The 122,207-nt window shown below is 37.2% G+C and overlaps 4 protein-coding genes across 10 annotated transcripts; 2 read left to right on the forward strand and 2 right to left on the reverse strand.

Annotated features, from left to right (window-relative positions):
- Positions 1 to 4,705: 4,705 nt before the first annotated feature.
- TULP3 (TUB like protein 3) lies at positions 4,706 to 64,446 on the reverse strand. Its single transcript, XM_031939310.1, has 11 exons — positions 64,351 to 64,446; positions 39,845 to 39,896; positions 25,288 to 25,450; positions 24,722 to 24,898; positions 15,262 to 15,395; positions 14,468 to 14,665; positions 12,965 to 13,077; positions 11,487 to 11,601; positions 9,205 to 9,303; positions 7,720 to 7,891; positions 4,706 to 6,900 (listed from the first exon to the last, which is right to left on the reverse strand). Exons 1-11 carry the CDS (start codon positions 64,419 to 64,421, stop codon positions 6,767 to 6,769), a joined length of 1,428 nt encoding a protein of 475 aa, XP_031795170.1. The 5' UTR covers positions 64,422 to 64,446; the 3' UTR covers positions 4,706 to 6,766.
- A 1,053-nt stretch (positions 64,447 to 65,499) lies between these two features.
- RHNO1 (RAD9-HUS1-RAD1 interacting nuclear orphan 1) lies at positions 65,500 to 68,823 on the reverse strand. Of its 2 annotated transcripts, none has more exons than XM_031939317.1 (3): positions 68,743 to 68,823; positions 68,054 to 68,308; positions 65,500 to 66,496 (listed from the first exon to the last, which is right to left on the reverse strand). In XM_031939317.1, the coding sequence occupies exons 2-3, from the start codon at positions 68,219 to 68,221 to the stop codon at positions 65,924 to 65,926; spliced, it is 741 nt and encodes a 246-aa protein (XP_031795177.1). In that variant the 5' UTR covers positions 68,222 to 68,308; positions 68,743 to 68,823; the 3' UTR covers positions 65,500 to 65,923. The 2 variants fall into 2 exon arrangements, with proteins under 2 accessions (XP_031795177.1, XP_003771367.2); XM_003771319.4 differs by lacking the exon at positions 68,743 to 68,823 and adding an exon at positions 68,504 to 68,680.
- Positions 68,824 to 68,874: 51 nt separating this feature from the next.
- FOXM1 (forkhead box M1) lies at positions 68,875 to 91,687 on the forward strand. 5 transcript variants are annotated; one of them, XM_031939311.1, is made up of 9 exons: positions 68,875 to 69,147; positions 72,705 to 73,256; positions 73,867 to 74,018; positions 81,811 to 82,002; positions 84,284 to 84,412; positions 84,904 to 84,948; positions 85,619 to 85,691; positions 85,860 to 86,035; positions 89,670 to 91,687. In XM_031939311.1, exons 2-9 carry the CDS (start codon positions 72,746 to 72,748, stop codon positions 90,702 to 90,704), a joined length of 2,313 nt encoding a protein of 770 aa, XP_031795171.1. In that variant the 5' UTR covers positions 68,875 to 69,147; positions 72,705 to 72,745; the 3' UTR covers positions 90,705 to 91,687. The 5 variants fall into 5 exon arrangements, with proteins under 5 accessions (XP_031795171.1, XP_031795174.1, XP_031795175.1 ...); XM_031939314.1 differs by having other exon boundaries at positions 85,622 to 85,691; XM_031939313.1 differs by having other exon boundaries at positions 69,147 to 69,206.
- Positions 91,688 to 92,152: 465 nt separating this feature from the next.
- Positions 92,153 to 98,975, forward strand: TEX52 (testis expressed 52). Of its 2 annotated transcripts, none has more exons than XM_023504610.2 (3): positions 92,153 to 93,816; positions 96,850 to 97,021; positions 98,221 to 98,975. In XM_023504610.2, the coding sequence occupies exons 1-3, from the start codon at positions 93,269 to 93,271 to the stop codon at positions 98,278 to 98,280; spliced, it is 780 nt and encodes a 259-aa protein (XP_023360378.1). In that variant the 5' UTR covers positions 92,153 to 93,268; the 3' UTR covers positions 98,281 to 98,975. The 2 variants fall into 2 exon arrangements, with proteins under 2 accessions (XP_023360378.1, XP_023360377.1); XM_023504609.2 differs by having other exon boundaries at positions 92,153 to 92,547; positions 93,202 to 93,816; positions 96,850 to 98,975.
- Positions 98,976 to 122,207: the final 23,232 nt, after the last annotated feature.

The raw sequence follows: 122,207 nt of genomic DNA on the forward strand, positions 1-122,207 counted from the left end.
TCAAGGGAATTCAAGTCTAATGCATATAACTGCATATAAACAAGATATATATAGAATAAATGAGAGAGAATGCACAGAAAGGATTCAGAAAAACTTCCAGTAGAAGGTGGGATTTTAGGTGGGATTTGAAAGAATCCGAGGAAGTCAAGAGGGTCGAGTTGAGGAGGAAGAGTGTTCCAGGAATGGGGAATAGCCAGAGAAAATGGCTGGAGCCCAGAGGTGGAGTGTCTTGTTCGAGGAACAGCCAGAAAGACAGTGCCCCTGAATCACTGATCCTGGTGAGGAGGGGAGCTTGGATAAGGTGTAGGAAGACTGGAAAGGAGTACGGGAAGGGTAGTTTATGAATGACCAAAAAGGGTGTTTAATAGATAGATATGGGGGACTGGAAGTCAGCAGATTAGAGTTTACTTAGTAGATTTGAGGATTGTCAGCATAACGATAATAATTGAATTCATGGGAACCAGTGGTCACAAAGTGAGAGAATATATATAAGAAAAGAGGGCCAAAGAAATTTTTTTCTCAATAGTATTTTATTTTTTCCAAGTACACATTTAGTTTCCAACATTCATTTTTTTTAAGATTTTGTGTTCCAAATTTTTCTCCCTCCCTCCCTTCCCAAGATAGCAAGCAACCTGATATAGGCTAAACATGTACAATCCTTTTAAACATATTTCTACATCTGTTGTGACTTACAAGAAAAAACAGATCAAAAAGAAAAAAAACAACATGAGAAAGAAAACGCAAACAAAAAAGGTGAAAGTACTATTCTTCAATCCACATTCAATCTCCATAATTCTCTTTTTGGATATAGATGGCATTTTTTTATCCCAATTTTCTTGGAATTATCTTGGATCACTGTATTGCCAAGTCCATCAGAGTTGATGATCATATAATCTTGTTACAGTGTACAGTGATCTAAACTCCATCAGTACCAGTTAATCTGAGTCTTCCCAGGGCTTTTCAGAAATCAGTCTGCTCATCATTTCTCATAGAACAAGAGTATTCCATTACATTTATATACTACAAATTATACAGCCATTCTCCAGTTGATGGGCACCAGGACAGATTCTTGGAGGACATTTATGTTTAATGGTGTCACGTGGACGAAAACCCAGGAAAGAAGGCTGAGGAGGTTATACGGTAGGAGAACCAGATGTCACAAAAAACCTAGAGGAAAAAATACCCAAAACAGGAGGGTGGTCAGCAATGTCAAAGGCTGCAGAGAAGTCTAGGAAGACGAAGACTGAGAAAAGGTCACTGGAGCTGGCAAGTGAGAAATCAAGAATCACTTTGGAGTGAGCTGAATGAGTCAAAAGCTAGACTGAAGAGACTTGAGAAGAGAGGAAATGGAGAAACCTTTTGCGATAGCATTTTCAAAGAGTTTAGCTATTACAGACAGGGAGCATAGGGGAAGATAGTGAGACACAGACAGATAGGATAAAATTTAAAGCAGAGGACATTATGTAATGATGACACTGAGATCATCTAGAAAAAGAATCAGAAAACTGGAGCCTACCATCTATTTCAGTGTGGCTCTCAACATAAGGATGCCCCCTTTTTTTTTTTAATATTTTCAAATTATTTCAAAAAATTAAAAGAAGAATATTTGGTGATAATGGAAAGCTCAAATTTCAGTGTCCATAAATAAAGCTTTATTGGAACACAGCCATGCTCATTTGTTTACCTATTGTCTATGATTGCTTTCTCAGTACATTGTCCAGGCTATAAGCCTTCGTTACAAAATACAAAGAAGCAGCTATAACTCAATAGCATGTGGAGTGCTTCATGTATCAGGCCATTAATAAAATTTAACACTGTGTACCCAACAAGAAAAGTGAGTGGATTGTGGATTTTGTTATTGAATCATATGGCAAAGCAGTGTGTTTATGATAGGATACTATAGTTGTACTAAAAGAATACAATGTACATTAGCATCCCCAGATGAAACACTTGTTATAATATTCCCAAATCACAGGTAAGCAAGTCAGAAAACTAGAAATTTTAAAAAGAATCATAGCAGAATTTCTTAACAAAAATAAAAACCGAAAATTATGCTGAAACCAAAATAAGTATCCCAATGTCTATTTTGTAATCAAGCAAGGAAAGCTGTTAAATCCATTGTGATTTAACAAAATTATTCAGTTGTGGCAACTGAAAGAACTGTTGATGAGAGAAAATAAGTTTGCTTAATTAAAACTATTAGACTATTGGTCCAATTGAAATCATATACTCGGAGATGAGTATCACTATTTAGCTGTACCTCTGTGTAAAGGACTGCTAGATGGGTGCAGTGGATAAAGCACTGGTCTGAAGTCAGAAAGAGATCAAATCTCAGATGCTTCTTTGCTGTATGATCCTGTACAAGTCACTTAACACTGTTTTGCCATAGTTATCTCATCTGTAAAATGAACTGGAAAAGGAAATGGTAAACCCCTCCAGTTACTAATATCTGCCAAGAAAACCTCAACTGGGAGTAAGGAAGAGTCAGACACATGATTTAACAAATAGGTGTGAAAATATTTCTTTCAGTTTTTTCAGGGTCAAATATTTACAGATCAGTATTAATAAATTAACATTTGCAATCAATTTTAATGATAGGGAACACCAATTAAGTAAAATACTATTTTTCAAAATGGAATTCCATTCTCATTAATAAATTTGTATAAAAATTATATCCAATTACTATTTTAGATTTCATCAATAATTTGTGGAAATTTGTTTTCTCTTGTTAGATTAGTATATAAAAATACCTACATAATAGCTTCAATTTTACCTCTTGGTCCATAAAGTCATCTGGTCTTTAATAGAAAATGTTTGCTGACCCTTGGTCTAGAACAACAGTTCTCAAAATGTGGTCTGAAGACCCTTCTGGGGAGAGGGTTCCCAGACTCTTTCAGGGGAGGGTCAAAATAGTTTTTTATAATAATCCTGACATTATCTGTCCAGTAAAATAGTCCTTGCTTTCTCAATTACACATCTTCTGTGTGAGATCAGAAAACATATCAAGAGACTGAATGTAAAATCAGATATGAAATTCCAAATGTTTTCTGTTAAACTAGATGTTAAAGATATTTACAAAAATATGCATAAGAATGCTTTTCTTTTCACTGATTTTTGTTTCAAGAAATTATTTTAAATGCTATTTGTTAACATATAACGCATTTATTATTGAGTTAATTTAAAAATTCATAAGTGTCGATTTCTAATATGGTAAAAGCTGATAGATATCACCTACATAAACAAAAGTTCTCTGGGGTCCTGTTGTTAATTTTCAAGAGTATTAAGAGACTGGGAGATCAAAGTTTGAACTACTGGTCTAGAAAAAGCACTGGGGAGCAAGGAGAGTGAAGTATGTATTGGGGTGTTCTGTAAAGTCTAGTGTCTCCAGTGTGAGGGCTTGTCAATCCCTTTTCAGGGCTGCTCAATCACTTTTGGTCTCCACCTTGACCCATCTCTCATCTGTGGCTCCATGATGTACAGGATGCATAGCCATACCTAGGTGAAACCTTCTCATTTAGGTTAAGGGTAATCCATAGGAGTCAAACATGGCAAGAGTTAGGGAGACATCTCCCCAGAACAATGAGTAAATGAGAATGATTTGTTCCAGCTTCATGCAACCGTGGAGCACTTAGAACTTAGTCAGCTATTGAAGATTCCAAGGTCATCTACTGCATCCCAAGCCATTGATACTTTTATGTTGCTACTGGACTTTGATGACTCAGGAAGAGACTTTGTGCAATTCTGTCTCACTTAAATCTGATTCATTCATGCATCAAGGCATAACCCCATTATGGGTCATGTTTTCGAAATGAAGGACAAACAATAAAAGTTCTGATAATAAGGATAGAGTGCCCTCTGGATGAAGCCAGATTTTTCTGAGTGCAAGATGGAAAATGTAACAGGAAGAGGTTTAAGAAGAAGGAAAGGATATTCTAGAGACCACAATGGAAAGGAGAGAAGATATGACCTGGGGGATAAAAATATGACACAAAAGGGAAAATTTTAGCAGGGAATTTTCATCTTGGAAAATCTCAGCTCAGAGATCGAGGAAGATGTAGGTGCTAATTACCTATACTCAGCTGTTCAATGGTAACAAAAGATAGTCTCAGTCAATTTTCCATACAGGGACTAAACCTTTGAGTCAACAGGGAGACTGGACTTCACTAAGAACAATAAAATGGTTTTTGTTTTTAATAATTCATCATGATCTCCTAAGCACTGATTGTATAATTAGCAGCCGTATGAATCAACAATTCATTGGACAATTTTTTTGTCACAGAATGCTAAAACTGGAGTAATCAAGAACTGTACAGAATCCTGTTTCAGACACTGTGTGATCCTGGGCAAATCACTTAATCCCTTAGCCTTGGTTTTCTTAACCGAGATATGGGATAACAATAACTTCCTCACAGGGATATATGAGGATGAGATAATACACATAAAGAGCTTTGTAAACTTTAAGATTATTTTTATTATCACTAGGCTACTGCTCTAAATTAAACTATGATTTCTGAGGTCAGAATTTTCATCACCTTAGTTTCTTTAAAATAATGAGCTTGAATTAAGGTCTCTCCCAGCTTTAAAATTCTAAAATTTATAAGAATCTGCCTAATTCATTATTACTAAATGATGAAAAATTGCTATCATGATATCTTATTTCAAGGAGATTCTAAGCAAAGACATCCAAGAAGAGGTAGCAAAGAAATGTTTGTATAAATTATTTTTATTGACATAACATACAAAAGTTATAAACATGATTCATGTAAAACCAGAGTTGACTTGGGAGGCATCTCTCTCTAGACACTCAAGCAGAAAGCAAATAGAGCTGGGTGAATCTTCTGAAGATCAAAGAAAAAGCAAAAGAGAAAAGTAGAAGCATTACACTTACAGCCTTGAGGTTGGCTTCTAGCTTCCAGGTTTTGTTATCCTTAAGCTGAAGACAAGGAAACAACTTTAATTTGCTAATAGTTTATAAAATCTGGCAACAAGTTAGTCACCTAGGTCTAAAGGGCCTTGGAGCACTTAAGGAAGAGGCACTTGACTGGAAGAGCCAGGCCTAAAATGAAAATAAATTAACAAAGGGAAGATTGGCTGGGCTGGTCAAAGGAGGATTAAATTTAAAGTCCTTTGATCCCCTCCCAGATTAATTTCCTACTCTAGCTTTCTGACTAGAAGAGAAGACCAAGTGAGAACTTTAGAAGGCTGAGGCAGGGAAATACACTGTCAGCTAATTCCGAGATTTTGGTGCAAAAATTATTATTTGATTGAAATTTTCTAAAAATAAGAACAAGTCAAAGATACTGTGATTTGTGAGTGAAAGCAATGAAAGGGCAAGTTGTACCAAAATACAAAGGCTTTGGTGACACTGAGCAAGTGTACAAAGGACACTGAGTGCTAGCAATATTTATGCCAGGAAAGGCCAAACTGCCCATCTGAGGGTTGTAGGATTAATAAGATGGCTATTTCTAGGGCCACCAAAATGCACAGGGACAATAACTTTTCGCTGCCACTTTTTGTCCATTTTTTTTAAACACCCATCACAGCTGAAAGCTTCAATAGACAATTCCTGCTAGAGACTCCATCCCAGAGGTAATTGGCTTCCCCACACCCACGTACAGGAGGCACTGCTGGGTTGAAAAAAAGGGCAGCTCCTAAACCCCTGGGTGAAGCCATCTCCAGCACTTGTGCCCGGAAGGCACCATTGGCATCATTCAGAAAAGAAAAGAATTTTAATCTTTACAAAAAAATTTAAGACACTAATTTATCACTTCATTGCTTATAAATCTGATAGCCACTTCTCCACCTAGGATTGGTGCCATCTGATCAGCCAGTTTGGGAGAGTTTCTGCACTGATAAGTTCTAGAACTTCTGGTCCTAAAGGAAAAACTAAACAAGTTTTGGAAAGCAGGTACTTCCCCTTCCTCAAAAGGGAGCTCAACAGTCAATCAGATGTTATTCTGGATAATTTTCAAGAGTTTATACAGTTTCTGGCTAAGCAGGGCACTTCTTTGTAAGATGGAGAAGAATGAAGGATGCTGCTTCTTCCCTCGGGACCCAGTCTGGGTAAATCAGCACAGATGAGCCACTGGTGAATCGTCTACATGATCAATCATCTTGGCTTTCCGTGGTCTGGGCAGAAGATCATCCTTTGGAAATTATCATCCCTCAAACAAGTCAGAAGGTGGATACAATGGACACGCTACTATGGACATACAAGTGTCATGATCTTGGTCATTTAATTTACAGGATGGCAGAAGGAAGCAACAGCAGGGAAGGAGGCTTTTTATACATACTCAGTCCTCCCATGTGCGAGCTCTGGACCGCAGGCATGAATCATAGAACCTCCTCTGTTGTCGAAAAGATGTCTTAGCTATGAGTTTACCAGTGTGGAGCAAAGCATGTTAGGAAACAACTGTCCCCTTCTGAAAATACACAAGTACCTGACATAACCTGAACCTGATGCCAGATGTAAGAGATTCCACACATAGAAAAAACTGATCTTTGAGGCATGGGACAAGTGAGCCTTATTAATGTGCATGAGATAAAGTTTTCTTTGCAGCCTGAATAATCTTTCATCTATACTGGACTGCCATTCTTGGGCAGGCCTAGAAGTACCAGTGAATAGCTTTTTGTGTATGCCAGAATCAATCCCAAAGATGCTGGCTGACTTTTCTCTTCTCTTTCACACCTGGGGAGGGGAGATTTTTTCTCCCTAAATTTAGCTTTATGGAATGAAAGACAGATTTGGGATAAGACTTATCTTCTATCATTCACAAGCTAGCTTGCTATCAAAACTGGAAAGCCCAATAGCAAAGGCCTGGAGGGCGCACATGGGATAGTTGTAGTCCAGTGTGAATACATCTTCTGCCACACGTCCAAACTGCATGACTATATATTCAGCTGAAGAGACCAAAAAAAAAAAAAAAAAAAAACAAGTTGAAGGAAATTAGAGATGTTTAAGGTAATAAGGAAAACCTATTTTAATTTTAGAATTATAAAGTATAGGTAAAGGCTAATTAAAATTTACTTTACATTAAAAAATGACACTTTTTGAATAAAGAAATTTTAAAAGGGGACAGCTAGTTGGTGCAATGGATAAAGCGCCAGCCCTGAAGTCAGGAATGTCTGAGTTCAAATCTGACCTCAGACACTTAACACTTCCTAGCTGTGTGACCCTGGGCAAGTCACTTAACCCCAATTGCCTAAGAAACAACAACAAGGAAAAAAAAAGAAAGGAAAAAAAAAAAGAAATTTAAAAAGGCTTCAATCTTGAGCAGTTTTAATTTACTGCTTCTATCATCCACTGCAAATGGAAGACTGTTCCTGACTACCAAAAAAGAGGTGGTCAAGAGGAAGGAAAGGATAAGAACAATTAAGGGTCCTAAAGACTAGTTAAACCAAAGGACAGACATTAAGGGAAATCTCTCTCTGATGTATGTTGTCAAACTTGGTCTCTCCAAACAGCCCAACCTAAGTTCCCTCTGTGGTGGCCACAGCAGCTGCTAGATGTTCTCTACACCTGTCCCTGAGTCACAGGTTAGAAGCTTTTCTCCTAAATCATGCCTTTGTCTTCCCAGAGGGAGTGTCTTTCTCATACAAGGGTATAACCCCATTCTCATGAAAAGCTATTCATTTGTCCTAACCAAAATGCAATTCAAAATCTCCCTTCCAGAAAAGCTCCTCTCACCACCCCCACTTAGCCCTTTTTAGGGGGCTTACGGTCATTTGCATGGACGATCTGAAAATTCTTCACAGATGCCTGAGTGACGCGGCCATGGAAATTTAAGACATAAGACTGCGTGTCATCATTCCAGACAGGGGCTTTGTTGTGTAGCTCAATCACATTTTCCATGTTTTTATTTTGCCATTTGGAAAGCAAGTTCTCATGTTCCTGCTCAAAGAAAAAAAAAAAGATTACTTTGTATTGAGAATGTATATCAGAGGCACTTCTCCATTATGATCTTATTCATTCTTTTTTTTTTTAATTTTTTTTTATTTTTTTTTTATCTTATTCATTCTTAAATAACATTAAAGACGGTACAGTGAGGGTTCTATTTGCCATTTCAGAAAGGATAAAGTTAAGGTAAAGAAAGGGGAAAAAAAATCTCAGTTTGGATTTTTAATACTTAGCCCAGTGCTCCATATTACTATTTTCTAGGCTACATGCCTTTTACTCAGCAGTAACACTATTGTATCTTTAAATTTGTATTTATTATGTGCCAGATATTATTAAAGCAATGGGGATACAACAAGGAAATGCAAAACCCCAAAGACCAAAAATAAAAAAACTGGGGGAAGACACTATGCAAACCACTATGTATAAAGAAGATAAATATGATAAATACAGGACACATGGGAGATAATCAACAGAGAGAAGGCTCTATCATTAAAGCAAACTGGTCCTTCTATATGCAGGGTTAGTGCTCTATCCACTGTGCCATCTGGCTGCTCCCTTTAAGGCAAATTGGGAAAGGTTTCTTATAGAAGGTAGAATTTTAGCCGGCACTTGAAGAAAGCCAGAGAATCCAGAAAGTGAATAATATGAGGAGACAGAGAACTCCAGGCACAGGAGACAAGCAGTGATGATGTCCAGGGCCAAGAATAGAATGATTCTTTCCAGGAGAATCAGGAGTCCAGTGTCAATGGATCAAATAGTATCTGGGGGTAAGGTACAAATACTGGGAAGAGAGGAGGGAGCCATGTTATACAGGGTTTCAAAAGCTAAAAAGAGGATTTGATGCTTTGATCCTTAAGGATAACAAGGAGGCCCTGTAGTTTATTTTAGGAAGATCAACTTGTTGATAAATAATAAACAATAAGTTGATAAAGGCCTCTGCGAGGGTATCAAAAGAACAATCCACACAATGAACAACAACAATTCAAATAAAGATAATACTAGTGCTGGTAGCATAATGTGAAATTTAAAGTACATATTGTTCTTTCTGGTAATTTACAACAGAAAAATGCAAAATGTGTGCATTGCACAGTGTTAGATGCCTTTACTTATTTCTTCAGGGAATATACTTTATAGAAGATGATTTTAGAGATATTATAGGAAAGGATCAACAACAAAAAGGATTAATAACATCTTTTTAAAGAAAAAAACAAGACTTTTCCCAGGAGATTTGGCAATCATAATCTGACTTGGAATCTAGGGAAAAGTGAATAGATTTCTCTTTGCAAATTAGGTATGTCCCTACTTACATTTCGTGGCCGGAATGGGATACGTTCATGACTCATATTCATCCCTGGAATAATCACAGACATTTTTCTGGGACCCTTAAACCCAAGCACATTAGTTTCCTGGAAAATAGAGAAAATTCTTGAAAAATGAAGCAAAACTCTTGGGGAAAAAAAAAAGAAAGAAAAAAAATGTGACTTTTTTTTTTTTTTTTTTAAAACCTATCCTTTTTAAGTGCTTCTTATTGGCAGTAACAAGAAAAAAAAATAATGGCAGTAGTTTAGTGAAGTGAACATGCAGGTGGGTTTGGAGTGAAAGAACTTAGTACTCATTTGAGGTACTCATTTAACCTCTCCCAGCCTGTTTCGTCATTTATAAAATGAGGAGCTTGAAACAGATCATCTCAAAGGTCTTTTCCAGTTTACAAAGCATTTCTTTACTATAAGTCTGTCAAGGATTTTTAATCTCCATTTCTGAGATCAAAAAAAGTTAAAATCCAAGGGACTTGCCCCCAATTACACTAGTAACTGGTGGAATGGGATTTTATAAGGCCCAGTGCTCCATGTTTTTTTCCCCTCTACATTTAACTGTAATGTAACTGTAAACAGGCCTCATGATTTCCATAAGGTGATGGTAATGCAGCTGCTTACAAATGTAACAGAAACATAATCAGGTTAATCCATACAGATTTCCACAACAGATACTGTTGTTTAAAAATTCATCATTCTATGTCTCTACTTAAAAAGGCAATGACAAGTAACTTTAGCAAACTGTCTGACTTAGTCAACCTCAAATATTTAACAGAACTATGAACTATGGAAGTAATAAGACTTCAAGTTAAATATGGTCACTGATCTTGAGACAACCTAATAAAGAATATGATCACACAATTAATTTTTATTCAGAATATACAGAAGTTAAATATATTATGGTTATAAAGATGATAAATGGACAGAGTGTGGTTTGTATTACATAGAACAAATATTACTGAAAGGTATAAGCTGAACCTTTGATTTAAGATCAAAGGGATAAAGTTTGGCAGAAAAAGTAAAGATATTTCTGAAGAAACATCTCTTTTGGAAAAGTACAAAAACGAAAATATATTTATCTGATTCAAACGTGTCAGCTAACTGGCATTCTTAGAGACCGAAATAATTAAAAGTTGGCTGAAAATGAAAGATTTTAGTTTCATTCTTTAATACTTGGATTTTTATCAGCTAGTTCTGTTAAAAGCTTAGTTTTTGCTAGGGACTGTCCATCAAGTACTATAGGAAGTAACCTGAAATTATTTTTAAAATAGCTTTTTATTTTTCCTATTACATGCAAGCAGTTTTCAACATTCACCTTTGTAAAATCTTGTTTTTCAATTTTTTTCCCCTTCCTTTCCCTCTCCCCCATGCCCTAGACAATAAGCAATCCATTATAGGTTAAACACATGCAATTCTTCTAAACATATTTCTATGTTCATCATACTGTGCAAGAAAAATCAGATTAAAAAAAAGAAGAAAAAATGAGAAAGAAAAACAAAAACAAGTAAGCAAACAAACACCACCACCTATACTATGCTTTGATCCACATCCAGTCTCCATAATTCTCTCTCTGGATGCAGATGTGACTTCATTACAAGTCTATTGGAATTGTCTTGAATCATCTCACCATTGAAAAAAGCCAAGTGCATCAGAGTTGATTCATTACATAATCTTATTGCTGCTGTGTGCAATATTCTCTTGGTTCTGCTCATTTCACAAAGCAGCAGTTCATGTAAATCTTTCTAGGCCTCTCTGAAATCATCCTGCTGATTGTTTCTTTGAGAACGATAATATTCCATAAATTCATATACCATAATTTACTCAGCCATTCCCCAACTGATGGGCAGCCACTCATTTCTAGTTTCTTTTCACTACAAAAAGGGCTGCCACAAACATTTTTATACATGTGGGTCCTTTCCTCTTTTTAATGATCTTTTGGGGATATAGACCCAGTAGAGACCCTGCTGATTCAAAGGGTATACACAGTTTTATAGCCCTTTGGGCATAGTTGCAAATTGCTCTCCAGAATAATAACCTGAAATTATAACAGTTCATAATTCTTGGAGGTTAACCAAGTGCCTTTATTTTTATCAAGTAACTGCTGAAAGCATAGAGTTAGATTAGGTACCCTGGAATTATTTGGTTTATACTCTCAAGAAATTTATAATTTTACAGGTAGCTTATGGGTAGAACCAATGTTGTTCTAGATGCATTCTGTGTTTCTGATTTTAGCTGGAAGTTCAGGGAAGGGATTACATAGCAAGAATGGCACTTACATAACAGATGGCTGCAAGTTCCTGACGAGTATGGGCCTTTTCCACCAGGCCCTGTGCCTTAGTTGGACTGACTCCATGGTCATACACTGTAAACTTGGTTCCCATGAGATTGGACCTAGAACCAGGAAAAGACTGTCATCAAAATAGTCCCATTTTGCTCTTATACAAACAAAAATACATAGTATCGAGTAGCACAAAAAATAACCTTTTGCTTATTCCCTAAAATGTCAAATGCATTTACCTCAAATGAAGCTTTTACAATACAAAAGTATTGTCAGAAAAAAAGCAAGAACTCTGAATTAGTCCAAATCAAAAGGTTAGGTGGCAACAGCATTCTGTAGTAGGAAATTTCATTAAATACAGGAATAAGGGTAGGTTACATATACCTTTTGGCAGAAACGATGGACTAAAGGTGCAGGAGGATTCACACATTTTTAGTTATGACCAAGGCACTAATCAATTTTTTTTATTATACTTATTTGTTATAAGGGCTTCTATTATTCAGTCAGTTGAGTCAATAAGCATTTATAAAGAGCCCACAATTTGCCAGATACTGTGAAAAGGGATGGATGCACTGAAAGGCAAATGTAAATCCTTGCCCTCAAAGACAAAAATCCCTCTCTCCCTCACAATCTAGTGGGGGAGACAACACATAAATTACTATGTATAAAAAGATATATATAGGATAAGAAGGAAATAATTCATGGAAAGAAGGCACTAACTATGTGACCTTAGGCAAGTGACTTAAACCCTGATTTTTTTTTTTTTGGTTTTTTTTTTAAAAGAGGAATCAGTAAAGGCTTTCTATATAAGGTAGGATTTTAGTTGGGACTTGAATGAAACCAGGGAAGTTAAGAGGCAGAGATGAAGGACAGTATTCTAGGCATTAATTAAAGACAACCAGAAAAAATGCCTGGAGCTGGGAATGGAGTGTCTTGAGTTCTGTTTTTTAAAGAAAATATGAGTTAAAGTTTTCAGCTAAGAGAGTAGGGGAGGGAAATTAAGAAAGCATGGAAGTTTGAAGAGTGAAAAAAAGGTATGGAAGAGCTGCTGTGGTGAGCGGGAGAATGAGTTAATTAGGCTGGTGTAAAGGAACTGCTTAGCAGTAAAGCCAGTTGAGATTATGTAACATAAATAAGTAGTGGATCTAGTCAGATTAGTTGCTTGATTTTTCTGTTAGCAAAGGATAGAGGAACAAAAGAATGGCTAGTGATAGAAATGCAAAGCTAAAAAAGAATAAAATATTCAAAGATATACAGAAGGAAAAAAAAAAACAAAGTCTATTAGGGATACAAATCAGACAATTTTGTGAATGTTGATTATTATTAAGCTCACAATAAAAAAGAAAAGGCAAGGGACAGTCCTTTAGTCCCTCTTGGCTCCTGTTTACTCATCTGTAAAAAGAGGGGCTGAACTGCATGGTTTCTGAGGGGACTCCTAATTCTAGCCTAGAGTACAATCAGCTCTAGGGCTCTCACCGGAGTTTGCCAATGTAGCTCTCCCCTTCCCGAGATAAATCAGTTGGGTCTATGGAGATGAGATAGTTGGACGTTTTGCTCTTTTTTCTCTTTCTCCCAGCAAGAAGGAATGTCTGAAAAATGCAAAGTGTCAAGTCAGGTATGTTTGATCTCTGATTCCAACCTCTTTACACAAACTCATCCTCCATTGTTCTTTTTTTCTTTCATTTTTGGTAGTGAAGTTAGTGTACCCAACTGTAGAATAGGGATCACAATAGCAGTTACTTCCCAGGTTCATCCCGAGGACCCAAAGTGATCATATTTGTGACATGCTTAGCACCTGGGAGGCACCCCATAAATACTTATTTGCCTTCTTTAGCTTTCTAAATTTGCTTCGAACCTTGTTCTCTGTAATGCTCTTATTTTTCTATCCGAACAGATCCAACAACAAAAAAAAAACAACTTTCTCCTTCACCATGAATTTAATCCAACTGATCAGTGCAATCACCCTCTTCTACTTTTAGTTTTCTATTCTTTACTGCAACCATTTCCTTATTACTCTATACCTCATCACATCTATAAAATGATTACATCAGCAGAAGTTATGCCTTCCAATCAAATCACTTTTGGGACCTCTATGTTAACTCTTTAGCCTTTATGTCTGTACAGAATGTATTATTCATGAACAAGCTTAAAAATGCTGAAAAACCCAAGTCTGAAACAGAATTGTTGGGACATCTAGCTTGTCTCCTCTTCAAGCTTTTCTCCATCAAAGAAAAAAGTCATTCCTTCTCCCAACCCAAATTCTTATTTTACTTTGTCATTATTCTTCATTGATTAAAGAGAAAAAGAAAACCAAGGCAGTTTCCCCAGGAAGAAAGAGAATTTAATATTTAAAAAATTAAAAATAAATTAAAAATAGAAATTTTTTAAAAATAAGTATATGGATTCTTTCTAAAGTATCTAGTATAACCAAAGATCAATTCTGATGAACATGACTCTTTTCAACAGTGAGGTGATTCAGGCCAGTTCCAATGGTCTTATGATAAAGAGAGCCATCTACATCCAGAGAGAGAACTGTGGGGACTAAGAGTGGGCCACAACATAGTATTTTCACTTTTTTGTTGTGTTGTTTGCTTGCATTTTATTTTCTTCCTCTTTTTTTTTCTTCTTTGATGTGATTTTTCTTGTGCAGCAAGATAATTGTAGAAATATGTATAGAAGAAATGCACATGTTTAACATAAATTACTTACCATTTGGGAAGGGGGTAGGAGGAAAAGAGGGAAAAAATAAATTTGGAACACAAGGTTTTGCAAGAGTGAATACTGGAAACTATGTATGCAATTGTTTTGAAAATAAAAAGCTTTAAAAAACAAAAAAAAGTATCCGGTATATCAAAACAAAATAGAACAATAGAACAATTTAAAATGCTTTGCCTTGAGTATATCTAACAGTATTGTTTTCCTTACTATAAAATACATTTCCTTACTTCCCCCCTCTTGAAAAGGAAATCCTTCACATACCTTCCGATTTTCATCTCTTTCCAAATGCATGTAATAGGTAGGATAGAGGCCCCTGTCCATTCCCTTTTTATCCCTGGTGATCCGACATTTCACTGTAATCCCCCGAGGAGCAGGACGAAATGCAAAATCTTCTAAATTTTCTACTTCTCCCAGCTGATTATCAGCTTGAAGGGATGCTGGACAGGAGGCTCCTGTATCCTGAGAGAACAGTGATACCTGAATAAGAGGCCAGGAGGTTCCACATTCTTGTGAGGAATAATCTGGCTTTGAATCTTATACCAAGGCCTTCAGACAATGGCAGAAGAAATTCAGGAACATCAAACGAAAGGATGAACATTTATCACAAGAGAAGGTAGCAAAGAAGTGATACCCTTAAAAAATATTTTGAATAAAGGTTCCTATTGGCACTAATCTGTCTATATTCAAATATGAGCCCTATGAAGATACCTTCATCAAAAAAATAAAAATTTTTAAAAAGCCTTTGATATCTTCTTACCTACATTTTCCTGTTTCCTCACCCCTCCCTACCCTTGACAAGCAATCTCTTATAACAAAGAATAAAAAGCTGCAGGAGAGAGGGAAATGCTCCTCAAAATTAACTAACATATATAAGATTCTGAAAATATTTGCAGCAAACCCACAGTCTGCCACCTTTGAAAAAAAAAAAAAAAAAAAAAGGGGAAAGGAAGAAGTAGAAAGCATCCTAATTCAACAGTGCTATTAAGTTAAGAAGGGAAGCTTTGGGGAGAGTGGGTCTAATTTATCCAAAAGGAAGAGCTTCCAGAACTACATACTGTGACTGATTTCTGGCTGGATCCAGAACCAGGTCGATGCAATTCTGAGTTAGGTGAGTGAGTTCTTGATTTCTTTTCTTCTTCTTCTTCTCCATCAGTCGCCTCTTCATCAAAGTTCAAACTGTCAGAGATGCCTAATCAAATATAGATAAAACTGTCCAAATTAACTAAGAGTTTAAACATTTAAGTAAAAAATTCTTTTTTTGCCTAATTCCTCTATCTACTTCACATACACATGCCCTGGTAAACCTTTTTATCCAAATTGCTGAAAATCTTTCTTCATATGTATTATGGCAACAGCTTCTTTATTGGGTCTCCCCTCACCAATTCAAATTAATCACAGTCAAATTTATCTTCCCAAAATACCTATCATCATGTTACTCCTTTGCTCAAAACTTCATTTAGAAATTCCTCTTAAAACTGCAGTAGGCTTGGTAAAAGGGGATGGGCCTGAATTAGAGTAGTGGCTTATGCAAGTGGAGAAAAGGGAGTACATATAAACCAAAAGATAATGTGAATAGGAAGATGTGGATCAATTGATCAACTTGTTCTTTTTCTTTAGTGTTTTCTCAGAGAAAAAAAAAATGGTTTTTTCCCCCAGCTTTTTCCATTTTAGTAAATAGTAATATATTTTTTCCAATTATATGTAAAGATAATTTTCAACATTATTTTTTTAAATAGGATTTTGATTCCAAATTTTTCTTCCCTACTTCCTCTCTTCCCCTTTCCCCAATACAGCAAGTAATCTGATATAGCTTATACATGTGCCATCATGTTACAAAATATATTTCCAACCTAGTCATGTTGTGAAAGAAACAGAACAAAAGGGAAAATCCATGAAAAACAAACAAACAAACTCAAATCAAAAAAAAAAAAAATTAGTATGCCTTGACTTGCATTCAGGCTCCACAGTTCTTTCTCTGGATGTGGATAGCATTTTTCATCATTAATCAATAATTTCATCATCAATTTGGAATTGTCTTAGATTGCTGTGTTGCTGAGAAAAGCTAAGTCTATCACAGTTGATCATCATATTATGCTGTTGTTACTGTGTACAATGTTCTCCTTGTTCTGTTCTTTTTTACTCAACATTAGTTTGTATAAGGCTTTCAAGTTTTTCTGAAATCTGCCTTCTTATACCACCACAGCATTCTATTATATTCACATATCACACCTTCTTCAGTCATTCCCCAACTGATAGACATCCCCTCAATTTCTAATTCTTTACCATAACAAAAAAAAAACTGCTAAAATTTTTTATGATCTCTTCTGGATACAGATCTGGTAGTGGTATTACTGAATCAAAGGGTATGCAGTTTTTGTAGCCTTCCTCCTACTTTCCCTCTCTGGTAATTAACTGATTTATTGCATTTCAAAGAAAAAGAGAGACTCTATGAGATGGAGATAAGGGAATGTATAGGGATAGGCAAAAGCTAAGAGAGATGAGATGGGCATATCATGTATGAGGAACAAAGGAAGGCCAAATGGGCCATCTCACAGAGTTTACAGGAGGGAAATTTACATCCAACAAGGCTGAAAGATAAATTGGGCTAAAAAAAAGCAGAAGAAAACCATTAATTTATTGACAAAACCCATGCCTGGGTAATTTTTTACAACATTATCCCTGGCACTCACTTTGTTCCAACTTTTCCCCTCTCTCCCTCTACCCCCTCCCCCAGATGGCAAGCAGTCCTACATGTTAAATATGTCATGGTATATCCTAGATACAATATATGTGTATATTCATTTGTTTTATTAACTTTACATACATCTGTATATACATTCATACAGATGTGTACATGCACATCTATGTCCTCTATTTGGATGTAAACTCATTGCGATTAAAGACTTTTATTTCCTATACTTGTATCCTCAGTGCCTGGCTCATAATAAGCATTTAATAAATATTTATTGGTTGATTGCTTGATTTACATCCCCTTTATTTCCAAATATGTCACTTCCCTTTTTCCTGTGACAGTTCTTCAAATATTTGAAATCAACTATCAATTTCATGATACAGCTACCTGGCACAATGGATAGAGGCAGACCTAGAGTCAGCAAGACTCATCTTTCTGGGTTCAAGTCTGGCCTCAGGAACTTGCTTGGTGGGTGACCCTGGGCAAGCCCCTTTACTCTGCTCGTTTCAATTTCCTCATCTATAAAATGAGATGAGAGGAGGAAATGGGGTCATGAAGAGTAAGAAATGACTGAAAAACAAATGAAAATAATTTCCTTCCTCCCATGCCCTCTCCCCCTCACTTTTACTTCTCTCCTCTAGATTAAACATGCCTATTTACTTCAACCAGTACTCATATGCCATGAAGTTTTAAAAAATATGCTTATCATCCAGGAACAGGAAGGTAGATGTCTCGATATACTCTGCCCTGATCAGAACACGTCTGGCATACTATTCAGTTTTAGATGCCACATTGTACGAAATGCTGTTGACAAGCTGAAGAATGACCAGAATAGGGCAACCAGGGTAGTGAAGGCTCTTGAACTTAGGCCATGGGAGGAATCAAGGTGGAAATGTTTATACTAAGCCTAGAGAAGAAATGATTTTTGTTATCCCTGGAAGACTGTCATATAAAAGACGGATTAAAGTTGTTCTGATTCTCCTAGGAGTCAGGACTGGAAGCAGTGGATGCAAAGCTGCAGCTGGATAAACTCAGCTTTGGTGGAAAGAACAACTTCCCCAATAATTATTGCTATCCTACCAAAGGGGAATATGCTGCTTTGGGAAACAATGGGATCCCATCACTAGAGGCTGGATAACTGTTTGTCAAATGTGTTGTAAGAGAGACTATTTTTGGATATAGATTAGACTAGGTAGCTGTGGGTGTCCTCATCCTCCACACTGCCCACCAGCTTTGAAACTCTGTAATTCTGTGAACTAAAGGCACTTTGCTATTCCAGCTGCCTTTTTCTACACTTTCTCTAGCTTATCAATTTCCTTCCTGAAATGTATCCAGAAGAGAACACAATATTCCACATATGGTCTATATAGTGGGATAGTACTTGGACCACATATATGCTCCTCAATGTTGCCTAAGATCAAATAAGCATAACAGCATAATATTTCTTTATCAATCTTACCTCTTAAAATATTTTAAGTATACTTTTACAATTTTAAAATGTTATTGCTTGTTTCCAAGAAATACAAAGTTAAAATTTCATCATTTTCAATCAATATTTATCGAATGCAAGAAAGCATATAACTTACTGGTTCACTTTGCTGAAATCTAACTTAAGCTCTACAATACTCTAACAAATGTTAAGGACCACTCCTGAGTGCAAAACCCAGAAAGCCTGTAAAGAGTTAAAGGGGGACTACACCATTAAGGGGTGGTCAGTTCCTCCACAGCTGTGAATCATAACACATTTGAAGGAATTGCAAATCAGCCTTTACTTACACAGATGTTCCTCGTGGATTGGGAATGAAATAAACTGGAGGTAAGAGGAGAGAGGTCAGAGGATGCAACTACCTCCTGGTCTCTTTGTATCATTATCATCCTCTCTCATGAAGGGATCTATTGTGCTTGTCAGAATTAGATTCCTTAGCAGCTACTAGCAGATGGTTCCCATAATAACAAATATCATCAAATAAGCTGGATGATAAAAGTGAAATCATATATTTCTTTTTAGTCATTTCTCTTTTGACTTATTTTCTAATTCAATATGATTAATTTCTAATTAACACTCAATTTAGTTCTCTATACTTTAAGCTTTATTTTCTCTACTCGTGCTTTCACCAAGTCTCTTAGTGAAGTGCTTATTAATTTGTAAGTATATTTACTTGTAAATATATAAAAGTTGTAAAAAACAAAACAAAACCCCTCCAATTAAATCCTGTAAAATTTAAATGTAAATAGGTATACATATACATATATGTGTATATACTGTGCATGTTATCTTCCCTGTATAAGTTAAGTTCTTTGAGGACAGAGGTGTTTCATGTTTGTCTTTGGATACCCTGTACCACAGAGGAAGCATAGCGTGGAGCACTCTGGCTCTAGCCAGCAAGAGATGGGTACAAGTTCTTCCTCTGACCTGGAGCACCCTCAGATCTCAGTGCCTTAGATAGTCTATAAATCTGAGGAGCAGAGAAGATACAGACTTGTTGGAAGGAGATTTCATATGCCAGTGAAACTGCAGGGTCCATCTCAGCACCTAACACAGAGCTTGGTATTTAGGTATTTAACAAATGCTTCCTGAATGATTAATAGTCTTAATACAGAGGAAACATAAGGTTAATCTTTTGTAGTGCTGATTTATTAAATTCTTAGAAACAAATTTCCAATGAAAATAGCTATGTACTTTCCCCTTACCTTTTCTGAATATTTGATTGTTCTCCTGAAGACTGCATAGTCTGTACAACCTGATGCTGCTATCTTCTGTTTTATTCCAGAATGTTTACCAAGTCTTCTAGCATTTTATTCTTTTATTTGGGGACTTCGGGAGTTGATGATAGCAACAATAACATTGAAAACTTGGAATTATAGAACATTTGTATTCTAAAAGTCTCAAAGTCCATTGAAATTCTAATTTTGTCTTCACATTTCATTGAGTTAGATCAGATATTAATTTCACGTGAGGCTTAGGGAGAGTGATCTCCTACCTCTATTATACACAGTATGTGGCAGAGGAAGGACTAACTAGAACATCAATTTTCTGGGGGTTTTTTGCTCCTTAAGTTCAAACTCAAACTGAGTTAAAGTTCCCAAATCACAAATTTCTAGGATTAATTTTATCAAATGACTCTGAACTCTATTCCTACTTTTAATCCACTTAGACGCTCTACTAAAATGAAAGAGTTGTCGCCTTTGCACATTGTCTAAATCAGTAGTGTCAAACAGGAAGCTCCAACAAGACCCTATTAGCCAGAATAAGATAAAAAGAAATTGGAAAATATTTAACAAGATAAATACAAATATAATAAAACAAATAATATTTGAAGTTTTCTAAGTTAATAAGTGGCCCACTTATAAATGGTTTAGTGACCTCCTTTCCTATTTGACTTTGACAACACTGCTCTAAATGATTCATGACCTGTGGCACATTGATCAAGGACCATTTGAATTGCCAAATTTTGTTCTTCCTTCATTTAATATTTTAGCTCTAAATTGCATTAGCTTAAATCTTAACAAGACTTATTTGTACTTACCTAAATTGAATTTATTGTATTTTTTTTTTTACCTAACTTGAACTTATGACTTTAAAAAAACTTTTACATATTTTTGGCTTTTTTATTTTTGCAAGAATTTTTTTGAGGAACATTTTTTGTCTCTATGAAACCTAAACCATATAACAAATACTGAATCTCATAATAAATTTTATGGTCACAGAAGAAGTAAACCAAAACATAAAGAAATCTGGTAGTGACATCTAAATCAACTGTGAATCACATAACTGTTTAACCCTTTAAAACAATCAATCTTTTAAAGAGCTAAATATTTCAAATGTAAAGAGGCTGGCAAACAGAAAGCAGAAGCTATGCCAGGTTAGAGTTTAAAGCGGTGCCTAAAACCTCATTAACTTTTGAAATATTTCTACTTTAAACAAAGACATCATCATAGAGGTTCCAGAGAAAATAAAATCTGTATTCTGGAGCAGCTATTTACTTTGTGAGATAAGGTTTTCATGCAAAAATCCTTTGTCAACCAACAAGAATTATTGGTTTCCTTAGGTGATACATATACCAAACGAGAAATAGCATTATTCTTAATTCAAGTGACTTCAGAAAATGAATTAAAATTTTTCCCCAATAATCTATATTGAAGAAATATATTCTATTATAATACTCATATATGTTTTCCACATTTATCAATGAAAATGTCTTTTTATAGAAAGAAGAGGGCCAAATTTAATCAGTGCTTAAAACTGAAATATAGGATATGGCATGATCTGAAATGCTAAGAAATTCCTATTTCTATTCTTTAATTCATTTCTGAGACCCCCACAAAATGATTCAATATATAAAAGAATAAAATCCTGAAATATTAGCTGAAATGTCTGGAATTTTATTCTGAATTATTTTAGACATTGTTAACTCAAAAGATATGCAGTTGAGTACAATAATGAGTAGGTAGAGACTGTAAAAAGAAACCACTGATAATGCTTTAAAACTTCCAAGCTACTTTGCTGGTCAAAAGATATAAACAGGCAGTTTTCAGAAAAAAATGAAAGCTTTCTATAATCATAGATAAATATGCTCTAAATCACTATTTATTAGAGATATGCAAATTAAAACAACTCCAAATATCCCTTCTCATATCCACTGGGCTAAAATAGACAGAAAAAGAAAACGACATGTTTGATGAAATGTGGGAAAATTGGGACACTAATGTACTGTTGAAGGAATTGTGAATTGGTCCAATCATTCTGGAAAGCAATTTGGAACTAAGTCCAAAGGGCCATACCCTTGCTATATCCCCAAAAGATAAGGACCTATGTGTGTGTGTATATATATATATATATATATATATATATATATATATATATATATATATATATATATACACAAAAATACTGATAGCAGGTCTTTTGTGGTAGCAAAGAATTAGATATTGAGGGGATACCCTCAACTGGGGAATGGGTAAAAAATGTGATACATGATTATGATGGAATATCGTTGTACTATAAGAAATGACAAGCATGATGCTCTCAGAAAAACCTGAACTGATTCAAAGTGAAGTGAGCAGAACCAGGAGAACATTGCACACAATATCAGCAATACTGTATTACTGTATGACGATCAACTGTAAATGACTTAGCTATTTTCAGCAATATAATTATCCAAGACAATTCCAAAGGACACGTGATGGATGCTATCCATCTCCAGAAAAGGAACTGATAGAATCTGAGTAAAGACTAAATAATTTTTTAAAATTAAAGCTTTTTATTTACAACAAAGAATACTTTTTAAAAGAAGTCTCTTTACTTTGTTATTTTTCTGGATGTGTGTAAGATTATGTGGAAATATGTTTTGCATAACTGTATGTGTATAATTTATATATAATTGCTTGCCTTCTTAAGGAATGGGAAGGAGAACTCAATTAAAAAAAACAAATGTTAAAAATGCTTTTACATGTAATTAAAAATATAAAAATTTCTTAAAATGTTTTCTGTATCTATCTATCGAATTCACTACACATCTTTCCATTTTAGACTAAGGTAAGTGACAGTTCTACTATGCTCTGGATGATACATGATATACTCTATAAAGAAGAACTATGAATGACTTAGCTACTCTTAGCAATACAATGATCTAAGATAGCCCTAAAGGACTGATGATGAAAAATGCTATCTATCTCCAGGGAAAGATTTGATGGAATCTGAATACAGAAAGATCATTTTTTTCATATTATTTTTGTCTTTTTAAAAAAGTATCTAATGTCAAAATATACTTTGTATGACTGCCCATGTATAATTGATATCCTATTTCTTGACTTCAAAACTGATTGGGAAGGAATATGAAAGAAGGAGAAAATTCAAAACTCAAAATTTAAAAATAAGAATGTTAAATAATAAAAATTAAAAGATATCTTTGCTTAGAGTTCATAATTAAAAAAAAAAAAAGAAAATTTAATGAAAAAAGAATTCTTCTGAAAGTGAAGAAATATGCTTAAGTTCCCTTTGCTGGATAAGACATTTTCAATATTTTTTTAAAGAATATAGTTTTTTTATCAACAATTCACACTGATCCAATGGTGTTACTACTGGGCTTATATCTCAAAGAGATATTAAAGAAGGGAAAGAGACCCACATGTGCCAAAATGTTTGTGGCAGCCCTTCTTGTAGTGGCTAGAAACTAGAAATTGAATGGATGCCCACTAATTGGAGAATGGTTGAGTAAATTGTGATATATGAATGTTATGGAATATTATTGTTCTGTAAATGACCAGCAGGATGATTTCAGAAAGACCGAGAGAGACTTAGATGAACTGATGCTGAGTGAGATGAGCAGAACCAAGAGATCCTTATACACTTCAACAACAATACTATATGAGGATCAATTCTGATGGAAGTGGCTCTCTTCAACAATGAGAGAATCCAAATCAGTGCCAATTGATCAGTAATGAACAGAACCAGTTACACCCAGCAAAAGAATTATGGGAAATGAGTGTGGACCACAATATAGCATTTCCACACTCCAATTATTGTTTGCTTTAATTTTTGTTTTTCTTCCCAGGTTATTTTTATCTTCTTTCTAAATCCAATTTTTCTTGTGCAACAAGATAACTGTATAAATACGTATATTGTATTTAACATGAACTTTAACATAGTTATATGTATGGGACTACTTGCCATCTAGGGGAGGAGGTAGAGGGAAAGAGGGGAAAAGTCGGAACAGTAGTTTTTGCAAGGGTCAATGTTGAAAAATTACCCATGCATAATAAAAAGCTATTAAAAAGAGAGAGAGAGATGTACTTTGATGAGCTAAATCTAAAATGGCTTTTGTTTATCCAGTATTTTAAAGCCACTTTTGAGGAGAAACATGGCAGTGGTTATATTATGGTAAAAGTAACAATAACTGGAAATTTGGCATAAAGTACAATCTGCACAAGTTCTGTCCCAAATCTGGCACTAATTTGCTATGTGAGAGCTAGTAAGGGCAGCCAGGTTACATAATGGATAGAGCCCTAGGCCTGTAATCAGGAAGACTCATCTTCCAGAATTCAAATCTGGCCTCAAAACTGACTAGCCATGTGACCCTATCTGCCTCAGTTTCCTCATCTGTAAAATGAGCTGGAGAAGAAAATGGCAAAGCCACTCCGGTATCTTTTATCAAGAAAACCCCAAATGAGGTCACAAAGAGTCAGACATGACTGAAATTACTGAATAACAAATAACAGTGTAACACTAAAGAATGCACTTCATCTCTCTCTGGTTCACATATAAAATGGGGAGATTAACAAAATGATCTCTAAAGGATCCAGCTATTAAAGTCCATGTTTCTCTTCTGAAGGGAGATAGAATATTATGATCAAGTAAAACCCATAAGAGAGTTTTAAGAAAATATGACCCATTAAAAGAACATTAGAAAAGAAATGTTTTCATTTAGCTTGTGACCTTTCTTGATTAGTTATCTTTTCCCCATCACCTTCAGTGAAAAACAAAGATTTAGCATTCAACAGAAGCTTTGCCATAGGGAGAGGAAAGATAGAGAAACTGAGCATTTCTAAGAGAGAACTAAGAAATTTTGCTGCTGAGGCTTTGATTTACTTTCAGGGTCATTCTCTAATGTGCTTTATGGCCAACAGTATTGAAAACCATCCATATTTCAGTGTCAGTGATAGTTGCTACCTTCACCTTGTAAAGTCCTTGGCAGTTTTGATAAATTAATGATCAAATGGAAGTGGATCTGATTGGTCAACTTACAAACACTGATGATAAAAGTATAAAAAAAATCACAAATGGTAAAATGAGCCTGTGAACAGAAATCCACACCAATCCTTACCACGTTTTTGAAGAAGTTCCTGGAGATCTGGTTTTGAGATGGAATCTACATTATTCTCCCCATCCAAGTCTGTCTCAGGCTCCTCTTCAGTGGTAGGAGAGCCCACTGAGAGAACATGGAGTTTGGTTCTTAAATCTTGAGCCTCTGGTTTCATAAAGGCAGCCGGGCCATCAATTCCTAGGGGGAAGAAAAGGAAAGGGAACAGAGAAAAGGCCTCTCTATTGTTTAGCTGAACAGCTTGATATATCTGATCAGAGTTAAAGAATAGTTAATTAAAACATTTCTCTTTTTCCCTCCCCTGATATCCCTGAAGTATCTCAAGGTATGTTTATCAAGGAAATATTCCAGAATCAATATTCATGCAGCATGATGGGGCTAACTTATTTAGAATCTAGGAAGTTGGGGTTTATCCTACTTCTGGCTGTGTGACTTTGGGCACAATCAAATCTATAAACAAGAGAAATGTTGCAAGGGCTCCTAATGCTGCCTCTTTTGCCCCCATTTTCCCAGGAATGTGCTGGCCTACCGTCTGCACTGGTAACAAAGAATGCTGGCTGGGGGCATACCGTGCAAGACCACATCGCTGCGGAGTGGGGCTTGAGGCTCTACCAATGGGGTGTGCTCTTCACAAGCTTTGGGCTTTGACCGGCGCAGTCTGGCTTCGGGGTTTGGCTGTACCATGAGGGGCTCCAGACGCTTCTTCCTTTGCTTCTTTTCTAGCAAAGCTCGCTATGAAATAATTATAATAATGAAAACTGTAGCCATTGGTTATCATAAAAGTAATAAGAATGGAATCTTAACTCATCGTTTTAAAACTCATCATTCTAATAATAAACTTAAAACTTTGAAAATATTTTTCAGTGATCCCCTGCTCTACAACTCTACAAAGTAATGATGGTGCAGCTTGTTCTCTCTGTTTATGACCTGGGATATTATGGTACAGAGGGGGATTTAATTGTTTAAAATAACACCATTCATTATTGGTAGAACTGAGACCATGACTCAAGTAAAATGACAAAAACATATAATGAACAAGTAGGTCAGTGTCCTGGAGTCAGGAAGACTCATCTTGTTGAGTTCAAATCTGGCCTTAGATACTTACTAGCTGTGTGACTCTGGACAAGTCACTTAACTCTGTTTATCTTCTCTGTCAAATGAATTGAAAAAAGAAATGGCAAACCACTCTAATATCTTTGCCCAAAAAAAACCCAAATGGGATTTTGTGAAAAATCAGATACAACTGAAAATGAAGGAACAACAACAAAAAATATCCAAGATTACAAATTAACTTTTTGGTAAGCACTAAATATCCAACAAGTTGGCAAAAATAACTGAAAGTGACAAAGTGCAATAGCATCAGGGTTGTGGAAGAATAGATAAATTCATTAAGTACAAATGGACAAAATATTTTTGTAGAGTAATCTGGAAGCCCAATCACAAAAATATTATACTCTTTGTGAAGAATTTATTTTATTTTATTTTTTCACTTTTACAAAAAGTATATTTATTTTGAACTTATAACAAAAAAAAATTCCAAATATTTACCCCTAGTACCTGAGAAGCAAACCCCTAACAGAGTTTCTTCTTCTTTTTTAAAAAAAATCATAGCTTTTTATTTCCTTGTTTTCTTTTTGATGAGACCACCTACTTTATTTATCCTTAGACAGTTTATTAAATCTCATTTCTCCATGAAAGGGCTAGGGAAATTAGTTTCATCCCCTTTCCCACCTCAGTTGCTATCATCACAGTGAAACCCATTTATCCCTTTATGAAGTATTAGCTTTTTGTTTTCAAAATATATGCAAAGATAGTTTTCAACATTCACTCTTGTAAAACCTCGTGTTCTAAATTTTTTCTCTCCCTTCCCCCACTCTCCTTAGACAGCAAGTAATCTAATACATGTTAAACATGTACAATTCTTCTATAAATATTTACACATTTATCATGTTGCACAAGAAATATCAGATCAAAAAGGGAAAAAAATGAGAAAGAAAACAAAAAGCAAGCAAACAATAAAAAAAGGAAAATGGTATGTTGTGATCCACACTCATTCCCCAAAGTCCTCTCTCTGGGTGCAGATGGCTCTCTTCATCACAACCCATTGGAACTGGCCTAAATCACCACATTATTGAAAAGAACCATATCCATCACAGTTGATCATCACATAATCTTCTTGTTATTGTGTACAATGTTCTCTTAGTTTTACTCGCTTCGAGAATTTATTTTTTTAAAAGAGCCATCTGTTCAAAAATATTTCTAACTATGTTACTGTATAACTATGTTCAAAAATATTTATAACTATGTTACTGTAATGATAAATGAAAATGTGTGATGGGGATAAACTATGAGAAATTAACATTAGAGAATATTAAAATGATTAAAAAGTATGGTGAGATATGAAATAATTATAAGTTTAAAAAAAGTAGAGCCAAAATAACAATATAAATACTGGTAACTAAATATGCAAATAACACTGTTGAAATAGATAAAAAAAAAAAAACAGAATGGATATAAAAAAAACTATTGTTATACATACTTAGAATTATTATTATTAGTGAATAATTTAAATTGTAAAGAAAAAATATAAGTAGTAAAAGCTGAGAAATAGCTTGTGGGTAATATATCCCCCCCTTAAACTCAACTACATTGTCTGATTAAACTGTCTTGACACATTTCTCTTACTATTTGTTTAAAAGAGATTTTTCAATTACTTGCATTTGTAAATAAAGTGCTACATGTATATCTTAAAAAGAGTAAACTCATAATTAAATAACAGTTTTCTAACTCCCTAGCTAATTCACTAAACTCATAGATCAAATCTAACATTATTTTTGAGTTTAACTTTTTTTACTACTAGGTTTATTTTCTTATTCATGTCACATTATCAGAATTGAATCAGAGACGTGAGTAGAACAGAGGAAAATAGCAGAATAAGACAAAAATCTAAAGAATTTCCCAAGGGAAGCAAAAACCAATTTGAAAAGTAAGGAAAGAACAGAGTGGTAAGAAATAGTTTGCTCTTTAGAACAGTAAATAGTACTGTTCTTTAGAACAGTAAAAATGTAAGAGACTATAAGGGGAAAAAAAGGGAAACCCCAAGATACTAACAATTTCTTTTCTTTTCTTTTTTTTTTTTGTTTATTTAATAGCCTTTTATTTACAGGATATATACATGGGTAACTTTACAGCATTAACAATTGCCAAACCTCTTGTTCCAATTTTTCACCTCTTACCACCCCCCCACCCCCTCCCCTAGATGGCAGGATGACCAGTAGATGTTAAATATATTAAAATATAAATTAGATACACAATAAGTATACCTGACCAAAACGTTATTTTGCTGCAGAAAAAGAATCAGACTCTGAAATATTGTACAATTAGCTTGTGAAGGAAATCAAAAATGCAGGTGTGCATAAATATAGGGATTGGAATTCAATGTAATGGTTTTAGTCATCTCCCAGAGTTCTTTTTCTGGGCATAGCTAGTTCAGTTCATTACTGCTCCATTAGAAATGATTTGGTTGATCTGTTGCTGAGGGATGGCCTGGTCCATCAGAACTGGTCATCATATAGTATTGTAGTTGAAGTATATAATGATCTCCTGGTCCTGCTCATTTCACTCAGCATCAGTTCATGTAAGTCTCTCCAGGCCTTTCTGAAATTATCCTGTTGGTCATTTCTTACAGAACAGTAATATTCCATAATTTCCATATACCACAATTTATTCAACCATTCTCCAACTGATGGACATCCATTCAATTTCCAGTTTTTAGCCACTACAAAAAGGGCTGCCACAAACATTCGTGCACATACAGGTCCCTTTCCCTTCTTTATAATCTCTTTGGGATATAATCCCAGTAGTAACACTGCTGGATCAAAGGGTATGCACAGTTTGATAACTTTTTGAGCATAGTTCAAACTACTCTCCAAAATGGTTGGATTCGTTCACAACTCCACCAACAATGCATCAATGTCCCAGTTTTCCCACATCCCCTCCAACAATCATCATTATTTTTTCCTGTCATCTTGGCCAATCTGACAGGTGTGTAGTGGTATCTTAGAGTTGTCTTAATTTGCATTTCTCTGATTAATAATGACTTGGAGCATCTTTTCATATGACTAGAAATAGTTTCAATTTCTTCATCTGAGAATTGTCTGTTCATATCCTTTGACCATTTTTCAATTGGAGAATGGCTTGGTTTTTTATAAATTAGAGTTAATTCTTTATATATTTTGGAAATGAGGCCTTTATCAGAACCTTTGACTGTAAAAATATTTTCCCAGTTTATTGCTTCCCTTCTAATCTTGTCTGCATTAGTTTTGTTTGTACAAAAACTTTTCAGTTTGGTATAATCGAATAGAAAATAGAAAATTTTGTGATCAGTAATGATCTCTAGTTCTGCTTTGGTCATAAAGACCTTCCCCTTCCACAGGTCTGAGAGGGAAACTATCCTATGTTCCTCTAATTTATTAATAATTTCATTCTTTATGCCTAGGTCATGAACCCATTTTGACCTTATCTTGGTGTACGGCATTAAGTATGGATCAATGCCTAGTTTCTGCCATATTAGTTTCCAATTTTCCCAGCAATTTTTATCAAACAGTAAGTTCTTATCCCAAAAGCTGGGATCTTTGGGTTTGTCAAAGACTAGGTTGCTATATTTGTTGACTGTTTTATCCCTTGAACCTAATCTATTCCACTGATCAACTAATCTATTCCTTAGCCAATACCAAATAGTTTTGGTAACTGCTGCTCTATAATATAATTTTAGATCTGGTACAGCTAAGCCACCTTCATTTGATTTTTTTTCATTAATTCCCTTGAAATTCTTGACCTTTTGTTTTTCCATATGAACTTTGTTGTTTTTTCTAGGTCATTAAAATAGTTTTTGGGACTCTGATTGGTATAGCGCTAAATAAATAGATTAGTTTAGGTAATATTGTCATCTTTATTATATTTGCTCTCCCTATCCAAGAGCATTTAATATTTTTCCAATTGGTTAGATCAGACTTAATTTGTGTGAAAAGTGGTCTGTAGTTTTGCTCATAAAGTTTCTGGCAGATAGATTCCTAAATATTTTATATTATCAGTAGTTACTTTAAATGGAATTTCTCTTTGTAACTCTGACTGTTGGATTTTGTTAGTGATATATAAGAATGCTGATGACTTATGTGGGTTTATTTTATAACCAGCAACTCTGCTAAAGTTGTGGATTAATTTCTAATAACTTTTTAGCAGAATCTCTGGGGTTCTCTAAGTATACCATCATGTCATCGGCAAAGAGTGATAATTTGGTTTCCTCATTGCCTATTCTTATTCCTTTAATCTCTTTCTCAGCTCTTATTGCTATAGCAATAAGATGAGATTGTTTAGTTTCCAATTACTTTTTGGTCTATTTCCCCCTAACTTTTTGTTGAATGTAGTTTTTATTGCATCATGATCTGAAAAGAAAGCATTTACTATTTCTGCTTTCTTGCATTTAATTTGAGTCTTTATGTCTAATATATGGTCAATTTTGAATAGGTTCCATGAACTGCTGAGAAGAAAGTATATTCCTTCTATCTCCATTCAATTTTCTCCAAAGATCCAACATACCTAATTTTTTCTAATATTCTATTTACTTCTTAATTCTTTCTTATTTGTTTTGTGGTTTGATTTGTCTAATTCTGAGAGTAAGGTTGAGATCTCCTACTATTACAGTTTTGTTGTCTATTTCTTCTTGCAATTCTCTTAACTTCTCCTTTTAGGAAGTTGGTGCCATACCACTTGGTGCATATATGTTTAATATTGATATTGCTTAGATTGTTTATAGCTCCTTTAGCAGGATGTAGTTTCCTTCCTTATCTTTTAATTAGATCAATTTTTACTTTTTGTTGATCTGGAGATAAGGATGGCCACCCTCTTTTTGACTTCACCTGAAGCATAATAGATTTTGCTCAGCCTTTTACCTTTACTCTATATGTATCCCCTGCTTTAAATGTGTTTCTTGTAAACAACATATTGTAGGGTTCTGACTTTGATCCAGTCTGCTATCTGCTGCCTCCTCTTTATGGGGAGTTCATCCCATTCACATTTGCAGGTTAGAATTACTAAATCTGTATTTCCTGCCATCCTAATAACCCCAGATTATGTTTTGCTTATTCTTGCCTCCCCAACCTCTTTCCCCTTTAAACTTAGCTTGTCCCCTCTTGTATCACGATACTTATCCTCTTTATAATCCCTCCCTCCCCCTTTGAGTCTTTCCCCTTCCTTCCATTATTTACTCTTTTTCTTTTCCTTTTCCTCTCCCCGTTTTAATGGATGAGAGAGAATTTTCTCTAAAACAAATGTCAATTAATTTTCTTTGAGCCAACTCTGATGAAGTAAGATTACACAATGTTCCTCCCCTCTCTAAATTCCCTCAGATATGATAAGTTTCCTTAGCCTCTTTGTGGGATGTGGTTTCCCTCTTTTTATCCCTCCTTCCCACTTTATTCTGCCATCATCCCTTTTCCATATCTACTTCCCTTTTTTATGTTATATCAGTACAATCAAATTATACATGTATTCTTTTTGTATATCACAACGAAATACAATTCTCAAGAGTTATTTTACCTTTCTGCATCTCTTGAGTTCTATGCTTGGAGATCAAATTTTTTGTTTAGTTCTGGTTTTCTTCAGAAACAAATGGAATTCATTTGTTTCATTAAATATCCATCTTCTTCCCTGGAAGAAAATGCTCAGCTTAGCTGGAGTAGTTTATTCTTGCTGCATCCCAAGTTCTTGTGCCTTTGAATATCATATTCAGGCCCTTCTTTCCTTTAATGTAGAGGCAGCAGATCTTGGGTGATCCTTATTGTGCACCTCGGTATTTAAATGGTTTTTTTTTGGCTGCTTGTAAAATTTTTTTCCTTAATCTGATAGTTCTGAAATTTTGCCACAATATTCCTTGGGGTTTTTATTTTAGGGTTTCTTTCAGAAGGTGTTCGAATTCTTTCAATGCCTATTTTACCTTCTGATTCTATTACATCTGGGCAGTTCTCTTTGATGATTTCTTGTAAAATAAGTATCTAGGCTCTTTTTTTTCATCATAGTTTTCAGAAGTCCAATAATCCTCAGATTATCTCTCCTAGATCTATTTTCCAAGTCTGTCATTTTGCAAGTAGATAATTCATGGTTTTTCCAGTTTGTCATTTTTTGTTTTGCTTGACTGATTCTTGCTGTCTCAATGAATCATTAGTTTCTATTTGTTCAGTTCTAATTTTTAAAAATTATTTTCTTCATTAGCTTTTTTACTTCTTTCTGTATATGTCCAATTGAGTTTTTAAATGTGTTGTTTTTGGTCTGTGGAATTTTTTCCATTTCACTAATTTTTTTTAGTGAATTATTTTCTTTTTCAATTCACAGATCCTACTTTCTTACGTGTTCTTTGTCTTTTTCAATTCATGGATCCTACTTTCTTATGGAGTTCTTTGTCTTTTCCAATTCACAAATCCTACTTTCTAGTGGATTCTTTATTTTCAATTCACAATTCTTACTTTCCTGAGATTTTTTACTTTTTCAATTAGTATTTCAGGAAGTTGTTGCTTGTCTTGTAAGGCTTCTCTTTCCTTTCCCCATTTATCTTCTAACTCTCTTTTGAGACTTTTAATGGTCTCTTCTGATGAGAGTATCATGTAAGGAGGACAGTCTGATGCATGTTTGCTGTTTGAGGTCTCTTCAGGTTTGCTGACCTGCTCTTTTTCTGCATAGAAGCTGTCAATCGTTCTTTTCATCTTTTTATTCATGTTTTAAAGCCTTTACGGTAGGTCTCCTAGGCAAGGGGGTTACCAGCTTCCTCTGCAGAGCAGGGAAAGATGTAAACCTCTGAGTGAGAGTTTTCCCTTCCCCCAACAGGAAGTGGATTCAGCACTGGCCAAGCTATCAAAGTGCCCAGTTGGGCTGAGTGGGTTAGCGATTGCCCTCAGCTAGAGACTAAGGGGTGAAAGTGTCACTGCCCCAGGCCGGAGCCTCTTGTGGGACTGTGATGCTATAGCTGACCGCAGACCACCCTGAACTCTGCCCAGTGTCTCTGCCCAATGCAAATCGGCCCTGGAAAAGCTCTATGGCCCCAAGCGAGCTCCCCACTCGCAGATTGGAGGCTAACCATGGCTGCGATCCTCCTGCAGTGCAGGATCACAGCCTGCCCAAGGAAAAGCCCCATACTGCGGGTTGGGGCTCAGCGCTATGCTGAGATCTGTGCCTTCACCCTCGGTTTGAGACTCTCCTTGGAACCTAATTTCTCTCCCCGTCTCGCTGATCTCCCCTGGCCCCGGAACCAACCTTTTTTGGCAAGACTGCAGATTTTCTTCCGGCCGGTGAGTTGTTCTACTTCTTATCTTTACGAATTGTAGCAGTCAAGACTATTTTTGAGGCTCGATATAATATTGATAAAGAGGGTAAGAGAAGAGCTTAGAAAGTTGCATGTGTCTTCTCCACCATCTTGGCTCCGCCCCCCAATACTAACAATTTCAAACTCTTAGCATATGAATAATTAAATAATCTACAATGCTTGAATCAATTGTCAAGTCAGGTCTGTTAAACAAGAGTTATTATCTATGTCTATTGTCCATGAAGCAAAAGGACAAGCATTCATTTTGTCTTTTTTCACTAACACTGCTTCAAAAAAGTATTAGAAAGGAAAAACTGAAAGTTGGGGAGGGAATAGGCTATGTAAGTAACAAGTATTTTCATTCTGGTGATCTGTGAAAGCCACCAAATATTTCAGAAAGTACTGAGGAAATTAAGTTGCTTCTTTTTTTTTTTTTTTTTTAAACCTAGTCTGTTGTGTATGAAGGAAAAAAGGACTCAGATAATATGGTGACTTGAGCAGTGATTAGGAAGAGAAAAAAATTACAAATAAAATAAAATAATAATATAATTACAAATGAGTTAATATGAGATTATTTTGATTTAATGGAAGGGAAAGCCAAACGAGACAAAATGTAAACTATAAGCTGAAGTTACTAAAGTAGAGTGCTAAAATCTAACCTATTTCTACCCTGCCACACTGTAAACTACATGCACAGTAAAAAAAAAAAAAAAGAAAAACTATGCTAAATAACAGCTTCTTCACAAGTTTTGGGTTTTTTTTTGGGAGATTCAACCTAATTCAGGAAACATTTATTCAGGGCACTACACAGTATGGGTGATGTTTAGAAACAGATAATAATAGATTCAATAAGTTTATAAGCAAATAAGAGTACAAAACATAGACAATTAAATGTGCTATAATGGAGAGTGAGACAAGTGCAAAGCACTTTAGGCATAATACTACAGGAAATCTAAGCCTGTCCCTAGGCCCACTAAGCTAAAGATGAGGTGAAGAAAGACTTTCATGAAGGGAAGTAGCATCTATGTTAAGTCTTAAACATCAACACATGGAGACAGGGAGTTGGAGGTGGCAATTCATTCCAGAAATGGGACTGACAAAGACAGAGATGGCAAAAGACAGAGTAAGAACAGAAGGGATGCAGGTGAGGTAAAGAGTTCAGTTTGCCTGGAACACAAAATACATGAAGAGAAGTAGTATGAGATAAGGTTGAAAGATGGACTGGAGTCAGGTTGTGGAGCGTCTTGAATACCAGGATCAGGATGACAAATGCTAAGTAAATTTGGGCATAACAATAAAAACTGACACGTATTTATAGTTTACCTTTCTCTTAAATGCTAAAAGATGCTCAACAGAAAAAAATGAGAGTGGAATAGTTTTTTTGTATGTTGGAACGGAAACAAATTTCATTAAACTCTATTATACTGGGATTTTATTCACTGCTAGATCATGTAGATCAATACACATATAACAACACACACACATCGAGACCAGAAATTCAGTAACTTCAAGAGCTTCCTTATGATGCAAATAATACTTGAAGAATCCTATTCTCTCAAATCTGACAAGATTGCTTACTCTTATACTACTAGGGAAGAAAGACTGAAAAACCAAAGTTGTCATAAAGGATAAAGGAATGGAGTAAATTACATGGTAGTATAACTTTCCTTCAAGAAATAAAGGATCTCCTCAGTTAACAAGAATAAACCTCAAGTGAATTATCAGAAGCCTCAATTAATTATTACTTAGCTTTTCTGATGCTCAGTTTTCTGAGAACTCCTTTAAGATGTTGAGAGAGAGCCTTATATTACCAAATTCTCAGAGGGTAGACTAGCTACAAGTATAGAAGCAAGCAGCAGCAGGACTAGATAGGCTGACTATGGTCTTTGTATACATCCAATTAATAGTACTAAAGTTTCTCAAACATCTCTTGGGATCCTAGGCAAAAAATCAATATGATCTGCAAGTTCATTCCATCATCAGCCATTTGTTCGGGAAAAGTTTTTACATCTCTGAAGTGTATTGATAATGGATATGGATGCTTAGCCTGTTACTAAAAAGGCTATAATAATGTTCTTCACCAGGTAGCATAAGTACGCTGCATCTATTTTCCTAAGGAACTATATTCTGGTTCTCAGTTCTTTGTTTGCCACACACTCAGATAATATGGTGACTTGAGCAGTGATTAGGAAGAGAAAAAAATTACAAATAAAATAAAATAATAATATAATTACAAATGAGTTAATATGAGATTATTGTGATTTAATGGAAGGGAAAGCCAAACGAGTACAAGGTACAAGTACAGCCAAACTATACAAGGTACTGGGAATACAAATACAAGGGAAACAATATGTGCACACACACACACAGACGTACATATCTTTGCATATCTTTGTCAGTCTCTTCACACACACACACACACACACACACACACACACACACAATTTTTCCAAATGGATATATGTTTTCATCAGTATAGGGTGGTATTGGTAAGGAACTTCTTTTCCCACTGCACAGTGACAGATTTCCTGCCAATTTATACTGTGAGGCATTGACAGAGCCTCAGTAACTTGCCCAAGATCTCTCACACACATACACAGTCAGCATGTGTCAAAGGTGGGACTAGAACTCAGGTCTTCCTAACCCAAAGACCAGGTCTTTACCCACAATGCCAAACTGTTTCTTATGAAAATATATACACTTAGGAAGCTAATGTAGTAATTCAGATATGAAACCATCAGATATGAAACTATGTTAATAAAATAGGAACGAAAATGGAAAGAATAAGGAGTATTTTGAAAAAAAAATTAAAGAATATGGTAATGTATCACTGTAGAAGGAAAGGGATGATTTGTATTTTGATTGAAAGACCAGGAAAATTGTGGCACCATTAATGGAGGAAAATTGATACATATGGGAATAATGAGTTCAGCATACATGAGATCACTGTGGGCCATTCAAATGGAAACAGCCAACATCCATGTGAAGACAAGATTAGATCTAACATTTTTAGTCATCTGAAAGGATGCTCTAAATCACTATTGATCAGAGAAATACAAATTAAGACAACTCTGAGGTACCACTATACACTTCTCAGATTGGCTAAGATGACAGGAAAAGATAATGATGAATGTTGGAGGGGATGTGGGAAAACTGGGACACTGATGCATTGTTGGTGGAACTCTGTACAGATCCAACCATTGTGGAGAGCAATCTGGAATTATGCCCACAAAGTTATCAATCTGTGCATACTCTTTGATTCAGCAGTGTTTCTACTGGGCTTATATCCCAAAGAGATCTTAAAGGAGGGAAAGGGACCCATATGTGCAAAAATGTTTGTGGCAGTCCTTTTGGTAGTGGCAAGGATCTGGAAATTGAGAGGATGTTCCTCAAGTGAGGAATGGCTGAATAAGTTATGGTATATGAATATAATAGAAAATTATTGTTCTATAAGAGATAATGAGCAGGCTGATTTCAGAAAAGCCTGGAAAGACTGACGTGAACTGAAGCTAAGTGAAGTGAACAGAACCAGGAGATCATTATAAACAGCAACAACAAGATTATGTGATGATCAATTCTGATGGACATGGCTCTTTTCAGCAACGCGGTGATTGAAGGCAATTCTGATAGATCTGTGATGGAAAGTGCCATCCACATTCAGAGAAAGAACTATGGAGACTGAATGTAGACATATACTATTTTCACCTTTTTTTCTGTTGTTGTAAGCTTGTTCATTTTTTTTTTTTTCTCGTGTCTTTTTCCCTTTTGGTCTGATTTTTTTTTTTTTCATCAGCATGATAAATATGAAACTATATTTAGAATCTCGCTGTCTTGGGGAACGGACAGAGGGGAAAAGAGGGAGAAAAATCTGGAACACAGATTTGCAAAGGTGAATATTGAAAACTACCTTTGTATGTATTTGGAAAAATGAAATACAAAAATATATAATAAAGTTTAAAAATAAGATTAGGGCTAAGTCTAAAGATATAGATTACAAAGTTATTGGCATAAAAATGATAAAACTACAATAATAGATAAACTCTATGAAATAAGAACAGAAAGAGAACATGCTTAACAGAATGGATGAAGAGAAAGAGGTATCTGACATATCCCCACCTTCTGAGAGCTTACATTCATTATAAGACATATGTATGGCTTATGTGAAGAACCTTGGTGTTGAGAATCTTTTAACTGATAAGATACAATACAGCTTTTATTATATAGGCTGCAGTCAAATCTAACACATTATGCCTCTAAATAATATTTCTGATCCAATTCAATCTGTCAACAAGACCAAATCACCAGATGTACATAAATTACTATCTGGGTTATGAAAGAACTGGTGGTGGACTGAATTGCTTGCTGATTCAACCCAATTGTTTGAAATGTCACTTTATCTGGCTTCCGTTTCCTCATCTGTGCATTGAAGGGGATTGAACTGGATGATCTGAGAAGTTCTAGCTCTGAACCATCCAAACTGTTTCCTTTAGTGACCTCTCCTTTACTCCCATGGGCCCACTGAGCATGTCTTTGCAGACAACTCCTAAATTTATAATTCTAAGCCCTAATCTCTTTCTGTAACTCTGTAATTCTGTAATAGCATCACCAACTACCCACTGGACATCTGAGATATCCTGGCAGTTATTCCAATTCTGCATTTCAAAACTGAGCTAATTATCTTCTCTTCTAAACATATCCTCCAAACTTACCTATTTTCCCTGAAGGTACCACCATTCTTCCAGTTTATCCAATTCAGGATTCAAAACCTCGAAGTCATTTTTGATTCTTCTTTATCTTTCAATTGACCATCGCTCTCCATCTCCTACCTCATCTCCGCCCCCCCCCCCCCCCCCCCCCCCCCCATCTCCTACCTCATCCCCATCCAATCCACTGCCAAATTTCAGGGATTCTATCTCCACACAACTTTTCCTTATTTGTCTTATTTCACTTCCAAAACCACCATTCTAGTTCAGTGTTTTATCATTTCCTATCTAAAATACTAAAACAGTCTACTTATTGGTTTTCCTGCTTCTAGTCATTACTCCTTCCAGTATATTATCCCCAACACAAGTCTGACATTATCCCTTGCTCAAAAATTTCCAGTGGCTCCTTTTGCCTCTAAATTGAAACACAAAGTGTTTCAATTTAGAGGCAAAAAGAGCCACTCACCCTGAGTATTTAAAGTCTGTCACAATATGGTTCTAGTTTATCTTTCATATTGTTCCCCTTTAATCCTCCTGGCTCCTTTTGGCCACTTCATTCTAACACTAAAGATATCTCCTCAAGTAAAGTGTAAATGTATTCATTAAGACTTAATTAAGTAAATCACATAAGTCATATTCATGAGTTTGCCATGGAGAGAGCAAGCAACAGATACAAGAAAGAGACAAAAAGGGAGACAGAAACAAAACAGAGAACAGGCATAGGTCTCTCGTGGGATAGGGAGAAACCTGCACACACAGAAACAAATAGACTAGAAGCAGGAAAACCAGTAAGTAGACTGTTTTAGTATTTTAGATAGGAAATGATAAAACACTGAACTAGAATGGTGGTTTTGGAAGTGAAATAAGACAAATAAGGAAAAGTTGTGTGGAGATAGAATCCCTGAAATTTGGCAGTGGTTGGACGGGGATGAGGTAGGAGATGGGGGGGGGGGGGGGGCGCGGAGATGAGGTAGGAGATGGAGAGCGATGGTCAACTGAAAGATAAAGAAGAATCCAGCCCTGGCAACAAGGACAAAGTGACAGAGCCTAGATCCAGTCTTCTGAGAATGGACAAATTTCTGGAAAGCACACCACATGTAGGAGGACCACGGATCTAGAACTGGAACGGACCTCAGGGCCATCTAATCTAACTCCTTTTTATAGATAAGCAACCTGAGGTCCAAGGAGGTGAAGGAAAGGTCAGGGGTGGATGTAAACCCAAGACCTCTGACTCCAGAGTCACAGACAATACTTTCTGCTCTACCAGTAGTTCAGGAGCAGAAAAGGACATTCACAACATAGAGAAGTAAATCCTAATCTGGCCCTCATTAGCAGCCAGAGAACATGACTCAGTCACATGATAGCTAATTCATGTAGATGAGTTATATGGTCAGCAGGGCCAGAGGAAAAGGGGTTATCTCAATGTTGAGATCTTTTCCTTCTTAAAGCAAGCACTTAGAGCCCTCTTAAAGAATGAAGGTAGGAGCAGCTAGGTGGCGCAATTGGATAGAGCCCGAGCCCTGAAGTCAGGAGGACCCGAGTTCAAATCTAATCTCAGACACAACACTTCCTAGCTGTAAGACCCTGAGTAAAGGTAGTATCTTTGAGTGTGGAGTGCCGTGTAAGTCCCTGGGGAGGAGACTGACTCACTAGAAAAAGAAGAGCTCAACTTTATCATTAATGAGGTTAAGATCTGTGTCTTTTCAATTTTTAGCTTTTTTGTTTAAAGACTATCCTGCAGTCTATTATCTGCCTGAATTCTTACAATGGAAGCAGAGAACACTTTTACTTTTCTGTAAAGATGGAGACCTGAGCTATTTTCTGATGCTTCTACAGAAGCTGTCCCACAAGACCAAACCTGGTCTACGTAAACAGAAAACTGCATTCCTGAGTCATGGGTTATACCAACTCAAAAGACACCATTTAGTGAATAAACCTAGGTTCATATCCCTTTCTAGCCTTTGTTCCATTAAGTGATCAAGGAGAAAATCTACCTTGCTTGAGAAAAGAAAAGATCATCAAAGAACACAATCTGAAGCATTGAAAAAAAAAAAAAAAAGACTATCTTACCTGATTATCCAATTTTAACTGCCGGAGTTTCATATTTTCATCTTCAAAGGCTCTGTTTAAACAAACAAAAAAAAAAAGACAAAGGAAGAAAAAAACTTGTGAAAACATGGCTAGATCCATCTCACACATGTACTTGGCCCTTCAATTTCTCTTAAGGCAATTGTTGCTATTACTGTGTATGATATTCTTGTGATTCTGCTCAACTCAGAATAAGTTCATGTTTTTCAGTCTTTTCTGAAATCATCCTGCTGATCCTTTCTTATAGAATAATATTCCATTACATTCATATACCATAACTTACTCAGTCATTCTCCAACTGATACTGATGGTCTTCCATTCAGTTTCCATTTCCTTGACACTACAAAAAGGGCTGCCACAAACATTTTTGCACTTTCCTTTTCCCTTCTTTATGATCTCTTTGGTATATAAACTCAGTAGTCACAGTGATGGAAAAAAGGTTATGCATAGTTTTATAGCCCTTTGGGCATAGTTCTAAATTGTTCTCCAGAATGGTTGGATCAGTTCACAACTCCACCAACAGTACATTAGTGTTCCTGTTTTCCCAGTAGATCACAGATTTTCCCATCAGGAATTATAGGCCTATCATAATGGGAAATTCTTCCTAAAAACAGTTTTTAGGTTATATTACTTTTTACAAACGGCTACAGACTATCCCAACATATTAAGAATGAGTTCTTGTTCCAATGCTACCAATTATTTACTTATGCCCAAGAATATTAATTGTCTGTATTTTATCCTAGCACTGTTATATCACTACTCCTTCCTGGATCTGAGGTAAGAATGTAATACTGAGCTATGCTGAGATTTAAAAATTTTGAATTAGTTAAATTTTATGTCAACATATCTGTAATTAAGATCTAATAAACTCCAGGGACTTAGAAATGTGGTATTTTCTGATTCTCCAAATCCTATTTTTATATTTTAGAACGCAAACTATTCAGACTGTTTCCTTAACCAATCTTTTAGTTTCATAACCCTTCATAACAACTTTCTCCAAGAAATCTGATAATGACTTAAGGTGACAAGCTATCTTGGTGGACCATAAGTCACAAAAATGACTTCAAATTTAGACTCAAACATTTATTACCTGTGTGTCACCAAGACATTTAATGTTTGCCTCAGTTTCCTCATCTCTGTGATAATAATAGCATCCACCATACAGGATTGTTATAAAGATAAGATGAGATAATATTTGTAAGACTTTTTGTAAACAAAGTGCTATACGAATGCTAGTTAGTATTAGTTGTACTATTATTAAAGCTGTTATATGGAAGAAGTTTTAAACAATTCAACCGCAGAAGGCAAAACCAAGAGCAATCAATGGATGAAAACTACAAAGAAGAAAAATTAGGCTTAATAAAAAGTAAAACTTCCTAACAAACAGAGCTATCTAATAGCCTAATGCACTGCCCTCAGGAAATAATGATTTCTTCCTCAATGGAGATCTTAAAACAAAGGTTAGTTCAAGTATAGGTGGGATTATATGGCCTCAGGGGTCCTTTTTCAACTTTCTCCAATTCTGTAACTATTATCATTGCAGAGATTAGGATAAAGTCTCCCTCCTCTGCCTTTTGAGTAACCATTTACTTTTACCCTGACATATGCCATGATATAAATTAGAAATGAAACGGGCTCACTGCTATAAGAATAGTAGTTTCCACGTTTGTTACATAATTCACATCTAGTGTGTTTCCTGAAAGACTGGGGATGGGAAACATGTTTAATGCATTATTATTTCATCACTAAGGTGCCCAAACTTCAATTCTACACCAGAGTTAGGGTTCCTATATAGAAAAAAAATTCTAGAAGTATGCCATAACCTTTGATGGCTAATTAATAAACTTGGGCTCTTAACTTTTCTAAGGATGGAGAAATTATCACAAACTAAATTTGTATTGAATGCCATACACAGACACCAATCAACCAAAAAAAAAAAAAAATTTTCAAATTTGGGCAAGTTGAATTTAACAGTCAAAAATACAGCATATATACCCTTTGATCCAGCAGTGTCTCTCCTGGGCTTATACCCCAAAGAGATACTAAAAAAGGGAAAGGGACCTGTATGTGCCAAAATGTTTGTGGCAGCCCTGTTTGTAGTGGCTAGAAACTGGAAAATGGATGGATGCCCATCAATTGGAGAATGGTTGAGTAAATTGTGGTATATGAATGTTATGGAATATTATTGTTCTGTAAGAAATGACCAGCAGGACAATACAAAGAGGATTGGCGAGACTTACATGAACTGATGCTGAGCGAAATGAGCAGAACCAGGAAATCATTATATACCTCAACAGCGATACTGTATGAGGATGTATTGTGATGGAAGTGGATTTCTTCAACAAAGACAAGATCTAACTTAATTTCAATTGATCAAGGATGGACAGAAGCAGCTACACCCAAAGAAAGAACACTAGGAAATGAATGTAAATTGCTTGCATTTTTGTTCTTCTTCCCGAGCAACTTATACCTTCTAAATCCAATTCTCCCTGAGCAACAAGAAAACTGTTCGGTTCTGCACACATATATTGTATCCAAGATCTACTGTAATCTATTTAACATGTATAGGACTGCTTGCCATGTTGGGGAGAGGGTGGAGGGAGGGAGGGGAAAAATCGGAACAGAAGTGAGTGCAAGGGATAATGTTGTAAAAAATTACCCTGGCATGGGTTCTGTCAATAAAAAAGTTATTTAATTTAAAAAATATTTAAAAAAATACAGCATATAATCAAAGCACTTTGAACTCACTGGTATAGACACTAAATATATGTTGAGCAATCATAACATTTTAAAGCGCTGTTACTGTCTGAAAATGACAGTTTTATTAAGCCATCCAAGCAGTTTAAATTATAGCTTAAAAATGATAGCAAAGATAATTCGTATATTTACAATCATAAGGAATAAGAATTCTTTTTGAATTAGAAAACGATCTCGCAGAATTTATGGAATTCCCCCCCCCCCTCATTTTTGTATACTTAAAGGTACCTAGTAATAAATCTAACTTTGGTTACTAAATTGAACAGGACAGAAAGGATTCCTGATTTGTGACAAGAACAGAATTTAATAATTATTTTAAAGTTTTTTGACTTCAGTTTTCATGAAAAGGCATGGGAATAAAACTTTCCAACTGCTCTAAATGAGAAAGACAAAATTCAAGGGCTCATAAATCTTGAAGACACACACAAACTATCACCAAAGATGATACTCATATTACAGCACTCTGCTCTCTATCATTGAACTATGGGCCAACATCTGGGCTGAGGTTGATTGAATAAATTATCATTGCTATAAATACCTTTCTTAAGAGGTTTTAACTTTTAATATTCCTACAGAAATCCTGTCCCAATCCCTCTTAATTCTAGTGCCTTTATTATTTTCTATTCATTTTGTATACAACTTGCTTTGAAGTTAGTTGTTGGCAGATGGTACCCCCATCAGATAGTAAGCTTCTGGAGGGCAGAGACTGTCTTCTGCTTCATTTTGTATCCCTCCCCCCAAAAAAAAACTTATCTTAGCATGGTCCATAGTAGGCACTTGATAAATGTTTATTGATTCTGATATTGTAAATAACAATAGACTTAAACCATTCAAACAAAATCTCTTTTGGGGGAGAGTTTCAATAATTTTTAAATGAGTAAAAGAATTCTAAAGCCAAAAAGCTTTAGAACCATTATTCTAATAGATCTGGGTCATTTTCAGTCAAATAGATTTGGTTCATTTTCAGTCAATCAATAAATAAATTAAATTTCTGACATTTTTTCACATTCTTTCATTGTGATTTTATTCTAAAATTTCTAATTCTTTTTCTTCTCTTCCTTCTTCCTACTCTTTATCTCTTGCTTCATTTTTTTCTAGGCATGTAGTCCTTGTGGAAAAATCATTTTTTGTGTCTGTAGTTTATAAAGCTAAATTTGCAATAAATTTTAATACGACATAGTGTTTTTGGGGACTTATTTATCTCTCAAGAATTAGTTTCTGATTTAAAACTTTATGCCAGGCCATTGTCCATCTCTAGCTGCTCTTCTGAGGGGGTGGTTGGCTCTACTTGGTTTGTTCTAGGTCTCTAGGATTCTAATCTCCATGTCCCAAATTCAGCCTTCCTAGATGTTTAAGGTTCAGAGTGCTCAATCTTCAGTGTCCTGTCTGGTGTCACAGGACACAGTACTGGGGCATCGGAGTTCGTTAGTATGAGCTATTCCAATCAGAGTGCTGGGGACACCTTGTATGTAACCCGTGTCCCCTGTTTCTGTTCAGGCCCTGCATTGATACTAGTTTTGCTAAGGTGGCCTCAGCTGACTTCAGCAGTTCTGAGGCACATGCCACTTAATGTCATTTTAATTGGATTTCTTCATCATTGTATGGTCTGATATGAACTTCAAGAATCAATATTTGAAAATTGGGCCATTCAGGCTGCCAGCTTGACAGGAAGTCTTTCCCTGGCTTTAGTATATGACATAATACATATCAACCCTTAACTTTAACTATAGTCTCTCAAATTTATTTTTTAAAAAAGAGAGAAAGATAACTGGAAGCTGAGATCTGGGGGAGGGAGGAAAGGGGAGGAAAGAGTCAAGATGGCAGAGTAAAGTCAGGAAGCTGCTCCAGCTCTCCCTATTTCCCTTTAAAAAACATCTGAAACCAAGCCTCTGAACAGAGTCTAATGGAATGAAACTCCTCTCCAGCTCAAGATAGATTGGGAAAATTTCAAGAAAGGTCAGTCTCAATGGGATGAAATGAGTATTTAGCCCAGCTCAGATAGACTCTGGGAAACCAGTGAGAGGGTCTTAATCACAGTAGATCAGCAACTAAAGTCCTCAGTCATGGCCCAGTAGAGAAATAGATCAGGGGCAGCCTCCAGTCCAGCTTTGAAGGCAAACTCTGGGAAACCAAGTCTTTTCCTGAACAGAGCAGCCAAGCTACCCCCTCCAAACACAAGGGGCTACTGTGCTCACAGCCAAGGCTCAGAGTTGCACAGGAAGCTTGGTACAGTGCCCCCTTTACCCCAAAAGCAGAACTCAGCCTTAAAAGTAAAATACCAAAAGAAAATGAGCAAGAAACTGAAAAGAACCTTGACCATGGAAAGTTACTATGGTGACAAGGCAGACCAAAACATTAACTCAGAGGAAGACAGAATGTCCACAGAAGAAACCTCAAAGAGTGAGATGAATTGATCTCAAGCCCAAGGAGACTATTTGGAAGTGCTCATAAAAGACCTTAAAAGGCAAATAAGAAGTAAAAGAAAAAATGAGAAAAGAAATGAGAGGTATGCATGAGAGAGCCAACAGCTTGGAAAAGGAAGTAAAAAAAAAAAAAAATAACTGAAGAAAACAACTGCTTAAGAAAGTAGAATTAACCAAATAGAAAAAGTGATTCAAAAGCTAACTGAAGAAAATCACCCATTAAAAACTAGAATGGGGCAAATGGAGAAAGAGATAACTGAAACAGCCAAATAAAAGATTGCTAATAATAACGTAGGCTAAATGTAGGCTGGAAAGGGCAGCAGGAAGCCAGGAAGATCCAAGTACAAGTTTCGCATCTGACAGAGCAGTTGTATGACTCAGGCCAAGTCACTTGTCGGTGCTCTATATTAGGGCATCTTAAATTTTTTCTACTTATAACCCTTTTTCACACAAGAAATTTTTATGTGACCCTGGATACATAGTTATATGAAATAGGTATAGAAATCAAACATTTACTAAAAATAAGTCATAATTTCATAATCCCCATATTCACTTACGAGATCCCAGATGGGATTGAAAACCACAGTTTAAGAAGTTGGTCTAGATCACAGAGTATGTAACATACATGTTAACCACAAGAGTTCCTTGCCAGAACTAGAGTAAAATGTAATTGAGAAATATTTAACAAAACAAAACAAATACAGTAAGATTGTTAATACATGGTTTTCTAAGTCACCATTTGATATCTACTAGAGTTTGTTACCACTTCTACAGAAAATTCTCTAATGGTATATAAGCTGCATAGAAGGTGCTAACCTGTATTTGTAGAGGTTCAGGTCTAGTGCCTACCTAGACCTAACTAATCTCCATAGCAGTTATTTAATTCTGGTCAATGAATAATTTAATGTATTTGAATTTCCATGACTTTTGCTATAATTTTGAAGTAAAATTTGTACACACTAATTCTAGGTCAACTTTTACAATAAAACTAGAAACAGACCTCTTCTCTACCTTATAAATAAATAAAAGGTCTTTAATAAATGTTTTTTCAATTTGCTGTTTGGATTATAATTCAAGACTTTGCTAAAGGTTATTCCATCTTGAGAACCTTCTAAACTAATAGATCATTTAATGACAAGGAGGACTGATAACCTTTACAAGTCACGTAGGGCATATTTCATAGCTTAGGAAATGAAAAGGAAGGGCAATGAAATAAGGATCTAATGAGGAAAAATAAATGATTTAATCAAGATCAAACAGTGGTGTTCATTTTAAAATTTAGGGTACTTGATTCTCAGTTCATAATCTTTCCATAGACTGACTATGTTATCAAATGGAGCTAAAACTTTTAGTATCTTTTAGATTTAGAAACTTTTAGATCTCATACTAAGTTCCCTCACAGCTTACAATCAATTTGAAATGTCCAATTTATAAAAACAATTTATAAGCAAAACATTAAATAATTATGAATTATTTATCCAATTTTAAACATTTATGTTGCTGGCTATTTCCTTATAATGGAGTGAGTCTTCTGTCACTTATAAATTTGCTACCAATAAAACATTTCATTCTTGAAAACTACAGTTAGGAAAGGGGAAAGAAAAGGTATAGGCTTATATGCTATGCTTTATTATATGGTAAATCCAGACAGAACATAAGACCAGAAATTTATAATTTAGGTTGAGTCTAACCCAATCCTTTTACATCTGAAGAATCTGAGGTCAGAAGAGATTAATTTACATGAGATCAGAATTAGTAAATAGTAGAGTCTAGTGTGTACAGAGGATTATGCTTATATTTTAGTGCTCTTTATTTAAAGTAACTCTCCCTGGCATTACAGAACTCACAATCTAGGAGGAGAATGACATATACAAAAATAACTATAAAATGAAACAGAATATAGTCAGTGCATAAGAGAGTTATAAAAACTGAGAGGTACATTTGTAATTAAATGTAAATGTTATGGGGATAAGCTGGGTAAGTGAGAATAAATAGAAACTTTCAGGAAGAAACATGTGAAAACCTGGGAAACTGGGGAAGACTTCTATGAAACGATGCCCAGTGACAAAGTAATAAGCAGGAGAACAATTTACATAATGATACCAAATTGTAATGGAAAACAACTTTAAAAATACTTCTCAACTGTGACCAATGTAGTAACCAATCACAGCTTTTGGAGACTGATGATAAAACATGCTTTTCAATATTTTAGCAGAGAATTGGTAGACTAGAAATTATATACAATGGGTTGATTTGTTTTATTTAGCTCCATGTATTAGTTAAAAGAAAATGTTTCAAAGGAGGAAGGATTCTGGGCTGTGATAGATTTACAAAAAGAAATGAGACATACATTATCAGATATTGGACTTTTTCCCTCTTGACTATATTTATTACTTGGGGGAGAGTGAATTGGCAGTGATGGAGATAGGTTTTTTGGTTTGTTTTTTTTTTTTTAAAGCAGTCCATCAATAAAACATTTTTAAAATACACATAGAAAATAACTTAAAACCATTCTGGAGAATATGAAGCTATGCCCAAAGATCAATAATACTGTGTATACATTTTGATCCAGCAATACCATAGCAAGTGTATATCCCAAAGACATTATAAAAAAAAGGCGAAGGACCTATTTTTAAAGTAAGTATTAATGAAGACGAAGCTTTTCATCACTGTAACATTAGAATGCCATGGAGGTGTTTAAATTGGAAACCTTGGAAAAATATGACTAATCCACACTGTATTTTCTTTAGCATTTTTACTTTAACTTTGGGTGACTAATGATAAACTCTATCTTTCAATGGGAATTCTTTGTTTTCACTACTACTGAACAACCTCCAAAGCAATGCTTCTGCTGTATTCTTAAGAGACAATTACCACAGTGACTTGTTAAAGGGCTTTTAACTCTTCTAACAACTCAAAGAATAAAAACAAATGGAAAGACTTTTTTACATTCCAAATATTCACATTTTCATTCCAGAGTTCTATTTACCCAACTTCTTTAGTCTTATATGGATCATTTTTTTCATCAAGGTATGTGGTAGGTCTACAGTAATGTAAGGAATTATTTAGAATTATTTTCTTTTTAAAAATTCAAATGGATTTACTATAAATTTAGAAATATCCCTGGAATCTGTAGGATGTCTAATTACTATATGTAGTATTTTAGTTAAGATAATTGGCTAAAGGTCCTCAGTTTCTTAATTTTATTTTATCTTCTCTATTAGAGTTATATACATCTAAATTCTTATGTATGCATCAATATACCCTTGCTCTGGGATTCAATTAAAAGTTACATCATGTTCTATAACATCTGATTTAATTAATTAATACTTATTAAAAACATTTTATACAGAGATAGTATATATAGTACAATGGGAAGAATACAGGATTTTGGAGTTATGGGACCTAGATTCAAATGCCAGCTCTGTCACTTATAAGCCATGTGACATTAGGAAAATCACAATCTCCCTAAGTCCCAATTTCTCCTTCTATAAAATGAAGGAGTCAGAACTAAATACCCTTTCTGGAAGAAAAACTCTCCATTCTCTGTTTTAGGCACAAATCTGCCAGAGTCAAATTAAATAAGTCTGAGCACTTCTACTTAGGGAGAGAAAATACAAAGGGGCAGAAATCCTCCATGCCTTTGAAAATTCCTCTGACACAGGCATTCCATTTAACAATTTATATAGTATTCTGTCTCACAAAATGACAAAATAAGATAAAAATATAATTACAAAATTGACAAAAATTCAGCTAACAGTTTTGAATTATCAAACAAAAGTCATTTAACTTTCAAAGTACAATGGAAAAATCATGTTTTCCTACAATTCAATCTTTTTTTTTTTTAATGATCTTGCTAACATTCTCCCACTTTACAGGTCAAAGGTAAATTGAAGAGATGCTTCTTTTAACTGAATTCATAATGAACAAACAAAAAACCCTACCATTTTAGTCTTTTATCCTAATCAATTTCAGGGAAATATCCCAGTGGGGTTCAGGACTCTCTCTTTGAAACTTCTAGGCTTTCAATTCCAATAGATTTGTGATGGAACTATTTGCATTCAGAAAGAGGATTATGGGGATTGAGTGTGGATCACAATGTAGCATTTTCACTTCTTCTGTTTTGTTTACTTGCTTTTTGTTTTCTTTCTCATTTTTTTCCTTTTTGATTTTTCTTGTGCAGCATTATAAATGTGGAAATATGTATATTAGAATTGCACGTGTTTAACATATATTGGATTGAAGAAGGGACCCCAAAACTCTAAAAATCCTTGAAGGAGAAAATCTCCTTCAACTCTGCCTCAGTGAGAGATGCCCAACGGAAACAAGACAATTTCATTCTGTTATCTAGGTGGGGTCCGTTCAGTCCTGAAACTCATTGAATTCTATTCAAACTCCAGACCAAGCTGGAACCCAGTTTGTAAAACTCTACCCTCAAGCCCCCTTCAGCACATAGCCAAAGCTCCTACTATAAAAGAGCCAATTTAAAATCCTCTCTTTGCAGAGGTTCCAAACATGCCATGCTATGTTATGCCATGGAAACCTCTACCCGCTGGAATAATATTCTTTTCCCTCACCTATTTCCCTAATATGCCTCTCTGTCAGGATTTCTAATCTTACTTCCCAATCCCTATAATTAAGTCTCTTTTGTCAATCTAGGTTTTCAGGTCTGTAAATTCCTTTATAGAGAACCTCTGTGCCACCAGAAGAGGGTTCCCCAAAACTCCCTACCCTTGCGCTGAATCCCAAGGGAGTGCAGAAGAGCCAATCCTCTCCATTTGGTTCCCTGAATCCCAAACCTGCCACTAGACTTTATCATTTAACTCCCTGACCACCAGAAACCCTAATCTCATTTTGGTTCCCTAGATCTAGATCTTATCATTTGGTTCTCTACTAAAGGGAACCCTAAAACCTAAACCTTATCAGGATCAGTTGATGACTGGAGGGGGGGGGGAGGGAGGGAGAAAAAAATTGGAATACAAGGTTTTGCAAGAGTGAATGTTAAAAATTATCTTTGCATGCATTTTGAAAATAAAAAGCTATTATTTTAAAAGAAGACTAAATTAATCCCTTAAAAAGAAGGGGGGGGGGAAGAGAAATTGCCACAGCCACCCTAATGTGCAGCAACCACCACTCTGATCAGCCAGCAAGCAGAGGCAAGACTTACTAAAGGCTCAATGGATGGTTAGTATGTTTTAACAATTAAGTATTTTTAAACTAAGAGGTAGGGATGTGTGGGTATGTGTGTGGGGGTGTTGTGTGCACACATGTGTGTTTCAGCTAAAGAGGTGTAGTTAGGTGGTACAGTGGATGGAGTGCTCAGTTCAAATATATATATATTCCTAGCTGAGTAACCCTGGGCAGTTTATTTTACCTTATTTGCCTCAGTTTCCTCATCTGTCAAATGAGATGGAAAAGGAAATGGCAAACCATTCCAGTACCTTTGCCAAGAAAACCCCAAATGGAGTCATGGAATGTCAGACACAACTTTAGTAGACTATAGTATAGTGTAAGTATAATTTAAAATTTTTTAAATAAAAAATTAGTGTGCTTCATTGTGATTCATTTACTGTGTGGTCCAGAATGAAACCTACAATATGTAAGAGATATACCTGTACTTTTAAATAAGAGACAGTTGCTTTTAAGAACAGACTCCTTCTGATAGTAAGAAACTTATCAAAAGAGTACAATGATGCATTGTATTAAGGAAAAACAATGTATAAAACAGTTCTTTGAGACAAAAGAATTTAACAAAGATGTTCTCCAATTTAATCTTCACAACAAATTTATAAGGTAGGTGCCATTATTATTTGCATTTTACAGCTAAGAAAACTAAGGCAAACAGAAGTTAAATGACTTCCCTAGGATCACACAGCTGGTATACAGTTGAGGCTACATGTGAACTCAGGTTCTCCTGATTCTAGGCTCAGTTACTCTAAGCCAACGCACCACCAACTGATTCTCTTTGATATGAACTCTTGGGAAAACTAGAAAGCAATCTGGCAAAAAGTAGTATTAGACCAACATTTTATAACATAGTCCACAATAAATTCTAAATTGATACATGACCTGAATATTAAGAATACCATAAAAAAATAGGAGAAAAGTAGACCTTTCATAGCTATTGGGAGGATATGAATTCTTAAACAAGAAGAGAGGAAATTACATACACACCTATAACTTTGATTATAGAAACTGAAAAGCTTTTGAACAATCAAGAATAATGCACTTTGGGTAAGGGAATAATAGTCAACTGAGAAAAAATATTTTGAATAACTGTGTTAATATGCAAAATGCATGGACAAATAAAAGAAATATATAAAACCAAAAGCCATCCCACAATAGATAATTGGTCAAAGGATATGAACAAATGGTTCTCAAAAGGACGGCAAATTATTAACAACCATTAAAAAAGAATGCTCCAAATCACTACTAATTAAAAGATGGAGAAGAGGTAATACCAGATGGAGAGTTTGTGGAAAGGCAGGCACACTAATGCATTGCTGGTGGAATTGTGAATGAATACAACCATTCCAGAAAGCAATTTAGAACTATGAATAAAATGGCTATTGTTTGAAATAGATTCTACTGGCCACTAGGCATATGTCTCAAGGGGATCACTGATAAAATGAAGGATTCTATATATTCTTAAGTATAAATAGCAATACTTTTTGTGGTAGCACAGAACGGGGTGGGGGGGAGTACTAAATATCCATAAATTGAAGAATGGCTAAATTTTGATACATAATACAACGAATATTATTATACTACTGAATAATCAATAACGAATTGTCTTCTCAAGGAGAGGGAAGGGGGGTAGAATTCAACAAATTTCAAATCATGGTTTGCTATAAGAAATGATGAACCAGTTAATTTTTAGAAAATATGGAATGACTTGTATAAGTGAATTGAATAGAACTAAGAGAACATTTTATATACAGTAACGGCAATATCGTTCAAAGAAAAATTGTGAAAGACTCAGTTATTTTGAGTATTACAAGTACTCAAATCAATTACAAAGGAAGGTGCTATACTTCCAGAAGGGGAAAAGAAACCAATAAATATAAGGATGCTTAGCATGGTTACATATATCTATGTGTATGTGTGTAAGAAATGGTGATCTCTGTTGGGATGGTGAGGGAAGGAAGGATCAAAAGATTTTTCTATCATCCTACAAGTGGCTCTGGCACCCTTTAATCCTTTGTTCCTCTTGGCCCTAAGAGGGTTAAGTACCTATTGAGGTCAAAATATTTCTGCATTTAATGAACTGAACCAGCTACGCCTAGAGAAAGAACTCTGGGAGATGACTAAAAACCATTACATTGAACTCCCAATCCCTATATTTATGCCCACCTGCATTTTTGATTTCCTTCACAAGCTAACTGTACAATATTTCAGAGTCTGATTCTTTTTTATACAGCAAAATAATGTTTTGGTCATGTATACTTATTGTGTATCTAATTTATATTTTAATGTATTTAACATCTACTGGTCATCCTGCCATCTAAGGGAGGGGGTGGGGGGGGGTAAGAGGTGAAAAATTGGAACAAGAGGTTTGGCAATTGTTAATGCTGTAAAGTTACCCATGCATATAACCTATAAATAAAAGGCTATTAAATTAAAAAAAGATAATAATAAAAAAAAGAAAATAAATAAATAAAAAAGAAAACAACAACAACAACAACAACAAAAAACAAAATATTTCTGCATTGCTACTGTCTTCCTGTATTCATCCCTATCCACCAAAGGCCTTCATAGCCCCTGTCCTCATCTGCTTTCCTGTTCCACTGAACCCTCCTTCCAGTATGATTTCCACAGTTAACAAACTCCCCTTCCTGTCACACTTCAGGAACTTCCTGCAGAATATACTCTACCTTGGTCACCTCCTGCTTCTCACTAAGCAAGCAAAAGCCACAGGCCTAGGCCCGGCTTCCCATGTCCCCTTTTGCCACCGTTATTCAAGAACCTCTTCTTTTAAGGTTTATTTCATTCATATTATCTTTGTCACAACCATCTGCCATTCCTCGAATTGTTCTTGTTTCCTTAAGGAGTTCAGTATCTGTCTCACAGATGGCTACTCAATTCTAGAAACCCCCAGGTAACCAAACCCAGCTCCCATGTTGTGAATCTGTTCTAATTCAGAAATAACAGTTGTGCCCTAGACTTTATTACCTACTAAAAATATGCCACAATTCTGAGCTCTGAGATTGTTTCTGAATATAACATCCAATTCTTCTATCTCTGCCTCATTCTTGAGCACTTTTATTCACATATTTTGAATAATTACATTTATCACCTACCTTTTCTGTTCCTAATAAATGCTGATGAAGCCTTCTAAAGAAAGGCAACTGACAAAGAAGTTTTTAGGGCTTCATGATCATCTTTTTATTCTTCCTTAATTGATACTGTCTCACACATTTCATAGAAGCTGTTTCAAACCTTTCCTTGTGTCTCCTCCCTCTCCTTTTTGCCTCAGAATATTTCACCACTTACTTTACCAAAAAAAAAAAAAAAAGGAAGTCTTCCATTGTAAGCTACCTTGAAACCATAATATTCTCTACTTCATCCCCTATTTCTTCAAGTCCTTAATGAAGAAACAACCCTTTTTGTTGTCAACACAATTTCCTTTAATTGAGTCTTTTTTTTGTGGGAGAAATATACTGTCCTAAAAATAAAGATTTCAGGTAGCCTGGATGTAGTCAAATAGCAAAGACTAAGAATAATAATTATACAAAGTGGAGTAAATATGAAAAAGGAAAGTTTGAAAAGAAGTTTAAAAAAGGCAGGATGTAAAGATACTAATTTTTCCTACAAAATTGAGCATAATAAGGTTAAAATATAGACCTTTGGTAGAATTAAAGTTCTTCATATATTTCTAATGAGAAACTACAGCTAAGTCATTTTTTTGAAATACAGATTAGATAAGGGAAACCTGAAACAGTTTTACCGATACTGAAAAACCAAATAAGAGAATATTTTCCTATCTATACATAAATAGTGAACAATGGAAATAATAAATACCAAATAACACAAATGGAAGTGGCAGTTGTTACATTTGGTTGAATTAAAAAAACTAAGAATGTATGTTGAAGAATATGAATAAGAAATAATATGGTATTCAGTAAAAAAAAAAAAAAAAAAACCAGTTTAATTTCAAATTATTTAAACCAGGTATTGAAAATTTCTGAAAAAAAAAAAAAAAGTGGGAAGTGATTAAAGAAGTAACATTGACTGGACTAAAATTTCTTCAGGTTAACTGGAACCAATCTTTTCCCATATCCTTTAGGAGCTAGTCTCCTTAATCATTCTTTGTCCCCAGCAATTTAATTTTTACCAAATGTGAAGATCGTGTATTTTAAGATCAGCACGAGACAGGAATTCGGGTTAGGGGAAAATCGTCAGTCTTTATTCTCAGTGAAGAAGGATCGGAGGTGGAAGAGAATCGCCGATAGCAATGTGTGCAGCTGAGTCAGAAGCTAGCTCACCAGCAGCCACACAACCAGACTCAGAGTCTCAGAACCCAGCCCAATCTCTCTAAGCTTCTCTTCCTGTCTCTCCTCTGCCTCCACCCACCAAAATCGTCATTTCCTATACAACACATCAGGACTTGCACGGAGAGTGGGCAGGGACCATTCTTTATCCAATCATGTATATTAATAGAGTATAGCCCAATTACTATCTAGCCTCATGTACTTGGGACCTCAGTGCATCAGCTCAAACCTCAGCCCATTACATCTCCCGCTTTCTTTATTTTAGAACACAGGTGGTCATGCCATCCCTGACTCCTCAGGGAGGTCAGAGCCCCCAAGGGGTGATCACAGCCTCCTAACTTCTCAGGGAAGGAGGTGAAAGCACCGAAAGGAGGTGATCACAGCCTCTGACTCTCAGAAAAGCGGTGAAAGCACTAAAAGGAGATGATCCACTACTGACATCTCAGGAAGGGAGATGAAAAGCACCAAAGGGAAATGGGGTTGCTAGCGGGTTTCTGGGCTGAAGGGTCTTATTATGCACAAACCCATCAGCATGGGAGGTATTACACAAGCACATAGCAATAACGCAGAGGCTATTAGGGATGACCCTCCCCTCAGTCAGTGCAGGCTCGATGTGGTGTAACAAACATGAATTGTACACAAAGTAGCGGAATAGCAAACAAATATAAATCAACATGGTGTTGGAAAAGATCACCAGAAGTCCTAGAAGGTGGGTATAAACAACAGTCACATACACCTTCTTCAGCAACTAAGAGATAGTCCAAAACCAATCTATTGTCCATTGTTTCACATGTCAGGAATCAATGATCCCCTAGAGTTTTTGAAGTCCTGAAAAAGTCTTTTTATGTGTTAGGGAATCCAATGATTCCAGTAGATTTTGAAGTGTTGTAACAGTCTTATCATTTCTCAGAGAATCCAATGATTCCTGAGAGTTTTCAAGTCCTATGTCTCAGAGAATCCAATGATTCCTGAGGGTTTTCAAGTCCTATGGCTCAGAGAATCCAATGATTTGGGTTTTGAAGCCCAACAATCTTTGATGTCCATGAGTCAAACGCCATAACTGCCATGCTCTTTCAATGGTGAGCACAATCAGCAACAACACTACCTGATATTTCTTGGGTCTTCTCCTTTGTTTCAAAGGTCTGCTCTCTCTCTCGATGGACAAGGCAAATGTTCGTTGGCACCCATCTGATTCCTTCTCCACCTGTAGAGATACAAGCAAACCCTCTCCCCAAAGCAGTTAGCCTATCTGGTCCTTTCCATTCACCACTTTCTGGGTCTCTCCACATCACCTGGCGATTATCTAAAGATAGTGGAGCTGCTCGCACTGGACACTGACCTTCCAGTGGGTTATAAAACCTGTCAGCGAGCTAGTGCATCTTGTCAAAATCAAAGTTAATAGTATAAAGAGCTAGATTTAGAAGTTCTCTAGGGCTCCCCTTTCTTTGTTTTTGGAGTAGTGTCTTAATATCTCTGTTTCTCCTCTCCACTATTGCCTGTCCTTGAGGATTAAAAGGTATGCCGTGGTGTTAAAATCTTATACTGTGCACAAAAGTGCTAAATGTTTAAGTATAAGCAGGACCATTGTCTGTTTTATTGCTTGTGGCACACCCATAATAGCAAATGCTTGTATGAGGAATTCAGTGACCACTCGGGCTGTCTCTTTGCTGCTGGCATTGCAAAAGTGAATCCTGAAAAGGTGTCTACCACAACATGGATGAAAGACAGACGACCAAAAGATTTATAATGGGTCACATCCATTTGCCAGATTTCATTGGGTCTCAAACCACGAGGGTTCTTCCCTGGAGGCAGTGTAGGAGCGTGGAAAGGAAGGCAAGCCGTATAGGCTTTTACTATGCTCTTAGCTTCCTCTTTTGTTATTCCAAATTGTAAACGTAAAAGCAGCCTGATGATATTTAGAATGAGATGCCTGAGCTTCTTGGAACAAAGGGGTATTGACCAACATAGTTAGAAGGCTATCTGCCTTTGAATTGACTGGACTAAAATTTCTTCAGGTTAACTGGAACCAATCTTTTCCCATATCCTTTAGGAGCTAGTCTCCTTAATCATTCTTTGTCCCCAGCAATTTAATTTTTACCCAATTCTGTGGTTTCTTCCTTGATGCTAACAAACACACCCAGATATCTCCCTTCTTTAAAGAAAACAGAAACAAGCCTTTCTTTTAATCCTACCATTTCCTCCAAATTCTTAGGGTTTCTATATCTTGCTTCTATTTTCTCACCTATGACTCACTTAAATCTTTGCACTTTGCCTTCCAAGTTCCACTACTTCACTGAAACCACTCTAAGGTTCCAACCAATCTGAACTACTAAATTGATAGCCTTTTTTCAGATCTCATTTTAATCAATTTCTTGGCAGCTTTGGATCTAATTAACCATTCTCCTCCTACACACTCTCAGGATACCATCCTCATCATTTTGATGCTTCTTCCACCAACCCTCCTCTTAACTACACCTTCTCAGTACACTTTGCTGGATTATCACCCATCTCCTGACCCCTAACCATGGCTGTCTGCCAAGGTTTTGTTCTGGCCCTATTCTTTCTTTACACTTTTTCTTGACGATTTTATCAACATCAGTAGGTTTAATTATCATCTCTATGAAAATGTTTCTGTACCTATATATTCAACATTAGTCTCTCACATTGTTCATCTGCAATGCCAGTCTAGTACCAGTGCAATGTTGACTTGGTATATCAGATGGACTAACTAAATGAACCATTTAACTGCAAGTAATAATCTAGTCAATAAATACTCTTGCAAATTTTGCAAGAATTGCAAACTGTTAATCATAAGAAATAATGAGAAATAATAAGAAATCAATAGTAAAAGAAAATCAAAACAACTCTGAGATTTCACGTCATATCAACAAAATGGCAAAAATGACAAAAGCTGGAAAGGTCGTTAAAAAAAACCAGGCAACTAACTGGCCAAGCAGTAAATTAGACTAACCATTCTGAAAAGCAATCTGGAATCATGGTAATAAAGAGCCTAAGACACTCATTCGTATCTTTTGACAGAGTTCCTAACAGAGAAATCACTCTTAGGTATAGATCCCAAAGAATTCAAAGACTTAAAGATCCCATACAGACATATACATACATACATACAGATATATATATAGTGTGTGTGTGTGTGAGACTTTTTGTAGTTTTTTTCTTTTGCAAGGAATATCCATCTGGACAGGAGAGATGAAGCTAATGTAATAGAAAGGGTGAAGGTTTTCTGGAGGCAGCCTTAGTTTCAGTTATAATCAATAATTACTCCAAAATCGCAACCAGCTGATAAAAATGCAAACGTTTATTTTTTCCTTCCAAAATAGCCCGTTTAGTTGAGGCCTATCTCTCTGCTTGGTTCCACGAACTCTTGCAGCTTTTTGTCCTTGGCTTCTGCCTCTGCTTTCTTCAGCCTCCAGTCAGCACCAAGTTGGAAGATGCAATGAACCTCTTGCCTTGAAGATAGGGCTTGTGGGTTCCAAGAGTTCTCTCGGACTCCAAGTAAAACTCTCTCGAGCTCCCAGAGTTTCTAGTAACTCCTCAAGTAACTAACTCAAATAAGTAACTCAAGTAAGTACCTCCAGTAAATCCCCAAGCTCCAAGAGCTCCTTCTATATATGTGATTTCCCAAAGGTTAACTCCGCCTTCTGGAGGGAGAGGGATTCTGGGTTATCTCCCAGAGTGCAAAACCCTAACCCTTAACTCTCCCAAACATGTGAACTCCATTGAGTACTTAGATATTTATGAGCTCTTTAAAGGTGTGAACACAAGCATTGTTCTATCAGTTCCACTTAGTACCTTGTTTCAAGTTCTGGCCCAAAATATCTCTTTTTAAGATCAAATCAATCACACTGAACCATGCCAAACCAGATAACTATTGTCTCTATCAACTCCAATGTCTTAACACTTTGTAAAGATTCCAACAAGAAAGGAAACTTGTTTAAAAAAAAAGTAATAGAAATGAAAAAAGAAAAGTCAGTCCTTAATTTATCAAGAATAAGGGAAAAATATCAACAAATAATGACATTTACATAATATTGTGAGCTTTGCCAAAAGGTTCTATATATATTATTTTATTTGAGTCTTAATTCCAGCACAATGAGTAGAGATCCTCTGTAAGATTTATAAGTAGACATAAATAAGAACAGACAGTATGAAAAAGCAAAAAGATGGAGTGGGAGTTGGATGGATGGAAAGGTCATTAAATGGATAAGACTACTTAAGTATTGATTAGAATATATTTATATCAATGCTAAGTGATAGAATTTTAACAGCTACAAAGTAATTTATAAATTATCTAATCCAAGTTTTTTATTTTCCAAATGAAATTCAAAGTCATACACAGCTACTTGAAACCCATCAGAACTATAAACAGCCTTCTAATTAATATCCAGTTTCAACCCTCATATACAAAGAGATTAAACACTACAGGGCAAAAGTAGTGCAGATATTCCAATAACCATTATTTTCAAATATGCGATTCTACATAAATACTGTTGGAATGGGTAATAGATGTGATTCTGACAAATAACAAAAATTTCAGAGGTGTTTGTAGGGAAAAGAGTATTCAATTTTTTGGTATGAGTTTTATGACAAAACTATTGAACAATCAAAAAGGATTTTAGTGGCTTCTAGTCAAACAAATAAAAAGCAATCACCACTGAAATACCCAGCAAATGATCAAGTTGATTGTTGCTTCAAGAATGGTACTAACTCCTGGTGTAACCTATTCTACTTCTGGATAGCCCATTTGTAAAGAAGTTTTTCCTGACTCAAACCAGTATTTGTGACTCTTTGCAGCTCTCACCTATTGCTCCTGATTTTGTCCTCTGAGGCTTTTCTTTCTCTAGATCAGGAAGTAACGTTTTTTAATGTGTTGTAGACCTCTACAATGTGCTGGTGAAACTGATAAACTTCTTCTCAGGATAATATTTTTGAATAATTGAAGGAAAAATACATTTTATTTATTTATTAATAAAAATAAAGATGTAATTTTCTCCCTAAGTTTGCAGACCGAAGGTTAAGAGATAATTGCTTTACATATCCTTCAATTTATCAAGGTCTGCAGAATTTACTTGCAGGCCCCATTCCAGTTCTGCTCACACCGAATCTTTGACCTGGGCCAGCTTAACCTTCCTTAAGCAATCTGGTAGTCCTCCTCCCAGGGACTTGCCAGATACACAGCTTTTACCCTATTTTAGCTCAGATCTTTGGGGCTCAAGGGATCCACCAGCTTCTGCTTCCTTGGGCCACCAACTCTGGCCACAATGTCCTTTTTAAATTATAGTGACCAGAACCAAACAAAATTCTAGAGGTGGTCTCAGACCAAGGCAGAATAGAGGAATTAGCACTTTTTATCGATGGAAGTTCTCTCTTAATGTAAGCTGAGATTTAAAAAAAATTTTTTTTAGTTGTTATATATAACTCCCACTGATCTTGTAACTTCACTAAAAGCCTTCCTCCTTTTTAGACAAAACGCTTTCTAATACTCCCCCAATTTGTACTCATGAAGGTTAGATTTCAGCTCAGTGCTCAATGTCCAATTCACAAAATTCCTAAATGCTGCTGGAACCAACTTAAAAATGTAATTGGGAAATGTTTAACAAAAGAAGTAAAAATACGACAATGTTAATTTGTGATTTTCTAAATCAATATGTTGTCTGATTTTTATTTGAGTTTGACACCTGGCCCATCAAGATCTCTTTGGATCCTGACTGTTGTCCTGTATGGTAACTATCCCTCCTAGCTTTTTGTCACATGCAAATTTTATGAACATTGATAAGAATGTTAAAAGCATATGGTTAAGTGCAGATCCCTGGAGTACCTCACTAAAGACAGACAATTAATTGCCTGTTAAGATAGACAATTCCTTATGTCCAACTATTTAATTGTTCTGAATCCATCTAATAGTATTATTTCCAAGTTCAAATCTATCATCTTTTCTACAAAATGAAATGTTACCAAATTTTTTTTAAAAGCTAGACAAACTCTATTTTCACCATTACTCTCATATACAAATTTAATAATCGAGAAAAAAATGTTAGTCTGGCATGACCTGTAAGATATGCTGCCTCTTTCTGTTACATTCACTTCAATGGTTACAGGCAGAAAAGAGTTTAAATTTTACTAAGACAAAGTTTATTCATTAAAGAATCATTAAGAAAGTCTTAAGATAAAACCAATTTAGTGGCAATAGATAATTTCAGTGACTAGATAAAAAGCAGTAGACATAAATAAGGGATTTCCCATCTGAAAAAAGTCTTGATAGTTTCCATTGCTATCCTACTTTAAAATAGCAGAAAAGACTAAAGGAATTGTGCATGCATGATTCTCAAGACCTAGGAGGAACAATGAATAAAGAGTATCAGGCCTGGAGTCTCTAAGACCTAAGTTCAAATCGAGCTTCAAATACTAGCTGCCTAACCCTGTTTGCTTCAGTTACCTTCTCTGTGAAATGGGGTTATTATCCATACCTCCCAGAGTTGTTGTGAAGTGTTTGCACAGTACTTGGCACATAGTAATCTCTATATAAATGTTAGCTATCATCATCATGATTCCTACTCTTCAGATGAAGCTTCTAATTCACTGAAGCACTTAGGGTTTTTTTTTTTTTCCTATTAATGAGAAAGATCAAATTGGAAAGAAACAAATGCAGAAAAAGCAACAATTTTACAGAGAAAGACATTATCAAAGCTACCCAAATCAAAAAATTAGAAGACCCAGAAAGTGTCCATTTCCCCCCCCCCCCACCCCATTAACAATGCCAAGGGGGAAAAAAACCCCAATGCAAGGAATAAAAATAACTAAGCAAAGAAATTACCTTTCTAGGACTCAAAATCAGAAAAAAAAAAAAAGAAAAAAAAGAAAATATGATGAATGTTCTTTTTCCACTTAACATGATGTATCTGCTATCAAAATCATGAACTGCTATTTTTAAAACATGAGGGAAGGAGCATATTTTGAAACAATAATTAATTTGATGAAACTGAGGGACTAAGGGAAAGATAAAATTAAAGTTTGCTTTAGACCATAATCTCAGCATAAATTGAAGTTTTATTTTTAATATCTAAAAGAAATCATAGCAATGAATAAATTCCATTGTAAGAATTTTCAGGCCTGAAAATGAGGCACAACTAATATCGATCCTTGGAAGTTTTCTTTCATCATTTCAGCCAAGCCCTATTATGAGGAGGAAATTTATACAGTCCATTTCCAAAAGTCTTCTGTAATTTATCACCTCACAAAATCACAAACTGGGGTTCTAATTTAAGATTTAGGGAAGTTCTTATTTTGCTTTGAAGACTTTTCTATTTATTGTAAGAACACGTCTACTTCAAAGCAAAAAAAAAAGCTTTGTTTAAGTTACAGATTATCCCTACCCTTAATAGACATCTATTATCTTTTGAACCTAACCTATTACAATCCAGTTATTACAACAAAAAGTATTACTTTGTTCACATTTTTGACAATATATCAAACATCTGAAACCTAAAAGTGAAAAGCTCTCAGCCACAATTGAACTCAACAGAAACAGAAGCTATTACCTGGCAGAAATAAAAAACTACCAAATTCACAATTTACCCTTTGATGTCACTTCATTTTTAAAGATAAGGTTTCTTTTCTTTCTTCCTTTTGTTTTTTTTTTAAGAAAACTTGAGCTCCAGTGGAGATTTCCACATTGTTCACAAAAAATTTTTTTCTCTCTACTGCTTCCTCTTGCCACTCCTCTCTTCCCTATCCCCTCACCCCCCAAGTCTATGAAAATTTATCTTTTTAGATTCAGGATTCAGGAAATTAAAAATATTTTACCTCTTGGTTACTGGATCAGACAAACTTGCTTTTAAAAGCCATTAGTCTTTTGAGACATTAACTAATACCCATGTAACACAACTTTAAATTCATTCTTTTATCCAGTCCTCCACAGAGCTTTTGTTTTGGGTGGTGGTGGGTGATGACTTTGGTTACAGCACAGCAGGTTCTTCCAAGCTAGACAGACTTTAATTCATCCAATAGGCTGTCTGAATAGCTAAGTGCTGAGAGGTTCATTATTAGAAGGGTGAACATCAGAATACAACTTTTTTCTATAGTTCACAATAAGAACACTAATTCTACTCATAGAAATACACTAAGAAATATTACTAAAGCAGTGAGTTGTCATCTACATCAACAGAGGGAGCACTCACACCCATGAAATCACAGATGTTTGAAGTATTTAGTCATTCAATAAATATCTGACTATCTATGTGTGTGGTATTTGGCATCCACTCAACAAATACAGGGAAGTAGTATATATATACAACCATAGCAATTTCTCATCCTTTCCCAAATACACTGATGTCTGAAAAGAAAAAAGTGTGGATACAACTGCTTTGAACAGTTAAATAAATAATTAAGTCAGTGAAACAGTTTCCAGGAGTGTCAAATGAATGGAACTTGACTTTTTCTCTCTACCCTTTTCCCTAAGTCCATTATGTCTATTGAGAGCAACTCATTATTAACATAAATTATTAAGTAGTAAAAGGACTTGTTACCATCACCGGAGAGAGAACTTCTACCAAATGAAATCAAATCCTTAGGCATTTAGGATATTCATTTAATAAATATCTGAACACATACTATACATAGCATCTTGTACCTATCCCTCAGTAAATGATGAGGGAAAGGACCCCTGTTATTAAGTTTCATGATTATATTAAGTTCCATTTATAGGCAAATGTACTCTGAAATCTGTTCATTAATTTGTCTATCTGAATTCATAGCCCCCTGGAAATCAGTGTGTTTACCAAAGAAATCAAAATTGCTGGGGGTGTTTTCAACCTCTCTGATTGCAATTAATTAAAATTTATACTGTAATGAAATACATTTATTTAGATTTATAGATAAGCTGAAGGTCTTCAAGAGTTCTCTCAAGTCTCAGGCTGTCCCCCCCATACCTCATAAATAAAGCAACGCGGCATAGCGGAAAGCATCAGAATTGAAGACCAAGAATATATCAGTTAATCTTAGAACTCAGTTTACTCATCTGTGTAATGGAGCAAACAATCATTACACTATCCACCTCAGAGCGCTGTTAGCGGGAAGGTTCTCTGCAAAGTGAGAATCTATCTGAATTTCAGATTTCAGCTATTTCCCCAATTCTCCCTCTGATGAAGATGAAAGGGCAGCTGGAAAGAACGAACAAAAAGGTCTGGTAAAAGCACTAATCGTACAGAGATCTCAAATAACGTGTGAGAGAGCAGAAAAGCAACGGATCCAGGTAACACGCACAGCGCACAGACATATACAAAGATCCCAAATAATGCACAAGAACAGCACTTTCCATTCGCAAACTAGTTCTGCGCTTTCAGCTCCCAGGCATCCTGCCAAAAGCTTTTAAGTTAAGGTTAGTCCCTGCATCCCCCCCTCACAACGCCTCTGCCTCGGCATCCTCAAAAACGAAACCATTCGATTTTATTTTATTGATATGAGTTGCATACAGAATTTCTTGGAAGCAGATCCCCATTTCATCCTCCAACGAGGAAAAAAATGAGGCCTAGTGACGGGCGAAGAAGGGGAAGACGCGACCCCTCCTTTTCGGAGCCGAGAGCGGCCGAGAAGCAGCAGCTTCCACCGTGGGGGCGGCGCAGCCCGCCCCGGCTCCCTGGGGCTCCCGGCCTGCCAGCGGGTTCCCCCCTCCCTCCCTCCGCCCCCGGGCCCGTCGCGAGCCCCACGGCCCTCGCCCCGCGGGCCTGACCACGCAGTCCCGACCTCCACGGCCACAACCTCCCCGACCCCAGGAGACCGACCACTCCCCAGGGCTGACCTATCCCCGCCGGGCCCGAGTCTGCGGCCCGCCGATTCCATCCCGAGCCGCTCGGCAAGTCGAAGCTGCATCCAGTCCCAGCCGCTCCGACCCCGGCTGCCGCCGCCGCCGCCGCCGCCGCCCGCCCCCTGGCAACCGGACCCCGCACCACCGCCACCCCCCATTGGTCCGGAGCGCCGCCGCCGCCGCTTCATTGGCTGGCGCTCCCGTCCGGCGATGCGGGAGGGTTTCCAAGGAGAGGGGAAGGGGCTCATTAGTGCAGAGCGCCTGCGTGGGAGCCGGAGGCTGGCCCGGGCTGGCGGTCGCCCGAGTTCCGCGCCCCGGCCGCGGGGGGAAGAGAAGGGTCTGGATCCCTCCAGCAGCCGCTGCCCGCAAGGGGCATGCTCAGAGGCAGACCGCAAAGCACCCTCTCTTCCCGAGGCCAAGCCCGGACTGAGCAGCGGTCCCAGCCCCCGAAGCGGCCGGCCGGTTCAGCTCGCAGCCCGGGGCTATTTTAGAGAATTCAGGGCCGCCTCCAAGGTGTTCTCTAACTTACTCTGAATTAGATCTACGACCTACCCAGGTTGTCACGTGGATGGGAACTCTATCGGATCACTTAGCTGTGGGACTTTTTGGGCAAGTCACTCAACCTGTTTGCCTCAGTTTCCCTAATTGCAACAAATACGCCTTACGCTTTCCTCCCAGGGTTGTTTTGAGGATCAAAGGAGAGAACGTTTGCAAATTAAACCTACATCCCCTTTCTTAATCCAAAATGAGAGCAGCTGTCTGATAAAGCATATTACTTGTGCAAAACTTAACTATACACTTTTTTAGAAATCTGGACTGTCCTGGAAAATTGGGACGCAGCTCTGTCCCAGTGCTTGGCCCAGTGCCTGGCACACATACTAGTCCTTTCATAATACTTGTTCCCTTCCTTTTCAGCCACCCCTAATTCTGCTCTCTCTGGCCATCTATAGAATCTCCTTTGCAGTCCTTAACCTGCCTTACACTTCCTCCAGCTCTCCAACTTATCAGAACCCCTAACTTGTGTCTCCTGACCACCTAGAGGTTTTCCTTTTTTTAGGTACCCATGTCACTGAATGAGCAGAGGCATCTTTGGTAAATAGGAAATATTGTTGAACTAACAGGCAAAAAAGGGTCAGCATTCGCTGATAGTTTTCAGCATTTATTTGTAAACGTTTTTAATATTTTCTAAAAGCTATCTTCCACCCTTAAGGCCTTATTTGCAATTTGTTGAAAATATCATGTGACCATTTTCCCTCTAACTACTATGAATTACCTTTAAACTAGATAAATGGAAGAAGAAAAAAAAAGATCAGTGTATGCTATGCCACTAACCGCAATACCAAAACATTTAGCTTTAGTTCACATGAGGATTCTGGGGCTTATGTTAATTAACAAGAAGGACCACAAAGATCCTAATGATATCTGAGACTGTTGATTTGAACTCTTCAAAGGCCAAAAACTAGACTCAGCAGCACTATTAAAAAGCATCTGTGGGGCAATGTAAATTTCTGCTCTTCTGGATCCAAGTTATTGGTAAAAAGAGACCATCGGTGTTTCAAGGTTCCACTCATATCTTCACAAGACATTGGCTCATGTTCAATTTCCCCTTCTCCCTGAGATAACAAAGAAGTTGGTGTCGCCGTCTCCAAGTTACCTTCAGCCCATATTTTTCCTCTGGTGTGTCTGCAACCAGCACAGGTCCAGGGTCTGGACTCTTGGGAGGATCCGTTAGGAGGGGGCAGCTTCTTTTCACATGCTGCCTATGGTCTGTGGGAATATGCCCACTGTCCTTCACAGGGGACTGTTCTGGGGTCTGGATATCAGGTGGGATAACCATGTAATCTGAATTTTGAAAGTCATGAGAGGACAATTCTCCACAGCTTTGAGGACTGAATATAGGGATCAAGGGCCTTCTGAAAGTATCCTTTGGACACTGCATAGGGCATTCCATAACTAAGAGATTGTCCGAAGCAGTTTCACTGGAAGAAGCCACTGAACTCTCAAAGGACAGAGGTGGAAACCTATGCTTGGTCGCTTTTCGACTTGAACCTTTTGCCAGATTCCGAAGATTGTAAGGCACCTGATGTTGCTTTTGGTAGAGTGGCAACCAGCCTCCTGTATTCTCAAACTGAGGAGACACCTAAGAAACAAAGAAATAGTCAGTCCAGACCCACAAACACCTCTAGAAACCACTTCATCTCCATTTGAGAAGCCAGATATAATATGCAGATTTTTAAATGAATTTTTTTAAAATTAAAAAAAATATGAACAGCCACATTAAAATCAACAGGATATTTAGCTCATATTCTACAGGTATGCATACCATACTTGAAGACAAGAGCTTTAGTTTTGAAACCTTCCTATGAAGTTATAGGACTAAGAGAAACACTTATAAAGGACTATATTTTTGAGTTTTTAATTAGGTATCCATCCTATTCCTAGAGTATGGATTATTGGTTTCCCAGCAACTTCTATCAAGTCATTTTTTAAAGCATTCTATGCAGAAGTTGAAATCCAAAATTGGTCTCTGCTCTTAACTTATTACCACATAACCTAAGACTGTCAATTATGGGGTTATTTTATTGCAAATTGTTAAACAGTAAACAGTGTACCTAAAGAAGATTATCTGGCATTAATGAAAAATCTATTCCCCTTCTCTATATCACATAGTACTTTTATCATCAGACTGCTTTTTTGTAGTACATGTTACTTTCCTGCTCAGTCAACTCCAGCAGCTCCCTATTGCTTCTAAGATAACATATTAACTTTAGCTTTAAAAGCCATTCATAACCTGGCCTGAAACTATCTTTTCAGGTTCAGTGAACATTACGTTCTACCTTTTACAGTCCAGCCCAAACTGACCTTTTCTCCGTTCCTCACATAAGACAATCTCTTACTGCCGTTCTTTTCACCCTCCTCATGCCTTAAATGTAATTCCTCTTCCCATCTTCCTCTTAGAATCATTTTCTTCTAAGCCACATATCAAGCTCTATCTTGTACCTGTGCAGATCCTCCCAAACGCTAACGTCCTCCCTACTAAACTACTTTGTATTTTCTATGTATACAGTACGTGCATATATACATGTTATATTTTAGAAGTAGGAAGGAATTATTTAATTGTATTTGGTATCCCCAGTGCCCATCAATACAAATTCTTAATAAATATTTGCTGATTGAATCAAGGGTTGGGAGAAAAAAAGGAAATAAGGTGGGTTCAAGTGCTCCTGCTGGGACTGGATGAATGACTGATGTAGGTGCTGTCTATATCAGGCCAGCCACTGAAGGTCAACAGTAGCAGGATACTGAAGCCAAAGCAGATCCTAGTGAAAGCACTTCAGACTACTAGAAGAGACATTCTAATCAGAAAATGAGTTCACTATCCCAGAATCCCCCGCTGTAATTACTGCTCTTTATAAAAGAATAGCAGGGCCAAGCAGAGCCCAAGCAAGCAAAAACAATTCTCCCTCTAGCTATTTTCAGACCAACTCATTATCTAGTTCTCCCCTTGGCAACAGATTAAAATCTGTCCATTTCGGGGCAAGCGGTTGAGCAGTTTCAACAGATGGCTCAGGAATGGCGGGCAGCAATAGACAGAAGCAGCTTCTTGGCCCCTGTGCCCCACCAAGTGGGTGGGGTGGCTTTTCCTGGAGTCCAGTACAGTAGTGAGAGGCCCGGGCGGAGAACTCGCTGGCCCTACCCAAGAAGTGACGGTCCTGTGGTCCAGGGGTTTGACGGGAGCACAGCGCGGGAGGGCTGCCGCCGCCTGCGGAGATCCGTAGGGATGCTTGGGTCCCTCCAGGGGCCCCTCTCGAAAGGCCAGCTGCGCTTTCCGGGGTTGGCGTTTGCCTTTCTTCCTGGGAGGCATCAACAGTGGCGAAGGGAAGGACAGTAAGGAGCCTCATGTTGTCTGGGGGGAGACGCCGGGAGTACAGGCAACGGTCCCCGCTCAGGCCTGGAGATGAAACAACAAGGATGACTGCCCCGGGAGGCACAGCCCGCCCACGCTCGCTCCGGGTGGCCGGGCTGCAGCCGCCCAAGCCCAGAATCCCCGCTGTGAAAATGCCGGAGGGACGCGAGGCTCCGCTGCAGGGAAACCAAGGGGACGCTCTAAGAAGGGGTGGGGGTGGGCGGCGGCGTAGGAACTTACGCTGGGTGAGTGCAGTTCTTCAATGAAGAAAGCACTGGGAGAACTCGAGCAGGAATGGGGGGTGCGGGGGGAGGGGGAAATCCCCGGGAGCGGGATTCAGCCGGAGGAGCCCGGACACCCCGCGCCGCCAGCCCGCGTTGCTCCGCACCCCACCCCCGGCCCGCCCCGGAAGTCTTCCCGAACCACTCCCGGCTGCCGCGCTCAGCGGGGGCCAGCCCCCCTTTCCCCTCCTCCCTCACCCGGGAGGCTCCAGCTTCTGGGGCCCCTTGCCCCGGCACCGACCCCAGCCCCTGACAGCCCGGGCCAAGTTCCGGCCTCGAACGCTTAAACGACGCTCTGTCCGGATTGGCGGCGTCCGTGTCACGTGACCGGCAACGCTCCGCCGGCGCCAATTTCAAACCGCGGAACAAACTGAAAGCCCCCTTACCCCCTCCTCCCCCTCCCCTAGCCGGGGACTCCCCCTCCCCCCTCCCGGCGACCCCACCCCTCCCCCCGCAGCCGGGGACCTGGCCGACCCGGCCCCCAGCGGCCCGGGGCCTGCTCCTGGACCCTGGCTCGGCCCCCGCGGGCTGAGGCTGAGGGGAGGCCCGGCCCCGGGAGGCCCGCCCCGGGGCGGTGGTGGAGGCAGCAGCCGGCTTGCTGAGGTGAGAGGACCTCGGGGGCGACAGGGGTGGGGGAGCGGCCTCTGCTCTCGAAGGGAAAGGTGAGGGCCCCCGGTCTGACCCCTTTCCCGGGAGGGCCCTAGAGACCCCGGCGGGGTGGGAGCCCTGAGGCTGGGAGGGGGCTGGGCTAAGCAGCCGCCACCCTACGACGGGCCTCTGCCGGTGCGCAGCTCCTGGGCTTCCCCGGAGATTTGGGCCCGAGCTTGGACCCCAGCTTCGGCGCCTGGACTTGCGTGGCTTTCTCTGGGAAATGAATGGGCCGGCGCAGGGGTCCCCGGAGAGTACCCTGCACTCGGGGGCCGCCTCCGTCCCTGCCTCGGGACCCCCCCAGACGCCCCGGCCGGCTGGGGCTTCCCCGACTGGGCCTTAGGTGTTCGGCGTTTGTTGTGCCCCTCAGATCCTGCGTTTCTGTTATTTGCAAATGTGCATTACTCGTTTTACCTTCCTTGAAGGCTGGAACCAGATTTTGTTCCACCTTTTATGTCTCCCCGTCCGCGTTTTAGCACTGGGTCACTTAGGTGCTGTCAGATGCATCACTGGTCTGGGGCAAGGGATGGAAGGGAACGGCGAGAAAAGAAAGAAGCAGGGTCTGGGGGGAGGGGGGGATAAAGGCGGCTCCACCTGTGAGAACACAGGTCCAAGAATGAAAAGGTAAAAAGAGCCCGGGTCATCTTGTCAAACGCCCAAGAGTTGTGATTCCCCAAATTATGTAGCAGGAACCCAGGAAAAAGCCTTTCTCTTATTACCAGGATGACATTTCCTAATAGAGGGAGGAGTCTTTTCAAAGTATTGGAAGATCCCAAGACAAATTTATTTCCTTCCTCCAGCCTTACACGTGTACCATAGCATGAAGAAAATAATCAGAGATCCGAGTTCTAGTGCAGATTCTGCCACTAACTTGTAGAAATTAAGCAAGTCATTTCTCTATACATGTACATATATATGTATAGTCTCTGCTCTGTGTATTTTTTTTTTTTCAGAGCTGCTCTAATTCTGTTTTGCTTATAGAGCACGGCACCTTTTCCCATGAGGGCACACCTGCTGTGCTGTATGAGTAAAGCAGAATTGTCGTAGCTCAGAAGTACAGGATGTGCAGTTAGAGCGTCTACTCCAAATGTTCATAGGGACCCTGCCCAACCTATGGTAGGAGCCCTCGGAACTTGTATGGTGTGATCAGTCACAGTGGGACACATTATACCTGGACTCTAACATAGTGGTGTCATTTTGGTCCTTATTGGGAAGGAAGGACAATAACCAACCTCATTTTCTTCATTAAAAATAAAGCTAATAACTATCTTGCAGGGGTGGTTTTTTTTTTTAAACTAAATGAGGTAATAATTGTTAGATACTTAAAAAAATTAAAATGCCCTATAAATGTATGGTCCTAACATTACTATAGGTTCATAGATTGAGAGCTAAAGGAACTGTAGAGATTCGTCTTCTCATTTTACAAATGAAGAACTTGAGGTTTAAAGAGGTTCTTTTTTTTTTTTTTTTTATAAAAAAAGTATTTATTAAATCCCTACCAAAATTATTTTAAAAACCTTCTAAAGACTGATGGGTGTTTTATAATAAAACAAATGTAATAGTAGAGGTTGGGAAATTATAAACATTTTTACATGAAAGTTGACCTTTTTTTTTTTTTTGTATTATTTATTTTTATTTTTATTTTTTAAATTTTTTTTTATTTAATAGCCTTTTATTTACAGGATATATACATGGGTAACTTTACAGCATTAACAATTGCCAAACCTCTTGTTCCAATTTTTCACCTCTTTTTTTTTTTTTTTTTTTTTTTTTATTTAATAGCCTTTTATTTACAGGATATATACATGGGTAACTTTACAGCATTAACAATTGCCAAACCTCTTAAAGAGGTTCTTATCAGAATATAGCTGAAGCATTGTATTTAGTTCTAGGAGCTATATTTTAGATAAGACATTTGAGATGTGATGGAATATCTATCTATAGGAGTTGGGGTGGTGAGTCAGGATGGTGAATATTGAAATGATGTAACAAGAATCATAAAGAACTGAGCAGCATAGTTAATTGGGAGAAGGAAAACTTAGGGGAACGTGATAGTATTTGAAGGACTGTCATGGAGAAGAGAGTTTAGACTTGTTTTTGACTTCAGAACACCTAACTGAGAGTAATTGGTAGAATTTGCAAGAAGGCCACTTCAGACTATATAAGGAAAAACTTTGTAACATGAGTCTTACAAGGTGGTGGCTTCCTTCTCAGTGCAAATCTACATGTAAAGAATGGATGCCTTGCTCACTATGTTATGGGATGAAGTATGAATATAGAATAGATGGCCTTTGGGGTCCCTTTCAACTATTTGAGATTCTCAGAAGTTATGGTTTTTCTAAGATTATATAATTAAAGAATACCGGAAACGGAATTGGAATCCAAGTTGCCTTACCCCAAATCCATCATTTTTCTGTTGTGCTAGACTATAATAAATAAAAATCTCCATTTTCTCCCCCTTTAATACTATCTTGAGGCTGAAAGTTTATTGTAATACCTTTAATATGAATTTTCCATCCTCTGGGATGATTTCAAGGAAATGTGCCCACCAGAAGCAGCTAGGCATAGCAGGGACAATATTGGCTTTGGAATCAGGAAGATTCTACTTGTTTTCATTTATTTTGCCATTAAATGTGACTTAGCCATAGATGAGCTTAGGTTCTACTTTTCATTTCATTTGCTTCAGTGATCCACTTTCTTATCACTAGATTGAATGTTTCTTATAGAATGGGATTTTTATCTTTTTTTTTCCTGTCAAAATATGTATTAATCTACATGCATTTCTGCTACATAGAAAGATTCAGTATTCCTTCAGCTAATTAGAATAATTTAACGGAAGCAACTTTTAGTTTACATTTAATAGTAACTTGTAAAATACAACACTAAATTCCATGGCAAAGTAAAACTTTTGCTAGCATAATTTTGGAGTCTTTGATTTGCCAATCAGAAAAATATTAATGTTGATGCCTGCTACAGTCTAGGAGAAAAACTAATAGAAGCCAATTATTTATTCCCTTTCTAGCCACTCCCTGTAAGAATGAATTAAGAAAACATATCAACTCTTACTTTAGTTACCATAGGGATAAGGAAATATAATTTCAATAGTTCAGGGAATTACTAGATGAGGAAGCCTTCTTTATAATTTATGGGCACAGAGAAACTGAATGACTCTTCCAGAGTTATTACAAAGCCATATTTGTTAGAAGTGGGACTTCCATGAACCCAGGTTTTGTGGGTGTGAGGTCACAGCACTTAAGGATATGGCCTTTTTCTGGGTTGATCTTTGTATACTCTGTCCCTAGGGCAGTACCTTGTACTAAGGGGTGGTAAATATTTGACTAAAATTGATTTCTGTTTAGTTGGGATTAATTCTTTTGTTACTGAAGCCTAACAATTCTTTGAATTCATTCTGATGATCAAGATTTGCTTCTGTGAAGAAGAATGCCTTTCTGTACAGGCAGTTTCTTTTTTAGCCTCATAATCCATGTTAAATTGCCTCTTGTTCCTTACAGATTCTATTCTTGTTTTCAATGGAGAAGTATTGCACAGATTCATGATGAAAACTAGCCCCCGTCGGCCCCTGATTCTCAAGAGACGGAAACTCCCTCTTCCTATCCGTGATGCCCCAGGTGAAGCAACCAAAGAGGAGCCCAAAGGCACTCCTGCTCAGCAGGAGTCTGGCCAAGTGCAGCCATCCAAGGAAGTGGCAGAACCTGATCTTCAGAAGTTTCCAACTGGCATCAAGATCATCAACCATCCCACCATGCCAAACACCCAAGTGGTGGCAGTTCCCACTAACACAGACATCCAGAGCATCATTGCAGCTCTGACTGCCAAAGGAAAAGAGAGTGGCAGCAGTGGGCCTAACAAATTCATCCTCATCAGCAGCGGACGGGCGCCTGCCCCTCCTCCTGGACCCCAGCCTCCCAACCAAGGAGAGGAAGTGGCCAAGAGGGCAGAAGTGGTAGCTGAAAGCATGGGACCGAAACCTGCAACTAGAGATGTGACCCTACCCAGACCACTAGGAGCTCATTCCAGTCGGGGATGGGAATTGGAGGGCTGTGGTATGTGATGTATAACGCAAGGAGGTGGGGAGGCTTGTATATATTACTAAACAGAGAATAGTGGTAACTTGGTGACAGGATTTTTTGTTTATATTACATTCATTATTTGTTTAATGTCTAGATGTATCACATTTCATCTGAAACTCTAATAGAAATTAATCTGTTCTTTGGTCTTGAAATCTTGGCTCCCAGCAACTGGGTTCTGAGACTGAAATTAAAATTAAGCATTTCCAGATTCCTTTTTAATTTGATAAAGGACTTGCTGTTTATTATTCCTTTAGGTGACCCCACAAAGAAATTATGATTAGTCTTTATAGCAAAAGTACAGGGACCGAAAGTGACATCTTGAGTGAATAGTTTTTTTTGATAGATTAAATAGCCTAGTTTTCAGAATGCTTAAAAATAGGGATATCTTAAGATCCAAGTGAGTTTCTCCCAAAACCTAAAATGGAACATAGCAATTCAGGGCATCTTATGTGCACAGACTCCCTGATTCCAAAATACTGAACACTAGAAAATTTTCCTCAATTGTCTGTTTGGATATCAGGGAGACAGCTTCTGGAATAGCTGCAGGCAGGTAAAGAGGATCTTTGATTTATTTCTTCATCAGCTGGAAGTGAGGCAGCAGGCTGCCTTCTCGATGATAGCCTGACCAATATTCAGTGGTTGGGAAAAATGAGTTCTGATGGACTGGGTTCCTGCAGCATCAAACAAGAGATAGAAGAGAAGGAAAATCAACATCTGGAGCAAAGTCAAGTCAAGGTGAGTTTTCTTAAAGTAATGTGAGTAGAAGGGTCAGGATCATTTTAGGAAGTTCCTAATAAAGTGTCTTGAATGGCCAACTATTACAATCTCCTGATTCCAATTCAGTTTCCATTACTGCTGTGATGTGTAATAATAGTCAATTCCCTTTGAGACTTTTTCCCTCATGCATGAAATGGGAAGACTATACATATTGCACTGGTAAGTATGAATCTTTGAATTGAATGGACCTTTAGAAGTTGTCTGTTCAGTGATCTGTCTGCTTAGTGCACGAGTCCGGTCTAAAATGTCTTCAACAAGTGATTATTGCCTCTTCCCTGTCATTTTCTCCACTATATCTAGTCATCATTCTTATTATTCTGCTTTTTTTCTATCTTTCATATCTGTCCTCTTCTCTGCACTTATGTCAAGGCCAGTCCGGCTCTCCTCACTTCTCTCTTTCCCAATATGTCTCCCACATAACTGCCACATAACTTAACTAAAGTTAAGGTTTGACTATATCTTTCCTATTAAAGAAGCTTCTGTGGTACATTACTGTCTTTTAGGAAAAACTTCTCTGTGCCATTTGAAACTCTTCACAATATGGCTCCAATATCCCCTTCTAGGCTGACCATGAATTACGTATGCCCTATTTACACCCTATAGTACAGCCCAACTGACCTACTTAACTATTCTCTATTCACATCATTCTATTTCACAACTCCCATTCTTTGCATAGGCTTTGCCATGTCAAAATGCTTTCTCTATCTCTCTCTCTTGACAGAGGTTTTCTTTGGTCTTCTCAAGATTCAGCTTAAGTGTTATTTCCTTTAAGAGACCTCTCTTGAAGTCTCTGTATTTACTAAGATTTTTTTTTTTTAATTCATCTGTGGACAGATGGCGGGGACCTTCTCACTTTTGTGTATCTAATATAGAGTATAGTTCCTGGCCCATGGTAGGTACTCAATTTTTTTTTTTTTTGATCAACTGATTCTAGCTTAAATACCTGTAATAGTTAAGAAATTTTCCCTCCTACTGCCTCTTTGTAATTTCAAGCATGTGTGTGTGTGTGTGTGTGTGTGTGTGTGTGTGTGTGTATGTGTGTATTTTTTTAAGAAAAGCCAATTTAACACATTTTGTCACAACAAAACTTCTAGTAGGAGTAGGGATTATTAGCAGTAGAGGAGCTGAGAAGTTGAAGCTGTGCTGTCTTTCAGTTTTTTGTGTATGTGTTTTTTTGTGGAGAATATGCAAGCATTTGTTTTGACTATTGTAATGGTGACTGGACTTTCATTTTGTTGAATGTTTCTTTTTCAAAAAACTTTAAAAAAAAATACTGAACTTAAGAAATAAAAGTGGAATAAGAATTAAAACAAAATGGAATAAAAAAACAGAGAATTATACCTGAAACTACATATCTCTTATGTACAACTTGGTATTTCAAATATACAACAAAGTTATTATGTAACTTTTTTTCACACCCTAGAGATGGCTACCAATAGACAAAAATATATGTGTGTGTGTGTGTCAGTTCTTTATCTGGATATAAATAGCATCTTACTACATAGGATCTTTACAGTTAATTCAGGTATTTGTAATAGTCATAATGACTTGATTGCTCAGAGTTGTTGTTGTTTTTTTTTTTCTTTCTTTTTTTTCTTCATGAGGCAATAGGGGTTAAGTGACTTTCCCAGGGTCACACAGCCAGGAAGTGTTAAGTGTCTGAGGCCAGATTTGAACTTGGGTCCTCCTGACTTTAGGGCTGGTACTCTATCCTCTGTGCCACCCTGCTGCCCCATGGTCCCTGCTTTTAAGGAGCATATACTGGTAGGATGCAGTGTTTAAAAAGACAAATTAAACCCAGTGTAATTTGAATCAGGATATAGCGCTAACAATTTCGGGAAACTGGAAAGATTTCCTGTTGGAGATAATACTGGAGTTGAACTTGGAAAGAGCTAAGAATTATAAAAGAAGGTGGTATTAATAAAGAATATTACATTTTCTACCAGCTTGTTCTAATTCTGTATTTTGGAGCAATATTTACTAAATATTATCTCTCTGGCATGACAACCCATCAACTATTTAAAATGTTAAGGTACTAGATACCCTAAAAGGCAGAGCTGATATGTTTGTACAAGTGATGTGGATGCTCTTCACATATAAGGCAAATTCTCCTTGCTGAATACTAGTATCCTAGTTCTTTTTGCCAATTACTTTTAGAGACCCAAACATGCATGACTAATGGTGCTCCTTGGTTGGCACTCTTTGGGAATTAGACAAGGGAACCTCTCAGAACTCAAATCAAGACCATGGGGGAGGAGGTCTGCACCTTCCACTATGCTACAGCTACTTCTGTATTGAAAGGCATCCAGTTACCTTTCTCGTGTTCAAACTTCTCAAGAATTGTCCTCCATTCCTATAGAATAAAGGGTCTATGTCTCTTTAGAGGTGTTGTCTGACACTCAGCCTGTTTCAATGTATTACAGGCAGTGCCTGCCCACTCAGCTGAAATGTTGAGGCATATCCTTCATAATCCACTCACTACTCTTTGCACTGCACCAAACTACAGCTGTCCTAGTTGCTAAAATGAAAATAGTCACCTACTCTTTGAGCCTTCTCTTGTCTGGTTAAGCAATCAGAGTTGAGAATGGCTTTGTGATAGAGCCTTGCTCCTTATTATGTATAATCTTAGGTAAATCATTTAACTTCTTTGTTCTTAGTGTCCTTATCTTTAAAATAAAGAGGTCACAACAGATGATCTCTTAAGTACCCTTTTGGTTCTAAATTATATAATTCCATGTTTATGTGAGATCATTTATGTTCTTTCCACCATTCCTGTTGTCCCTTCCAGCCTCAATCCACTATATCTCCTAAAATGTAATTCCAATATAAACAGTATTTTAAATGTGACTATCAAGTTCAGAGTATGATATGACTGTTAGATCCCTTGTTCTGGACACATTAATACAGCTTAAAAATCACATTTGCCCCATTGTTTGCTATATCACACGGCTACTTCCTGTTAAACTTATCATAAACTAAATTTCTTAGATCTTTTTCATATGGTCATTCATATATACATCTTTAAATATCAAATTCATATAAACATCAAATATGATCAAAGATCATATTCATATAGACATCTTTACTTCTTTGAATCAATCTTTGTATTACCTGGTTTCATGTACCCTCATATGTCTCCTTTCTTTGGACTCTAATTGTCAGCATCCTTCCTAAAAATATGGCATCCTCTGCTAGTTCCCCAAACTGTAAATATCCTTAATGTGGTCTGACCAGAGCAGAGTACAATGGAACGATGACCTATTCTTCAGTTACTTAGATTTATTAGTGCAGCCTTATATCACGTTAGCTTTTGGGGACTGCCATATCACACTATTGATTTCTATACAACTTGGAATTCACTAAAACCCCTGGATCTTTTTTATATGATCTGTCTTAGGGGGCAATTAGGTGGTGAAATGGGTAGAACACAATCTCTGCCTCAGTTTCTTTATCTGTAAAATGTGAATAATAATAGCATCATTATTGCCGGGTTGTTGTGAATCAAATGAGATAATAGTTGTGCATAGTGCTTAGCATAATGACTGGCACATAGTAAGCACTACTTAATTATTAGCTGTTATGTTTTTCTGATTCTGTAATTGTGCACTTAACTTTCAGAACCCTGGTGCAGTACTTTTATGTTTATTTCGATTAAGTTTCATCCTTAAAAGAGTTAGTCCACTATTCTAGCATGTCTGCATCTTCTTAGTTCCTGATTGTATTGTTCAACATGTTAATTATTCCCCTAACAACACTTGATCTGCAGATTTAATATATATGTACCATCTTTATCTTTAACTTGCATATTGAATGGGATAAAACACCTGTGGGATTCCAATAGCTATAGTGTTCAAGCCGATGTCATTTCAGTAATTGGGACTACATCTGTTCACACAGTTGTGAACACATCTGATTATACTGTTATCTAGGTTTTACCTTTTCATGTAGCCTACAAGACTATCTTGAAAATCTGTCATATACTAGTTATACTGTGTCAGTAACATCCCTTTGACCTACAGTTTGCAGGTTTTGCCTAAAATAAAAAGATTCTTAATCCATATTGGATCATAGTATGTGAAAGTTTTCTGGAGGCAGCCTTAGTCTCAGTTGAAATAAATAATTACGCCAAAATCACAGCCAGGTGATAAAAGATCTGAACTTTTATCGTGTCCTTCAATATAGCCCGGTTAGCCCAGAGGCCTATCTCTCCCAAGAGCTCTTGCAGCTTTGTCCTTGGCTCCTGCTTCTGCTTTCTTCAGCCTCCAGCTCAACTCTGACTCGTGGCTTCTCAATCTCCAACTGAGGCAAGCAGGCTTCTGTATCTCCCAATCTGGCTGCACCTCCGAGAGTGGGCTTCTGCTGAACTGACCGACGCTCCCTTCTTCAATCTAATTCAGCTGAACTCTTCTCTCAGTGTTTTCAGCTCAACTCCCTGAGAGAGCCTCTGTCTGTTTCTTATATAGGATCTCTTCTGAGAGAGAGGGATTATGGGTTATCTCCCAGAGTGCTCTCTGGTGCTAAGGGAGGTGTGAATTTGGACTAAGCCATACTAAGCCCTGAATTCTCCCAAACATGTGAACTCCATTGAGTACTTAGATACTTATAAGCTCTCTAAAGGTGTGAACACAAGCATTGTTTCTATCAGTTCCACTTAGTACCTTGTTTCAAGTTTTGGCCCAAAATATCTCTTTCTAAGATCAAATCAACTCCAATGGCTTAACAGTTTGTAAAGATTCCAATAATAGTAACTGCTGTTTCCCTTTTTAAAATCTTCATAAGCCACTTTGCTGTAAGAATACACCTTTTCTTTGTGCTGATCTCAATTCCATGGCACCTTTTTTCAAAAGTCATGAGCAATAATTTCTCACTCATTCCTAAATTCTACAGTATATTGAAATATAATTTTGCTTCTGTCAGATGATTTGAAATCTTTAATAGCAGTTGGATACTCTCTTGTCTCAAGTATCTTGGATTTCATTTTCCTACTATTTTTTTCCTTTCATTGCCATTTGAAGATTATTCTTATTAATAGAGACTATAGAAGCAAAATAATTTCTTCTTTGTCATGTTATAACCTTATCTCCCTAAAACCTGGTCTTATTTTTTGTTTCCAACATAGCATTTTTATTATCCTTAGTATTTATTGCAAGCCTCAGTTCATGTTGAATTTTAACCTAATATACTTGCAGAATTTGCCATCCTTTTGTATTAATTCTGTTTCCTATCTTTCTTGCTATCTCATATATATATATATATATATATATATATATATATATATATATGTTTTCTTTTACAATCTAATCTCATCACTGAGTTCTCTCTATTAATTTTTTTAGATACCATCTCCCATTTTTTCATCAGAATCGTTTACAGTTTTGTCATCAAATTTTGTTCCTCCTTTCTTCTTGGACTCTGGGATCTTCCTACTTTTTCTTTAAATTGATCTTTCTCTTAACTCATATGCTAGACTATGTCTAGGGGGTCTTTCTTATAACAATTTATAAAAATTTTAAAAATTTATAAAATATATCATAATTCTTTTAAAATGTCTTATTTTTAAAAATTTATTTTTTACATGCTTTAATATTCTTTCCTTGTACAGCCCCACTCTTTTTAAGACTTCAAACAAAAAAAAAAAGTCTCCCTATAACAAATATGTATCATTTAGCAAAATAAAATTCTGCATTGACCATGTCCAAAAATATAGGTTTCCTTCTGCATTTTAAGTCCATTATTTCTTTAGAAGGAGGTAGGTGGCATGATTCATTTTCAGAACTTTCTCTCATGATATATTATTTCATTAATCATAGTTTAAAGCTTTTCAAAGTTGAATATATGTCATTGTATAAATTGTTCTAGATGAACATTTTACTCTGTATTGGTTCAGAGAGAGATCTTACAATTTCCTCTATAATTGTCCATGTTGTCATTTCTTGTGACACAATATGCTGTTATATTCATGTACCCCAATTCTTTAACCTATGGAGTTTCTTCTTATTGTTCGAAATCAGGTCTAAAATAATAGAATCATGATGCACTTTCTTTTTGTCATTTCTTCAACCTTTGGGAAGTCATAGGATTTCAGATTTAGAACTGAAGGGAACCTTGTAGATCATCTAGTTTCAACTATGTATTCTTACAAGTGAGGAAGCTGAGACAGAAAGAGATTGAGTGACTTTCCTAAGATCCTTCAGGTAATCAGGGCTAGAGTTGGGATTGGAACCCCAGTCTTCTGACTCCTTATCTGTAGTCTTTCCTCTGTACCCTGGTTTTTCCCCAGTGAAAATGAAAATTATCCCCATGGAACTGAAGAATCTATCAGCTTCTCAATCTGATCTATTGAACCATTCATTATTATATTTTTGTCTCTTTGCTCAATTTGTGATTTATATTAAAAACTTGTTATCTACTTCATCCACCTGGCTTAGTGGACTGCAATATACCCCCGCGACAATAATATGTATTCTTTGATGGAAGTTCCTATGTAACATATAGCAAACCATTCCAAATATGAGTTATAATTTAATAATGATAAAGCATCTTGAACTTAGTCTTTCTAATATTTCAAGAATATATAATTTGACTATTTCCACTGAAGTAGATTGTGATCCCCTTGAACTTTAGTAATTGGACTTTGTGAATTGATATACCCAAAAAGTCAGTCACTCTACAGCCAACTTGTTAACAAGCTTCTTGAAATTATATAGCTTGGTTCTCAGACAAAAGTCCTTCATTGAGATTTTACTTAAAGCCTTTCTGTGCTGGAAGGAATTGTCCAAGTTTACTTCTGTGAAGTATGAATCGTTTCTGGAGAATTCTTTCCAACACACAAGACCTATATAAATTCACTAGCGCACTGCCAGACTGTGAAGAGAATAAGTATTTTCCTCTGTGGAACAGCATTTGGGGCTTGGCTGCCATATCAAGAAATGCTTTATTTCTTTAAATTTTATCGTGCAAAACATTATCCTATTAGTCAGTACATTATATTCAACTTTACCATATATTAATCAAACAACCAAGCATTAGGTTTTACATCTGATGGGGGCATTTAGAATATATTACATATGATTGTGAAGATAGAATGATGATGGAAATGTTCATATCTACTCTGGGGAGATAGTTTTATTATTCAGGAACAGAATATTTTATTGTCTACAAAAGAGTAAAACTTATTTAGAATAAAAATGGAAAAAAACTATTGCCAAAAGATACACACAGAAAATTGTAAATTTGAAAAAAATATTTGTAGCAGAGCGAATCACATGTGATTCCCAGTGTTGTGTTTGAAGTCAAAAGCCCTGGGTTCAAATCTCAATCCTGCAATTTGCTATTTTTTTGATGACCTCGGACAAATTGCTTAATTTGTTATCCTTAAGAATTATTCAGACTGATTAAGCCAATCTGGTAGTCTGATGTTATCAGAAATTAAGTTCCTCCTAATTCTATGTAACCATTTACATCAGACAACTGGATTTGTCAGTTTGGATTAGTATCACAGATTTAAAGCTGGAAGAAATTTCAGAGATTTAATACTGAGTGGTCTGATATAAATAGGTTATCACAAAATTAGAAAGAATTGAATCTCTGATAATTACTTATAGGGCAGGTCCCACAGTAAGATGGTTGAAAATGTGTTTCCTCTGGAATCATCTTCTGAGTAAGAGGATTTTTTCCTAAGAGATGGACTCTAGATGGGCAGCTTTGATGACTGGTTTCTCTCCTCTTTTTCCCTTTTTGTTGTTCTCAGGTGGAAGAACCCCCAGCTGCATCAACCTCCTGGCAGGATTCTGTATCAGAAAGACCACCTTATTCCTATATGGCCATGATCCAGTTTGCCATCAACAGCACTGAGCGGAAACGCATGACCTTGAAAGACATCTATACCTGGATTGAAGATCACTTTCCCTACTTTAAGCACATCGCCAAACCGGGCTGGAAGGTCTCTATAATGTCTCTATAACAACCAGGGTCCAGGTGACCGAATCCCCACTGTCTGGTGTCATGGAAGAACAGTTGAAAGCAGAAGAGACTAGACCTAAAAATAAATGCATCTGAAATTTGAGTGTATAATGTACTTCCATTAACTTAGGCAAAATAGCCAAGAAATTATCTCTTTAGTTCCTCCGATTTATAATACCATGATATTTTGTGGGTTCAGTCCAGCACAGAAAGTGGTTCAGAATTCCATCTTGCCGTTGTTTAGTAGAAAACACTCTTGGCATGCAGCTAGATGTCATGTCATACTATTTAACTTGCACTGAAATCATCTTTTAGAATAGATTATGGAATTTCATGCTTGAAAGTCTCTGGAATATCTTTTCAAGTTTCCATCGTTCCTAATAACACTTTCAGAATTAATGTAGAATGACATGCTTCAAATAATCTTGCTATTAGAATTTCTACTAGGGTGTCTACAAAGGCTGATGAATCCCTTTTCTATATTGGTGAGATTGGCAAGTTTTTTAAATGATCTACCAAAGGTCTGACCCCTCAGGAGAGAGGATTATGGTAGGGAGTGAGGCACAGTGCCGGCATTCCATCTGCTGGCCTCTGATGTGGTAAAGAATAGTTGGCCCCTGGTATGGAACATCTGGGTAGAGCCCTGTCCTAGGAATTGGAGCAGGTTATAAACAGTGTTGGAATAGGCAGCTGCCCTTGTAGCCCTCCTCGAGAACCTAGATGATGGTGATCTTAGTAGATAATGGTCTTAACAGTTCTTGAGCCACTACTTTAATTGAACTGAGATTTCATGGATGAGGATGTTTCTTTTTTTGGTGCTACTTGTGTTGGTAAATTCCACATCAACCAGGGCCTTTAAGGCCTCTTTGTTGTACCTTTTGTGTTTTGAAAATTCTGATGTGCTCTTGGTCTGTCCATCTTTTGTCTCCTGTTTTTGTTGCATGAATCAATCTTTGTTTTTTTATTCCACCTTGTCTTCTACTCACTGCACAAGTTGTTGTCTAATATGTTGCTGGTGCTTTATTTCATTTATTTTTATATTTTTTTGAAGATATATAATAAGGACTGATCCTAATTTTACACATGGAAAGATTGAGGCACACTGTCTTATAGTTCTGACAGTCAACAAGCAGTTATTTAGCACCTGTTGTGTGTCAGGTGCTATGTTCATCTCTGGGTAGACAAATTCAAATGAAACAGTTCCTGCCTTAAACAAATTGATATTCTAGTGGGAAAATTACACATGCATATACCAAAATATTAGTACATTTTAAGTTCAGGAACCTTGATAACATGATATTCTCCAAAATTTAATTTTAAATTGATAAAACTTAACACTACACTAAGACTTTGGGGATGTTTTGTATAAGTATATACAAAACAGAATAATTTGGGAAGGGAAGGCAATAGCAACTGTAGGAAATAAGGAAAAGCCCCCAAAAGAATTATAATACTTAGGCTGAGTTCCGAAGGGAACCCCATACTAGGGATCAACTATTCTCTACCACATCAGATGGAAACTAGCAGCCAGTGACAAAACCAAAATTGAGTGAGGTGTGTTACAAGGGAATGATTAATAGATTTGGGGTCCAAAGACCCGAAATCCCAGTCCCAGCTCTACCATTTCCTGCCTCTGTGATTTTTGAGATATTATTTCAGTCTTCTGGATTTTGATTTCCTCATCTACAAAATAAGAGAGTGGAATTAGATAATCCCTTAATACCCCTTTCAATGTAAGATTCTATGATTTTTTTGGTCTGACTTGCAATTCATTGATAGAAATATGCCTGTCAGCTCTGTCACTTAGCAAATTGAAACCACTACCCTCCTATACTGCGTTCTGTTATGTGAACTCTGATTCTCAATCCTTATCTTCCACAACTTTCTAGCAGGACACAACTTGACTTAATTTCTACACAAGTCTCTCTTGATATCAATTATTGCTTCACTATAAAACTGATTTTCTTCCTCCCCCTAACAACAACTCCAATTCATCTCTTGATCTCTAACCTTAAAAAATGGGAGTAAATAACTAGCTTGTGTCTGGCTCAAGATCCCTGGGATCATGACCGAGTCTGGGGACATTGCAGTGGAGTTTTAGGGTAAGAAATATAGTTACCATAGGGCTAGAGACTTGACAGAGCCCCCAAAAAGGCTTTATTGTGAAGAAAAAAATTGAGATTAAGTAGCTGAATACCATCCTCCAATGAGAATCAAAAGTCATGTTTCCAAAACAAATCTGAATATTTCTCTCATTTCAGAATTCCATCCGCCACAATCTTTCTCTACATGACATGTTTGTTCGGGAGACATCTGCCAATGGCAAGGTCTCCTTTTGGACCATCCACCCCGATGCCAATCGTTACTTGACACTGGACCAGGTGTTTAAGGTGAGCATCCTGGTATTCAGGGGATGGCTACTGGGGATTACTTTTAGATTCAGAAACCCCTTCAGAATTGAGAGTGACAGTACCTATGAGGGAGTAAGATCATTTTGTTCTCTGATCAGCCAGTCAACATGTGCCAAGAATATAATGCGTTATGTACAGTTGAAAAATAGTGGATAAGCTTTTGGAGGATGGGGGTGTAGGGGTGGATAAAGAATGTAGCAAAAAATTTTAGAGGTAACAAAAATGGCAAAATTTGGAGTTTTTTAAACTGAGGACCTAATTCCTGATGTGTTAACTAAGGAGTTCTTTGTTGAAAGGAACAGTGGTTTCAGGGTTACAGCCATGTTCCTATACCTAAAGCTCTTCAAGGAGTATTTTATGAAAGTGTTCTTCAGTTTGTCAGGTTTATGTTTCTTCCCATACTGGTAAAATTGACCGAATTGGTTGGTAACTTCAATCTCATTTCTTTCCCAATGCCTTGCTGTCTGCAGCCACTGGACCCAGGGTCTCCACCATCGTCTGAGCACTTGGAATCAGTAAGATTCTCTCTCTCCAGCTCGGGGCTCGGCCTTGTTCTCCTTTTGCTGCTCAGCATGACTTCAGTGGACAGGGACAAGATACCCAAGGAAGGGCAGGCAATCCCAGGGCCACGTGACTGCTGGCCTAGACCACCCCAAGGCTATCTTAGGCGTGGGAGAGCTGAGCTGCTTCATTACCTCTGTCTCACCTCCCCAGACGCATACTTGTTGAGGGATCACAACTACTTCCCTTTCCCTTCCCACAGGCAACAGCAAGGTGTTCAGCAGAGTGCAGCATGACAGGAGAACAGTGCCACAGACTTGGCATGGGATAGCAGCAATGTAAATGACATGAGTCTTGCAAGCAGCTATTTTCACACACATTTCTTTTCCTTTGCTCTTCTTTTCCACTTATTTAACCATACAGTCTAGCTCCCCAGGGGAGACATATGGGTATAGTTGGGGGCACTGTTCTGCTATTGTTGGTCACTATGCTGCTCACCCTTCCCACAAACAGGCCATGGAGACAGGACCCATGGCGATCCCCTTGGATCACCTTTTTCTTCCTTTATGGCTATCAGGTGGCAGAGAGACAGCACTGTTCCAGAGCAGAGCAGCTGGTGGGGTTTGCTTCTCGTCCCTCACACCTTTCTAAACTAGGCTTTTTTCTTTTCCCTTTTTTGACAAGCAGCAACAGAAGCGGCCCATCCCTGACCTCCGCAGAAACCTGGGTATCAAAGCCGAGCTCCCCTTGAGTGCACGTAAGTATATGGGAAGAGCCAAGTTCAGATTCTGTGTATGAGCAAGTCTAAAAAGAGTCACAACTCTTAGGTTAAATTCTCAGCTTCTATCCTTGGGAAGAGGATCTGGGATTGAGAAATGGGAGGAAGTCTGGCCCCCAGTGCTCTTGACCTCCTCCTCTCTCTCAGGACGGAAGATGAAGCCGCTACTCCCAAGGGTCAACTCATATCTAGTACCAATCCAGTTCCCAGTGAACCAATCCCTGGTGCTGCAGCCTTCGGTGAAGGTGCCATTACCCCTGGCTGCCTCTCTCATGAGTTCAGAGCTTGTCCGTCATAGCAAGCGGGTGCGCATTGCCCCCAAGGTGAGTAGTGTCCTTTCTCCTGTAAGGGTCCTCATCTAGTCAGTCAACAAATATTTACACACAAGTTCATTATGTATCTTTACACAGAACACAAAGCTGAATGTGACCTGATCCCTCTTCTTGGGAAGATAAGAAACAGTTTTGAAAAGATTATATTCCTGCACATATTTAACCTATATTTTGTTGCTTGCTGTCTTGGGGAATTTGGGAGGTTAGGAAAAGAGGAGAAAAAATTAAAACACAAAGTCTTACAAAAGTGAATATTGGAAACTCTGTGTTTGGAAAAATAAGAAAAAATTATATTGAACTTAAAAAAAAAAAAAAGATTACATTCTGAATTATGTTATAATTAAGTTCCAAAACAAAGAGATGGGAGGGAAAGTGCTTTAGGAATTAAATGGAAGAAGTTTTTCCAGCTGGGAAGGGTCATTAAAATCTTTCTGAAGGAGGTGGCCTTTGAACTAGTTATACCAAAAGAAGCTAGGAGGGGCAGAAGAGAAAAAGTATCTTAAAACAAGATAAACAAAGGCAAAGATGCAGAAAAATACAGGAACTGTTAAGAAAATGATAGTTCATTTTGCTAGGAATGTTGATTTGTCAAGGGAAATGGGTTAGGCTGGAAAGGTAGGTTGGGGGACATTTTGTAGGTCTGAAAATATCATGTAAAGGACTTTGCAATTAATTTGTTGACAGTGGAATGCCATGAAAAGAAATAGCCAGAAGCTAAAATGATTAAAACTATGATTTAGAAAGGAAGCAGCTGGTAGTGGTCTGTAGGCTAGATTAGAGAGGATAGAGACCAGAAGTGGAGAAATAGTTGACATTTTTGTTGTAAAGTTTTGGGATTTGATAATTTAAAAAGGAATTGAAATAGAGAAATGTCAATAATGATGGAAAAAAGCAGACAAATGCAAGAAATATTTCCAAAACAAAATCAATAATAATTTTTAGTCATAGGGGCAAAAAAAAGAGAAGTCTATGTTAAGGGAAAATGGGGGTGCTATTGTTAGAAATAAAGAGTTTTTAGGAAAATGAGTTTATCTGGAACATATTAAATTGATTCTGGATATGATATCCAGGTGAAGAATTCCAGAAGGGATTAGAAATGTTGGCTTGGAATAGCCAGAGTTAAGGCTACAGATTTGGCAATAAATTATGCTGAAGTAATTAAATGGATGAGATAGCAAGAAAGAATTTAAAAAGACAAGAACAAGTCTGATGAAAAAATGTTAGAGAACCCTGTATTTGGTTTGGAGAAAAACAAAAACCAACCAAGAGATATCATGGTCAATCAGAGGAATAGGAGAAGAGCTAGAAGAACTGTAAACACAAGACCAAGAAGAGGGTTTCTAGGATGCAGGATGGCTGCTGGTCAGAGGCCTAGATTTCAAGGAAGGAGGATAACTGAGAAAGGGCCATGGGCAGCAAATTAGATTGATTTCATTAAGCAATCTCATTCCAGAGGTCAGACGATGGTAAAGATGGAGGAGGGTGAAAGTGAAATGTCCTATTTGCAGACTTTTTGTCAAGACTTTTTGGCTAACTTTTCAGTAAGGAAGAGCAAGACATGACATTTAAAAAAAATTAAAAGCATTGATAAAGTTATAGAAAAAAAAGACAATTGGATTATTAGAGGGTCATGGGAAAATTTTGAAGAGGCAATTTCAGGAAGGTTGTGGGAGCAGAAGTCAAATTATGAAAGATGAAAGGGTGAAAATATATTGGGCCTTGTTTTTATGGAAGGCATTGTACTAGGCTCCAGTTTTGAATATAAAATTAGCCAATAAGCTTTCATTAAGTACCAACTGTGTGCCAGGCATTGTGTTGAATGTACAAAGAAAGGCAAAAAACAGTCCCTGCCCTTAAACTCACAATTTAATTGGGAGGGAAGGGGAGACAACATGCAAACAAACTATATACAAGATCAATAAGAAATAAATCAACAAAGAAAGGGTGCTAGAATTAAGAAGGATTGGGAAAAACTTCCTGTAAAAGATGAATTTTAGTTGGGACTTTTAAAGGAAGCCATTAGAGGAGCTGGAGGGAGAACATTCTAGGTGGGAGGATAGACAGTGAACAAGCCCTGAGTGAAGGGGTGGAGTCTCTTTTTTGGGAAATGACTAGGAGCCCAGGGTCACTTGATTGCAGAGTACATCTAAGAGGTATGAGGTGTAAGAAGAAATCTGGCCAGTTAGGGGAGAGGGCTTTACATGGCAAACAGGAGTTTATATTTGATCCTGGGGGTAAAAGCCACTGTAATTTATTGGGGTGGAGGGACATGGTTGGACTTGTATTTTAGTAAAATCACTTTGTTACTGAAGGGAGAATATACTGGAGTGGGGAGAAACTCATGGCAGGCTATTTGCAGTAGTGTGGGCAGGCAGGAGGGTCTGTCCTATTGAGGTAGCAACATCACAGGAAATAAGGGAGTGTAAGTAAGAGTGAGGTGAAAGTGGCAGGCCTTGGCAAGGGATTTGATGTGGAGGGGCTGGAGGGGAATGAGAGGTAAAGAGGACTTGAAGAGGACTGGGCTTTGAGTCTAGGAAACTGACAGGGTGACAAGTGTCCTCAACAACAATAAGGGAGATACAAAAGGGAGAGGGTTTGAGGAGGAAAATAGTGAATTACAAGCTGAGGCTCGGCAGAGCACATTCAGCAATATAATAAGGGATAAGGAACTTGGAAGAACTAAACAGATTCTCAAGTGTTCAAGATAGAGAAAGGGAGGAAGTATGACTGGTACAGGGGTGATGGCCTGGAACAAAACTGAGGGGTCAGTGTTGGGGAAGAAGAGGGTTTGGTAAAGGTAAGGCAGATCATATAAGAGAACTTCAGAATTCATGAACTTAAGAGGTGGTAGCATTTATAGGTGAAGGCAAGTTCAAGGCTATGCCCATCCATGTGTGATTGAGGTGGAATAGGCTATGGGAAATGAAGGGGATGAGGAACTGGGAAGTTGAGTGTTTGAGGGAGTATTAGTGTGTGTATGAGGTGAGTATGGAGGACAGGAGCTAGAAAGGAGAGAGACTGTGAGTTAATTAACTACTGTATTCATTTAGAAAGAAAGAGATGTGCCCTGAAGGTGTATAGTCAGCTATAAACAGGATAGCTGATGTTTATATAATACTTTAACCCTTATAATGTACTTTACATTCTCTCATCTGATCTTCAAAATAATCCTTTGAAATTGACACTACCTAAGATATAAAGTATTATCCATTTTACTACAGGTATTATTATCTGTCCTTTATAGATGAGAAAAACTAAGACCTGGAGAGTTAAAGGGATTTCTTTCAAATCACAAAAAAGTAAAATAGCAAAGCTAAGATAGCAAATAAATAATTAACAACAAATCAGGGAATTGAACTATATCTCTAAGGTTTCAGAGTGATGTTATAGACAAAAAAGTGAGAACTTAGAAAGTTAAATTGTAGGAATGATGTTTTAACTTAGGCAGAGAACCAACTTCTCAATCGAAAAAGCTTTATTAGATCCTGAGATAGGTTATCATAATGGAATCTCTTTCCCAGGAGAATTTTGAATAACAAGCTAGAGTAATTAAATTCTGCTCAAAGACAGAGGATGGAATATGAACCCAAGAAGTCCTCCCATCATTTTTGTGCTCTGCTTTCAGGTGCTGCTAGCTGATGAGGGACTCTCTCCCTTTTCCACTTCGGGATCACTGAAAGAGGAAAGAACCCTACCTGGGGAAGGGCTGTCTCCTTTGTTTCAAGCTCAGTCTGTCAAAGAAGAAGATCTCCAGCCCATGGAAGAACTATCCCAGTTCACAAGACCTATCAAAGTGGAGAGTCCCCCCCTAGAAGAGTGGCCTTCACCCTTTCCAGTGGTCAAGGAGGAAGTACCACATCCTTGGCAGGACCCTTCCCTTCTCTCTGCCTCCAGACCTAAGAAGACCTTCACGGGGCTCAAGTCTCCACCACGGGGTGTCTCTGACATGCTCGTGATTAAGCGGAGGGAAAGGAGGGAGATGAGCCGATCGAGGAGGAAACAGCACCTTATTCCACCTTGTTTGGAAGAGCCAGAACTCTTGTTCCCAGAGATCCCTGGACCTTCCAGACAAAACACAGATCTTCCCTTCCTCCCAGAGGCGTCAGAGCCCTCCTCCCAACTCAGCCATTCTCAGGATGAAGGAGGTCCCTTTAAAACACCAGTCAAGGAGATGTTATGCAAGCTACCCATTTCGTCCACCCCCAGCAAAGCTGTTCTCCCCATGACCCCAGATCCGTGGAGGCTGACACCCCCAAACAAGGAGGCAGGGCTCGACTTCAGCCCAGTGCGCACTCCCCAGGGATCTTTCACTCTGTTGCCAGATTCCATGGGTCTACTGGATCTCAGCACTACCCCATTGAAAAATGTTCCTCTCTTTGAGTCATCCCATGAGCTCCTTAATCCAGAGTCACTTGACCTGGTCTCTGACCCTTTCAACAGCTCTCCTGCCTCAGATTCTGAAGTCCCCAAGACAGGCTCCCCTGAGATGCACGTCTCCAGCCTTTCTGCCAACCGTTCACTGACGGAAGGCCTGGTTCTGGACACAATGAATGATAGCCTCAGCAAGATCCTGTTGGACATCAGTTTTCCTGGCTTAGAGGAAGATCCCCTGGGCCCTGACAATATTAGTTGGTCTCAGTTTATCCCTGAATTACGGTAGAGCCCAGCATTCCCCACTAGTTCAGGTTTGGCAAATAGCTGGGTGGTCTAACGGTTGGACCACTTCCCATACTCTGTGTGATGGCAGCAGGACTGCCAACAGCTGGTGAACCTGTCTGCTTCTCCCAGTTAGGGCAAAGTAGCCAGTCGTGTTCTAGCTGTCTCCTGATCCAGCTGGCCTCCTGATGGCTGTCTATTGCCTGTCCCGGAGCTTCCCCCAAGGCACTCTGGCCCCCCTGCCCTCCTTACCAGCCACTTCTGGCGGAGGAGCTCCCAGCCCTGTTTGTGCCCAGAAGCTTCTTCCCTCCTCTCCCTTCTCTCCTCTCAGTGGTCCTTTGGGGCCAGGTGGTCATTGTAAATAGTGTATATTCTCCAAATTATCCTCTAATTATTAACATAACTTTATTTCCTTAGATCAGTATCGTGGGGGTTGCCAATGGGTGGGTAGGGTGACGAGGGGTTTTGTTTGTTTCCAGGGCTTGCTTTTGGTCTTCTCTGAGAGACGGGAGCTTTGTGTTCATGACTCATGGGTTTTTCTGGGTCAGGAATGCACTTCTCAAGGTTTCTTAACCCACCGTGCATTCAGAATAGGAGATCTGTTTTCCCTACTCTGGACTTCTGCAATAACTTTCTGTTGAGGATTGGGCGATTCTTAGTGGAACAAAGGGAAGCCACAACACTGCTGCAGATTGTCACTGTAATGGGATCAGTTCCCCAGAGCTGAATGGGGGGAGGGATGAGGCTACTAGAGGATTCCTTCTGAGATAACAGATTTTGCCAAGCAGCCCTGAGAAGGGAGAATTTGGCCAAAGGATGGGTGGGATTGGGGGGGAAGGGTGATCATAAGGTCCCCCTTACTTATACTGGATCCCCTCCATTTGCACTTCAGCACCCCCTAAGCCAAAGTTCTATCATTTATATTAGGTCAGAGCCTTAGGCACACACAATTATAACTGCCTACTCAATAAAGGCCAGGGTGGAGAAGTTGGGTTTTGTAAAGTATTTGGTGTCTGGAGACTTCTGAGTTATAAGGAAAACATGAATCATATGGCAAGGATTGAGGGGTGGAGGTGGGATCAGTATGGTACTGAACTTTGGGAATAGAAGGGAAGGAAGGAGAGTGGGGCTGTTGGTCCTGACTACACTGACAAAAACTTGACTCTCAACCTCCTACTATCCCTTTTAACATTTTCTATCTTGCTCTTAAACTCTATGCATCTTCATTGTGTAAAAAGAATTTTTCACTCAGTAGGACAGTTGGCTAGCCTGAAATCCTTTCCCTGCCCACATTTTTATTTGCATCTTCATGTAGAAGTAAATCTTTAGCAAATGCTAAATGAGAATTTAGAGTGATCTGAAAACCAAAAAAGGCCTTTTAACTCTTCAGCTCTTTAGAAGGAAGATGCTCTTCTTAGTTTCTCCTACCCCATTCAGTTAATTATTGAGGATAAAACTATCCTAAGGTAGTGATCCATTTTCATCTGGGATTCCTGGGGAGGCTTCCCTATCTCCCCAACAGCCCACTAAGAATGCAGTCAGGCTATTTGCTTTAGAAGGTGTCTAAACATTCTAAATGTGTATGAAATTCGAGGTTTCTAGATCTGTTATGGTGAGACCCCACCGTTTCCTCCAGCAATTGTAGGCCCAAATAGTGCAAATGGTTTCATACACAGTTCACTCATCATAATGCATCACCATAGCAACTCATGAGCAAACAATGGAGACTTAGAGCAGAAGGACATTTTCTGGCTTCGATTTTTTTTTTTTTTTTTTAACATGTAATGTGATCAGGTATACTTCCTGGAGAGAATGAGCCATCACAAAGTACAGAACCTTTCCTACAGGTAGGAAGGCTGCTTCCCAGAAAGCTGATCCCTGTATCCAGAGTACTACCTTATGTAATTGTTTTATCATGAGCTCAAGTGAGGTTCTTTCTACTAGGCCCCAAAGGAATTGATTGTGCGGATGTGACATCTCAGAGCTTCCTAGTCTTCCCACCTTAGCCATGTGAGAGATGGTACCTGCTATCTGATCAAACCTGGACTTGCTGGAGTGGTCAGGGCTGGAAGAGTGGGGGAGTTGTGGACACTGGCAAAATAAGCAGGGGTGATTGGAGGGAAAGGGCATCAAGGTAGTGGGGAGGGGGGTGTCAACCCAGCCCTGCCCCTTGCTACTAATCAGCATCCCTGTATTGACAAGTCATTTCACTTTGGGGAGCCTTGGTTTTCATCTATAAAATGAATGGGTTGGATTAAATCTCCAGCTCTGAATGCTATGGAAATGTGTATGTAATAAAGACAGAAGGACTATAAAGTGACTTAAGTGTAAGAAAAAGCAGTGGCCTGCTCTCCATGCTAGACTCGGGATTATTATCCTGCCCAGTAGTGAATAAGTGCTAGGGAAAGTGCTGGCCAGAATTAGTTTCCTGGGAAAGTAGTTTAAGGTGAGGAAAACGACTGAAGTTTAAGGCTCATGCGGCACTTATTCTTTGGTTTCAGCTGAACAAAATAAAGTGGAGAGGCCAGCTCACATCTGTCACCAGGCCCCATCTTAACTCTTTCCTAGATGACCTGTTGCGACGATCCCATAACTGAGGAAACATGGGTAGAGCGAGAATACTTGCACCCAGACATCCCCTTTGTGTGGGGAGGCTTTACTCCAAAGCCCTACCATCACCTAGCTGTGAAGCAGCCGTCTAGTACGAGACTAAAGTCCGTCACACATCGCCAACTCCTTTCCCCTTGGAAGGACCCAACTCAGCATACGTGGGGCTACCACACTTGGGTGGATGTGGGACGTCTACCCCCAGTTTTCCCCTCAAAGCCTGATAAAACTTATGATAGTAATGTCTGGCGATGGCTCACTCGCACTGAAGCCCATAAATGTTCTTTTACCAAGTACTGTATCCCTCCACCTTCCTATCTTGGGAAAAACACTTTATTGCGATTTATTGACACTCATCCTATCTTCACGGACCCAGAGAGAAAGAATAGGGTGGTCACCCAGACCAAGAAGGAGATCACAGAAGCAGGAATACTCAAATCAAGAAGTGAAGCCAGGGTACCCCCGCTGGATGGCCAGGGTAACATCTTGCCCCCCCCGAACTTCAAGAGGTAAGAAAATCATGAATCCCCCCCCCCCTTCAGCTGGCCTGTCTCTCTCCAAAAGAAAAATCCCAGTCCAAATGTTAATCTGTATTGGATATAGTATGGAGCACTTTGATAGGTGATGTGGGAAATACCTCTACATATGAAGTAGAAGGCTTTCCCCAAGGACCAGGCTATCTGGGGTCAGCATGTAAGTGCCAAAGGAATACAGATAGTTCAGAGTAAGAACACTGGAGGGGGAGTCTGGTTCAGTTTCTTGAAGACCACCTGAAGGATGGAAACGGGAGATGATTACCTCTGAACCAGATAGGAATGTGCCTCAAGTTAACAAAACTTGGCTCTCTTACCCCAGTTCACTTGGACCACTGTGGGGATTTGGAAGTAAGCCCCACTTAGTGTTTGGGCCTGAGTAGTCTATCAGGTGAAGAATGTAGACTGAAGCTCACCTGGCAAGGCCCTACATGTGGCTGTGATGTAAATATGACCCATTCTTGAGCCCAAGGTCTGATAATCCAGTTTGCCTTTTCTCTCTTCCCGCCTGCTTAACTCCAGGCTTTTTAGAGAAACTTGTCAGAGCAAGTTATATTGCTCCTATGAGTCGCTTTAGTAAAGGATTGGAATAAATGGCTAAAACAAGGTTTGGGGATTGTAGATTTTCAGGATTTCCCCTTTCTTCTTCCTGTGATTCCTGTGACTTACTGTGACTTCCTTACCCCCATATCTGGTTATTCCTGGATATCTCTAACAGGAGATCTCAAACAGATAAAAATAAATTTCATTGATATTCTAGTTCCAACCTTTTATTTAGCCTTTCTATAACATAGGCAGTGGGTCGTAGATTTAGAATTTTAGAATTTAGATCTTAGAGATCATGGTTATCCAGCTTTTGTCTGAAGACTTTCAATGAGGGGTCACCCTCTGCCTCCCAAGCCCCTTCTGTTGCTGGTAAGAAAAATGATAGAAAAGATCTTAAGCGTTCCCCCTCTCTCACTTTACAAAGGAGGAATCTCAGGATCAGAGCGATTAAAATGATTTGTGCAAGGACACAGTAAATGAAAGATCTGGGATCCTTCTACATATTTTAGTTTAAACTGGACCTAGAGTTTCATTTCTCTGAGAAACTCCTACCAATGCAGTTTGGAAAATATTCTGCAAATTGTAGTCTTAAACAGTGGCCTGGGGCATTGAGAAAGTAAGTGTCAGTAACAACTGCTTCTAATGCAAAATATTTTTGGAATAAATGCAAAATAATTTGGAGTCTATGAAGGACAGTACTAACAAATTACTGATCAGGAAAGGCTGTATCTGAGCTAGGTTGTGAAGGAAGCTAGGGAGGAGGAATCCACTAACCCATTGGCTCTAAAACAACCTATTTCACTTTTAGACAATTCTTACAGGTTTCTGACCTCAAGCCTAAACTTGCTGAGTTATTGTCCCCGGCAGCCAAAGGCAAGTAGAGTACAAGTCTACTAAGTGGTAGATTGTCTCTCAAATCCATGTGTCCCACTTAAATAATCTTTTTCTAAGTGAAACATGTTTGGTTCCTTCCACTGATCTTCCATTAGCATGCTCTGATGACCTTTGACTATTTTGGTTGCCCGTGAATCCTTCTCCAACTTACTAATCAATTTATTGATTAATCAACATATATTTACTGAGTGCTCCCTAGCTGCTTAGCCACCCCACTTGGGAAGAATGCCTTCCTGAAATACCTGGATGTGCCCTACTAAAATGAGAAAGAAAATAAAATGCAAACAACAAAAAGAGTGGCAATGCTATGTTCTAATCCACATTCAGTTCCCATGGTCCTCTTTCTGGATATAGATGGCTCTCTTCATCACAACATCATTGGAACTGGCCTGAATCATCTCATTGTTGAAGAGAGCCACGTCCATCAGAATTGATCATCATATAACCTTGTCGTTGCTGTATACAATGATCTCACAGGCTTTTCTTGATAAAGATAGTAGAGTGCTTTGCCATTTCCTTCAGTGAATTAGGGCAAGTAGAGGTTAAATGGTGGAGTGTCTGTCAGATTTGAGTCTTTCTGACTCCATGCCCAGAGTTCTTTCCACTGAGTCGCTTAGTTGCCTCATAGAATCTCTAGCTTCCTTCAGAGATTGGCTCATCAAAGTCTAGTCTGATCCCCCTAGCTCCTCCTTTACGAAAATCATAATGCATTGATTTGGTATATTTCCTTTTTTCTACTTTATATAAATCCATGTTACATTAGTGATAAGAGTTTGAGCCCTTTGAGCATAAGAGATTATTTTGGGATTGTTTTTATACAGTCAACCTGATAAGTGTTAAAACTTAAAATTTGTTCCTTCCTTGATTGATTGGTGAAAGAAAGCAGAGATATTCATAAACCACTGGTTCTTTTCCCCACACATAATGATACACACACATTTTTTATCAAACTCTCATTATGAATATATATGTATACCCATACACATTCATGTCAATGTGTACACATTTCCATATATTTTACATTTATTTTATCAAACTTTAATTTCTCAAGGTGGAAATGTTTTTGCATATTAATGATTGTTACATTCCCAATTTAAAAAAAAAAGGTTAAATGAATAGAGTGATAGGATGGTCAGTTAAGACTTTGCAAAGGAGATGGGGCTTTCGAGGTTTTGGAAGAAGCTAAGAATTTAGTGAATAACCCAGAGTGGGCCATAAAAATTGAGGACAGTTCAATTCATCAAAAAATCTTTTAAGTACCTACTTACAGACTCCTATGATTGGGAGAGGGGAGGAATATAAAATTGAGATTTGAGAATTCCCCTTATAAAAGTAGAATTTAATATCAATTAGAACACAATACATAATAGATAGACCACATCCCGTACATCCAGGCAGTTAAATCAATTTTCTTAATTTTTGTCATGCATTATTGCCAGAATGAAGGAATTAAAGAGGATAAACTGTATTTAAATATTTCTTAACTTGCAGTCTTTAAAGGGAAGTCATTCTGTCCCCATCCTCTGCGGACCTCCCCTTATGTCTCTATTCTCTCTTCACCACAAACAGGTACAGACACGTGTCACCAGGTGGACGCCTGGACCCTGGCTTTCAGCTTATATCCAACCCAGTCCCTAATTTACTCTGCAGAGGTTGGCCCTGCCCCAACCCTCAACCACATTACAAAGAGATGTCCATGAGATTGTTACTACAGCCTGCTCCTCCTCTGGACCCTGAAATGGTGAGAAATTACCAAATCCTTGCAAAAGACCGAGCAGCTACATCCATCTGCCATGTCGCAGAAGAACTCATCTTTGCACAAGGGTCAAAGTGTACAATTAGGAAAAGGGTTTCTAGGAAGGAGAAGGTTGTCTCATTCTCTGATACAACTTCACACAGGAGAAAAATTGGATAAGACTAGAGGATCCTCCAGCTCTAAAAGACACCAGAGAAAGATTGGTACATTATATTCTGTGTTCCAGAGACCTTAACCTGAGACACCTCTGCTCTGAGCAAGAAACCCTAGGGTGGTGGAAACTCCAGCTCATATGTGTTTTTTCAGCCTGCAAAGTTCTTTCCTCACAATTACCTTTTGAGGTAGATAGTCCTGTGTTTTATGGAAACCAAGATTAAGAGTGTCACTTAGAATAATCATAGAATTTTATCACTGTGAGGGACCTTATGAAGTCACCTAACCCAACCCCCTCATTTTACTTTTGAGGATATTAAAACCCCAAGAGGTTAAATGATTTGTTTGAGCTTCCACATATAGTAGATAGTAGAGGTGGGGAAGGGGGGAGGGAATTTCCCAGATTATTTGGCCTGAATTCTACTGCTCTTTAGAGCCTTTACACACACACACTCCGATAAAAACATAGATTACAATACAAAGAAGAACACGTCTATCAAAGATGAACGCCATTTCCTCTCTCCTCTGAAGGTTTTTTACATTCTGCTCCTCACTATAGAGAGAGGCACAATTCACACATTTTTTCTCTTTTTCCCCCTTTCCCCTTCTCTTTCCCTTTTCCCCTCCATTCCTCCTTCGCTCCCCCCTCCCCCCCCCCCAAGGTGAGCCTCCAGTACACTGGAGAGTTATATGTGAAATAGTGACTGGAGGCACAAATCCCATTTATTGCCTAATCCCTGCATTCAGTTTAGTGAAACCTGGGGGGCCATGAAGAGTCGAGGGACCACCCATTCCAACCTGCATCTGCTTCTACCTGGCAAGGAGACCTCTCCAAGAGGTCAGCCAGCAGCTCCCCCGGCCCCAGGTACCACTCCCGCTAGTTGTTCTATTTCCATTCCCTTGCTTCCTTCCAAGGTGATTTTTAGAACCATCTTTTCTAAAAACAAACCAGAAAAATCACTTTTTTATGCCTTTTGTGTTTACATCATAGTCATTCCTAACATCTTCCCACCATGAACCCTCTCTTGCAGCCTTCCTGGACTTATCCAAAGGTGAGGGAAAGTAATCACTCTCTCCTAACTCTGTTTTGATTGATCTACGCCTCGTCTGAAGCAGCCTGAAACCTTGAATACAGATGTTCTGGCTCCCATGCCACAGCCACTAGAGCAGCATTGCCTAATCTCTTTAAGGAGGGCCAACCTCCGTCTTATATTGTATCCCCAGTGTCTGACGACAAGGGCTGGTCCAGTCAGATCAAGAGGGGCCATTTTTCATTCAAAAAAAAAATCATCCCCACAAATATATGTTCTTTCTATGTGTATATATTATATATTTTTACGGATTTGTTCTTTGTATGTTGTTAAGCCCTTTCTATCCTTAAATGTTTCATTTAGATAATAAACTCCCAAGAAGGCACAAAGCCTATCTTATTTAGCCCACACTGAAAAGCACCTTTCACAGTGACTAATAAATTACTTTTGTTGAAGAAAATGTTTTTTTACTGATTGAACAATCATTGGGAATTTGGTCAGTATAAGACTAAGTATTATGAGGTATCTAGATAAAATACTCTAGGTATCGCATAAGATATTTATGTAGCTTGGAGCAGTTGCTGCTGCAGGTTACTCTTTCGACATGAACCACCAGATAACACTTAAAGCTCAAGCCACCCCAGCTGCTCCATGAACCTGGGTAACACTGAGGTAACGAGAGGACACCAAGTGCGAAGAGTGCCAGGTCTGGAGTCAAAAGGACTCATCTTCATCAGTACAAATCTTACTATTGAAATATCATTTGTTATATGTAATATTATTATAATATATTATATGTACTTACATGTTATTATAATGTTATAATTTTTTATTATATTTTTATTTATTTAATATTATTAATAATCATTACTTACACCTACCGTTGACTTGCCTGAACCTTGCTTGCCTCCGTTTCCTCAAAAGAAATGGCAAACTACTTCAATATTTGTCAAGAAAACCCCAAATGGGGTCAGAAATGGAGACATAACTGAACAACAAGCCACAAAAACATGGCATCCCCTAATCCCAGCCTGGAGCAATAAACTCAATACCAAATAAATGCACCTGATTATTTTTCAGTCATTTTTCAGTGTGCTGGGTTACCTGTTTCTATCCACAAATGCAGATTAATTCTCTAAAATCTTAATTCTCGGCGATAATATTACTCTTCACCTCTTCCTTCAGCTACCCACTTGGAAAATCAATCTTACTTCCCTTTTCAGTTTAGCTACAAATAATCAGATTAGACCCATAATTAAATGGAAAAGGAACTGAGCTAAAGTGAAAAAGGCATGAGTGGCTATAATGATCTCAGACAAGGCAAAAGCAAAAATAGACCTAAATAAAGTGACAAATAATGACAATAAATTAAAATGACATTTTTCTAAAAGATGTCAAAGATAACTAATTACTATCCATATTCAACCTTTATGTACCAGATGGAACAGCATCCAAATTTTGAGGTAAAAATTAAATTTATTACAAGGTGGGCAATAAAACTATACTATTGGGAGACTTCAATTTATCCCCCTCAAATCTAGATAAATCTAACTATAAACCAAACAAGAAAGAAATTAAGGCGATAAATAAAATTCGATAAATAAAATTTTAAAATAGATATGACAAACTCCTGGAAAATATTAAAGGGGAATAGCAAGGAATGTACCTATTTTTCATCTGTGCATGGCACCTTTACAAAACAGATTAGGTACACAATATGCAGAAACTAATGAACACAGTAACCTAGTGTTTGATGAACTTTAAGATCACAGCTATTTGAGACAAGAATTCATTATTGAGTGGAGTACTGAAAAGTAGTCTGTCAGAAACTAGTCATAGGCCAGTATCGAACAACACATACTAAGATAAGCACAAAATAGATATATGATTTAGCCATAAAGGATATCATAAGCAAAGTACTGGTTATGGAAGAAATTGCTTGTTAGATCTATGCATAGGGAAAGAGTTCATGATCAAAAACAAAAGACAGAGAGAGCCTCATGAGAAGAATAGATAATTTTGATTATATAAAATTAAGTTTTTTACACAAAACCAAGGTAGCTAAATAAAATTAAAAGAAAAATGGGAATATTGGGGAAAAAAATCTTTTCAGTAAGTTTCTCTAATAAAGGTCTCATTTCTTAAATATTTAGGGAAGTGAATCAAATTTAGAAGGCTAAGAACCATTTTCCAATTGATACAAAAATTAAAAGGATATGAAGTTAGTTTTTAGTAGAAAAAATCAAAGCTATCAATAGTCATATGACAAAATCTGTAAATCATTAATTATAGAAATGAAAATTAAAACAACTCTGAGGTATCTTCACACCCATGAAATTGACTAAGATGACAAAAAAAGAAGATGGCAAATATTGGAAGAAAGAATACACATATATTCATAATTGGGTACACATATAGATTTCACCTAACAAAGAAACAAGAGGGAATGGATTTTAGGGAAGGGGAGCACATAAGAAAGAGGGTAAATTGAGGGAAGGATTAGTCAGAAGCAAACCAAACTTTTTTTTTTTTTTTTTAAATTTAATAGCTTTTTATTTACAGGATATATACATGGCTAACTTTACAGCATTAACAATTGCCAAACCTCTTGTTCCAATTTTTCACCTCTTACCCCCCCACCCTCTCCCCTAGATGGCAGGATGACCAGTAGATGTTAAATATATTAAAATATAAATTAGATACACAATAAGTATACATGACCAAAACGTTATTTTGCTGTACAAAAAGAATCAGACTCTGAAATATTGTACAATTAGCTTGTGAAGGAAATCAAAAATGCAGGTGTGCATAAATATAGGGATTGGGAATTCAATGTAATGGTTTTTAGTCATCTCCCAGAGTTCTTTTTCTGGGCATAGCTAGTTCAGTTCATTACTGCTCCATTAGAAATGATTTGGTTGATCTCGTTGCTGAGGATGGCCTGGTCCATCAGAACTGGTCATCATATAGTATTGCTGTTGAAGTATATAATGATCTCCTGGTCCTGCTCATTTCACTCAGCATCAGATCGTGTAAGTCTCTCCAGGCCTTTCTGAAATCATCCTGTTGGTCATTTCTTACAGAACAGTAATATTCCATAATATTCATATACCACAATTTATTCAGCCGTTCTCCAACTGATGGACATCCATTCAGTTTCCAGTTTTTAGCCACTACAAAAAGGGCTGCCACAAACATTCGTGCACATACAGGTCTCTTTCCCTTCTTTATAATCTCTTTGGGATATAATCCCAGTAGTAACACTGCTGGATCAAAGGGTATGCACAGTTTGATAACTTTTTGAGCATAGTTCCAAACTACTCTCCAAAATAAACCAAACTTTTTTTAATTAAAGCTTTTTATTTACAAAGCATATGCACGGGTAATTTTTCCAACATTGACCCTTCCAAAGCCTTTTGTTCCAAATTTTCCCCTCCTTCCCTCCACTTCCTCTCCTAGGTGGCAGGTAATTCAATACATGTTAAATATGTTGAAATACATGTTAGATCCAATATGTGTATACATATTTATATAGTTATCTTACTACAAGAAAAATCAGATCAAGAAGGAAGGAAAAAAACTGAGAAAGAAAACAAAATGCAAGCAAATAACAGAAGAGAGTGAGAATGCTAAATTGTGTTCCACACTCAGTTCCCACAGTCCTCTCTCTGTTTGTAGATGGCTCTCTTCATCACTGAACAAGTGGAACTGCAAACCAAACTCTTAAAGAGAAGGTGAGAAAAACAAGAAGGAAAAATATAATAAAATCAGTAGATCAAAATACACAATTAGCAATCATAACTATAAATATGAATGGGATAAACTTATCTATAAGAACAGAAAAGGATAGTAGAATGGATTAAAAACCAGAATCTAACTATGTTATTATAAGAAACTTGAAACAAAGAAGTCCACACAGACTTAAAACAATGGGCTAGAATAGAAGCTATTATGCTTCATCTGAATTTTAAAAGGAATACCAAATATGATCTTAGACAAAGCAAGAACAAAAATATATCTAAGTAAAATAGATAAACAGCAAACAATTAATTAATAGTATGTAAAAGTAATAGCCACCAATTGGCAGTCTCTAAATTCTTAAAGTAATAACAAAGAGGAATATCAAAGGGGGGAATTCAAATTATCTCTTCCAGATCTAAATTGTGTAACCAAAAACAAACAAAAGTAAAATAGAAATTTAGACATTTAGAAAATAGAAATAGAATTTTAGAAAAGTTAGCTATGCTAAATCTCTAGAAAATACTGAATAAGAGAAAGAAGTATATTTATTTTTCAGCTGTGTATTGCACCATCCCCAAAACTGACCATGTACTGGGCATAAAAACCCTACAAACAAATGCAAAAAAGCAGAACTATCAAATACATCTTTTACTGATAATATGATTACTTAATTAATTTACTTATAATTTTTAAAGCTTTTACAAAAATATTTACTTCAAAAGATATGACCATAAATATATAAACTTACTCCCCCAACACAGGGAAGAAAAGGTGATTAAGTTTAAAGTTTAGCTAAATTCCTATAAAATATACAATTCCAATTCCAAATCCAAAACCCACTTTGGGCTTAAATACTTAGCATACTGGTTTCTCCAGGCTCCCCTACTGAATTGAAATATCCCATGTAGAATATTGACTTCAACAATGATCTTTGCCCTCCAAAAGGCAAAAAGGAACATGCAGAAAAGAGTGTAAGCCAGAAACACCCCATACTGTAATTTGTTGATTTGTTTTTTTACTTAATAGCATTTTATTATTAAATGATATTTATTATTTATATTTATTATTAAAGATACTTTTTCCAATAGTTACTTTTGAAGCATCTTTTAAAAATAATTTTTGCTATATGAATAAAGCCTTTGTGGATTAAAAATTACATTTGTCAATTGGTACAGCTTAATCCTTTGTGGTATTCTTAAGTACTGGTCTTTCTAGTATTGATTTTTAAATTTTCAGTAGTATTTATTTTTCCAATTACATGTAAAGATAGTTTTTAACCTTCATTTTTGTAAGATTTTGAGTTCCAGTCTTTTTTCTCCCTCTCTCCCTTACCTTCCTCCTCCTCAAAATAGCAAGTATTCTGATATAAGTTATACATGTACAATAATTTTAAACGTATTTCCATGTTAGTCATCTTGTGAAAGAAGAATCAGAATAAAAGGGGAAAACCATGAGAAAGAAAAACAAAAGCAAATAAAGGAAAGGGAAAATAGTATTCTTTAATCTGCATTCAGTCTCCATATTCTTTTTCTGGCAATGGATGGCATTTTCCATCATAAATCTTTTAGAATTGTCTTAGATCGCTGTATTGCTGAGAAGAGTTAAATCTATTATAGTTGATTATCACATAATGTTGTTGTTACTGGATATAATGTTCTCCTGGTTCTGCTCACTTCACTAAGTATCAGTTTATATAAGTCTTTTCAGATTTTTTTTTTAAATTAGTATGTTCATCCTTTATTATATCACAATAGTGTTCCATTACATTAATGTATCATAATTAATGGGCATCCTCTCAATTTCCAATTTTTTGCTGTCAAAGAGAGCTGCTACAAATATTTTTGTACTTATTCGATCTTTTCCCTTTTTATGATCTCTTGGGGATACAGATGCTACTGGATCAAAGAATATGCACAATTTTATAGCCTTTTATAGCCGATTTATATTATATTATTTATATTATAGCCTTTTATTACTATTACTATTATTATTATTACTATTATTACTATAATTATTACTATTACTATTTCTATTACTATTACTATTATTACTATTACTTATTACTATTTATATTATAGTCTTTTATAGCCTATTTGCTGTGCAAGTCATTTAACCTTGTTTGCCTCAGTTTCCTCATCTGTAAAATGAGTTGGAGATGGAAGAGATAAATCACTCCACTGTCCACAAGAAAATCCCAAAATAGGGTCACAAAAAGTCAGACAAAACTGAAATCAACAACAACAAAGCTAAGATCTCCATTATCACCAGTGATATTCAATACTGTGCTAGAAATATGGTAAGAAGACAAACAGAAATTAAAGGTCTGTACATCAAAGACAGTTAAGAAAGAGGAAAGGACCCATATGTACAAAAAAATTTGTGGTAGCTCTTTTCATAATGACAAAGAATTGGAAATTAAGAAAGTGCCTATCAATTAAAAATGATTTCAGAGAAATCTAGGAAGACTTATATGAGATGATGCAAAGTGGAGTGAGCAGAACCAGCAAAATAACTTATACAATAATATTGATGAGGACAAACAACTTAGGAATTCTGATAAACAAAATTATCAAAATTCTACAGGACTTAGGAGGAAACATGCTATCCACCTTCAGACAGAGAGATAATGGACTCAGGGTATAGACTGAAGCACACACTCATTCACACACACACACACACACACACACACACACACACACTTGACATCTGGGAATTTGTTTTGCTTGAGTATATATATTTGTAATAGTTTTTATTTTTCTTGCTTTCTCAATGGGGAGAAAGGGGGAAGGGAGTAAGAGAGTTCAGAAATATAAAAATTGAATTTAAAATAACTTTAAAATATTAATGAACAAAAATCAAAATATAAATATAAAGAAAAATTTTAAAAATGTTTAAGGATTAAAGAGTAAAAGAAAAAAAAAAAGAACAGGATGAAATCAAATGATAAAGGGCTTTAAGAGCCAAACAGAGGGATGGGTTTCTTATCCAAAAGTCAAAGGAACGACAGAATGAAATTTCTGAACTTCTCCAGAGCCATTCAAGATGGTGGAGTCAATGCTGTTCTGAAGTCCTCTGTCACTATTTGCTCCTATCATGTGGTAAGGTTTCTGTGTAGCATAAATTGTCAAAGTATCCACAGCAGTCCTTAATTTCCATTTGTAATATTTTTCTGTTTTGAATAAACTGAATTTGGTCCCAATTACTGTAGATATACAGGATTCACATTTCTGGTGATAATTATAATTTCTGTAAGGCACACTGATACGGTTTAAATATGAATTTCCCTTATCGCCAATGCCAGAGAGGTTTAATCCCTGAATATGCTACAGAAACATCTTTTTCAAATGTTTCCCTCAAAATGCCAGTGGCTGCCATTGGAAATTTGTGAAAAACTCATTTCAAAGTCAATGATTTCATCCATGATTATATTACAAAGTGGGAAAATAGATGGGCAAGAGGGAATAATTTGGTTTGAACCCTTACGTGGAGATCACAGAAAAGAAATGTGAGCAGGCATTTTAAGTTTATTATTTGCTTCCAGATCCAAGCACATTCTTTGCATTTTACATTTATGCTTGCTTGCAAGGATTTAGAGCAAATTTATACTTGAAATAGAATGATCACCAGAAACCCACAAATTAGCTGTGAAGTAGGCTGTGATTGGTAAACTCTGAGGTTGGATATGGAATATCAATGGATAACAATCCACTGACAAGTTCTAAGTAGGATGTCACCATGGAGAGATATTGCTACTAATCAACTTTGAGTTTGACCAGGAAGACCAATAGTGATGCAAAAGCCCCATTACATAAAAATTTTGCTTCAGAAACCTTGGCAATGGGTGATGATGATTTGTGACACATAAGGAACAGCTTTATTTACATAAGAAAATATAGTTAAAGAGTCTTGGACTTGCCCGGGAGCATGTGACAAAAATCAGAACAAGTCGTTTCTTTTTTTTTTTTTCTTTTAATCAACTAATTATTTATTTCTTTTAAATGTATTTCCATATTCATCATGCTGCACAAAAAAAAATTAGCTCTAATGAAGAAATCCATCTGCACCCAGAGAGGGGACAGTGGGAACTGAATGTGAATCACAACGTAGTATTTTCACTCTTTTTGTTGTTTGCTTGCATTTTGTTTTCTATCTCATTTTTTTTTCCTTTTGATCCGATTTTTCTTGTGCAGAATATTTGTGGAAATATGAATAGAAGAATTACACATGCTTAACATATATTGGATTACTTGCTGTCTAGGGGGAGAGGGTGGGAGAAGGAAGGAAAAGAATTAGAACACAAGGTTTGTAAGGGTGAATGTTGAAAATTATCCATGTATATATTTTGAAAATAAAAAGCTTTAATTAAAAAGAAGAAAAATTACATCAAAAAGGAAAAAAAATCAAGCAAACAACTACAACAAAAGTGAAAATACCATCCTTTGATCCATATTCAGTCTCCATAGTTCTCTCTCTAGATGCACATTGCTCTCTCCAGAGTAAGTCTATTGGAATTGCCTTAAATCACCTCATTTTTGAAAAGAGCCAAGTCCATCACAGTTGAATAATCATATAATCTTGTTGTTACTGTGCTCTATGCTCACTTCACTTAGCATTAGTTCATATAAGTCTTCCCAGGCTTCTCTGGAAAAGTCCATTTATTCCTATACTCTCTAGTGTTTTTTAATAGGAATGAATGTTGGATTTTATCAAATGCTTTTTCTGCATCTATCGAAATAATCATGGTTTTTGTTAATTTGGTTATTGATATGGTCAATTATGCTAATAATTTTCCCAATATTAACCAGCTCTGCATTCCTGATATAAATCCTACTTGGTCGTGGGGTATTATCCTGGGTCTGTAATCTCTGCAATTTCCAGGCTTTTCTGAAATCAGCCTGCAGAGCAAGTCTTGTGGCACTAAATCAGTCCTTCTTTCCCTGGTCGGTCTAAAGAAACTTCAGGTCGAATGACTATTTTTGTTGTTGTCCAATCATTCTATCATGTCTGACCCTGCAATTCCTCCAACTCTAACCCTAACCTGAATGCACACCAAGCCCCTCTACCCTCCGCTATCTCTCAAAGTCCATTCGAGTTCTTTAGTCCTGTGATACTATATCCATCTTACCCTTTGCCATCTCCTTTTCCTTTTATGTTCAGTCTTCCCAATGTCAAGGAAGATTTTATATATATATATATATATATATATATATGTGCATATATATATAAAATAAAAATATATATTATATATGTGTATAATATATACATATATTATAATATAATATATAATAATATAATAAATTATATATATAATATTTATAATATATAACTATATATATATTTGGCTGAGGCAATTGGGATTAAGTGACTTGCCCAGGATCACACAGCTAGGATGTGTTAGGTCTCTGATTCAGATTTGAACTCAGGTCCTCCTGACTTCAGGGATAGTGCTCTATCCACTGTGCCCCCTAGCTGCACTTGAGCCTATGTATTTTACAGAAAAACAGTTGGGGGCTACTTATGAACAACTGATCCGTGGTTATTGAAAACACTTTCTGATATGACGTGACTAGTGTCAAGTAAAGAAAGCTTTATGTTCTACAGAAACGCCTACGTCTTACATGGGCACAAGACACGTAAGGACTAGTGAGTGGGCAACATGTACATGTACCTCCCATAATTGTGGTCCAGAATAGTTACTCATGTCATCACTACATCCACCACCAGGTGGCACTCCTACTCCAATCCACCAGACCAGGCCTTTTTCACTCAAAAATTTAAGAGTTTTCTGCCTAAATTTCTGAGCATATATGATGGTAAGCACTCCCAGCTTCCCAGTGTCCTCTTTATTCTTCCCAACTAAATCTAGGGTTTAACATGTAAAAATCACTCTAGGATAGTTTATTAATTTATCGAATTGGATTATTTGCCCTTATTCCATTAAGATTTTTATTTTCTTCTCAATTTTGTGTGAACCCAAAACATACACATTTATATAAAATAGAGTATGTTGACTGGGAGGTGGGGTTGATGCTGAAAGCTCACCGGCAAATGCTGTGAAATATCTTGGGAGATATTTCCATTCTTCTTAGTCCAAAAGAAGGTGGGGGAAATCTTATGCATTTTGGGGTCTGGGTGGGATTTGAACAGGTTCTTGAAATTGTAACACTCAAAAGAGAAAGTAAAGAATGCTAGGTGAGGTTAAAAAAATAGGCGAACAAAATGAAAACAAATGTGTGAAGGAAGGGGGCCTGCCCAGCAGCATCACATCTCAAAATATGCTACAAAGCAACCATCTTTTCAAATATTTGGTAGGAGATAAAAAATATAAAAAACTTATCAATGGAATAGATTTAGTATGTGGTATATTAAAACAAACAAAATAAGATAGTGTATGATAAACCAAAGAAAAGGGTAAGGATTTATTATTCAATTCAATTCAATATTAAATTAGATTTCTCTTAATAAATGATTCTGTTGAATTATCAGCAACCCTCTCTCCTTATTTTCCATCTCCACTAGCCCATTTGTGTTGTGCTGGTCACAACAAATATCAATAAAGATGTGATATCTGAGATTATGAGAATAGAATAAAATATATAATGAGGGAGACAACATGGAAAGAAATACATTGGATCATATACAGAATAAATAAAAAAAGTAATTAAGAGATGGAAAGCACTGGAATTAAGAGGGGTTGAGAAGGTTTCCTGCAGGATTTGATGTTTTAGTTGGTTGGGACTTGAAGGAAGCCAGGGAGGTCAGGAGGAGATAGAGCATTCCAGGCATGGGGAACTTCCAGAGAGAATTCCCAAAGCTGAGATAGAAGTATCTTGTTTGTGGAGCAGCCAGGCAAGGACAGTGTCACTGCTTCAAAGAGTACATGTTGGGGAATGAAGTGTAAGAAGGCTGGAAAGGTAGGAAGGGAGGAGGTATTGAAGGGCTTTGAATTTGGTAAAAACTGCTGGAAAACTGAAAAGGAACTTAGAATTGAATTTAGATCAATATATTATAGAGTATAAGCTCCAATTAAATACAGGACTAAGATATAAAAAGTTGCATCATAAATAAATTAGAGAGGTAGAGGAGATCCCTATCATAACTACAGATAGGGGAAGAGCTCTTGACTAACCAAGAGATAGAAAGGATCCCAGGAGATAAAAGTCATTTTTTTTTCATTTTATAAAATTGAAAAGCTTTTGTATAAATAAAATCAATGCAGTTCAAATTAGAAAGAAAATAGTTAATTGAGGGAGGATCTCTGTATGGATTTTACTTGGATATCTATAGAGAACTCCCAGGAAGCTAAAGACTTTGGTAACTGGAATGTTCCCCTCCTTCTAAGATTAATCAAGAGTGCATTGAATCATGAGAAAACATAAGGTCCTAGCACATTTACTGGGGCACTGTGAACTTTACATAATATTGAGTCTCCAGAAATTAACAACATGCTTCAGAGAGTTAGATCATAGAAAACAGAAACCAAGATGGATCACAGAACAGTGCTTTTCATAATAACATGGTTTTAAGATATATAAGCAACAGGATTTCTCTTAATAAACAGTTCTGTTGAATTATCAGCAACCCTGTCTCCTTATTTTCCACCGCCACCAGCCCATTTGTGTTGTGCTAGTCACAACAAATATCAATAAAGATGTGATATCTGAGATTAATGAGAATAGAATAAAATATATAAGAGAAAAGAGAACAAAATCAAGAGAATAATTATTTTGGATGATGCTAATGAATGAATTTATTTTGTTTGATTATGTTTGTTTGTTACAAGAATAGGTTTGGGGGCATGAAATTAGTGAGAGGAGAGTGATAAATCTTTTTTTAAATGACTTATTACTCCTTTCACTGACTCAAAGTGACTCAAGAGATGTCATTAATGCATTTTTTACAAATGCACAGAAGAACTAGGGATGTCGTAATTCCTGCTATTAGAGTCTGTTTAATTTGGTGGATTGATTGTGTTCAGGAGTTCTGAGTGACAGATAGAACTAGGAGTCCTAGCTAAATATGTTGAGCCCCCACAAAGGGATGGGGTACTAGGTTGCTTAATGAGGGACGAACCAATCAAGGTCAGAACCAAAATTTCTATGCCAGCATTTATTAAGTCATTTCTATGTCAAACCTTTATTAAGAACTTACTAAGTGCCAGGTACAGAGCTAAGTGATAGGGATACAAAAATAGGTAAAAACAAAAACAAAAAAATCTGCCCTCAAAGAACTCATGATATAATGAGGGAGACAAACAAATATTTGCAAACAAGCTGCATCCAAGATAAATTGAAAATAAGTAAGAGAGGGAAACCTGTAGAATTAAGATGGGAAAGACTTCTTGTAGATTAAGAGATTTTAATTGAGATTTAGTATGGACTTTAGTTGGACTAAGAAGGTGGAGATGAGGAGGGAGAGCATTCCATTCATTGAGAACAAACAGAAAAATGCCTGGAGCTAGCTGAGAGGTAGAATGTCTTATTGTGGAATAGTCAGGAGGACTTGCTGGACTGAAGAGGACATCTAAGAAGCTTGAAAATTAGGAGGTGGCTAGGTGATGAAGGGCTTTAAATGCCAAATTGATCATTTTGTATTTAATATTGGATGAAACAGGGAGTCACCAGAATTTACTGAGAAAGAGTTGACCTGTGCTTTAGGAAAGCAATGAATGGATTAGCGTGGAAAGAGACTTGAGGCAAGTCTGTTAGCAGGCCAGTCCAACATGGAATGCTGAGGGCCATCAATGTGGTGGTGGTGTCCTAAAAGAGAGGTAAAAGCATATTTGTAATCAGTAATTAGCCTTAAGTGCTTAGTTGTCTGACCTCAGTGCATTAACTCAAGAGTTTCAGCCCTTTACATTTCCTGCTTTCTTTTGTTTTAGAACACAGGTGGTCATGCCATCCCTGACTTCTCAGGGAGGTGAGAACCCCAAAAAGGAGTTGATCACGTTGTATGGAAAGGAAGGCAAGCTATACAGGCTTTTACTATGCTTCTAGCTTCCTCTCTTGTTATTCCAAATTGTAAATGTAAAGCTCGAGCAGCCTGATGATATTTAAAATGAGATTCTTGGGCTCCCTGAAATAAAGGAGTATTGGCCAATGGTTAGAAGGCTATCTGCCTTTGAATTACCATCAAAAATAGGACTTGGAAGTCCACTATGAGAGTGGACATGCAAGATATAATCTTACCTGCCTTCTCACTTGCTCTTGAAGTTCCTTAAAGAGCTGATATATATTAGAGACTACAAATTTTATTTGGACTGAATAGGCCGAATCAGATATTATATTTATATCTCCTGGATAATAAGTAAGAGCTAAAATGATTGCATACAATTCATTCTGCTGAGTGGATTGAAAAGGAATTCTAACTACTCTATAGTTAAGTCACGAGAGTATATAGCGCAACTATTATGTTTGGATGCATCTGTAAAGATAGTTGGTCCTTTAAGAGGAACTTTAGAAACCTTTTCTTCAAGAATCCATCACCAATTATGTAACAGTCTGATTATCTTTAATGGAGACCCATGTGTAAAATTTGGAGCCATGGCTAATAAAATTTGCCACTCTGGGATGGTTTCACAGCATACATTAATTTGTACATTAGTATAAAAGGTGTACATCTTGTCAGGTCTTATCCCAGATAATTGTACTGCTTGCTTAATGACCTTTAGTAAAATTCTAGCCATAAGCACTGGATAAGGAGTAAGGCTTTGTTCTGGTTGTGCTGGGAGGTTCACGCACTCTATCACATTGTCTCCTTGATGAAAGACTGCTATGGGTGCCTCTTATGTAGCAAAAACTGATATTTCCAAGGGTTTTTGAATGACTCTTTCAACCACATTGGATAAAGCCAGTTTAACTTCTCTTAAAGCCTCTTGAGCTTCTTTTGTAAGCTGGTGTGGTGATTTTAAAGCACTGCCTCTCCTTAAAATGTCATATAATGATAGATAGTCAAGCCTAACATGGGGTGCATGCGTTGGATATCTCCTATCAATTTCTGAAAGTCATTTAAGGTGTTTAGCTTCTCTATTCTTAAAGAAAGTTTTTGTACTGTTAGCACCTTAGGGTATACTTCATATCCTAAATATTGAAAAGGAGCATGTCTTTGAATTTTTTCTGGAGCTATATGCAATTTGAAGTTCCTTAGTGTTTCTATGGTCTTTTGTAGACATGCTTCTATATTTGCTCCTCAGGTGCACATCCCAATATATCATCCATATAATGTAAAAACATTACTTTTGGAAATACTTTTCTTACTGGAGTAAGAGCAGCAGCAACCTACATTTGACACATAGTAGAGTTGTTTTTCATTCCCTGTGGCAAAACTGCCCATTCATATCTTTTATAAGGCTCAGCTAAGTTAACACTGGGCACTGAAAAAGCAAATCTTTTCATATCCTCCTTATCTAGAGAGATAGAATAGAAACAATCCTTAATGTCTATAGAGGCCATTCTCTAGGCAAATGAATAGGAGATGGAAGTCCAGGCTGAAGAGTTCCCATAGTTTCCATCTGTTCATTTGCCTTTCTTAAATCAATCAACATTCTCCATTTTCCAGATTTCTTTCTTATAACAAATACTGGGGAATTCCAAGGACTAGAGAAGGTAGTAAGTGTCCTTGGTCAAGTTGCTCCTGTACTATATCTAATAAGGCCCGAATTTTATCGCTACTTAAGGGCCACTGTTCTATCCACACTGGTGTATCAGTTTTCAATTGGATAGGAACAGGTGAAAGTGTTGGCACCTACAATAGCAACCCTGCCTAAAAAACCGAGGTACTCATTTTTAACCCTAATTGTTGTAAAGTGTCTCTTCTCCATGCACTGATGGGGATTTTTTCAACTATAAAAGGAGTTAAAAACTCCTGTTTCACTTGCAAATATCCACCTCAAAGGGATAGCACTAACTTCAGCTGCTATTGATCCTCCTACACCAGACATGTAGATGTCTGCCTTAATCTTTGGCCAGTGACTGGGCCAGTTGGCACCTCTAATGACTGTATGATCTGCACCAGTGTCTACCAATCCTTTTAATGATATGCCATTTATATAGATAGTGAGCATAGGTTGGTCAGTCACAGCTGCTGTCCATTATATTCCTGGATTTTGTTGCTTGGAATCAGAATCTGGGTGACTATCATAGATTGCTTATTAGGAGTCTATCACTAAACCTGACGCTACTATTTCTCCTGGTTGATAAGTCACACATTGTCTACCTGTATTAGTGACTGGGATATTATCTACACATTCCCCAGTTTCCCACATCAGTGTATGGATGGACACTGTTTTGTAAGTCCACTCAGGAGATGAAATTGTCAAGCCTACTGTACCTGGAGGCAAGGAATCCATAGGCTGGAGAGGAACAGATTTCACCTCTCCAGGAGGTATCTCAGTTGTCCCAGCTGCATACAACTCTATTCTCCCCAATTGTAATCTCTTTCTCTCATCAGATTGCTTCCTGGCTGATTGATTGTGTAATCCCTTTCTCCCATCAGATGGCTTCCTGGCTGATTGGTCATGTCTGGGTACTGAACTTCTAGGCACTCTCTGGGTGTAGCATCAGCTGCCATCATGTCCCAATTATTTTTTGTCTTAGGCCCTGGGGCTGGGCCCCTCATCCCGTTTCCCTGAATCAGTCTACATTCTGAGGCCCAATGGAAGCCTCTGTTGCATTTTGGACATGGGGTTTTGGGTCTTGTTCTCCCACCCTGTTTTCTCACTCTGTTTCTATGCCAACATTGAACTTTTACATGCCCTACTTTACCACGTTGAAAGCATTGAGGAGTCACTCCTGGAAGTCCCTTGCCAAAAGGGACCCTGTCTTCCCATGTTCAGATCTTAGGAAGTCTGCATCATAGCCTGGCTATAAAAGGTATTTGTGCCCACTGTGGCACAGCATCTTATGATCTCCTCTAAAGGAGCATCCTTGCGTAGTCCTAATATAATTCTTCTACAAACCTCATTAGCATTTTCTTTAGCAAGTTGCCTTATCATAATGTCTGTTACTACATTTTCACCATTAGTTCATAAGACAACTATCTGCAAATGTTCCACAAAATCAGTAAAGGGTTCATTTGGCCTTTGTGCAATTTTTGTGAAGGCTTCACCCTTGTCGTTTTTACTGGGGAGAAAAGTCCATGCTTTGATAGCAGCAGCAGCAATTTGCCCATATGCTGCTATGGGGTAATTAATCTGTACTGAAATTACTGCATAAGAACCTACCCCTGTTAGTTGGTCACAGGTGATTGGAGGATTAACTCCACTATGACTATTTTGTTGGGCTTGTATTCTAAAGAGCTCACAATATTCAGAAAGCCACAACAAGTTTTGTCCAGGTTCTAAGCATGTCCTTGCTATAGATTTCCAGTCCCTAGGGGTTAAGACTTCATAAACCAAATTCTGTAATAACATTTTAACATAAGCTGATGTAGCCCCATAAAGAGTTCAAGTCTTTTTTAGATCTTTGAGGATTTCTATATCAAAAGGAATGTATCTTCTAGTTTCTTGACCTGAAGAGTTAAATTGTTGAATTACAGGATACATTTCTATTTTCAAATCAGCTAATCCTGCCCTTCTTCTGTGGCTTTAAGTAGTGCCTTTTGCAATCTAGTCATAGGAGGGGGTGATTGCTCAGGGGGAGATACTGGTAGTATCACTGCCCCTCTCACTACTTCTCCTCCCTCCATCCCAGAAAGTGAAGTTGATGGGGGTACGTCAATAATCTGCTCCATAGGCAGGGTTGAAGCTGCCTTGTGAGAGCCAGAATCACCATGCCTTTCACCATGCCCTTCATCCTCACTTAATTCCTCATGCCCTCCAGTGATATAGCCATTAGTCTATTTATTGTCTTCCTCCGTATTCTTTGACACAGAAATATCACTGCTACTGATAACTACTGCTGCTGCTGCTATTGCTGCTACTGCTACTCTTAAAAGACCAAAGGAGAAAAGACTGATATATATATATATATATATATATATATATATATATAATATTTCCTTGGAAATTGAACCAGGACCTTTGTCATTGTAGTATTCACATAGTTGATCTCCTACTAGTTTCAAATTATCTGGCCCTACATCTTCTTCTTTAAGAATCTACATCTTTAAGAACCAAGGGGATGTACGTTCTAATGTACCCAAGAATCTAGCAATCTGCAACCAAGTTATAATTAAGCCTTGTCCCTTGATCAACTTAAATATGCTTTCTATAGCCCCACCTCGGGATGGGGGTGGGAGTGGGGCTGGGCACTGGGGGAGAATCTTTTCCTAATATGTGCTCCATTTCATCTGGAAAAGGTTACTAGTTTAGCCCTTAATAAAGTAATTTCCCTGTTTGTCTATTAAAATACTCACCCTATTTCCTGGTCACCAGGGACTTCTTCAGTGAAATTAGGGTCCTTGATCCACACGTTGGGCACCAAATGTGAAGACCAAGTTAGCACCCTGGATACCTTAGAATCAGCCAGAGTCAGGATAAGCAAAAGTCCTTGTTCTTTATTTTTGGTTTTGGGGGATACGAGTGAATTGAATGGACATAGGACCTCCATGACCTCTCCTCTTCATCTCCTGCCCAGAAGTGACTCTGGCTAGTCTTACTCCACCCCCTACTCCCTCCTACAATTCTCTGTATACACCAATTATTGAGCCAGCACAGAATAGTGGGAAGGGCCATATTCTTAGAGTACTGTCCAATCAGTAATTAGCCTTAAGTGCTCAATTGTCCAACCTCAGTGCATTACCGCAAGAGTTTCAGCCCTTTACATAACTCCCTTTTAGAAAAAAAGAAATTGAAGAAGCAATCAGGGAACTCCATGAGAAAAAAAAATTCTTCAGGGCCAGATGGATTGTATACAAATGAATTCTACCAAACCTTTAAAGAAGAATTAATTCCAGGCCTTTACAAACTATGCGAAAATAGGCAAAGATGGAGTTCTACAAAATTCTTTTTATGACAAAAATACAGTTCTGGTACCTAAGAAGAGCCAGAACAGAGAAAATTATAAACGAATTTCCTTAATGAATATTTGTTGTAATTCGGGAGCCACCTGACAGTGGCTGCTGGAGATCCAACCCAGACCTGCAGAATGGATCTCATTATGTGAGAGGATGAAACAAGGAGACTGAGAAGTAGTTGCTGTTCTCTGACCTCTTTCCTCTTCCCTCTGCTTCCAATTTATCTCATTCCTAGTCTGCAATATCTGTGTCAGCAAAGGTTGCCCTGCAACTCCTTCAGATATTATGATCCACACTTGTGGAAGCTCTTGGAAAATTGATCTGTCCCTTAACAATTGCTTGGTTTTTTTGGGGTTTTTTTTGTTTTTTTTTTTTTTTTTGCTGTTATTTCCTCCCCCACAGCATGGTCCGCACACCAAGGAATGCAAGGAACACTATCACTTCTGGATGGTTGTAGCAGGTGTTGATCTTGTGAGATATCATAGAGAATAACTTTTAAATGGAGAAGAGGATGGTAGTCAGAATAGGCATTTAATTCTCTCATCAGTCTCCTGGCTCAGCCCTTTGATGTGTTGGTTCATTTAATTACCCCAACTAAAAAAGTCTTACTGGGGCTCTTCTTCCTTTCCTTCCCCATGGGTTACCGAAGGAATTCTGGAAGGATCCTTCTCACGAACAGCTCTGATGCTTCTTGTAATTCTTATGATTCTTGTGCCCCATATTGGGCGCCATATGTTGGACTATACGGGAGCCACCTGACAATGGTTGCTGGAGATCTAACCCAGACCTGCAGAATGGATTTCATCTTGTGAGAAGATGATACAAGGAGACTGAGAGGCCATTGCTGTTCTCTGACTTCTCTGACTGAGGGGTCGTTACATTGTCTGACCTCTCTCCTCTTCTCTCTGCCTCAAATTTATCTCATTCCCCATCCACAACGCCTGTGTCAGCAAAGATTGCCCTGCAACTCCTTCAGATACTATGAGAGCCTGTGCAGGCTCTCGGAGAATTGACCTTAATAAATATTGATGCAAAAAAATTTAAGTAAAATATTTGCAAAGAGGTTACAATGATTTGTCACAAGAATAATACACTATGATTAGATTGGATTTATTTTTTAACTTATAATATTTATTTTTCAAAATACATGCAAAGATAGTTTTCAACATTCACCCTTGCAAAACTTTGTGTTCCAAGTTTTTCTCCCTACTTCTCTACCTCCCCCCTCCCCTAGACAACAAGCAATTCAATACAGATTAACCATGTGCAATTCAGATAGGATTTATACCAAGAAACAGGGCTGGTTCCATATCAGGGAAAACTATCAGCACAGTTCACCATTTCAATAACAAAACCAACAGAAATTATATGACTATCTCAATAGATGCAGAAACTACTTTGGACAAAATATAGCACCCATTCTTATTAAAAAAATACTAGGGAACATAGGAATAAATGGAATTTATGATAAGTAGGATCTATCTAAAACCATCAGCAAGCATTATCTATATAGGAGATAAGTTAGAAGCTTTCCCAGTAAGATTAAGGGTAGAATAAGCATGTCCATTATCACATCTTTTATTCAATCTTGTACTAGAAATGTTAGTTTTAGCAATAAGAGAAGAAAAGAATTTGAAGAAATTAAAATTGGCCATAAGGAAACAAAACTATTGCTCTTTACAGATGCTAAGATGGTATACTTAGAGAATCTGAGAAATTCATCTCAAAAAACCTCCTTGAAATAATTAACAACATTAGCAAAGTAACAGGATAAAAATAAACATAAATCATTATCATTTTCTATGTAGTATCAACAAAACTCAGCAGCAAGAAATAAAAAAAGAAATGCCATTAAAAATTGCTCTAGATAATATAAAACATTATATTTTTTTATATATACCTGCCAAGACAAACCCAGAAAGTATATGAAACACAATTATAAAATACTTTTCACACAAATAAAGTCATATCTAAATAATTGGATAAGTTCATGTGTAGGCTGAGCTAATATAATAAAAATTAATTTACTTATTTAGCACCATACCAATCAAACTAACAAAACATTTTATAGAGCTAGAAAAAATGATAACAAAATTCATCTAGAAGAACAAAATGCCAAGAATATCAAGAAAATTAATGGAAAAAAAATGCAAAGGAATGTAACTAAGTTGTAGTAGATCTAAAGCTCTATTATAAATCGACAATCATTAAAATTATTTGGTACTAGATATGAAATAGTAGAACAGTAGAATAAGTTAGAAACAGAAGCCACAATAGTAAATGACTATAATAATCTACTCCAGTTTCTGGGATAAGAACTCACCATTTGACAAAAATGTCTGGGAAAACTGGAAAATAATATGGCAATAACCAGGCTAAGGATAAGATAAGGTCAAAATAGGTATATTATTTAGACATAAAGGATGATACCATGAGTAAATTAGGAAAGCAAAGAATAGCTTACCTGTTAGGTCTATGGAGAAGGAAAGAATTTATGACCAAATAAGAGCTAGAAAACATTATGAAATGCAAACTAGATAATTTTGATCTCATTAAATTTAAAGATTTTGCACAAACAAAACCAATGCAATCAACATTAGAAGGGAAGCAGAAACTCTGGAAACAAATTTTATAGCCAATGTTTCTGATAAAGACTTCATTTCTCAAATATATAGAGAACTGATTGAAATTTATAAGAATACAAGCCATTCCCCAAATGATAAATGATCAAAGGATATGAACAGACAATTTTCAGATGATGAAATTAAAACCATTTCTAGTCATATGAAAAATGTTCCAAATCATTATTGATTAGAGAAATGCACAACTCTGAAGTGCCACTTCACACCTCTCAGACTGGCTAAGATGATGCGAAAAGATAACAATGAATATTGGAGGGGATTTGGGAAAACTGGGACACTAATACATTGTTAGTGGAGTTGTGAACTGATCCAACCATTCTGGGCAGTAATTTGGAAATATGCCCAAAGGGCATGCATATCCTTTGATTCAACACTGTCACTACTTGGTCTGTATCCCAAAGAAATCATAAAAGAAGGAAAAGGACCCACATGTATAAAAATGTTTGTAGCAGCCCTTTCTGTAGTAGCAAGGAATTGGAAATTGAATATATGCTCATCAGTCAGGGAGTGGCTGAATAAGTTATGGTATATGAATGTAATGGAATATTATTGTTCTATAAAATATGATGAGCAGGCTGATATCAGAAAAGCCTGGAGAGGCCTACATGAACTGATGCTAAGTGAAGTGAGCAGAACCAGGAAAACATTGTACATGGCAATAACAACACTGTGTGATGATCAACTGGGATGGACTTGGTTCTTCTCAGCTATAAGTGATCCAAGACAATTTCAATAGACTTGGGAGGAAAATGCTATCTGATTCCAGAGAACTGTGGAGACTAAATGTAAATTGAAGTTTATTATTTTTACTTTTTTTTTTCTTTCTTGTGGCTTTTCCCTTTTGTTCTTATTTTTCATTCACAACATGACTAATGTGGTCATGTGTTTAATATGATTCCACATGTATTACATATATCAGATGATTACTTGTTGCTGTCTTGAAGTGGGAAGAGGACAAAAAAAGAAGGAAGGGAGGGAAAAAATTTGGAACTTAAAATTTTATTGAAATTAATGTTGAAAACTATCCTTACATATAATTGGAAAAATATTATTAAATGGGGAAAAGTAAAAAAAGAAATAAAAAAAACAAGACAAAACAAAACTCAGCAATTGCCCCTCCTATTCTTTAATCAACATTTTCTCCAACAATTGGGAGGATCTCATGAAAAATATTGCAGGTTTGAACAGAAACCTGAGTAACATGTATCTTTAATTTAACATGATAGTATTAACAGTGTCTGCTTTTCTGTGTCCCATCCTGAACTTCCTTGTAATATCTTCCTTTTTTTTAGTTTCTTTTTTTTTCATTTTCTTTTTTGCATCAATCTCATGATCCACCTATTCTCCACTTAAGATCTTTGGAGAAAAATTAAGTTTTTACTTTTAAAAGGTCATGAAGATCAGGATTATGGGCTCATGAGAAGTAAAATGGGATTGGAGAAGGGCAAACGTCATTCTACTTTTTCACAGATTTGCCCAGGATCACATAGCTATCATGTGTCAGAGACAAGACTTGAAACCAAATATGAGACTAGTTCTTTGTCCACTACACACATTATGATGCCTTTCTTTTGCTTTTTTGAACAATGGATTGGGTTAGCTGATAGTACTTCTCTATCCTCTCTTAGGCACATTGTTATACAGTATATAAATGAGTCCTCTTCTATGAAAGTGGGGGTGATCCTAAATTTTCCTAGCAGAACATAAATTTTGGCAGATTTTGCTCAGCAGGTCCAGCAAAAGACTGATCTAGTTATGGATTGTGAGTCTGTTGTCCAGGCCTGTGCAGCTATTTTTAGAGAAGCTTATTATTAGGTTGATTACAGGGTGATCAAATTTTGATCCACATCAGCTCTCAAAGACCAAAGACTATATATTATGGAAATATTACCATGTGCATGGGTGGAGAATGAGCACTCTTACCAAATCATAGATCTTGAAGTATTGACACATGTAAATATATGGGAAAAGTAAGGTGAAAGTGAACTTGCCCAGGATAATTATTCCCCAAATCAGATATCTGAAAGGAAGTAGTTGTATAGCCCCTAGCTTCCTTATCTTTATTTATTCAAGTTGCAGTTGAACTAGATCCTTGGGAAAGTGTGACTGCAGAACTACTGCAGTCACTTTTTACTTTTAAAAGGTTATGAAGATCAGGATCATGGGCTCATGAGAAGTAAAATGGATTTGGAGAAGGGCAAATGTCATCCTATTTTTTCACAGAAAGGAAATCAGTGGACTTCATAAACTTCTGTTAATTTAAATTCCTGGCAAAATTCTAGAAGGAATAGTTAGTCAGCATTTAGAAAAAGGAAGTGATGATTACAGAGTAAGAAAACTTCATACAGGCTAACTTTGTTTTTGCTTTTGACAGGATTATTAAACTGGAAGATCAGGGAATGTTGTATAGTTTACTTCTAAACAAAACATTTGATAAAAATCTCTCACACCATTCTTGTGCAAAAGATGGAGAAAGGCGGGTTAGATTACAGAACAATCACACTGATCTGGAAATGGCTCAAAAATTTGACCCAGAAAGTAGTTATTAATGGATCAAAGTCAACTTGGAAAGAGATTTTCAGTGGTGTGTCCCAGAGATCTGTATTTGTTCCTGTACTATCTGACATTTTCTCATTGTTATGGGAAAAAAAGCAAATAAACACATTATTAATTTGTCAAATGACATAGAACTAGAAGAACTAAAACAATGGATAATAGGGTCATGATTCAAAAAGATCTTGACATATTAGAACATTGAACCAAACTGAATAGGATGAAAGAGATAAATGAGAGATATACATATAAATGTTTAACAACCAGGTCTCCAAATATTAATAATGATAATTGTAAGTAGGAAACACTTTTTAAGTGTACTGTTTCTAACATTTTATTGTGTTCAAATGGTTATTATAATTATATGATATAGCTACAGAGATGGTCCAATATTAGAATCAATTGACTTAATTGATATAAATACAAAGATATATCATATTTCCAAGATGTAGGAGGAAAAAACCTTTGACAAAAGAAAACACATATTAAAAATACTAAAAAGCATAAAAACTATGTTTTTATTTACATCTTTCCATCACTTTCTTTTTTCTTTGTTTTAGTTTTGTTTTTATTTTTTCCCCATCATTTTCTTAAGAATATAAAATCAAAATAACCATTAATCAAGTCCTGATTTGTGGGATTTGCTATTTCCAACATGTAAATCCTCACGATGAAAGTTTAACAATTGCCTCAACCATGCCCCTGGATAAACATAATATCTTGCTGTTTGTTGGATTATAGAAAATCAACCTCACAAATGAAAGTCAGAGATGTCTTGAAGTTCATCTGAAAAAATTCCTGAGATACTGAAAATTCAACTTGTTTAAAATAGAACATATTTTATCTCTAGCTTCCCCTTTTCTGTTGAAAGTACCAACATCCTTCCAAGCCATTCGGATTTGAAGCTATTTTCAGCTCCTCATTTTCCTTCACTCAGCTAAGATTGGTTACTAAATGCTGTAGTTCCTCTCTCTACATTTCCTGCATTTATTCTCTTACATTCACCAATATTATAGCCTAGTTAATTCAATCCCTCATCATCTATTGCTTGAGTTACCACAATAGCCTCCTAAATGGTCTTCTTGCCTCAACTCTTTC

The sequence above is a fragment of the Sarcophilus harrisii genome, chromosome 5, assembly GCF_902635505.1.
Source record: "Sarcophilus harrisii chromosome 5, mSarHar1.11, whole genome shotgun sequence".
Classification (NCBI taxonomy): Eukaryota; Metazoa; Chordata; class Mammalia; order Dasyuromorphia; family Dasyuridae; genus Sarcophilus; species Sarcophilus harrisii.

Bases quoted from the DNA above. Each gene is read 5' to 3' on its own strand.
- TULP3 (XM_031939310.1), bottom strand. From the start codon at position 64,421: ATGCAGCTTCGACTTGCCGAGCGGCTCGGGATGGAATCGGCGGGCCGC. The intron at 39,897-64,350 runs GTCAGCCCTGGG...TTGTTTAAACAG, and splicing joins CTCGGGCCCGGCGGGGATAG to AGCCTTTGAAGATGAAAATA. The intron at 15,396-24,721 runs GTAAGGATTGGT...ATATTTGATTAG, and splicing joins GGAACTTCTTCAAAAACGTG to GCATCTCTGACAGTTTGAAC.
- RHNO1 (XM_031939317.1), bottom strand. From the start codon at position 68,221: ATGCCTCCCAGGAAGAAAGGCAAACGCCAACCCCGGAAAGCGCAGCTG. The intron at 66,497-68,053 runs GTAGGGCCAGCG...TTTGTTTCTTAG, and splicing joins ACAGGACCGTCACTTCTTGG to GTGTCTCCTCAGTTTGAGAA.
- FOXM1 (XM_031939311.1), top strand. From the start codon at position 72,746: ATGATGAAAACTAGCCCCCGTCGGCCCCTGATTCTCAAGAGACGGAAA. The intron at 73,257-73,866 runs GTATGTGATGTA...TTTCTTCATCAG, and splicing joins ATGGGAATTGGAGGGCTGTG to CTGGAAGTGAGGCAGCAGGC. The intron at 84,413-84,903 runs GTGAGCATCCTG...TGCTGTCTGCAG, and splicing joins CACTGGACCAGGTGTTTAAG to CCACTGGACCCAGGGTCTCC.
- TEX52 (XM_023504609.2), top strand. From the start codon at position 93,269: ATGACCTGTTGCGACGATCCCATAACTGAGGAAACATGGGTAGAGCGA. The intron at 93,817-96,849 runs GTAAGAAAATCA...CACCACAAACAG, and splicing joins CCCCCCCCGAACTTCAAGAG to GTACAGACACGTGTCACCAG.